At 43.4% G+C, this 120,639-nt stretch overlaps 1 protein-coding gene across 3 annotated transcripts; it reads right to left on the bottom strand.

The window, feature by feature from the left end:
• Positions 1–17,968: 17,968 nt before the first annotated feature.
• On the bottom strand, positions 17,969–119,626 carry fez1 (fasciculation and elongation protein zeta 1 (zygin I)). Of its 3 annotated transcripts, none has more exons than XM_087976478.1 (9): positions 119,186–119,626; positions 93,645–93,744; positions 60,986–61,087; positions 58,910–59,057; positions 44,433–44,704; positions 36,400–36,480; positions 35,089–35,164; positions 26,891–26,956; positions 17,969–18,183 (listed from the first exon to the last, which is right to left on the bottom strand). In XM_087976478.1, the coding sequence occupies exons 1-9, from the start codon at positions 119,518–119,520 to the stop codon at positions 18,170–18,172; spliced, it is 1,194 nt and encodes a 397-aa protein (XP_087832604.1). In that variant the 5' UTR covers positions 119,521–119,626; the 3' UTR covers positions 17,969–18,169. The 3 variants fall into 3 exon arrangements, with proteins under 3 accessions (XP_087832604.1, XP_043532805.2, XP_043532806.2); XM_043676870.2 differs by lacking the exon at positions 17,969–18,183 and adding an exon at positions 19,009–24,054 and having other exon boundaries at positions 119,186–119,622; XM_043676871.2 differs by lacking the exons at positions 17,969–18,183; positions 36,400–36,480 and adding an exon at positions 19,009–24,054.
• Between the last annotated feature and the right edge of the window lie 1,013 nt (positions 119,627–120,639).

Here is a 120,639-nt window from a genome sequence, read left to right as displayed (position 1 = left end):
CAGCAGATTTTATAAATCATTATGTATTAAAGAAAAAAAGAAACCAGTGGCCCCTATGTATTCCCTTAGTGCCTGTCTTCCACATGCTTTTACTTGGCTCAGTGCTCCTAGAGTTAACTCAGTGGTTGTTCTCGAGTCTGGTGGAAGGTGACTGAGGAGCATAGACTGCAGGCGGTCTTGCATGATGACCTCAGGCCACTCTGCCTACAAGCCCAGATACAGAATAGACCATCTTGGCAGGATTGCAGCAGTTTGGAATGGCTGGCTGATCCATAACAGCAAGAAAGGTAAGGGTGGAAACAGGGATCACAATTGTTTTCTTTCTTGAGGCCTCTTTGTGAGAATATTTGGAAGGCTATTTCTTTAGTTTTCATGGACCTTGATTTCATTCTCACTCACTCCTTTAATGGAGAATGCTGACAAGTAGTAACATTACTTCATATATTTATGTTGAAGTTTTTAAATAAATGTGAAGAATGTAGGAGCATGGGAACAGGAGAAGGCCATTCAGCCTTTCGGGCCTACCCTCCCATTCAATACAATTAGATGTATTTCTTTAGATTGATAAGACAGTACAAGTGCCAAAGGTTATATATACTTATTAACATTATTCATTCTGTAGATTGAAGTTTTTGTGCATTTTTAATAAATACATTTCTAAATCTGTTTACAAAATGAAAATTCTACCATCATTCTATGATTCTGTGGTTCTTGGTACAAGATAATCTATCAGGAATGAGAATGCCCAGGACTGTAAGAAACTGCAGAGAGTAGTTTCCCCAGTCCATCAAACTAGCCAACCTTGCACTCCCTCTATACTTCCCAGTGCCTCAGGAAAGCAGCACCATAACTAAAGACCCCTTCCACCCCAGTTATAATCCCTTCCAACCTCTTTTGTCGAACAGTAGAAACAAAAGCTTAAACATGCGTATTAACAGATTCAAGAACAATTTCTTCCCTGCTGTTATTAGACTTCTGCATGGACCTCTCAAATTTTAAATTTAAATGTTGATCTCTCTTTGTGCACCTTCTCTGCAGCCATAACATTGTATTCCTCGCTCTGTTCTATTACCCTTATGCACTTTGATCTGTCTGTACCACAAGCAAAATAAAACTTTTCACCGCACCTAGGTACATATGACAATAATAGATCACAAGCAAAAATAAAAAAATAATTGCAAGCAGTGAGCACTCGCCAGCATGCTTTCAATCTGCTGTGCTCATTTCAAATCTCTTTCTGCTCAACACTTCTGTTGGAAGTGACAGCTGAAGAAAACTGGAGGACGCTGGATGGCATTTGTTGAGGTGGCACGGGGCTGGAGAATTGGCGAGGGGTCCAGAGGCACCGCCTCTGCTTGGGAAGGTCTAATGCCAATCCGATGCCGACAGCTCTCGCAATCAACAGTTCCACAGCAGAGGTGGAGGAGGAAGCCCGTCGCTGTTGTTACTGCATGAGCTCCTGGCATTACGGAGATACAGTGAGTAAGGGAGGGGTGATTTGTGAGTCAGCAGAGAATAGTTTCCTAGGCTTTGGAGTCTGGGGTGTCAGGGCAGGCAAATTAAAAGCAACTGCCTGTCAGTAGCTCTCCTACCCTGTTGCTAGTGCCTCAATGAGATTCTGGTTAGGCTTGGATTGTGTGACACCTGCCCCAGCTGACAAGCTACAAGTCAAGCTGGAGCCCTTACTGGGGCCTAATTTGGGAGCGGGATGGGAAGGTCATCTATGGACTTTCCAATCTGGGAGCTGAGAAGCTAGCAGGCTTTGGCTACTCCATCTTCCCAAATTATTAAGTTCCCCTCCTGCCTCCAAGCTCTCCATCTCTGGCAGCTGCTGGTTTTAAACACTGACTTCTGAAGGTCCAACTGTGCAGAAAGGGGAAAATGTACAAATTAATGCTGCTGGACCAGGATAACGTTCAGAGAATGAATGGTTTAATTCACACATACACATAGCAGCTCTGTGGCTGACTGGAACCTTCCTGCCTGTGGGTCATTCTCATGCCCAGAATATGTGTCTGGTTGATGGTCTCAGAATTGGAGGATGTAACGCAGTCTGTACATCCTAGAGTGGGAAGACGAGGGAAAAAAGGGCTTGGCAGAGAGAAGGAACACAGGAAGTGCCCATTTTAACAAGAGGAGCAGTAGCTGTCACAGCAGCTCACGACCCTCACTCTGTCCCATGCATTGTAATGGCTACACTTTTAAGGTAAGAGATAGCAGTACTTGGAGCAGTCTTTCCCAATATCAAATTAAACAGTATTGGGAAGCTTGGCAAGCTGAATGTAAATCAGTTAAATGTGGCCTGATCACTCCTTCACAGGCTTACAACTCCTGGAGTGGGACTTAAACCATTGGCCCAAAGACAATGGCACTACCCACTGAACCACAACGCCTCAATGAAGTCAGACCAAGCAAGAGGTTTGTGGTCACATCAGAAGTTAGGATCAGTCACAAAAAAACCCTTTTCTTCCTCTTCTCATCTTTCCCAATATGTGTGCTCTAGTTTAATAGAGTCATAGAGACATAGAGATGTACAGGATGGAAACTGACCCTTAGCTCCAACTCGTCGATGCCAACCAGATATCCAAAATTAATCTAGTCCCATTTGCCAATGTTTGGCCCATATTCCTCTAAACCCTCCTATTCATACACCCATCTTTTTATTCATTCAGTGGATGCCATTGGTGAGGCCAGCATTTATTGTCCAGCCCTCACTGACTTTGAGAAAATGATTATGAGCTGTCTGCCTGAACATGGTGGAATCTTCTGGACCATTTCTGAGGGCCTTTAAGAGTCAACTACAGAACCAGAGTGTGGATCCTGGCCCCAGCTTCCCATACAAGACAGAAAGACTGATCTCCAAAGTATGGAAAACCAAGCGGGCATGAGGAGGCAGCCTGACCACTGGCAACCTTATCTGACCACTCGGATGGGCAGAATGGACAAAGGCCAGGAAACAGATGTCAGCAGTGATGGGCTGGTGTGCTCAATCTGTGTCAGCATGAAGCAGCTTAGGGCAGGAATGAGGAAGAGATGCAACAGCAAGAACAGTGCAATAAGACGAAGGTTCACCTGAATAATAAGCTAAAAAATATTATGTAGAACAATTTCCTTCTCTCGCCTACAAATTCTTTTGGACATTAAACCACTTACTCCATAAGTATTCTTAATTCTACCTCCCTGTTGCCTCCACCCTTATCTCCAACATCATGTGCCAGGAGCTCCTTAAGGATTTGTGACTCAGAAGCGGTGCTCCTACTTTTGAGCTAGCTTTCCTCAGCTCAACTTTAAAACCTTCTGCGATGGTTTCTGAAGCTGACCTATGGATAGCTTGGCTGGCCATGACTGCATTTCTGTACCCATACATTCTGGGTATTCTGATATTGTTAATCCCCTGGGAATGATTAGATTCGATTAGATTCCCTACAGTGTGGAAGCAGACCCTTCGGCCCAACAAGTCCACACCGACCCTCCAAAGAGTAACCCACCTAGACCCATTTCCCTCTGACTAATGCACCTAACACTATGGACAATTTAGCATGGCCAATTCACCTGACCAGCACATCTTTGGAGTGTGGGAGGGAACGGAAGCACCCGGAGGAAACCCACGCAGACACGGGGAGAATGTGCAAACTCCACACAGGCAGTTGCCCAAGGCTGGAATCGAACCTGGGACGCTGGTGTTGTGAGGCAGCAGTGCTAACCACTGAGCCACCGTGCCACCCCGAAGGTTCATTTTGCAGCTTTGGGGCAACCTGAATGTCAAGTTATTACCAGAAAGTTTGTTTCTGTTGCTGAATCTTCCTTGCTCTGTTATGGACCAGGCCAGACCCCCTCAAAACATTTCAAGAAGGTAGCCTAGACCCTAACCTTTCTAGTTGTTTTGAGCAGGTGTGAGGTGGATATCCCAGGAGTGATGCAGCTGGTCAAACCACTCAGTTTCAGATAAAGCAGAACTTATTTACAGACTACCGCATGAAAAAGAAAACAGAATATAGAATAACATAACCTATCTGAAAACCCAATCGACTCTATCACAACTTAGTAATGCTGTTCTAATTTCTTGCCACATCTCCATAAACACACCTCTTAGCAAAAAGGTAAATTCAAACACAGGTTCTTAGATGAGAGAGAGAGATTGCAAAGAGGATCAGCCAGGGATCATTGGCTGAAACATGGAACCTCTTTGTTTCCCAGCAGCTTCTTGGGATCCCCAGTGAAACTAACCCAAACTAGAAAAATTCCTGAACTGGGAAAACTGGCTATTCCCCTTTCATTGTACAAGTGTTTTCTTTAAAAAAAAAAACACCCTAAAGGTCTCCTCTGATTGTTGACTTAGGCAGTATTTGTTTGCCATTATTAAAGTCGTCAGTTCAGACATATCGGCACCTCTGCCTTTACGACCCATCTCGAACAAATGCTAAGGGCAAAATAACCTTGTTAAAGGGGCAGCATGATCACAAGTCTTAGACAAGGTCTATGTAGAGTTTGTAATGAGATCAGTCAGGTGGACCTCATAGAATATGTGTTTCCTGAGTGGGGCTGTTAATCTGGTCCGATCAGACTGACAGATAAGAACAAGTGTGTCAGACACCCTGTTCAATCTGAGAGCGAGCTCTGAGAAAGGCCAATTAATGTAAGGTACTACACATGTCGAAATAAAGGCTGACTTGGTGGTGGGATACCAGCCCCTGTAGAGTTATTTCAGTCTGCAAATTGGCTGATGCTACCTTCACTTGATAATGATGACTGATCCCATTATAATTTTCCAGAAAAGTGCTCATAAAGTCAGGGAGAAGGGGTTCTTATGGGGACTGTGAACAATGCCCAGTGAGCCAGGATTCCACTCCAGAACTTGTGGCCAAGGAAGGAGCATTCATAGCACAACTAAACAAATTGAAAATCAATCCACCAACCCTTTCTAACACACATAGGGCAGGCATTAAAAACCGAAGAGATTCCAGGTCAGCTATGCTTGATGGGGAGTGGTCGGCCTCAATTTACAACTCACTCTTGAAATGAAAATGTCTTTTGGGACTAATGGTTAATTATTGAGAGATGTGTGAAGTTACCCAGATCTGCTTGAAAACCTAATCCAAAATAACATGAAAGAATGCACAGAAACTCCCACAGCTCACTCCTACCCTTTTTCAAAGCTGAGCCACTGCCCGATTTACTCTTTCCAATGAATGATGCTCCCCAATCGTACAGTGCTTCTCCTAAAAGAAAAACTAGCCAGGTTGTAACAATCATGATCTTCCTGTCTGGTCTTGGTGAACTGACAGCGAACTCACTTGCAGCTGCCTTAAGCAGGCTTTGAGGTTATTGTGATGTTTGCTGACTCTATGAAGTGTAACAATGGTGGGGTTTTTACTGATCAGTTTAAGACTCTGTGTAATGTCGCCAGATGTAATCTCTGCAGGAAACTTCAAAGTCAATATCTGTAGCCAAGCATATTTGCAACCATTTTGGAATCTCGAACTTTGTTGCTTTATTATAACATTTTTTTCATTACTCTTTCATGTAATGTTGGCATCAATGATAAGGACACTGTTTGCTGCCCATCCCTAATTGCCCTTGAACTAAACATTTTGCTAGGCTATTTCAGCAGGCACTTCAAAGTCGACCACATTGGAGAGGATCTGAAGCCAGGCTGATTAAGGATGACAGATTTACATCCCGAAAGGACATTCGTGAAGCCGATGGGCTTTCATGGCAATTGTTGCCTGGTCCCTATCAGAGTGACCTGTTTCCATTTATTAACTGAATTCAAATTTCATCAGCTGCTGTGGTGGGATATGAACTCAGGTTCAGAGATCTCTGGATTGTTAGCCAACTGGCAAGAGCACAATGCCAATTACTCTGTCAGTGCAATAGATAAGCCAAAATGGCAGCAATGTCAATAATAGCTGTGAGAAATATTGTATTGTATCCATTTATACTCCAATTTAATAATTAAGGCAAAATGATATGGCTCATTGGCCTGCTCAAACTCTGAAAATCAAGACCTCGGAAACAGACCTTTTTCTTTGTATCAAAGCAATCTTTCAGAGCTCAGGTCCCTGGTGTGCTCTGTGGTTTTCTGCACGTTAGGCTGTGCAATATATACATAGAAAATCAGATTATTGTTGAGACAAATGTCTTGAAGTTTATAAATATCACTAACTACTGTTAGAATATCAGAGATCTAACACACAAAATCTGCATTTTGTTCTTACTGATTTTACTGTTCATCACTTTCATTAAGCTGACTGATAACACTGACTCCAATCAGAGAAAGAGTGACTGAAGGTGAGATGGTAATCTTTATGACAGAATATTAAATTGTGATGCCATGTCTTAAAGGTACAGGCTTGTCCAGTCTGAAATCCTGCCCATAATGCAACATTATCTTTTAAAGAATGGAAACATTTTTTCGATATCGCATACAAATATATTGTCTCTAAGCATTCCGATAATACCTTGGTGGATGAATGACATAACGTTTGGTCCTTTTACAATGACTTGGCAGGGTAGCTTCTGTCTGTGGTGGGCTTTCTGTTGCTGCTGATGGAGGTGTACCATTTATCACAGATGTGCGGCCTGGTGTGATATTTTCAGTATCCAAATCATTATTCTATGTGCCAGGTGGTTGATGATATAAAATTTGGATATATCATCTGTTTCTTCACAGGACTTGACCATTGTTCATTGCAACATTATATGACCGAGGCTGGACGCAATGGTGTAGTACAAAGAGAGCAAAATAAAAGAACACTACAGCACAAGAACAGGCCCTTCGGCCCACCAAGCCTGCACCAATACACGACACCTTCCTAAACTAAAAGCCTTTTGCTTTTATAAGTTCCATATCCCTCTATTCCCTGTTTATTCATGTATCTATCAAGATGCCTCTTAAACATTACTATTGTATCTGCTTCTACCACCTTCTCTGGCAGCACATTCCAGGCACTTATCACACGCTTTGTAAAAAAACGTACCTCTCACATCTTCTGTAAACTTTCCCCTTTTACCTTAAACATCTATTCCCTAGGAATTAGACATTTCTACCCTGGGGAAAAGACTCCAACTATTCATTCTCTCATGCCTCTCATAATTTTGTAAACCTCTAACAGATTACCCTGTGGTGTTCATGTGAAAACAAATTGAGTTTTTCCAATCTCTCCTCATAACTAATACCTTTCAAACCAGGCAACATCCTGGTCAACCTTTTCTGTATCCTCTCCAAAGTACTTCTGGTAGTGTGGCGGCCAGAACAGCACACAATATTCCAGACATACCTAACTAAAGTTCTATATAGCTGCAACATGACTCACCAATTTTTATAGGTGATGCCTTGCTTTTCAGGGAAAGCATGCCATATTCCTTCTTGACCACCTTATACACTTGCTCACCATGGATCCCATTTGATTTCACTTTCCGTATCAGTCTGCCATGAGGAACCTTGTCAAATACTTTACTAAAGTCCATATAAACAACACCTCCCACCCTACCCACATCAATCATCTTTGTCACTTCCTCAAAAAACTCAACAAGTTTGTGAGACACAACCTTCCCCACACAAAGCTATGTTTCCTATGACTAATAAGTCCATATTTTTCCAAAATGTGAATTAATCCTGTTCCTAAGAATCTTTCCCTTAATTTTCCTACAACTGACATAAGGCCCATCAGCCTGTAATTTCCAAGATTATCCCTGTTGCCCATTTAAACAAAAGAATAACACTGGCTATTCTTCAGCTCTCTGGGACCTCACCTGTGACAAAAGAGGATATAAGAGTGCACACAAATTCCCAGCAATTTCCTCACCTCAGTATTCTGGTATTGATGCCTCAAGTCCTGGGGACTTGTCTAGCTTAACGCTTTTCAAAACACCCAACATCTTGTCCTTTTTATATCAACATGCCCCAGAATATCAACATATCCCTCTCTAGACTCGTCATCCACCACATCCGTCTCCTTCATGAATACTGATACAAAGTGTTTGTTATGTACCTCACCCCATCCTTTAGTTCCACACATAAACTTCTACATTTGCCCTGAGTGGACCACCCCTTGCCCTATCCATCTTCTTGATCCATACACGCCAAGAGTCAACACTTTCATGCAGAGGGTGGTGCATGTATGGAATGAGCTGATAGAGGAAGTGGTGGAAGTTGGGACAATTACAATATTTAAAAGACATCTGATGGGTATATGAATGAGAAGGGTTTAGAGGGATATGGGCTGAATGCTGGCAAGTGGAACTATATTGATTTAAGATATTTGATCAGCATGGACGAGTTGGACTGAAGGATTTGTTTCTATGCTATACAGCTCTATGACTCTACATAAAAAGCCTTAAGATTTTCCTTAACCCTGTTTGCCAAAGTCATCTCATGGTCGCTTTAGCTCTCTTAACTCCTTATTTAAATTGTTATGAAGTTGAAGGTGTGTACTGTACCTTTAAGAGAGAGTGCAAGCTAGCAACCATCTGTCATGTCACAGAGTGTGCTGAAAAATTGAAAGATGTAACACGTTGGCTGTAACCTGGATACCAAGTGTTTTCACAGCAGTTCGAATTTAACCAATCAGTTTAAATTATTCCCCAAGATACTAAAACTCAAACGAATTTGAATTTTATTGTTTTGACAACATCAAACCAACGAGACTATCTGATGCTTGGGGTATAAAAAGCACACATTTTGGACAGTTAGCCAGCAAAGAGCATCACCTGCCACTATCAGACAAACTGCCCGAAAATACTCACTATCAAAGGTACATTTCTCATATGAAAAATCTGTACAGCAGAAGACTGAAGACAACTCAGGGAGATCTACAAACAGAGGAAGATGGACACCAGAGACAACAACTGCTGTCTGGTTTTGAAACTTGAGTTGCTGTAAATTTAATAGGGGCTATATTGGATCAGGATATTGTTATAGAGAGGGAGATAGATAACAATTCTTTAAAAGAAAGGAGGCTTGGAGTTGTAAATAGTTGTTGTTTAATGTTCACTTTAGAATTAAAGAATGAAATTGATATTTTTTGTTAAATAGTGGAATTTGGGTAGTTCTCTGTCATTAAAACTTTCACAGATTACGAGACGAGGTGAGCTTTTCTGTGTGTTTTGTTTAATTATCAGTGGGAGTTACTGCCATGTCATAATAGTTTGGGGGCTCATCCAGGATCTGAACCTGGACCTCTTGCACCCCAAGTGAGAATCATACCCCTGCTTTCTTTATATTCCTCAAGGGTTCTGCTTGTCTTCAGTTTCCTAAACTTTACAAATGCATCATTTTTCTTTTTGACCAAGCTCACAATTTCTCTTGTCATCCAAGGATCCTGAACTTTGCCATTCTTATCCTTCATTTTCATAGGAACATGCTGGTCCTGAAATCTAATCAACTGGCCCGTAGAAGACTCCCACATGACAGATGTGGATTTATCCTCCAACAGCTTCCCCCAATCTACATTTCCCAGATCCTGCCTAATTATAGCCTTAACCCAGGTTTGTATTTTCACCTGAGGACTACACTTATCTTTATGCATAAGTAATTCAAAAATTACAGAATTATGATTACTGTTCTTGAAGTTGTACTTTTGTCCCACAATGGAACTTCAATCATCTGGCCAGGCTCATTCCCCAATAGCAGGTCTAGTATGGCCCCTTCCCTAGTTGGACTGTTTATATATTGCTTTAAGAAACCCTCAGGGTCACACCTAACCAATACGCCTTTCTAATCCAAGCCCCTGGTGCTCAGGGACTGCCAGTCAATATATGCGAAATTAAAATCTCCCAGCACAAGAAATCTGTTGTTTTCACATCTTTCCATAATCTGTCCACATACCTGTTCCTCTGTTTCCTTCTGGTTGTTTGGAGGATGGTACTACAATCTTATCAAAGTGATTGCAGCCTTCCTATTCCTGAGCATTACACATATGACCTTGCTGGATGAACCCTCTAAGGTATCTGCCCTTAGAGCAGTTGTGATATTCTTCCTAATCAGTCAGACAACCCCCCCCCCCCCCACCCCCCGTTCTTTTACATCCCTTTCTATTTCATAGTATATTTTCACAAGCCCATGTATCAAGCTCATATGCTTTGTGCTGGTTCAGGTTGGGACTAATACCTGTATGATTGTACCATTTTCTCCCTTTCTCTAACAATGGGTTGTGCATATGGTATTGGTTGATGAGAATAGTGGACGGAAGATACGTGTGAACCTGCTTGCTCTCTGTGTGAGCTGCCAGTGAGGGTAAATTGAAGCTGAGACATGTAGAATTGACGTTATTCTAGTGCATTACCCTCGTACCATATGTGTTCTAAGGTGACATGGAGGACCACGAGCTCACACTCCATTCATTAAACCCCTCGTCCACATCAGTGTTTGTGTAGAGGTGCCGGGAGGGGAATGGTCATGAGGTAGTCAAAGTGAAACTGCACTGATACAGATTGGCAATCACAGAGGTAAGGATCAAAGCTCTGTAAATGGTGTTGAGGTACAAATAATTCACGATCTGATTGAATGGTCGAAAGGTTTGAACGGCTAAATGGTCTCCCTCCCATTCTGAAAAAAATATTAAACAAAATAATAAATACAAAGGGGTAGGTTTTCCCTGTATTCGGTATTTACAGTGTAATTTTCCAACTTTATTGTGCCAGGAGAATTTCATTAGTGTATCAGCAATTCAGAATGCAGCTTGAATGCCAGGCTTGTCTTGTTCAAAGATATTGCGAAAGGCTAAGGAAAGTTTTATTTAATAGTAAAAGGGATGCTGTACAACCACAAGGTGTCACTTTTTGATGGGAATACACCAACTTTTCCCTGCCTGTAGGAGTCTGAGCACACAACGAGGGACGCAACGATGTACATCTTGTTGAATCTACACTTGCATTTTTGAATAAACATCTGGACAGCTAGTGGTGCTGAAATGGTGCCGTGTATGCCTCTCGGACAGCAATTTAACCTACAAGTGAGGAATATATAAAATGACAAAGTACAATAGTCCCTTTTGGATTTGGCCAATTTTCCATTTTCCCTTTTCCTTTTTACCCTTATTGACTCCGTGTCCAAACTCTGCAGTGCCGGTTCCACTAAGGAAATAAAAACTTTCACTATGTTGCTCCCTCACCCTCCATCCCAACATTCTCAAGGCATGGCCTCCTCTTTTATAGGTAGAAAAGCAATGCTGAAGTTGCCAGTAAAAGCTCAGTGTCACATGGCTTAAATATTGAGGCCACCATATGAGTGTACAAAATTGAATAGTGTATTTTGTTTTTGTTTGCTGTAATTGATCCCATTGTGAAATAAAACATTGGCAGATTCTTGAGGTTTAGAGGAACAGTCATCACTCAGCTATGCCTGGAGGCTCTGATCCAAATTTACATTGGCATATTACTAAGATACTTTGCCAGAGAATGTTGCTGAGCTATGCAAAATGTAAGTACACTTAAGTGGACCAACATGTAATCCAAGTGTAGGCCTTTTTCATTTGCACACTCAGGGTTGTGCCATAGTTAAAGTCAACATTAGTCCTCTGCAAAGATTCACACAAACTGCTCAGCTCATCCTACAAACTGAGGATGCTGTTTCATTCCAGCAAGTTCCCTCCTTCTCTGTAGCACTATCTGGAGAAAGGATCACTTACAATACAATATCCCAGAATCCTCCTGTTCAGGTGACTGCCATTTCAAACATTTTTGGATGGTGGTATTAGTTGGGTGGGGAAGGTGGGGGGGGGTTGCTCTTTAAGATCCTATTGGGAGCTGTTGGCACCCAACATCTCATCCCTGACAAGTAAATACAACCAATGCATTGTGCAGCAAAATGCATTTAATTAAACTGATGGCTTTAGAAAGAGTTTTGTTCCATTCTGCAGGAAGATGAAGATCATTTGGTGGGATAATATTGATTTCAATGTTAAAAAACAACAGGCTAGATCATGCCTGATTAATATAATTTAATAACATGCTTAATAACATAAAGAATGTATTGTTTATCGGTAACATATATTAAAAAGCACTTAATGGAAGTAATAATTATCCAAGTGGAATGTCACTAAATCCATCTTCTAGTTTGTATTCTTCAGACCGAATACCTTCTTCCTCCCGATTAAATTGCTCAGGGGACTTTATTTTGGGTTTGATTCTCTGCGTCAGCTGGTGAAACTGAGATCTTAACATCTTCTTGACCCCAGTTTGCCAGGTCTCCAATCTGTTGATCAGTTTGAATTGACAGTTTGCCATTTCATTGGACATTCGATGTAAAGATTCTGCATCTAAAACCATTTGTCTCAAAGGCTCTGATGTTAATGGAGGATCCCACAATGTGGACCAGAGAGACAGGTCCTGGTCATTCAAGAAGATAGGACTGCTGCTGCCTGTCGATAGGGAATCAGCGTCACTCTCTGCACTGACAGAGCCACTGAAATCTGTTGCTATTTGACAAATTAGAATGATCGGCTCAGAAAACCCCTCACTGTTTGCATCTGTTCCACAAATTTTTGCCTGCATCTTGGAAGTCTCTTTCATTAGTGTAAAATCTCCACGCTTCCAATTGGCCAATCGCATCTTCACCTCCTCAAAGCCCCCTGAATCTGGGTCTTCTCTCACCTTGTGATCCCCCTTCACATGGTCATGTTTTGCAGTTACCACTTGCCTTGCAGTATGTAGACTGTATATCTGCTCTTCCTTTATGGTCATGAGGTGCTCTTTAGCATCTAATGGTACCTCATTGGCCTTTGCAATACTTTGACAAAGTGCACAGCTGTTAAAGCCCTCTTTATTTTGGAGAATTTCAAACCCTGCCTCAGTTGTATCCATGTGTCTTTGTTTTGGACTCTGTTGTATACATCTCCTCCATAGTTCTACCATCTTGGCTCTTGACGTATTGAAGAAAGGTTTCTAAGGTGCCTACTCATTGCAAGATGCCCTGCATCCTTCTTCCCTGTCACCAGCTATTACTTCAACCTGTATTGCAATCGATACTAGTGTACTTAAGCAACCAAAATATTGAGCCTGAATCTGCCAGTGGCTAAACATACCTTTGCACGTGACAGCTTAATCAACCAGCAGACCTTTGGGCTTTGTGATGTTAGGCAAATGTGATGGATTTGCAAGTTGATGTAACAGAGTAGTATAACATCACTTACCATAACTAGTCTGGTTAGCTTTGAATATTTAACTAATTGGTAGCTACTGATTAGTGATGCTTTCTAGGACTAGAGATCAGCTGCCCCATTTCAAAAGCATCTGCAGTGACTCAATGCTAACACATAAGACAATGGATTCTGATCCCATTGCGGAGCCATGAACACAAAATCCAGACTGATGGTTGTAAACCTTTTGGATGTGATGCTAAATCAAGGTCCAGTCTGCCATCTGTGCAGCAATATTGCTCTCCCTGAAGACCTCACCAATAAACCCCATTAACTGCAATAATTAAAATGAATGATGTGGCCAGCATCACACTGCGCTTCCATTTGGGATCTTGCTGTACACAAATTGCTTGCTGAGCTTCTCACAGGACTGAGCACAACAATGTACTGAAGTGGCAGGAAGGTTGTTTGGGATGTCTTGTGCTCCTATCCATCTGATTTCAAAAATAAAATGGTAGAAAGAAAGACATTCGTTTATACAGTGCCTTTCACATTCTCTGGATGTCTTACTCATGCAGGGCTCAATCTTATATTGAATAGGGAGGATATGAGCATAGTGGAAGATATAATTACATGAGGAAAATATTGTTGTATGCAGAGGATCTGACAATGGAGAGAATATGGTGTGTATGGCAAGGACATGGTTGTATTTTTTTGTGTAGGTGTGAGACGCAGTGAAAGACACAAGGTCTACAACTCTTTATTCAGTTTCCACCACCAGGAAGAAGGAAACCACCCGAGTGGCCAGTGACAAGCAGCGCCCTTCACATCACAAAGGGCAATGCAGAATGATCAAAAAGGTGAAGGGGAGGGCAGGGATTAAATCAAAATAGAGTTGAAGGGGGGAATAATACACTCCACTCCCTGCAGTGCCCACCTTTCCCTGAAAATCTCAAGGGTGTTGGTGGATACCACATGCTCCTTCTCCAAGGATACCCGGGCTCTGACATACCCAAGAATATGGTTATATGAGGAGGGTATGGCTGTACAAGATCTCAGAGTACAGCAGAACCTTGATCAGATTGTCCAATGGGCTGAGGAGTGGCAGATAGAGTTTAACTTAGCTAAATGTGAGGTACTGCACTTTGATAAGGCAAACCTGGGCAAGACTTATACACTTAATTGATGTGGAAGTTGCCAGTGTTGAATGGGGTGGACAAAGTAAAAAAAAATCAAACGACACCAGGTTATAATCCGACAGGTTTATTTGAAAGCTCTAGCTTTCGCAGCACTGCTCCTTCATCAGGTAGCTGTGAAGCAGGATCATAAGACACAGAATTTATAGCAAAAGATCAGTGTCATACAACAATATCTTGAACAAACCTGTGATTTGGAGATGCTGCTGTTGGACTGGGGTGTACAAAGTCAAAAATCACACAACACTAGGTTATAGTCCAACAGGTTTAATTGGAAGCTAGTGTGCTTTCAATTAAACCTGTTGGACTATAATCTAGCGTTGTGTGATTTTTAACTTTGAACAAACCTAGATTGCTGTTAAGCCTTTCATTTTTTAGGATAGGTTGCAGGTTTCAGTTCATTAACATGTAAATCCCAAAACTTCTTTTGAATCACATTCTCGAGATAACTTAAGTTTTTATGAAGAAAGGTGACATCTCAGCTCAGACAATGTCTCAAGATAACTTTTTCTATGAAACCTTAAGTTATCTGAAGAATGTGATTTGAAAGAAGTTCTGAGATTTACATATTAATGAACCAAAACCTGCAATCCATTCTAAAAGATGAAAGACTTAACAGCAATCTCAGTTTGTTCAATATATCGCATCAGTTGCATGCATGACACTACGATCTTTTGCTATAAATTCCTTGTCTTATGGTCCTGCTCCACAGCTACCTGATGAAGGAGCAGCGGTCCAAAAGCTAGTGCTTCCAAATAAACCCAATGGAGTATAACCTGGTATTGTGTGATTTTTAACACTTAATAGAGTTACTGAGTAAGAGCTGTATAGCATGGAAACAGACCCTTCATTCCAACTCATCCATGCTGACCAGATCTCCTAATCAAGTCCCATTTGTTAGCATTTGGCCCACATCTCTCTAAACCCTTCCTATTCATATACCCATTTAGATGCTTTTTAAATGTTGTAACTGTACCAGCCTCCACCATTTCCTCTGGTAGCTCATTCTGTACATGCACCATCTTCTGTGTGAAAAAGTTGCCTCTTAGGTCCCTTTTAAATCTTTCCCCTTTCACCTTAAACCTATGCCTTCTAGTTTTGAACTCCCAGGGGAGAAGAACTTGGCTATTCACCCTTTCCATGCCCCTCATGATTTCACAAACTTTCATCAGCTTCGAACACGTCAGCCCCAGCCTATTCAGCCACTCCCTATAGCTCAAATCCTCCAACCCTCAGAACATGCTTGTTAATCTTTTCTGAACCCTTTGAAGTTTCCCAACACCTTCCGATAGGAGGGAGACCAGAATTGAATGCAGTATTCCAACAGGGGCCTAATCAATGTCCTGTACAGCCACAATATGACCTCACAACTCCTCAATGCTCTGACCAATAAAGACAACCATACCAACACCTTCTTCATTATCCTGTCTATCTGTGACTCCACTTTCAAGGAGCTATGAAACTGCACTCCAAGGTCTCTTTGCTTAGTAACACTCCCAGGACCTTACCATTAAGTGTTAAATCCTGCCCTGATTTGTCTTTCCAAAATGGTGCACCTCACAATTATCCAAATTAAACTCCTCAGCCCATTGGCCCATCCATTCAAGATCCAGTTGTACTCTGAGGTAACCTTCTTCCCTGTCCACTACACCATCAAGTTTGATGTCATCTGCAAATTTACTAACCATAAATGACAAAAAACAGTGGACCCACTGTTTGCGGTATACCGCTGGTCACAGACCTCCAGTCTGAAAGAAACCCTCCACTATTTGAAACAGAAAAAAATTCCAAGACCCCCCACCTCCCGACATCGCCCTCATCAGACACATCCTGGGACAGGGACAGCTCAATTAAAACACAGAGCAAAGCCCACTCTGCTCTTTCAAAACATAAAGCCCTAGGTCTCTCTGTTAAATAAATATAAAGAAGCTATTACTCTGGGGAAAAAAAATGGATAAACAAGCAAAAAAATGAAAATGACACGACCTTGACTTTGCCGCTACCAACCTCTTTTGGGCAGGGACCACAAGGGGCCAAAATAAAAATAAACCCAAGCAAAATCAAAGAAAACAAATAATTAAACAAACAAATAAATATTGAAATCCCCTTTGTTCCATCCCCATCGAACACTCCTGGAGCAGGGACAATATTGGTTTAAAATCCACAGCAAGTTCCCCTGCTCATTTCAACTAAAGATAAAATTCCCCTCACACCATTCCTCATCAAGTACATCTGAGACAGGGATAGTACGGGGCTAAAATAGAAGCATCTTTGACTCTTCCATGGGGTCCAAAATTGGAACAAAGGATAAATAACACAGCCCTCTTGCTGGAGAAAAGCAACCCTTCACCACCACCACCACCCACTATCTCTTACGTTCAAGCCCGTTCTGTATCGAAATGGCTAGTTCTCCCTGTATTTCATGTGATCTAACCTTGCTGAACAGTCACCATGCGGAACCGTGTCAAAATGCCTTGCTGAAGTCCATATAGATCACGTCCACCGCTCTATCCTCACCAATCCTCTTTGTTACTTCCTCAAAAAACGCGATCAAATTAGTGACTAGAGCCCTGGTTAATGGTAGGGCCCTGGGGAACGTTGCCAAACAAAGAGACCTAGGGCTGTAGGTGCACAGTTCCTTAAAAGCGGAATCACAGATAGACCTGGTGGTGAACAAAGCATTTGGCATGCTCACCTTTCATTAGTCAGCACATTGAGCATAGAAGTGAGAATGTCATATTGCAGCTGTATGGGACATTAGTGAGGCCACTTGTGGAATATCGCACAGCATTCTTGTTGGCCTTCTATCGTAAAGATGTATTTGGTGCGCTTGCCTTTATTAGTCAGGAATGTAGGAGTTGGGAGGTCATGTTGCAGTTGTACAGAACATTGGTTAGGCCACGTCTGGAATACTACATTCAACTCTGTTCTCCCTGCTATAAGAAAAATGCTGTTGAACCTGAAAGTGTACAGAAAAGATTTACAAGAATGTTGCAAGGACTGGAGAGTTTGACTTATAGGATGGAGCTGGGGCTATTTTCCCTGGAACATCAGAGGCGAAAGGGTGACTTTATAGAGGTTCATAAATAGCATGGAAAGGATGAATAGTCAAGGTCATTTTCCTAGGGTGGGAGAGGGTATAGGTTTAAGATGAGAGGGGAAAGATGCAAAAATTTAAAGTTATCACACAGAGGGTGGTGTGTGTATAGAATGAGCTGCCAGAGGAAGTGGTGGAGGTGGCATCTGGATGGGTGTATGAATAGGAAGGGTTTTGAGGGATACGGGCCAAGTGCTGGCAAATGGAACTAGATCAGTTTCGGACAACTGGTGGATGTGGACGAGGTGGACCAAAGGGTCTGTTTCCATGGCATATAATCCTCTGACTCTGTGGCTGTATGGGGAGGATGCAGCTGAATGAGGAGGTTGTATTTGTAAGGGGTGGATGTGGCTGTAAGGGGAGGATACAGCTAAATGGGGACGATATGGCTTTATGGGATGTTTAGAGCTTTGTTTTTCCAATTAATACAATTTGCATATAATCTTTGAGAAAGTTCCAAACTGACCCATTTCCAAACAGTTAACAGAAATTACATCTCAATTCTTGGGTGTTTAACAATTGCAGCCTTTTTCTTGAAAAATCACTTTTACAAGAAATGTGGGAAATAGCAGCTGGACTAAATTCCACACGATTCTGACTTCTCTCCAACTTCACTGCCTCCATCTGTTTCTGTCTCTGATGGTTTTGTTGACTGTGTTTATTTCTACATCTCCAGTCTTTCAACATGCCAGGCTGGCAGATTGGTTTTGATGTTGTCCACTGCTCGACAATGACAGCAGAATTACAGAGCTGGCAGGAGAGGCCGAGAGTTCGAGACTGGAAGACAGCCTGCACCTTTACAGGAGGGAACCTGAGGAGAAAGCACCACAGGAATTCAGTGGCCTGACTTGGGTTTAGGGTCTGGAGAATCTCTATCCTATTGAGCCAAGTAATAACCGGTACAGAAGCAGACATCGGACAACCAATTGTTATTAATCAAAACGGGATTGCAGGCCAACATTCCAACTGCTGGTCGTCCAAAGGAAGTATGTCAACTGCAGGAACAACCATACTGACCTCTGTTCCTTTTTAATTGGGAATGCCATTTTGACTATCAGTCAGGGCACTTTTGCATTGGCTACCAACTCCAGCACCAATGTCAATGTAATACTCTTTCAGCAAAACATGGTGCCAATTCTGATTCTTCTGGGGCAATACAGTTGCTCAGTGATTAGCACTGCTGCCTCACGGTGCCAGGGATCTGGGTTTTATTGTGGCCTTAGGCAACTGTCTATGTGGAGTTTGAACATTCTGCCCCCCCCCCCCCACCCCCATCTGTGTGGGTTTCCTCCTGGTGCTCTGGTTTCCTCTCAGTCCAAAGATGTGCAGATTGACCATGGGAAATTGCCCCGTAGCATGCAGGCTAGGTGCATTAGCCATGGGAAACATAGGATTACAGGGATAGGCTGGAATTATTTGGAAAGTCGGTGTGGACACTATGGGCCGAATGGCCTGCTTGCACACTGTTAGGATTTTATGATTACATACTGATACCTTGATTTCAGGCTTGAACCCATAACTATTTTGTAAGAAATTTTAACAATACTATTTAAACACTAGCTGAGCTGTGATGTGGCTATACTTTAACTTCCAACCAAGATGGTCTGTGAATAACTGTAAGAATTCCATGCATATAAAATATTGCAAACCTTTATTGTTAATAATGCTAACATTTTCAATTACAACTTTATCATATCTAACCATTATTTGACACGCATCAGCCAAAGAAGTATATTTTAAAGAGACAATATCGCTTTTGTTTTTAAGTGGAGCGAGAAGGCGGAATTTAAATTTGTCCATAGTGGTTTTAGCACATGCAGATAATGTAGTTTTGTTGGTTTGGATGACTCCCACCAAATGGCCATTCTTAAATCCACCTACTCCGCCTATAGTAAATTGCATCATTTCCTGTTGCTAAGGAAGAGGGAATCATTCCTCGACTGGATCATGGATCATCCCATCTTGCGACAGGCTGAGGCATCCATTTCACCTCATGTATGTTTAGCTTCTGTTTTGGGTTGGGGGATGAGGTGTGTGTGGCTCTGATGTGGAGGACAGTGAGAGAAATTTAAACCAAAAATGTGTCTTTAAAATAAATGACCAGGCAAGCCCCAGTACCAAGGCAGAAGATAGGACCAGATATCTGTCTCATATCTTAATGATGGTCTTTCTGTGTCCTTGAATGGCCTCACACTCTATTCTGCACGCTACTGAAGGTGGTGAGCCCTTTCCATCATTGTCTAGGCCAGACCAGGAGTTCTCATTTGCAGAGTACAGCATTGGATCAATGTGGAGCTCCATGACTTGGTGGAGGTGGGGAATGAGGAAATAGTTACACTGTTTCCACTGCACACTGACCACTTACAAAACACAACTGATGTTGTAGCAGCAGTGGAATTGGGGGAGAGGAGTGACAATGTAAAAAGTTATAATGTTATTGGAAGAAAACACTTTTGTCAAAGCATTTCATCTTGCTCTCATTAGGACAATTTTCAAGAAATACTGATTCAAGAGGGAAAGCCAAAATTTATACAGTGTTGATTGGTTGAAAAGTGGTTCTGATTGCCGTGGTGAATACACCATATATTGACACTTTACAGCAGCAACATGTGTTATTCAAAGACCTTCTGCCTGTCACACAAGTATGTAATATATCAATTGCAGTGCTAGTGTGTTGCTAGATATGTAGGCCATTCATCACTGATGGATTATATCAAAGAACATATCCCTTTACAGCTTTGTTAGAACAAAGGTACAGACTCTATCTAATCAACCCAAGCTTGTAACACTTGCTACGCAATATCCAACATTGATAAGATTCTGCAACTTGGTAACCATTTCCTGGATAATTCTGAGTGCATGAAGAATTTCACTGACAGCCAATTGAGTTGAACCCACAGTGTGGTACCACTTGCATGTACATGTATTAATACACAGGGTTATGCTTTTTGTAGATAGTAAACGAACATGCACACACTGAACTTGTTTCAATTCAACACAATAGTTGACAGGCATTTGCTGGTCCTGACCACAGTCAACATGCTTGGTTTTAAATTTCTGACAAGATGACACAGAAAAGTCATGTTCTGTGCTACCAAAGCTATAATACCTCATTGTATTGACTGTATGTGAACAGGAATTAGGTCAATAATTAATGCACTTTGGTGCCAGGCTCTGAAAGGGGACATCCCCTTTCTTTACTCAGCGAGTCGTGAGTTTATGGAATGCCCTGCCAGTAGCAGTGGTGGACTCTCCCTCTTTATGGGCATTTAAACGGGCATTGGATAGGCATATGGAGGATAGTGGGCTAGTGTAGTTTAGGTGGGCTTGGATCGGCGCAACATCGAGGGCCAAAGGGCCTGTACTGCGCTGTATTTTTCTATGTTCTATCCAAGTGAGTCAGCCAGAGACACAATGCGGGATAAGTAATTAGCCTGTCAAAAAGAAAATAACATCGGAAGGTGGCTGATCTCTGAATACTGTTACCCTGTGAAATGATGCAATAACAGGAATGTGGGAGAGAAGGTGTCCACATCGATTCAGCACACAAAAAAGAGAAAAAGAGAATACACAGGTATTGTCTCTTTAAAGGTGAAACTCTGCAAGTCGCACACATATCCTTATAGGAAGGCAGTCAGAGAAACATTCATTTGGCAGACTCCATAGTTCCATTCTCTCACTACTTTAAAAAAAATTAGCATTATTTAATAATCAATATTAATGTTCATCCTTCAGTGCCAATGAAACACATTCACTTATTGACTAGAGAAATACCGCACGCAATCCAAATACATTAGCTCCTTTATTAACAGCATCCACAAGCCTTTGAAAAACAATACCAGAAAATAGTCAATTACACAGAAAATTCCACCAGAATCTGGGGTAATATTTATATCAGGGCATAAGTACTCAAATGAATGGGCTCAAACCAAATAGTTCAGCCCTTTTCTTTAGACTTAGACTTGCTGTATTTCTGGCTTTTTCCTCTTCTGACTTTAGATTTCTTGCTTTATTTCCAACACTAGAGCCACATTGTTTCCTCCTACAACCTCACCTGGAGTCTGGCTGTACACTCATTCAAATGCGAAGAACTTTGCCAAAGATTGCCTAAAATTGGAGAAATCATGAGTTACCATTGCTGCTTGCATGTTTGACCATTGTCACAATGGCTTTTATGAACCACTTAATTTCTGTGTTTGGACTTTGATTCCAATCACAAACCTCAATCTTGAAGCAACAGCTTCTAATTTCGGTGCTTTGGCTTTATCAGTTCTGCGACAGAATAGGTTACAAGCAGAGTGAAGTTCTTTTTAACTGCACTGCTGAACACTCCCAGATTAGCTACAGCAATGGGAAAGTGCAGAATAATGTACTTGTTACTCTTTGGAAACAATGCAGCTTCTGGACAAAAGAAAAACCTTTCCCTCAGTGTAACAGTTCTGATCCCTGCAACCTCTCTGAGTAAAGAGTATCTGGTTAGAGCAAAATTGTGAGCAATATTGCCATGCAGATTCATAGCACAAGGAGTGGTTTGATTCTACAAAAACACTTTTCATTTGGGGGGGGGGGGTGGGTTTAAACTCCTTTGCATCCTGTGTGCATTTGACCTTGGGCTGTAAAAATGGGCAGGGACCCAAAAAGCTGCAAAGTTCTGTAACCTAATTCACACTAATGGTATAAGACAATATTTTCAATAAAATTGGGAGGGTGTCATCCATTTCCTTCCTGTTTCAGGATGTGAATCTAACAGGGGTTGTCATCAAATACTAAGTTTTGAACTTCACTTTGTAGCAAGTATTCCTGATATACTGATCAGGCATCGTGCACACATTTCAAATTCTGAAACCTCTGTGTGATAACAAAATCAAAACTGAAACTGACTGACACTTTTTAATGTTAGAGTGCTTTCCTAATAATCTGACATAATTTAAATATGTGCTTCAGAGATAAAGCACAAGGTCTTTTGTGAACTTCAATAACCTACAAATCCAGGAGCATAGGATCAGGAGTAGGCCATACAATTACTTGATCCTGTTCCATCAGCCAATTAGTTCACAGCTTATCTGTATCTTAACTCCATTGCCTTGATTCCACAATTGTTCAATACGTTAAACTCAACCAGTTTTGAACATTTAAATTGCTTTTAATAACGGCTTTTTAGTCTACGAAGCTTCAGATTCCCACTATACCAGTAAACAAGTTTAAGTATTGCAGCATTTTTAATTTTAAAAGACTTTCGACAGACTGTACCCATGAAATTATCGCACCCATGAAAATACATCTCCCTCCCATAACTGTGGCATCTACAGCAGAAACCACTTTCCAATACGTGTGCATGGAAGATTCTACTTCTAGTGCCCATTTCTACATATCTTACAAAATGCCTGTCATACCCAAGGGAACTGATCATCGATGAATAATGTAGGCTGCAAGGTTAGATTTTTCAAAGACTCATATTCTGCAAGTCAACTGTCATAGAGGCTACAGTTCCTTCTTAATATAAACCTCATTCATCTTGGAAATACATAAATAATCAGAGCACCACTGAGGTAATACTGAACTATGACTGATCTTTAGATTTACTGGGCACAAGTCAGTTTAGAAACACTACACTGGAACAATATTTACATAATCTATAACATGCCAAGCAATTCTTTACAAATCAGGATGTGGATAGTACAATAAAACAGGGACATGTCTGCTAAAATAATTCTGGCTTAGGCAACATGGCAATTAACAGGCATAGGGAAGAATGTGAAATGCTGAGTGTTAGAAATCAGAAACCAATTTCCTCCCTCTTGGAATCCCATCTCCTGAATTAGAATTAGAGCAAATTTCTTTCAGCTGACTGGTACATCTCCCTCCCTTAACTGTGGTATCTACAGCAGAAACCACTTTCCAATACGTGTGCATGGACGATTCCACTTCAAGTGACCATTTCTGCATATCTTACCAAATGCCTGTCATACCCACAACCAGCAATTGTGGAATACCGGTTGTCACTTGGTACTGTCCCAGGTCAGCCCCTGCCGCTGGCCTCATTAGATCCCACAGTCTCTGAACAGCACCTGATCTGATGCACACACAACTTCTGATCTCACAGGAGAGCCCCCACTATTCCCTACTTCACGCGTGTAGCATATTGCAGTAATATGGCAGCCTTGTGACTTTAGCGAGAATGCTTTATATTTTGACTCTCCAGCCCATAACAGAAGATCCACGTGATTCATCATGGAAGCTGAGTTAACTCAGGATGGATAACATTTCTGCGGTACTAATTGGAAATGCCCAAAATTAGGAGTGGATTACAACACAGGCTTTAATTCCCATGACCCCAGCACCAAACATGCCTAATGATCAACCATGATGGATTAAGTACAGCTACAATTAGATTGTTCCTGTTAGTATCTATACTGTTTGTGGATGATTTCTGCATTGGATTATTTGACACCAACAAGTATCAGCTGATACTTAAAAATATGTTATTTACAAAACCTTTCCCGAAGCATAAGGAACTGCATTGTTTTCATTTGGTCATGCCCAGGTCGGAGACAGTTTCACAAAGTTTAGCAGTCGGGAAATTATGTTGGCCTCAAGATGCAGTCTGCAAGCGGGAATCTGGCAGCCCAGTCAATCCTGGCTTTCCACAGTGTCAGGGCCTGGATTTAAGTTGGGCACAGAACTGGAAAAGACAAGATACACATCAAAACATAATGGAGATATGCAGAGTAGGTATCACATGGCATTAACCAGAAATTGACATGACCTGAAAACATCCTGTCAAACTGCACCTTTCCAAAACTATCCAGGAGGATATTAGATCCCAGATGTTCTTTAAGCATACATATCAACCTGTCACTGTATTTATTAGAATCGTAGAATCCCTACAGTGTGGAACCAGGCCATTCAGCCCAATGAGTCAACACCGACGCCCTGAAGAGTATTGCACCCAGACCCACCCACCTGCCCTATCCCTGCATTTCCCATAGCCAACTCTTCGAGCCTGCACACCTCTGAACACCAAGAGCAATTTATAGAATTCATTGAATCCACAATGTGGAAACAGTCCATTTTGCCCAAAACGTCCACACCAACCCTCCAAAGACTAACCCAACAAGATCCATTCCCCTACTGTATTACTCTACATTTACCCTGACTAATGCACCTAGCCTACACCCTTGAACACTATGGTCAATTCATCTAACCCACACATCTTTGGGCTGTGGGAGGAAACCAGAGCACCTGGAGGAAACTCACGCAGACACTGGGAGAATATGCAAATTCCACACAGAAAGTTGCCTGAGGGTGTAATCGAACCTGGATTCCTGGTGCTGTGAGGCAGCAGTGCTAACTGCTGAGCCATCATGCCACCCCTACATTTACCCCTGATTAATGCACCTAGCCTACACATCCCTGGACACTACAGGCAATTTAGCCTGGCTAATCCACCTAACCTGCACATCTTTGGTCTGTGGAAGGAAATCCAAGCACCGGGAGGAAACCCACATAGACATGAGGAGAATGTGCAAACTGCACACAGGCAGTCACCTGAAGCGAGAATCAAACCTGTGTCCCTGACACTGTGATGGGTTGCTCGGTTGGGGGTTGGTTAACTCAGCTGTAATGAGAGAGAAATCCATGGTCCTCTGGGACATGATCATTTTCACTCATTCATTTCTGGGGCCTACTCACATTCAGCTTCACTGTGGCCTCGAGTCACGGGTGATCCTCTTGCTGGCTCTTGGCTAGGCTGGGTTTCAGCCCTTGTTTCGGTTTAGTGGTTGTACACACCTCTCCGAGTTAGAGGTTATGTATTAAAGCTCCTCGCCAGTAGCTAACCTGATTTCAGTATAGAACGTGGGGGAGGGGCGCATCATCGGCTTTGTCAATGAGAAAATAAGAAGACACCCTAACTGCTCGCTTGTAAAAGATTATATCGTGACAAGTGAAAACAAGCAGAGGAGATGTCCTGACAAACATTTAACCTTCAACTAACACAATTTTTTAAAAATCCCAGACCGTTTGGTCATTTATGCCCTTTTTACTTGGAGGCCTCAGTTTTCACATATTGGCTGATAGGTTTCTCTTTGTTGCAGCTGAACTTCATTCGTAATAAAACATTTTGATAGAAACGGGAGCGGGAGAAGGCCATTTACAGAAAATGCTGGAGGAACTCATCAGGTCTGGCAATGTCTGAGGAGAGAGAATCAAAGTCTGGGATGTGTCGAGTTTTTTGGAGGGCCTCCCTATGCAAGACTTTAACTTCACTTTGCCCCATCCTGTAACCTTTGACTCCATTTACATCATCAACGTATTTGTGAAAGGTGCTATGTCAGTGCAAATCTGTCTTTTTTTTTGCACTCTGGTTCTAAGAGAATGTTATTAAAAGGAAGGTTATTTGCCTTGCTTAACAAGTGAGAGGGCCACATTACAGTAAAGCAGAAGTAGCACTTGCTTCTGATTTCCTGTGGGGAAATCCCTCATTTGCATTCAGCAAGAATTAGGTTACTATCAGATGGTGGTGGAAGATATACGCATTTTATAAGAGCATTCTGCTTGCAATCTTCACCAAAACTACAATTACATATGTGGCCGTAAAAGAAATTGAGTAGCACTGCTCAAACAACTATATTTTGTTAAGATATCATCTTCAAAGCTTAGCTTTGCTTTTTCTCAGCTTTACTGCACTTTTTCTTTTGATTTGCACCATTCTCCAGGTCATGCTCTGAGCAACTGCTCAACAAACAGGAGAAAAATCAATTCTCAATTACCATCCATGGGGTTCAAAAGGGATTGTCATCTCTCCTGACCTTACAAAACCAATACTGGTCAATAGGTGTCATAAGGTAATAGCAGAAGATGAAAGAGACTTGCAGCTCAATCAACTGTTATAGTTTTAACCACATATCTGACAGTAAATTTTTATTAACTTAGCACATTGCACAATAAACTGATGATGCATTGGATGATGCTTGTCGTGATTGTAACGAGGTCAGCTAGGTGGACCTCACAGAATACGAGTTTCCTGATTGGACCAAATTATCAGCCCCAATCAGGGAGCCCCGGCTGATAGATATAAACAGGACTGTCAGACATCCTTACACTCTGAGACCTGGCTCTGAGGGAGCAGAATTGGTGTTAAGGACTGTCCATGTGTAAATAAAAGATGACTTGGTGGTGGGATACTGGCCTCTGTGGAGTGATTTCAATGCTAATATTAATTCTTTCATTGAGTGTTCCATCCCACCAAACCAAGATGCACATGCGACTATCCCCTGGTTTCAACTGTGCAGAGTGTGGAGGCCAGACTTGGAATAACATTGGTAGAGAAGACTATTTGCTTGAGAGATTTGTATCATCGATAGTCACAGGTGAGGTGCCGGAAGACTGGATGTTGGCTAACGTGGTGCCACTTAGAATCATGAAGAATGTGAAGAAGCAACAAGAGAGTGCAAAGGAAGCACATTCATTATACAGCTTATAGATTTCTATACTTGAAGAAAGACAAACAGTATTACCTTTTAAAATGTAGTCTGTCAGTAAAACTGGAACCTTCTCACTGTCCTCTTTCATGGCCAGAAGGACTGAAGGACAAAGATCATTTGATTAGTGACTTCAAACACTGAACTCGCTGATACACATCAACCACATTTTCACTGAAATTAACCAGTAATGAAAGATCTAGGGTTGGATTATTGTGAGGGAGATGGGTATCAGAAGTTGGGAAAATTCCCATCGTAGTGGAACTTCTCTCTTTAAAAAGACTATATGTTTGCTATATTTTCATTCCAGGAATGTGGGATTGGGATGTTGATGGATATGAAGCAGTGAGGATAGCTGTCAGGGGTGAGGATTTCCCACCTCCACATACTATGGCATCAGATCCACTTTAATGATGCACGGCCTTCACATCTCCACATATTCCCCGTCTCTCCCTTACCCCAAGCCTTTTTCTGATTCACATGCACTTTCTTTGACCATGTGCTAGACATACCCACTCTCCCAGTATCCACTAAATACAGAACTAGAGTCATTAAGAACATAAGATGTAGGGGGAGGTGATGACCTCGTGATATTATCACTTCGACTATTGATCCAAAAACTCAGCTAATGTTCTGGGGACCAGGTTCAATTCCTGCCACAGCAGACTGTGAATTCAATGAAATTATCTGGAATTAAGAATCTACTGATTACCATGAAATCATTATCAATTGTCAGGGAAAAAAAACCTGTGGCTCCCTAAGGTTCTTCAGATAAGGAAATCTGTCATCCTCACTTGGTTGGGCCTATATGTGACTCCAGATCTACAGCGATGTGTTTATCTCTCACCTGCCCTCTGAAATGGTCTAGCCAACCACTCAGTTGCATCAAACACTACAAAGTCTCAACAAAAAGATGAAACTATACAGACAACCCAGTGTCGACCCAGGCACCAAAAAAGACAATGGCAGAAATAGTCCTGTTGATCATGCAAAGTCCTCCTGACTAACATCTGGGGGCTAGTGCCAAAACTGGGAGAGTTGTTGCACAGACTAATCAACCAACATCCTGGCATAATCATACTCATGGAATCATACCTTAGAGACAATGTCCCATGCACCACCATCACCATCCCTGGATATGTCCTGTGCCACCAGTATGACACGAGCCGGCAGAGGTGGTGGCACAATGGGATACAGTCAGGAGGGCGTTGCCCTAGGAGGCCTCAACTCCAGGCTCTAAGACCCCATAATTTCAGGCTAAACATGAGGAAGGAAACCACATATCATCCTCCCTTCTGCTGATGAATAAGTACTCCTCTATGTTGATCAACACTTGGAGGGAGCACTGAATGTGGCAAGGGAGCAAAATTTACTCTGGGTCGGGGATTCCAATGTCCACCACCAAGAGTGGCTCAGCAGCAGTACTACTGATTGGGCTGGTCAGGTCCTAAAGGACATAGCTGCTCGACTGGGTCTGCAGCAGATGGTGAGGGAACCAACAAGAGGGAAAAACATACAAGACCTCATCCTTACCAATCTGCTGGCTGCAGATGCATCTGTCCATGACAGTATTTGTAAGAGTGACCACCCCATAGTCCTCGAGGAGTCGAAATCCTGATTTCACATTGAGAATAACCTCCTTTGTGTTGCTTGGCACTATCACAGGGTGGCACGGTGGCGCAGTGGTTAGCACTGCTGCCTCACAGCACCAGGGACTTGGGGGTTCGATTCCAGCCTCAGGTGACTGTCTGTGTGGTGTTTGCACATTCTGCATGGGTTTCCTCCGAGTGCTCTGGTTTCCTCCTACATTCCAAAGATGTGCAGGGTCAGGTGAATTGGCCAAGCTAAATTGCCCGTAGTGTTCAGGGATGTGTAGGTTAGGCGTATTAGTCAGGGGTAAATGCAGAGTAATAGAGTAGGGGAATAGGTCTGCATGGGATACTCTTGGGAGGGTCAGTGTGGGCTTGTTGGTCCAAAGGCCCTGTTTCCACACTGTAGGGATTCTAATTCTAATTCTAATTCTAATTCTATCACTTTGCTAAATGGAACAGACTTTGAACAGCATTAGTAACTCAAGATTGGGCATCCATGAAGCACTGTGGGCCATCAACAACAACAGAACTGTACTCAAAAGAATTTGCCACCTCAGGGCCTGGCATATCCCCCACTCAACCACTACCATCAAGCCAGGGAATGAACTCTACATTCAATAGAGAGTGCATGAGGGAATACCAGGAGCAACATCAGGCAGACTGAAAAAATGAGGTGGAACCCTGGTGAAGCCACCAACCCACTTGAGAATTCCTCGTCACAAAAATGGAAGAGCCCAGCACATCAGTACAAAAAATAAGGCTGAAACATTTGCAATAGTCTTCAGCCAAAAGTGCCAAGTGGATGATCCACCTTGGCCTCCTTCATTGGTTCCTAGCATCACAGATACCAATGTGTAGCCAATTCGAAACACTCCACATGACATCAAGAAAAGTTTGGAGATACTGGATACTGCAAAGGCTATGGGCCCTGACAACATTCCTTCAATAGTACTGAAGACTTGTGCTCCAGCACTTACACCTCCCATGGCCAAGCTGCTCCAGTACTGGATGTAGGTTTGCTCGCTGAGCTGGAAGATTTGTTTTCAGACGTTTCGTCACCATACTAGGTAACATCTTCGGTGAAGCGAATGTCTGAAGCGCTGGTGGTTTTAGCCCACTTTCTATTTATATGTTTGAGTTTCCTCGGGTTGGTGATGTCATTTCCTGTGGTGATATCATTTCCTATGGTGATGTCATTTCCTGTTCTTTTTCTCAGGGGGTGGTAAATGGGATCCAAGTCAATGTGTTTGTTGATAGAGTTCCAGTTGGAATGTCATGCTTCTAGGAATTCTCATGCGTGTCTCTGTTTGGCTTGTCCTAGGATGGATGTGCTGTCCCAGTCGAAGTAGTGTTCTTCCTTATCTGTATGTGAGAGTGGGTCATGTCTTTTTGTGGCTATTTGATGTTCATGTATCTGGGTGACTAGTTTTCTGCCTGTTTGGCCAATGTAGTGTTTGTTAAAATTCTTGCTTGTTGTCTTTATAGAATAACGGACAGTTTACAGATAATATACAACTGTCCCAGTACAGTAATGACACTGACATCTACCCAATAATGTGGAAAATTGTCCAAATATGTCCTCTACATAAAAAATAGGGCAAATCCAAACTGACCAATTTTTGCCCCATCGGTCTAGTCTTGATCATCAGTAAAGAGATGGAAGTGGTCAGTCACAGTGCTATTCAAGCAGCACCTGCTCAGCAATAACCTGCCCAGTTTGGGTTCTGCCAGGTCCACTCAGCTCCTGGCCTCATTACAGCCTTACTTCAAACATGGACAAAAGGTTGAATTCCAGAGGTGAGGTGAATGTGACAGCCTTTGATATCAAGGCCATATTCGACTGAGTGCAGCATCAAGAAGCCCTAACAAAACTGGAATCAATGGGAATCAGAGGGCAAACTCTCTGGGTGGAGTCATACCTGGCACATAGGAGGATGCGCCATAGATAAAAAGCGGAGAGGGTCACATGTGCAGTCGGTGTCAAATTTGAGGATGTTGGGCTTCAAATGCAGGTGAGGTGTTACACTGAGCCAGATCATTGCTCACAGGTAGGTTACAAGGATCCCATGGAATCATTTTGCAGAAGGCAGTTGGATTTTCCCCAGTGTTTTTATGACCCAATATTTGTTCCTCGACCAGTATTCCTTTGAATGACCATATGGACATTATTACTTACTGGTGTATGGGAGGATGCTGTGCACGAATTGGTTGCCATATTTCCTATATTAAAACAGTAACTATATTTCAAAATTACTTAAGTGGATGTCAAGCACTTTAGGATGTTCTGAAGTCACAAAAGGAGCTATATCACAGACTGATCTAATACAGAAGCAGACCATTTGCCTCATCATATCAGTGGTGGCTCTTTGGCACAGCTATCCAATTAATCCCATAAACTTGCACTGGGGAAAATCCAACTGCCTTTTGCAAAATGATTCCATGGAATCCTTTTAATAGATCTGTCAACTCTGCCCTTCAAAGTGTTATAAAATTTTCTTTTGTAAGTTAATCCACTATACCGTCAGATCACAACATCTGGCTATTTATCATGTCACAATTTGCCAATCACATTATATTTGTGTCTTCAGCCACTGAAAATAGGTTCTCCTTACAAAAACACTTACAAGTTTGAACACCTCAATCAAATTTCTTATTATCCTTCCCTAATTTAAAGAGAACAGACCCAGCAGACACAAGATATTGTGGAAGCTGCAAACCTGAAATCAAAGCAGGAACTGCTGTGGGTATTCAGCATGTGTGGGCAATATTTGTGGAAATGTTAACCTTGCTTCTCTCAAGAGACGCTGCCAAGATCTTTTGAGCACATTCCCTTCTTAATTCCAACTCCTCTAGGTCTTTCCCCATAACTCAAATCCCTCTTTCCTGGTTCCATGCTTGGTTAATTTCTTCCGCATTTTCACCAGGGCCTAAGAATAAACACAAGCCATTCTTTTCCTTGTATTCAGACCTAGGTTTTGACCTTTCTTGGCATTCCATGCCAGGCTTGGCAAATCAAGAGAGAACCTGGCGCCTTGTAGTTCATGTCAAAAACTTGTTCCTTTCAAATGAGCATCAATAGTGAGAATCTGGTGAACATTGTAACTGTTCTCATGACCTCCCTGACTCATGTCCATCGCTGACTGACCTCCATAGCCCTTTACCAGCTTTGAAACGTCGACATCAAGACAAACTATGCTAGAATCAAATCCTTCCCCTGGAATCTACCTCATCAACAGCCACTTACAATAAAATGCAACCCTTTGTGATGCCACAACAAACATAAATCAGAATGGAAAACAAAAGTGATGAAGGATAATTGCTAGTTATTTGTACCTTAATTAATAAAGTAGTCAATTAAAAAGGGCATTTCACTGGCAGCATAGTGTGTTGCTCTCAAGCAGCGAACAGCATAGTCTCCGTCTGGCTGACTCAATATAACGGTTGTCATTAGACAAAGCCAACAGGCTGATAGTGGCTTAAACCAATGAACTGGAAAATTGAGGCTGAAGCCTCCATGTGAATACCTCCAGATAGAATTAAGGAATCCAAAAGAATTTTAAAAACAAAACTTGAATTCTTGGTATCACTTAAAGACTTATTACTGTCTATTGACCTGAATGAAATCAGCTTTTAGCCAACAATGTGGGGAGGATTAGTCTGGTCACTGAACATTGACAATGCAAATGTCTTCATAAAGATTGTGGTCAACATTTTGAACAAAATCATAAAAAGTCTCTTTGGATAGCTTCACAATTTTGCTAAGCACCAGTGCAATCAGTATGTACAGACAGAACAAATCAATCAATAAGGAAGCTTTAAAAAAAGGAGAGAATTAGTCTTTTGTGTGTTTTACTGATGTATTCCCAGCATAAATACATTTGGAATATATATTGAGGAATAGCAGATTTTGCAAAATAAGCCAATAATCGACACCTGAATAGAGGAACAGTTGGATTTCCATCATTATTTCAGTGAAAGAAATGTGCATGATTTTATATTGATTAGATTAGATTAGATTACTTACAGTGTGGAAACAGGCCCTTCGGCCCAACAAGTCCACACCGACCCGCCGAAGCGTAACCCACCCATACCCCTACATTTACCCCTTTACCTAACACTACGGGCAATTTAGCATGGCCAATTCACCTGACTTGCACATCTTTGGAGTGTGGGAGGAAACCGGAGCACCTGGAGGAAACCCACGCAGACACGGGGAGAATGTGCAAACTCCACACAGTCAGTCGCCTGAGTCGGGAATTGAACCCGGGTCTCTGGCGCTGCGAGGCAGCAGTGCTAACCACTGTGCCACCGTGCCGCCCACAAATTGCATATCTTAATTTTTTTTTTCAATGTATACATGCTGCTTGTTTCTGAATTACTTCATGTTCCAGAGTTCATAAGTGTCCTACGCAAGGTTGATCTTACTAATTGTTCAGTAAGAGGTAGTGGAACTTACTATGCACATCACAGACCGAGAGGAAACAGTAACATGGTGAATCCCAGCTTTGAAGCGCTGATGTTCGAAGCATAGGAGCCAGGGCAAGATATAGCCTCAAATCACTGAATTCCTTCCTTCCCAATTTCAGAGGGATTATCTCAAAGGAAATCATAATTTCATCTAAGTTTTGGGACACAAGGGAAATAATGAAAAAAGCAAAGGGGACTACTGCATCCATCAGACTTCATAAAGTCTCTTGCAAGCTAGTTCCAGGGGGTATTAACAGAGTGGTCACCAACCATCACAGTGACTTCTTGTTTAGGTTTCAAGGGCATCAAGGGGTATGGGCAGAAAGTGGGAATATGCCACTGAGACAGAGTGTCAGTCATGATCATACTGAATGGTGGAGCAGGGTCATAGGGCTGAATGGCCTGCTGCTGATCTTAGCTTCCATGTTAGGTAGAGACATAAGTCACTAAAAAAGGAGAGCCCAGCTTAAATTATTTATAATTGGCAATAGGGGAAATGGAGCAGTGAGAGGTGTGAACCAAAAAATGTTTGATTCACACCAGAGAGACAAAAGTGACACCAAAAAAGCATGTAAGTGATAGTAGCTCAGACTGGTAATACTGTATTTAAGTGTTAACCTTTGGGCAAAGTGATAGTGACACATAGTGGTATTGTCACTGCACTAATAATCCAAAAGCCTAAACTAATATCCTGGGGATATTAACATTCCACCAAGGTAGATGACAGAATTTGAATTCAATTAATAAAAAAAATCTGGAATTGAAAACTAGTCTCAATAATGCCGAGCAGAAAATAATCATTGATTGTTATAAAAAAACCATTGAGTTCACTAATGCCCCTTCCTCTAGGCTTGGAAATTTGCCCTCCTTGCCTCCTGTGGTCTAAATGTGATTCCAGTTGCACAGCAACGAGCAGCTAAATGAGCCACTCAGGGCAAAGGAAATTAGAGATTAGTAATATCTATCCTAGAGACACCCACATCTTATGACAGAATACAATTTACAAAGAACAAAAGGACAGAACTGAAATACAAGACACAGAGACAGCAGTTTAGGTTCATAACTCCTTATTAATCATAGAATCCCAACAGTATGGAAGCAAGCCCTTCAGCCCATTGAATTCACACTGACCCTCCGAACTACATCCCACCGAGATCCATTGCTCCTACCCAATCCCTGTAACCCTGCAGTACCGATGGCTAATCCGTCTGACCTGCACATCCCTGGATACTATAAGTAATTTAGCAATTCAACTAACCTGCACACAGAGCCATGGTCACAGAATGTACAGCATGGAAACAGACCTTTCGGTCCAACTACTCCACGCTGACCAGACATCCTAAATTAATCCAGTCCCGTCTGTCAGCACTTAGCCCATATCCCTTTAAACCTCCCCCCCATTCATATACCCATCCAGGTGCGGTTTAAATGTTGTAATTGTACCGGCCTCATCAGTCTTTGGACTGTGGGAGGAAACCACTGCACTCGAAAGAAACCCACGCAGACACGGGTAGAATGTGCAAATTCCAAGGGTGGAATCGAACCTAGTTTCCTGGCACTGTGAACCTAGTTTCCTGGCAATACCACTGAACCACTGCACTGGCCCTGATTAATAGGCAATCAGGAGATGGGAATTCTTTTACCAGATTATTCCAAATCCATGGCAATGGGACAATTAAGCTACACAATGAATTGCTATTAACAGTGAAAATCTAATAATTGAATACCGGGTTAATGGTCAATGACTTCTCACTCCTGGGACTGGGGTCCAAGTGCACTCTTGGGTGTCAAAGTGAAATTGTTTGGTCAGTCTGAAGCAAGTTGCCATTGAGCATTAAACCAGTTGTAATGACATTCACTGAAATCTAAAGTGTGGTTGTGTTCAGTGGGAATGGAAACTGGTGACATAGTGGGTTCACTTTTGACTGAATTAACAGCCAAATTTTAATCTAACCCTTGTTTAACAAAAAATATGAACTGCCATAAAAATAAGAATTGCTTGATAAACTGGGCAGGTCAGGCATTTGCAGAGATGAAAAAGAATCATTCTTTCACTCCTAAAAATTGTGAAGAGATCATTTCAATCTTTCTTAGCAAAACTGTCAAGACTGCTTGCAACAAAAATAAACAATCAAACAAAATTGTGAAACTAGGTATTTTCTTTAAATAACTCACTTGTGGTCAGGATTTGAAGGTCATCAACTGTTGGAGGTGTATTCTTCTTCTCGTACGGAATTACTGTGGTTAGGTACTAGATATAAGGAGACAGTTTGTTAGTATAGTAATAAGAATATTTGGTACATTCCATCTAGTCACTACTGATGCTGAAATGCTACAGCACCATCATGTATTCAGAGAAGGAGTGAGCATGGGTTTCAGGTCAGTTTAGCGGGAAGATGGTAGCGTAGTGGTAATGTCACTGGATGGGTATTCTAGGGGTCCAGATCAATGTCCCATGGAGAGGGTTTTAAATCCCAGCAAGACAGCTGTGCAATTGCAATTCAATGAATCACTGGATTCGAAAACTAATCTCAGTGATTGTGACCATGAACGCATTATCGACTGTTGTTAAAAACAATCTGATTCATTAATGTCCTTCCTCCAGCTGAACACAGACTCACAATAATGTAGTTAATTCTTTACCACCCTCTGAAATGGCAAGGGGCAATTAGGGATGGGCAACAAAGCTGGCCTTACTAACAGTGCCAAACCCCTTGAAGGAATTAAATAAATAATTTCTGAAAGGTGTGTAGTTCAATATATATATATATTAATTTCAGATTCTATCAAAACATAATTCAATGTCCTCACTTTCTGTACAAATTTAGATGTGTAATTGACAATAGCACTTTGGATTAAGAACCATGTGGCTTTAACACCTCATGGTGATTGAGTAACACGTTCAGATTCTTTTGAATAATCAACAATAATGTAAGCAGTGTGATTGTACATGTCGCCTCTTGTTATGTATTCTTCAGCATAAAGAACGGCTTTGCGATAAATCAATTTGAGTGTAAGAATTAACAGGTTCTTCTGCTCAGTGTTTCAGTAACGTTGCAATTCATCAACCAGTCAGAACCAATAAATCCAGGCTGTAAGCTAGTGTTTGTTGATGTTAGTGAACTGCTGACAGCTGTTGTTTTAGGATGTAATAAATTGAATGAGTTTCCTTTATTCTCCAATGTGAGCTCATTATGGGGTTGCCAATACTGGCTGGACATACTCCTGTAGGCTTCATGTCATGACTCTTCCCCTGAATCAGTACCTACCCCATATCCGTTAACTTTATAAATAATAGAAGATTTTCCTCAGAGAAGAAAGATGGATACAACAGCACACCATTTTATTCAATGTGCCTACAATTTAGCTTCACAGTTCTTTGTAGCAGTGTCCAGGAAATGAATTCTTTAATAATTGCCTGAATTTCCGAGTGCTGACAACCTGCTATAAATAACAGGACACGGGAACGACACAAAGTGTAGCTACCTGCTTCTCGTTGCCAGAATTTCCAAATGTCTGTCGAATGCCACTCTGGATGACACTGGAGATTCCTTCCATGCTAAAACGCTGGCAGCCATGTTGAACAGAAGGAAAGGAGGTTATCAGGAGTGGAGTTCGAAGTACAGGTGTCAAACAGAAACCACAACTTCGACCTAACCAGCACCATTAACCAGATAAGCAGTCCCAAGTCACTGCACAGCAGGGAAATCAATGACACTGAACCAAACTGGATAATTGGGGCATTTCAGCATCTTACAGGAAGACAGTGAGGTAGAAAGATGAGGATATTTAGGGAGGGATTGCCTGGCCTAGACACCTGAAGGCATTGTGACTAAAGGTGTAGTGTAGAATGCAACATCCCTGAAACAGAGACACCGACTGACTTCCAGAACACATCTGATTATTGCATAGTACATCATGTGATGTCATTCTAAGCCAGTGAGTCATGGGGCTGTCATTAATACGTATGAGTAAATTTGCATTAATTAATCACTATACAATCACAATGTCGTAATTTTGTCATAATGATCTCAAAAATCTGAAATTATGCCTTTTTTTCAGGTCACCATTAAATCTTAGATTTGACAGACTTTATACCACAGAACCAGGTTGTTTAGGCCAAATAAGCTAGGTTAGTGTTTTTTTATGTACCTCATTAACATCCTTCCACTTTATTTCAGAGAATGTTTGCAGCAATTTTGCCCAATATGTCAGTATTGTCTCTCTGCAAAACAGGGGAAAGTGAGGATTGCGGATGCTGGAGATTAGGGTCGACAATGCGGTGCTGGAAAAGTACAGCAGGTCAGTCAGCCTCAGTTACCTTCCCCCCAGCCCCACCCTCTCCCATTTATTTCCCCACTCCCTTGGCTCACAGCCTCATTCCTGATGAAGGGCTTTTACTCGTATTGTTGATTATCCCCCTCCTCAGATGCTGCCTGACCTGCTGTGCTTCTCTGCAAAACAGCTCATCGCATTCCCCTTTCCCTATGGGCCTGTAAGTTTTCTCTCTTGAGACAACTATCCAAGTAACTCTTGAAAAGTCAGATTGAACTTGCATCTAGCACACATTCAGGCATGCATTCCAGATCCTAACCACTCGGTCGAGAGAAACAGTTTCCTCCTGTTACCAACAGTCTTTGTGTCAATTATCTTTAACATTTTTTTATTTACCCATGTGATATGAGTGACATTGGCTAGGCCAACAATTATTGCTCATCCCTAGTTGCCCTTGAGAAGGTGGTGGTGAGATTCCTTCTTGAACCAGTGCACTGCCTTTGCTGTAGGTAGACTCACAATACCCTTACAGATGGATGTCCAGGATTTTGACCCAATGACACTGAAGGAACGGCAATATATTTGCAGGTCTGAATAGTGAGTGGCTTAGAGAGGAATTTGTAGGTGGAAGTACACCTGCCATTCCTATCCTTCCAAGTGATAGTTGTCATGGGTTTTGGAAGGTGCTGTCTTAGGAGCCTTGGTGAATGTCTGCAGTGCATCTTGTAGAGATAGACACCCAGTAGCAGCAGTGTGCACTATGGTGGAGGGAGTAAATGTTTGTCAATGTGGACTGCTTTGTCCTGAATGGTCTCAAGCTTCGAGTGTTGTCAGAGCTCCTGGGTCCTTAACCCTTCTTCCAATACAAACAGAATTTCTCTACCTACTCTGTCCCAGACCTCCTCGATCTTGAATACTCCTATCAAATCTACACTCAATTTTGTTTATAGGAAAATGACCACATGATCCCCAATCTATCAACATAACTGCTAGTCCATCATCTAATACTTGAGTCTAAGTCTAAGACTTTGGCATAAAACTCTAGGCATCATCAATGGAGTGCTACACTGTCAGGGATGCTACCTTTCAGATTAACCATTAACCTTCGAGCTTGTCTAACGTCTCAGATGAGTTATAAAAGATCCCAAGGCACTATGTTGAAGAACAGCAATGGACTATATCACTATCTTGGAAAACACATACTCCTCAAGTAATATCCATATGATTGTTTGCTTTATTGCTGTTTGTGGGATCTTTCTGTGTGCAGGTTTGATTAGATGTTTCCTTTATTAGAAGGGGAATTGCAACACTTTATCATCTGTGAAATAATTTAAGGCATCCTGAGATTATGAAAGGAGTGATTTCAATGCAAGAATTTATTTATTTAAGATAATAATCTCATCTGAGTTTTCTACCTTCACTTCAATCACAACAACACTCTCCAGCTGATGGGGTAAACACTCATTTACTTTACAGGCCTTGGGCCTCCTATTTTTAAGCTAACTATTAAGAGATACAAAAGATTAGCACAAATTGCCTTGCCTTCCCTAATGTTGCATTTTTAAAACTTATGCAGGTGCGAAACATTCAAGAGAGCACTTGATGATTATCTGAATAGAAATTGTGAACAGGAACATGGGATAAAAGCAGGGGATTGACACTTGGTAGTGGAATCAGGGCAGGCATGATGGGCTGAATGGCCATAATAATTCTGTGAGATACAATTTAAAAGGGGCTAGTGCACAGTTCAAAGAAAGATAAAAGAACATGCAATTTAAAATCCATGAGACTATGGTTAGTTAGAGATATCCTGGGATCAACAGGAAAAATGAATCTTGCAGATATCGTAAGAGTTCTCAATGATCGACTGTTTCTACAATTTTCTTTGTCACTGCAGTTTGTCCTTCTTGAGAGGAGAGGGGGAGGGAGAGAGAGAGAGAGAGAGAGAGAGGGGGAGAGAGAGAGAGAGGGAGAGGAGAGAGAGAGGGAGAGGAGAGAGAGAGGGAGAGGAGAGAGAGAGGGGGGGGAGAGAGAGGGGGGGGGAGAGAGAGGGGGGGGGAGAGAGAGGGGGGGGGGGAGAGAGGGGGGGGGGAGAGAGGGGGGGGGAGAGAGGGGGGGGGAGAGAGGGGGGGGGAGAGAGGGGGGGGGGGAGAGAGGGGGGGGGGAGAGAGGGGGGGGAGAGGGGGGGGGGAGAGAGGGGGGGAGGGGGGGGGGGAGAGAGGGGGGGAGAGAGGGGGGGGGAGAGAGGGGGGGGAGAGAGGGGGGGGAGAGAGGGGGGGGAGAGAGGGGGGGGGAGAGAGGGGGGGGGGAGAGAGGGGGGGGGAGGAAGGGGGGGGGAGGAAGGGGGGGGGAGAGAGGGGGGGGGAGAGGGGGGGGGAGAGAGGTGGGGAGGGAGAGAGGGGGGGGGGAGAGAGGGGGGGGGGGAGAGAGGGGGGGGGGAGAGGGGGGGGGGGAGAGAGGGGGGGGGGGAGAGAGGGGGGGGGAGAGAGAGGGGGGGGAGAGAGTGAGGGAGGGAGAGAGAGCCTTCGTCAGTTTAAGTTACAAAACTATCTCCTCTGCCCTACCAAAAATAGCTCTTTGAAATATAGCTGGTTTGTGTACTCCAATGTCTGAGTTTCTTGTTTTCAAACTGGATATTTGTAGGTCAGCTTTTCAGTTCCAGGATATGAAACTTATCACGTAGGTGGATATCAAATCAGAGATACAGGTTTTTCCATGTTTGACTGGTTTCCTGATAGAAATGTTAATTTCAATTCAGACTGGTTCTGGTGTATCGATTATTTTATGAAGCTTGTCTCAACCTGTGGTCAGCTTATCAGTGCGATCATTTATAAGTCTGTGTCTTTTCTTTCCAAATCTCTTTCAGTCCATAAAAATCCCAGACATTATGATCAGCTGATACAAATCAAAACTTGATAATCCACATTTTATCACTATTGTGTAACCTTCCCACTTCAAGAAAGGAACATAATCAATATTTGTTCCACTTGCTTACACTGAGCATTCCCTTACAAAGTTGCTACGAAATAACAAGACAAAACTTGGAACAACTAACATACAGATGCACATTCCACACTCATTCTATTCATCCTAACCAGCGTTCAAAACTTGCTTTGAGAAATGTCGCTGGACTTAGTTTCTGAGCTGTTCTTATCTGAGTTTTAATCTTTCACTGCCCATTTGCACAATCCATGTGCCAGATGCTGGCATTTTTCCAAATTTGATTTCCTGGAGCTAATTGGGTAATAATGAGTTTCCACTCCCAATGGGTAAATGGACTTGCATCCTGTACCTCACTTTCAATCAACTTTACATCAACTCAGTTAAACAAGTCGAGCGTTGCATGTTACGTCTGTTCCTTTGGTCTCCCCAGTAGAGAAATGTGCTTTCCCTTATGCGCCTGCCCTTGGTGCTTCTCACCAAATGTCTGCAGTGGAGTGTGTTCTCATCCTTCTTCCTTGTAGATTGGAATGGGTTTTCCCTCAGCCTATTACACTTGCCTTAGAACACTACTGCCACCAGGTGGACATTCAACAATACTCCACTGTGGCTCTTCAACTAAGTGAGGCTTCACTTCCACTTTCTTTGTGCCTGTCTGAGAACTCCTTTAACTTTTACATGAAGTTACTTTGTTAACCATATCTCTTGCTCTGTCCGATCACCTTTTGACACCTTCCTTCCCTGGGACTTTCTTGCCCTCTGTTATGGCTATTAGCCTAGGTCCAGTTAAAGGCAGATACATCCCCTGGCCTTGCTGGCTTGTATCTGAGCATCCTAAATGAGGTAGCTACAAAGATAGTGGATGCATTGGTTGTAATTTTCCAAAACTTTTGGAGTCTGGAGAATTACCAGAGGATTAGAAAGCTGCTAATGCGACATCCCTTTTCAAAAAGTGAGGGAGGAAAAAAGCATGCCGATTAGTCTAACATCTATTTTTTGGAAAAATGTTGGATAAATTATTAAGGAATTAATGGAAGAACATTTGGAAAATCATAATCTAATCAAGCAGTATTTGCATGTCTTAGAGTCACAGAGGTGTCCAGCACAGAAACAGACCCTTCGGTCCAACTCGTCACAAAAGGGAAATCAAGTCTGACTAATTTATTGAAGTTTTTCAATGTGAATGTATAAAGTGGTACCAGTAAATTTGTTGTGTTTGGACTTCCCCAAAGGTGTCCTACAAGGTACCCCACAAAGACCCATGGTGTTGGAGATAGTTTATTAGCATGGAGAGAGAATTGACTAATGGACAGGAAATAGAGAGTGGGATTACAAGATTTTTTTTCAAGTTGGCAACTTGCAACCAATGGGTTCCACAGGGATCAGTGCTAGGACCAAAACTGCTTACAATGTGTACTAGTGACTTGGAGGAAGGAGGTGAATGTATTGTAGTCAAATTTGTAGGCAAGTTTTGAGAGGGATACAAACAGTTTACAAAGAAATATTGATAGACTAAGTGGGTAGACATTTGGCAAATGGAGTATAATGTGGGAAAATGTAAAGTTGTTCATTTTGGAAGGGAGAACAAAAGAACAGTATTATTTAATCATAGAATCTCTACAAAGCAGAAAGATGCCATTTGGCCCAACAAGTCCACACCATCCCATGAAAGAACATCCTACCCACACCCATCTCCGTAACCCATTTTCCATGGTCAATCCACCTAACCTGCACATCTTTGGACTGCGTGAGAAAACCCACACAGACACAGGGACAATATGCAAACTCCACACAGACTGCTCGTGGCTGGAATTGAACCCACGTCCCTGACACAGTGAGGTAGCAGTGCTGACCACAGAGCCACCATGCTGCTGAAATGGAGAATGGAGAAAATAGCAGAAAGCTGCAACACAAAGGGATTTGGGGGTATTTGTGCACAACACAATACAGAAAGCTAGCACACAGGTGCAGTGGATAATCAGGAAGGTTAATAGAATGCAGGCCCTTATTTCAAGCAGGTTGGGGTAAGGAAGTCTTTGTGTGATGGACTTCTGTTTCATTGTTAAAACCAAATCTTGTATTTCAGTGAAATGCTGCTGCATTTATTAATTAAGAAAAAAACAAAATGTGATCTATCAAGTTAGATTTTAGTCTGGGATATGATTTGCTCAGCAGTAAACTTTTGTATTACTGGGGAGAAAAGGCACATTTTCTCAAGGCTCTTCACCTTGCTCAATTTGCAAGCATGAATGAATTAATTGGAAAGCAAAATTTATATTGTATGAGAGAAAAGTATTGACTGGTTTGCAAGTGGACTCTGATAGTGGCATGGTCTAGAAAATGTGCCAATTAGATGATGGCTGACAGTTAACGCCAAGATTTGTTTAGAGTTTAAACGAGGCAGGTTGACTCTGATTAATAAATGCATTGCCCTGAAAAATTAACAAGTGAAATGAACGCCACCTGTTTGCAGAGTTGAAAACAGATGCACAGTGTGTACATGTTCTTCTTGCAAAGAATAGGGCCCTGGATATTAACATACAGGACGTGCGGGATGACAATCCTAAAATGATCATCAGCATAATTCTTTACAAATCTCAGAATAATTTAACACATTTAGGCCAATTATGGAATTACATCTAATACTGTATTCTGCTTTGGAGTTTTCCAAAGACATGTTGGCTGGGCTTGCAGTACCTAGCTATCTTTTCAATTCTTCCAAAGACAATGCCTTTCATTTGTTACCTTGTCCTGTTCTAGATTGCTTAGCATTTCAATGGTACAGGCCTAAGAATACCTCTTTGCAGCTTTTTTTGAAACAGCTTTTGAAAGGAACTGTTTTTAGTACCCAACTCAAATTTCATATAATCCCTACAGTGTGGAAACAGGCCATTCAGCCCAACAAGTCCACACCCACCCTCCAAAACGCATCTCACCCAGACCCATCCCCCTACCCTTTCCCTGTATCCCTACATATCGCTGACCATTATGGGTAACTTAGCATGGCCAATCCACCTAACATGCACATCTTTAGACTGTGGGAGGAAACCCACGCAGACATGGGGAGAACATGCAAACTCCACACAGACAGTTGCCCAAGAGTGGAATCAAACCTGGGATCCTGGCGTTGTGAGGCAGCAGTGCTATACAGTGGACTGGATCATTAGAACAATAAGGAGACAGTTATAAAGTTTTCTTGAATTAAAGGAAGAGCAAATTTATTATTTGCCAATGCTGAGAAAATTAATAATGAGGCATTATCAAGCACACACACAAATCGTGCATTGGACTGATCAGCTATCCTGGAACCCACTGAGCAGGACAGGAAGCAAGTTCACCCTTGATCCCTTGGGACTGCCTATGAGAGAAGAGAGCAACCCAAAGGCCTGAACTCATGATCTGGTGACAACTCCACAGCAGCTGAGGAATTTAAATTCAATTAGTTAAAGTTTATCTGAATTCAACAGCGAGTGTCTAGAATGACATATTTAAAACTGCTTAATTATTGGTAAAAAAAATCTGGTTCACGGTGGTCTTGTTTGGAAAGGAATCAGCTGCCCTTACCCGCTCTGGCCTACACACAGTCATTAGGCCCAGACACTCAGCTGTGCAGTACACAGCTCACAGGGGCCCTGTTAAAAGCAATTGGGGATGGACAACAAATGTTGACCTTGCCAATGGCATCCACACCTCATGACTGGATGAGGAAACAATGTAGTAAAGATATAGAGATAGTTAGGGCTTCCATGTCATGCCTTCCCTGAAGGAGAACTCTACCACAGAGTTGAGATATTGGCAACATCCCTCTTTTCCTAGTATGTCACTCAAGAACAAACCAACGTATTTATTCATGGCATGTGGGCGTCACTGACAGGATCCATATTGATTGACCATCCCTTGTTTTCCAAGAGAATAAAATGGAGCAGCATGTTCGGACATTTCAAGCTGCTGTGGGTTTGGAGTCACATGTGGGCCGGACCAGGTAAGGACAGCAGATGTCTGTAGTACAAGATAGGAATTTACAACAATTCAGGAATTTTATGCCTGAGACTATTTTTCAATTCCAGATTTTATCTTCATTAACCAAACTTAAATAACTGAAATTAAATTCACTCCTGCCATAGAGTGATTTGGACTCATATCTACGCTACATTACATCAGAATTTTGAATCACTCATCCAATCATTTATTACTCTACCGTTGTCCACACAAAGATGAAAGAACTTCGATGGAGAGCCTCACAAGGCTGGGTTGGTAATGAAGAGCAGCAACCTGTTTTCAGCATGCAATGGTCAGGGCCTCACCTTCACAGGCATGTGACTTGCTCTCTCCTGCCGGAAACTTGCTGAAATGCCACCTTTCTCCTTCTTTCTCTTCTTCATTGTTTCCCGGTGCTCTTTCTGCTTGTTCTGCACCTCGAGGAGGATGGAGATGAAGCTGTTTTTCACCTCCTTCTCAAACTCTAGCTCATCACGCAGTGCCAGCTGTTGGATCAGCTCCTCTGAGTAATCTTTAACGGCCAATTCAATCTGCGCCAACAGCTCACCAAGCTCAACCTCAGTCAGCTGCTTCACGTCTGCATAGCCAGAACACACAAAGCAGGGGTGAAATCTTTCATAGTGAATCCATTTAAATCCTTCCTGTCTGCTACTTCATTCTTGCTGTATTTATGTGTATAACTCTCTGCCCCCTTCAATATCCATCAGAATATTCCTTATTATTCTGTAGGTAAATTTTCCTCTCCCAGACCTCTCTGTACTTTACTCAGGTTGCCTGCTTCACCACGCCATCAGTCACTCGACCCACAGGTTGTAACCCCACCCTCAATCCCTTTGTTTCTCCAGAATCCTCTGTCCTTTAGAAGCTTCCTTTAACCTGGTCCCATTGGCTAAACCTTCAATTAAAGTTTCATTCATCAGTAAGCCCCTTTCGGTCATCCTTATTCATGCGCACTTAATCATCAATTAAAACAGTAATTAACTAGGTCAAAAATGAATCACAGAATCCCTACAGCGTGGAAGCAGGCCATTCTACCCACTGAGTCCACACGGACCTTCCAAAGAACATCACACCCAGACCCACCCCCGTCCTTGTAACTCCTATGGCTAATCCATCTAGCTTGCACATCCATGGATACCATGGGCAAATTACCATTACCAATCCATCTAACCTACACATCTTTGGACTTGGGAAGAAACCGGACCACCTGGAGGAAACCCACATGGAGAATACAGAAATTCCACACAATCACCTGAGGGAGGAACTGAAGTTGGGTCCCTAGCACTGCCAGGCAGCAGTACTAACCACTGAGCCATCATGCCACCCTAAGGAGTTAATTACTCACCTTTTCTTGAGTAAAAGAAAAAGAAATTTAATGCCTACTCAGCCAGAGAAAAAATAATAAACACAATGTCAAACACAGACACAAACAGAAGTAATATGTTCTAAATGGAGACAGTGAGTGGGACAGAGAGGAAGAATAATGGTAGTGCCGCTTAAAAGTTCTTAAAGTTCTTGGGGTGTTAGATTTTTAACTTGGGTAATTGTTATTTAATTGTTTACTGGCAAAGATTGTAGATACCTTTGTGCTCTCAGTGAATGCTTGGTTTCCCAATTTGCTTTTCACTGAGTACTGTCTGCTGTGGTGATCAGGGAAATAGGGGGAGAGACAGAGAGAGAGAGTTAATAAAAGAGATAGAAAATCTTCCAGATTCTGCTGCTATGGCTCATCATTCTTTCTGCTCTGCAGCTTAGACCTACGGGGCAGCTTTTTCACACAGAGGGTGGTACGTGTCTGGAATGAGATGCCAAAGGAAGAGGTGGCGGCTGGTACAATTGCAACATTTAAGAGGCATTTGGATGAATATATAAATAGGTTTGAAGAGATATGCGCTGGGTGCTGGCAGGTGGGACTAGATTGGGTTGGGATATCTGGTCAGCATGGACATGTTGAACTGAAGGGTCTGTTTCCATGCTGTACATCTCTATGAATACTGAAATATGGTTTGTTTTATATTCCCAAGTCTAGTTCTACTGTCTTTCCAAGCCAGCTAACAATTGGGCATGCCTCTCATCTCCCAATATGTGAAACTCAGAAATGTATGAATTAAAACAGAATTTTCCTGATGTTGACTCAGTTGCCTGGTTTCAATGTCTTTCAATAAAAAGCAAATTTGAATACAGATTTGTTAATTTATTCCATATGGGTCTTTTGGATTGTCTCAATGTGCAATTAGGTGACCTTGGCAGCCACTTTAGTTCAATATTTCTCCTTATTTTAAAGCCATGGAAGGTTTCAGGAATAATAATCAGATGTTGGAACTTAAAATTTGATAGTTCACTTTTACTACTTTCACACTCTTTGGCTTATCGAGTTATTGTTGTAAACAAATCAATTTTGCAAGTGCAGCAAGCTGTTAAGGCAGCTAATGGAGTATTAGCCTTTATTGCAAGAGGATGTGAGTAAGGAGTAGTGATGTTGCTCCAATTTTATAGGAAAAGTTTCAGATGGCACCTGGTGTATTGTGTGCAATTTTTAACTCCTTATCTCAGGAAAAATATTATTGTCATACAGAGAGTGCAATGATGGTTCACCAGACTTGTTCCTTGGACCACATAACTGTCCTATGAAGAGAGACTCGGCAAACTGGGCCTTTATTCTCTAGATGTTTGAAGAGTAGAGGTGATTTCATTGAAACCTACAAAATACGTAAAGGATAGGCAGGGGAGATACACATAAAATCTTCCCCCTGGTTGGGGAGTCAAAAAACCAGGAGGCACAATTTAAAAATAAGGGGGAATGCCATTTTGGACTGAGATGAGAAGAGATCTTTTTACTGGAGAGTTGTGATCATTTTGGAGTTCAGAAATCTGTGTGATCTTAGTCTTTTTGTATATTTAAAGTAAAGGTTAAGAAATTTTTAATTATCAATAATGTAAAGAGTTGAGGGGATAACATGGGTAAATGCCATTCCAATGTTCGATCAGACATAATTTATTTAAATTACAGAGCTGGCTCACTGGGCTGAATGGCCTACTTCTGCTTCTATGTTTTTAATTCAATTAGACCATAGTCTCTAACTCAGCCAGATATCAGTGATCCTCGACATAGACCTCTCAATTAGATTTTAACCAATAGCAAGCACTTTCCATTGATGCACACAGAGAGTTTGTGAAACAGAATAACAAAAACTGATTGATTCCAATTCTGGAGTAACCAAAAATACCATTCAAGCACACTATCACTACTGAGCTTTACTTCTTTAATCATTTTTGCTCTTGAGATTGAAATTCTCAAATTTTTTCAATCTATTCGCTTGCCTCACAAGACAAGAAGGAACCTCCAATGGACAATGGACAGAGTTTAATTTAGATAAATGTGAGGTGCTGCACTTTGGAAAGGCAAATCAGGGCAGGACTTATACACTTAATGGTAGGGTCCTGGGGAGTGTTGCTGAACAAAGAGACCTTGGAGTGCAGGATCATAGTTCCTTAAAAGTGGAGTCACAGGAAGACAGGGTAGTGAAGAAGGCATTTGGTACGCTTACCTTTATTGGTCAGTGCATCGAGTATACGAGTTACAGCTGTACAGGACATTATGTGAGCCACTTTTGGATTACTGCATTCAACTCTGCTCTCCCTGCTATAGGAAAAGTGCAGAAAAGACTTACAAAGATATTGCTGTGGTTGGAGGGTATGAACTATAGGGAGAGGCTGGATAGGCTGGGACTATTTTCCCCCGTACCGTCAGAGATTGAGGTTTATTGAGATTTGTAAAATCATGACGGGCTGGATAGGGTTAATAGCCAAGGTCTTTTCCCCAAGGTAGGAGAGTCCAAAACTCAAGGGCATAGGTTTAAGGTGAGACGGGAAAGATTGAAAAGGAACCTAATGGGGAACACAGACTTTCCTTCGCAACAAACAAATATGTCATGATTTAGTTGATACTGCAGGTTCATATGCGCAATTGTGAGAAAAAGTGCTACAAATTTGGTGGGAGATGTACTTAAGGTTGAATGTTCAGTAATCTTCAAGACGTTCAAGCGAGTGAGTCCAAGGGAACAAGACTGAGCCTCTCACAACTGGCATTTCTTATTAATAAAGTACCTAGAAAATGACTAAAATCAGAAATATCATTCCTCTTGATAGGTGTTAATAATCCAGACTTTGGTGTGAGAGACACAAATTCAAAATTTACTGTTGACATGAAACTTGGAAGCATTAAGAAATTCAAATCAACACAGTTGGGTTGGTGGAATGAGTGGACAACGGGCAGGTGATATAAGGAATAGGAGTGGGATTGTGTCATTTGGCTTTTCTCGTCTACTCCACCATTTAATAAGATCATAGTTGATCTGATTAAGGCCTGAACTTCACCTTCTCTGGGAGTACAGCATTCCAAAGATTAACAATGTTCTTAAAAGGGATCATCTTATTCTCAAACTGTGTCCCCAGGTTATTGACTACCCTGTTAAAACCCCGCAGAATCTTCTATGTTTCCATTAGATCACTTCTCAATCTTCTAAACTTCAATGAATATAGATCCAATGTGATGAACCTTTCCTTATATGGCAACAGCTGAAAATGTGTTGCTGGAAAAGCGCAGCAGGTCAGGCAGCCTCCTTGGAGGCTGCGCTTTTCCAGCAACACATTTTCAGCTCTGATCTCCAGCATCTGCAGTCCTCACTTTCTCCTTATATGGCAACACCTTGACACCAAGAGTCAGTATACTAATCCTTTTCAGAATCCAAATCCTTTTCAGAATGGCATCTAATACAAATCTATGTCTCTTTAAATAAGGAGACAAAAATTCTACACAATACTACAGGTGTGATCTCACCAAAATTGTGCAATTACAGCAAGACTTTCCTACTTTTATACTCAAACCCACACCCCCTGTATTAAAAGTCAACATTCTACTTACCATTCTAATTATTTGCTGTACAAACATACTAATTTATTATGATTCATGTTCAAGGTCACCCACACCCCTTTGTCCTGCAGCATTGTAATGTACAATCTCTCTCTAATTAAATAATAAGACCAAAGATCATAAGACATAGGAACAGAAATTAACCCATTCGGCCCATTGAGTCTGCTCTGCCATTCAATCATGGCTGGTAAGTTTTTCTAGCCCATTCTCTTGCTTTCTCCCCGTAACCCTTGATCCCCTTGATACTCAAGATCAAGAACCTATCTACCTTAGCCTTAAATATACTCAATGACCTGGCTTCCACAGCCTTCTGTGGCAGTAAATTCCATTGATTCACCACTCTCTGGTTGAAGACATTTATCCTTGCTGCCATTCTAAAAGGTCTTCGCTTTATTCTAGGGCTATGCCCTCGGGCCCTAATCTCTCCGACCAATGGAAACATCTTCCCAACATCCACTCTTTCCAATCAATTCAGTATTCGGTGAGTTTCTATTAGAGCCACCCTCATTCTTCTAAATTCCATTGAGTATCGACCCAGAGTCCTAAAACTTTCCTTATTGTTAAGCTTTTCATTCCTGGGACCATTCGAGGGAACGTCCTCTGAACACACTCCAGGGCCAGTACTTCCTTCCTGAGATATGGGGCCTAAAACTGGGCACAATACTCCAAATGTGGTCTGACCAGAGCCTTACAGAGCCCCAGAGGTACATCCCTGCTTTTATATTCGAGTTCTCTCAAAATAAATGCCATCATTGTATTTGCCCTAACTCCTGGCTCAACCCGCAAGTTTACCTTGAGAGGACCCCAAGTCTTTTTGCACTTCATACATCTTAATTTTCTCCCACTTAGAAAACAGTCCATGCCTCTATTCTTCCTAAGTGCATGACCTCACACTTTCTCACATTGTCCTCCATCTGCCTCTTCTTTGACCTCTCTCCTAACCTGTCTGAATCCTTCTGCAACCTCCCCGCCTCCTCAATGCTCCCTGTACCACTACTTATCTTTGTATTGTCTACAAACTTAGCAGAATGCCCTCAGTTCCTTCATCTACGTCATGTGAAAAGTTGTGATTCCAACACTGAGACTTGCGGGAACACCACTTGTCACCAGCTGCCATCCTAAGAAGGACCCTTTTATTCCCACTCTCTGTTTCCTGCCAGAGAGCCAGGCTTCTATCTATGCTGGCATTTTATCTCTGACACCATGGACCCTTATCTTACTCAGCAGAATCCTGTGCTGCACCTAGACCAAGGCCTTGTTGAAGTCCAGGTAGATAACATCCATTGGCCCTCCTTGGTCTAACCTGCTCATCGCTTCCTGAAAGAATTCTATCAGATCTGTCAGGCATGACTCCCCTTGATGAAACCATGCTGACTTTGCCCTATTTTACCATACACTTCCAAATATTCCAAAATCTCATCTTTCACTATGGACTCCAGGATCTTACTCACAACTGAGGTTCGGCTAATTGGTTTGCAATTTTCCATCTTTTGCCTTACTCCCTTTTTCAACAGAGGCATCACGTTAGCGATTTTCCAGTCCTCTGGAACCCTCCATGATTTCAGTGATTTCTGAAAGATCACCACTAATGCTTCCACAATTTCTTCAGCTATCTCCCTTAGAGCTCACGGGTGTAGTCCATCTGGTCCAAGCGATTTATCCACCTTCAGGCCATTCAGTTTTTCTTGAACCTTCTCCTTGGCAATGGCCACCATACTCAACTCTGCTCCCTCACTCTCTTGAATTTTTGGAATATTACTTGTGTCTTCCACGGTGAAGACTGACACAAAGTAATTATTCAGTTCCTCAGCTACTTCCTTGCTCCTCACTACTATCTCTCCAGCGCCGTAATCTGTGCCACAAGATCATTTACCTTATTCCGCATTCAGATATAATACCTTCAGTCCTGTATTAACCATCCCTCTTCTCATTGTCATTCATTTGTCCAGTGTGCTTGGAATTTGATTGCTAACCCTTTCCATAAACCTTGTCCTATGTGTGTCTGTGCGGGAGATTTTAATAACCTCTCCTGAGCTCTGCACTCTTACCTCCTTCTTTAATTTGGGTTCTCTAATTTACCCTGTAATTGAATCCTCCCCTCCTTACTTAATTTATGGCCCAAGTTATGCAATTCACTAGAATTCTGGTCACAGCACGGTTCAGATGAAGAGCGTCCCATCGGAACAGGTCATGCCTTCCACAGTACGGGTGCCAATGTCCCATGAATATAAACTTTTTTCTCCCTCACCAACCTTTGAGCCACACATTTACCTTCTTAATCTTGTTGACCCTGTGTCAATTAACTCATGGCTCAGATAGTAATCCAGAGAATATTACCTTTTTGGTTCTACTTTTTAATTTAGCTCTTAGCTGTTCATACCCTCTTAGCAGAATCTCTGCTAAGGGAGTTTTATCTATGTTGCTGGGACTTACATGGACCATGACCACTGGATCTTTCCCCTCCCACTCCAAGTTCCTCTGTAGCCCGGATGAGATATCCTGAATCCGAGCACCTGGCAGGCAACTCGGGACTCTCAATCCTAGTCACAGAAAGCAGTGTCTCTGTCTCTAACTGTATTATCTCCAATTACAGCAACATCTTTCCTCTCTCCCCACACTTGAATGGTTCCCTGCACCACAGTGCTTCAGTCGTTTGGCTCATCCTCGCTGCAGTCAACCATTCCCATCCAGACAGGGAGCAAAACTCTTGAACCTGTTGGACAAGCTCGGGGGGCGGGGGGTGGGGGGTGAGGCTCATGCAACTCTACTTTCTGGATCCTTCTGCCTCCCTCACACAGCCACACCCTCCTGTCCCTGACCACTGGCCAAATTCGAGTTCGTTAGTCTAAGGGGTGTGACCGTCTCCTGAAACACAGCATCCAAGTAACTCTCCCCCTCCCTGGTGTGTTGCATTGCTTGAAGTACAGATTTCAGCTCACTGACTCTGAGCCGGTGATCTTGCAGCAACCAACATTTACAACTGACATGGTCACTGGGAATCAGAATGGGGTCCACCAGCTCCCACATCACACAGAATCAACACATTACCTGACCATCCAACTTGATGTAATAATATTCTGCTTTTCTACTCTTGCCACCAAAGTACACAACCTCACCTTTCACACACTCACGTAATCTATCCATTTACATATTATTTCACAACCTTGAAGTTGTGACCAGTAGTTACTGACCAACCAGTGGAAACAGAATGCCCTTATTTATCTTGTTAAAATTCTTCACAATTTTCAACAACTCAATAAGGTCACCTCTTACTCTTCTCTACTCCAAGGAGAATAAGCCTAATCTCTCTAATATTTTCTTGTATCTAAGATCTCTCATTCCTGGGACCATTCTTGTAAATCTCCTTTGATCTCCCTCCAAGGCTTTAACATCCTTCCTTAAATAAACTGCCCAGAACTGAACACATTACTCTAAATATGGTCTGACTAATGATTTGTGGAGGTGTAGAGTCACTTCCTTGCTTTTATACTCTATGTCTCTATTTATAAATGCAAGTATCGGGGGGATCCAAGATGGCGGCGACCCAGCAAGTCTGAGTCTACAGTGCTTCTCCCAAGACTTGGGCAAAGTGGGCCACCCACCCCCACCACACTCACCAAATCATTTAAAATTGCTGTTTAATTTAATTAGTTGCTTAGTATTAAATTTAAACAATCTAATCTTCAGTAAAAATGACCAAAGCTCTCAGCTCTCAGCAAGCAGAAACCCCTCCCCCACCCTCTCCAGCTGCAGCAGAGGCGTCCACAGCCGCCCCGGGGGACATACCTACGGTGGCGAGCCTCGCGGAAATAATCTCCAAACTGGATGCGAAGATCGACGCTTTTATTGAAGAATCCCGTAGCCGATGGGACTCACTCTCGGCCGCGCTGCAAAAGCACGACCGAGACATTAAAGAGATCGAGTGCCGAGTCGGGGGACGGAGCTAAAGGCCGCGACCTCCAAAACTACAGCTCAATCGGCCGTGGATCGGGTCCGGACTCTCAAACATCAAGTCCGGACCTTAGAGAATCACATTGACGACCTCGATAATCGGGGGAAAAAATATTCGTTTGCTGGGCCTTCCCGAACGGGAAGAGGAAGGCCAGCTTACAGCGTTTCTCGAACAGTGGCTGCCACAGCTTTTAAATCTGGAAGCTGGATCAGGCCAGGTAAGGGTAGAATGGGCCTACCGGGTTGCAATACGCGGGCCCGGCTCGAACCAGCGCCCCCACCCGGTCCTGTTCCGGCTGCAGAGCTATAAGGAGAGGCAGATACTCCTAGAAGCCTCTAGAATCTTGGAAAAGACCCCCAAGCTATGATCTATAAAGGATCCAAGATCATGTTATTCCAGGACTTTTCCCCAGCTCTGGTCTGAAAGAGGAAGGCATTCGATGAGGCGAAGAAGTGTTTAAGAGACTTAAATATTCAGTACTCTTTACACTACCCAGCGACGCTACGCTTTAACCATGAAGGATCCGTGTATAACTTCGGATTGCCGGAGAAGGCTAAGGAATTTTTGGACTCTCTTAGATAAATTGTAAGAGATAATGGATGTTGGTTTGCCTTCCCCCCAACTCCGGTTTATATACCCCCCTTTTTCTTTTTTCTTACCTTACTGTTTAATATTATTTTGGGGGGTGGGGAGAGGGATTTATTTATTTGTTCTGTATTTAACGATTTTCTCCTCCCCTTGGGATTTTTTTTTTATTATTCTATGTATGTGTATATATATATGTATGTATGTATGTGTATGTATATATATATATATATATATATAGATATATATAAAAGCCAGGGGGTTTAGTTAATGTTGGTGGGGGGAGGTGGTTACCTTATTCTATTTTACCTCTGTCTCTAGGAGCGGGGTTGTTTTCCCTTGTTATTTTGTATTATTATATTTAATTATTTGTTGTTGAGATTGTAATTTTATAGTTATATATGTTTATACATGGTACTAACATTACCAAATATATCCAGGTGTTGGTGTGGGTGGAGGGGAGGGGTGGTAGGGTGCTCACTGTTAACACTAGCTTTGTATTATATCTGAATTCTCCTCATCCTATTGAGGAGTGCCTGGGTCAAGGGTGGGGCATTGGTTGGGAGAGGATACGATGGACCTTTGGAAAGGAAGTGACACCCCCTGGGAACAAGGGGGAAAATCTCCATTTAAATACTTTTTTTTTATTATTTAGAGATAGTTTTTTATTATACTGTTGTGAGTGTATTAGACAGCCTTTATTTTTGTGAATTTTATATGCTCTATGCTCGGGATGTTCTGGATAGGGTTTCCCCTCCCGAGGGGTCTCGGATTTGCCCGGAAGATTATGGTTGATCAGAGTTGACTGTAAAAAGTAGTGTCTCTACCTCTGAGCCAGGAGCCCTGGGTTCAAGTCCCACTTGCTCTAGAGGTGTGTAACAATATCTCTGAACAGGTTGATTAGAAAAAGCTGCACAGCAAGACAGTAAATGGATTGTCTATACACAATATCAATTTCCATTATGATTTGGCTCTCTACCTCTCCCTCACCTTTGGTGCTCTGTATTGCCCTTAATGGGTTTTGAATGTCAATCAATCAATTGGAAAACAAGGGTGATTTACTGGTGGCGGTTAATAGATGAAAAAACACGTGATTTGGTGAGGGAATAGAAATGTTCAGTTGTGTGCAAGTTGTCTGGATACGAAGAGAAAAAAGTAGGTATCTTTCCTGACTCCCATCCCCTCTTCTGTCGCTATTTTCAGGCCTGGGTGTCCTTAGAGAGGGAGCATGCAGTGCCTATCAATATTTTTGATGCTTTTAGGAAGAGGTGGGCCCCGCAAGGGGTGGAATGTCCTTTCGTCCCTTCCAACTCCACTTTGATTTAACCTCATCCCTCTCTTCTTACCTCTCTCTCACCTTTGGTATTGCTGCATTGATGGGCTCTGCAGGTTAGTTGGAAACATGGATGATTTCAGTGATGGCGCACCACAGGTGAAAAATGACAAGGTTGGTTTGGTGATGGGCAAAAAAAAAATTGTTCAGATGTGTGTGAAAGTACTTCTGAATATAAAACAAAAGTGACAAAGAAATGGGTTCTTGTGATGTTGTGGTGGTATCCTTACCTTGGAGCCAGCAATCCGTGGTTCAAGTCCTTCCTGCCTCAGAGATATATGTCTGAGCAGGTTGACTGAAAGAAAATGTGAGCTCTCCCAGTTCCATTCTAATTTACTCCCCTCCCTATTTTTGATATTAGATTAGATTACATTACAGTGTGGAAACAGGCCCTTCGGCCCAACAAGTCCACACCGACCCGCCGAAGCGCAACCCACCCATACCCCTACATTTACCCCTTACCTAACACTACGGGCAATTTAGCATGGCCAATTCACCTGACCTGCACATCTTTGGGAGGAAACCGGAGCACCCGGAGGAAACCCACGCAGACACGGGGAGAACGTGCAAACTCCACCTGCCTGAGGCGGGAATTGAACCCGGGTCTCAGGCGCTGTGAGGCAGCAGTGCTAACCACTGTGCCACCGTGCCGCCCACGAGTGGTGCTTGAAAATTATTAATTGTTTACTCAATGACATGGGTGATTTGGTGAGTTGGTCTGTTAACTGGCTGATTTGATGACAGAAACCAAAAACAAGAGCTGGCTTCTTCCCCAGCGGTGAGTTGGCTTCTGGACAGGGAAGGGTTTTTGTTGCTAAACTCAACATCTGGATTTCAATCTGTGAAACAGATGATGGGTGATGACTAAAATAAGAAGAGCATGTCCAGCCATCTGATTCCACTAAAAGGCTTGTTACAAATTCACACACACTTCCCCCATTGCAGAGCAGCCTGGAACATGAATTAATCTAATTACAGGCATAATTGTGGTGTAGAATGGTCGTGATCAAAGTTGGGCCTTACTGCTTCCATTTTACATTAATAAACAAGAGCCACTTCTTCCCCCACTTACATATAAGATTAGATTCCCTACAGTATGGAAACAGATCCTTCGGCCCAACAAATCCACACCTACCCTCCGAAGAGTAACCCATCCAGACCCATTCCCCTACCCTATATTTACCCCTGACTAATGTACCTAACTAGGTGAAAGTGAGGACTGTAGATCAGAGTCAAAATTAGAGTGGTGCTGGAAAAGCACAGCAGGTCAGGCAGCATCTGAGGAGCAGGAAAATCGATGTTTCAGGCAAAAGCCCTTCATCAGGAATAAGGCAGGGAGCCTCCGGGGTGGAGAGATATATGGGAGGGAGGTGGGGCTGGGGAGAAGATAGTAAGAGTGCAATAGGTGGATGGAGGGGGGGGATTAAGGTGATGGGTCAGAGCGGATAGGTGGGAAGGAAGATTGGCAGGTAGGACAAGCCATGAGGATGATGCTGAATTGGCAGGTTGTAAATGGGGTAAGGTGGAATACAGCTGAAAATGTGTTGCTGGAAAAGCGCAGCAGGTCAGGCAGCATCCAAGGAGCAGGAGAATCGATGTTTCGAGCATGAGCCCTTCTTCAGGAATGAGGTGGAATACACCTAACTCTATGGGCAATTTAGTATGGCCAATTAACCTAACCTGCACATCTTTGGATCATGGGAGGAAACTGGAGCACCCGGGGGAAACCCACGCAGACACAGGGAGAAAGTGCAAATTCCACACAGACAGTCACCTGAGACGGGAATCGAACCCAGGTCCCTGGCACTGTGGGGCAGCAGTGCTAACCACTGAGCCACCATGCCACCCTAAACCTGTTCCTTGCTGCACACATGGGTCTGAACTAAACTGACTTTACTGTGTGCTAATTTTCCACATTAGGTATAAAAGGAGGTATGAAAGAGCAAATAAATAGAGCTCCACTAATGATAGCTATAGTCATCCACTCACTCTGACTTACACATTAGTTCTGAGGAAGGGTCACTGGACCCAAAACATTAATTCTGATTTCTCTTCACAGATGATGTCAGACCTGCCGAGCCCTTCCAACAATTTCTGTTTTTGTTTCTGATTTACTGTATCCACAATTCTTTTAGTTTTTATTAGATATTAATTCTACCTGCTAATCTGCTGAATATCTTGCAGATTATTAATGCTTAGCATTAACATGCTATTATAAGTGCTTCCACCTGAACATGTTAATCTTATGATCATTTGTGATTTGTGGTTAGAATTCTTTGTCTGATGACTGGAGAAAAGTAGGTTAACAGATTCACTTGACATTTTATACCTAGCTGTCTGTTGGTGGTGTTAGCATTAATAGAATGTAGTCCAGTTAAAATGAAGTGGTATGTTGGGACATATTTGGGGCTCCAGTTCTTTCCTAGATGTAAGTCCTGTCAACTTCCCCAAACGATTCAATGAGGAGTTAAGATGAAGGCAATTCATCAAACACCTTTGATTAATATTTCATACAACGTTAATTGTGTTACTAGATCCCAGTGTTCTGAATGTGATAGAAAGAAAGTTTCAATCATTTGATGATTTAAATGAGGTAAAACATCACATTGAACTTGGTGGGATTTAGCACCTAAAATGTGAATTGATTTCAGCAATTTTGAATTATGAACTTTGTGGTGAAAGCTATACTTGCACAAAGAAACCTCTTAATTTCAGGATATGATTGAGTGGTTTGAAGCTTTGCAAAAAAAAATTGGCAGCACTTTATCAAGTAGCACTTTAGTTCTGTCAGAGGAATGTTTCAGGGTGGGGTCGGGCTGTGGTGTTTGGGGGAGGGGAGAAGGACACTTTTTGTTTCAAAAGTATAAAAGAAAGAGTGTCAGGGAGCCTTTTGATGACAAGAAATAGATAAAGGAGGTCACCGAGCTCCTGAAGCCTGTTTCACTATTCACTAATCTATCATTACGTTCTTTCACCTCAGCCACACTTTCTCACATGCTCCCCATATCCCCTGATTGTTTCCCTTTTGCGAAGAATCTCTCAATCGCCATTTTAACTCTTCACAGTGACATCTCATCAAGGGGAGGAATTTCAAAGATTCATAATTGTCTGAGTAAAGAAAGCTCTCTTCATCTCAGTCCCATGTAGCTGGATCTTATCAGGAAACAATGCCCCTGGACTCTCCAGTCAGGGAAACAACCTCTCAGCATTTACCTCTCAGTCTTCTACACGGGCCCATTCTATTCAACCTCTGCTGACAAGGTACTGCTTACATCCCAGAGATGAAGTTATTAAACCATGCACTGAGGCACCTTCTGTTTATATCAGCATTTATCCTTTTTATTGATTTTCATCTGCCGTGCTTAAATGCTCACTCATTTCTGTTAGATTATGAGAGTCTGGTAACTGATCTACACTTAGTGTGGTTAAGGCTGGGCCTTGCCTCAGAACTAAAGTAAGCAGACACCACAGAAAGAGCTAGAAGCTGAGCTGCAACCAAAGTCTGGACATTTTGTGACTGCAGAAATATTTAAAAACTCTTGCAAATTAACTTGTTGCACACATTCATCTTAAATCAAATATACCACACTTTCAGATGCACAAAATATATTCTGAATGATGGGGGCATAGCCTTTTATAAAGTAATATTGTGTGTGTGACAAGTGTAATGTTCCTGGCATAACAGTGCATTTTTGTTACTTAGGGCAATAAAAGTGAATGAGTAGAACTGCAGATCTGTCATAACCAATCATAACTGTGACACAAGCTTGACTGGCTTCCTCCGGTTACCACATTCTGACCATCACCTCATCGTGGGCAAAACCACAGGAAATCAGCTTTGAGCTATAACTTTAAAGAAGACTGGAACTGTAAAATATTAACCCATCAAACTTCCCCAAACCACTCATGTAAACATCCCCCCAATGATAGAGTGGGGTGATACAGTGATCCATGTATTGGTAAATGACTAACACCTCACCTCCCATCCGGACGTTGTTGTTACTGCTGGATGGTTTGAACACCTGGACATCCTGCGAGAGGACTGAGAGTTTGTCAGACTGTGACGGAGTCTCCTCAACCTCAGGGTCAGGGGAATTCTGCATCATCTCTTCAATCTCCTCAATGACCTGTAGGTGGATGAGCGGACACTTACATCTCAGACGTTCCGCTAACTCGACTCTTTTGAACATTGTTTTTTCCCTCAGAGTTCTGTTTGAAGATGTTGGATGGTCAGTGGGTGAGGGTAATAATGATGCACCCAGACTGTGTACACTTCAGGTTCCTACACTGTGCTGAGCTGGGGGGTGGAGGGGAGCTGCTATCGTTGGGAAAAGTGCCTCACCGATCATTTACAATTTCCTTTCAAGCTGCCTCACCTTTCAATCTCCATTCACCAATATGTCTGCAGCTGAATAACACTAACTTTTCCTTTGATGGTCTTGCCCTCAGTAAAGTTTTTCCCACTCTAGTCACTACTCCACATATCATAGGCTTAAGCTGAACTGGTTGGCTAGATCTATCAATTCTTACTCTCACATAATGATCATTCTGGATAATCTGTAGCTTCCTGACTTCAACACTGACAGACTCCTGAAACCCCTCTCTGCTGTTCTTTTCACCCCCACAAGCCAATAATATGTGCCAGGAGTTTATGGACATCTTGGTCATGAGAAGAAGTATTTTTTAACAGTTACCACTCTCCCTTCCTTCTGGGAGTTGGTTAGCTCGGTTGGCTGGCTCATTTGCCATATAGAGTGACACAACAGATGGTAACTTCTGTCATGGTAACCTTCTCAATATTTCCCCTCACATGAGGCATGATGACCCTCAGGTAAAACCACCACGAGTCATCACTCTCTAATGAGAGTGTAGCCCTCTGGTCTGGTAAGGCTATAGTGATTCATTGCTTCCCTGCAACTCTCAAACAGAATACTTGCGGCCCAAGCTAAACTGTTGGTTATCTCTATTTATTCTCTATCTCTCACACATTTTGCTCTTGTGACCCATTTTCTGCCCTCTTGCCCATTTCCACTAAACATCCAGCCACCCAACTTCCACTCCTGGCTCCCATACCAGCTTCTCAGGACCTGGAGTTTAATTATTATGACCAGGATGTAAGGCACTTTCTTGCAATAGCTCCTAACCCTCCACTGGGGAGGGTCAATGGTAGATCAATAATCATCCATCGTACTTCTGTCATCTTTCCAAACATGGGCTGAATTCAAGACTTTTCAGCCAATATTTCAAATAATAAAGGTTGGGGCTTTTTTAGCTGGGTTGTCAATATTACTTAAATAAAAATAAGATAGTATGGATACTGGAAATCTGAAATAAATAAAAATGGAGAAACTCAGCAGGTCTGGCACAGTCTGTGGTGAGAGAAATAAAGTTAATGTTTTGAGTCAAACATGATTCTGCCTCATAGATTAGAATGCCTATAGTGTGAAATCAGCCCATTTGGTTCATCAAGTGTACATCAACCCTCTGAGAAGCATCCTACCCAGACCCACCCCCATCTCTATAATCTTTCATTTCCCTTGGCTAATCCATGTGGCCTGCACATCCCTGGACACTACGGGCAATTTAGCATGGCCAATCCACCTGACCTGCACACCTTTGGACTGTGGGAGGAAATGGAGCACCCGGAGGAAACCCACGTGGAAACTGGGAGAATGTGCAAACTCCACACAGACAGTCACCCGAGGGTAAAATCAAACCCAAGTCCCCAGCACTAGGGGTAGAAGTGCTAACCACTGAGCCACCAAATTGTTCACTCTGTTTCTCTCTCCACAGATGCTAAGCTTCTCCAGCTCTTGGGTCTTTTATCTTAATGTTGTTCACCCTCATTTTCAGTATCCTCCAGCCTAGGATTGAATGATGGGCAGCAGTTAGTTCAGTCTGTTCTTCCCGAGATGTTCTCTGCACTGAAGACTTAGACTTGCTTTTGCAGCCAGTCTGAGAGTCTCTCTTGAAGATGATGGCACCAATGCCACATTCCAGTTGTTTTTCATTTTGCTTCTTTCTGCTGTGGACTTTGTTGGCTTTGGGAATTTACCTGTTCAGCGGTGAAGAGAGGCTCCTCACTATTGCAGGATACGATGATGTCCAACTTTTCAATTAATTCTCCATCCTCACTGATACTCTCCTTGTCACTAACCTGAACAACATATGGGAAAAAGAGAGGCAAAACAGCATTGTTTTATCACATCTTTTCAACTTCAATATATAAATCACAAGTTCTTCAATCTAGTCTCTCTCCTATAATGAAAAGTCACAACAATCAGCAAAGAGGCACTTTCTTAATCATTTTTGGGATGAGGGTATCACTGGTTAGGCCAGTATTTATTGCCCATCCCTAATTACTCAGATTGCAGGTAAGAGTTAACCACATTGCTGTGCGTCTGGAGTCACATGTAGGCCAGACAAGGTAAGGATGGCAGTTTCCTTTCCTAAAGAGCATTAGTGAACCAGACAGGTTTTTCCAAAGAGCAGCAATGGATTCATGGTCATCATTCACTATTAATTCCAGATTTTTATTGAATTCAAATTCCACCCTCTGCCATAGTGGGATCGAACCTGTGTCCTCAGAGCATTCCCTGGGTCTTCTGGATTAATAGGAGAAAGTGAGGACTGCAGATGCCAGAGATCAGAGTCATAAAGTGTGGTGCTGGAAAAGCACAGCAAGTCAGGCAGCACCCGAGGAGCAGAAGAGTCGACATTTAGGGCATAAACCCTTCATCCTGATGAAGCACTTATGCTCGAACCATCGACTCTCCTGCTCATCGAATGCTGCCTGTCCAGCTGTGCATTTGCAACGGCACACTTTTCATCTCTGGATTAACAATCGAGTGATAATACCATTAGGCCATCATCTCCCTCACTGAATAAATTGTTGGAGCTATGCACTGACAAGTGCCCAGGTCCTGACAGACTTCATTCTAATATCATTTAAAAAAGCAGCCAGTGAGTTAGTTGATGCCTTGGTTTTAATTTTCTGTAATTCCTTTGATTTTGAGCTATTCCTTTTAGATTATTATTAAAAAAGGAAGAAGACAGAAAACAGGAAACTGATGAACATTGGTCATGGAAGCTTTTCTTAAAGAGGTTAGAGCACGGCACTTGGATGAATGTGGTAATCAGGCAGAGTCAACAAGATTTTGTGAAAAGGACGTCATGTTTGAACAATCTGCTAGAGTTCTTTGGCAGGGGATAATATGAGCTGGGAAAAAAGGAGAACTAGGGGATGTACTGTACTTAGATTTCCAGAAGGTAACAAACCATGTAAGGAGGAAATAAAGGTTCGTGGTAGGGAATAGTGTATTGGCATGGATAGATATTGCTTGCTGCCAGGAATCAGACATAAACATAATTGGATCTTTTCAGGTCAGCAAGATGTACCAAGTGCCACATGTATCCCTGATGGGACATCAACTGTTAACCATTTATATAATTGATGAAGGGGCGGGGAAGGTATGGGTGCGATATTTGCTGACAACTGGTAAGCAGGCAACAGTGGATCCTTCCCAGGAACAAAAGATTCGGAGGTGGAAGTCAGACAAGTGCTGCTGGCCAATCAGAAGCTACAAGCTCCATTGACCAGCTACACCAATGGGGTGGTAACATCCAACAAGGTTAGACTCCAAGCTACAGAAGCAGAGGGGTGAGGGTGGTTGGCAGGCTGTAGATATCATTGAAAGTCATCAGTTCCTTACACCCCACCTTTAAAAACTTTCTCACACATCTCCCCCCAGAATTCTTCCCCTGCCAGATGAATTGATCCACTCTTTCAGTAAACCTGGTCTCTTGTGGGGAATCTATATACCAATGTGCAGATTGTATATTAATCAAGGCTGCCTTGCCCACATTACTGATCAGCTGAAAGTTGCCTGTCATGTATTGTGTGAACATGCTCCTGACATGCCCCTTGCCAAAGCGTTGGCATCTGCTTTCCTTTCGTTGGTTGCCATACTCAATGGATTCTGTCCGTTTGCCCAAGTAGGGACTTAAAGCTTCAAGCACCCACTGATGGTTGAATCATGGTGAGTAGCTCACTGGTTAGGGTCATCCTGACCTGAGATACCTGTTGGCTGACCAGTGGGCCATGATAGTCCTTTTTGTTATACTCCTAAAGGTAACTGCATTAAACAGAATACAAGTGCACATTCTTATGTGAAAGCCTTATTTCAGTTAGCCACATTCCATAAAATTCATTTCCCACTGATTACCAGCTCCCCATATTTATACAACCAACTCAAACTCAATTACCTCTTAATTAATGTATCCATTCATCCATTCCCCAATTCCATTAGGTCTCAGGTATTCCTTCAGACCACATTAGATCATATCACTTCTCACCATTAGCTACAGCCTGTAACTTCCATTCCCTACACCAAGTTACATATGATTATTATTCATAATCATTGATTTCCCTGTTGTGTTAATGTTTTAAAAAACACTTTAGTGGTTGCAAAACACTTCAGAAAATACTGATCACTTAAGAGGACTTATTTCTTTTCACAGAATTAAAAATGACCAAAATCTTGCTTTCAGCACTCATCCCAAAGATAGTCTGACATGAGCAGACATAATTCCTTCATGAGTGTTGACTGAAAGTGATAATGGAAGCTGCATCAGAATTCCCCTGAATTTAGTAGATCCAGCTTTCAGTGTGGCATGCCAAAGTAATCGATAGCTGCACAACCTGTGTAGCTGTGACTATAGAGCTTGGTAAAGAGAGCCTGGTAAAGAGAGCAGAGGCTTGTTTTCAGGTACATGTTGGCGCCGTCTGCAGCTATCCCCATTGGTGCATTGGTCTACCTAGTGTCTGCAAGTCAATTGCAACTTGGGTGTTCTTGTTGGCATGTGACAATATGAGTCTGTGAGGGCACTGCCACATAGCTGCCCTCTGACATCTCCTTCAGTGACACACCCAAAAGGGAGGGTATTCAAGATACAGGTCATGCCTGTATCTTGAATATTTTTTTTCTTTGACCCTCTCCGCTGTAGCCTTGACAGTGTTACTAAGGAGTTGAGCTGCTTCAAGACATTTCCAAGGACCTTCGGGATTGAAAGAAAGGAAGATCTGCCTTTATGTAGTGCTTTAATATAACCACTGGCTGTCACAAAGTGAGTTAGAGTTAGGGTTCGGGTTCAAGTGAACCCTAACTCTATCACTGTACAACAAAACAGTGGGCGGCACGGTGGCACAGTGGTTAGCACTGCTGCCTCACAGCGCTGGAGACCCGGGTTCAATTCCCGCCTCAAGCGACTGACTGTGTGGAGTTTGCACGTTCTCCCCGTGTCTGCGTGGGTTTCCTCCGGGTGCTCCGGTTTCCTCCCACAGTCCAAAGATGTGCAGGTCAGGTGAATTGGCCATGATAAATTGCCCGTAGTGTTAGGTAAGGGGTAAATGTAGGGGTATGGGTGGGTTGCGCTTCGGCGGGTCGGTGTGGACTTGTTGGGCCGAAGGGCCTGTTTCCACACTGTAATGTAATGTAATGTAATCTAATCTAATCTAAAAAAACACTCCTCAAGTGTGGTCACTGTTGTAATGTAGGAAAACTTTGTGCAAATCAATATCCCAAAACAATGCTGTGATAATGACAGTGCAATCTGTTGATTGAGGGATAAATATTAGGCATGACACCACAGATAACTCCTCTTCATGATAACATTTTGGAATTTCTTAATGAGCACGCAAGCAAGGAGCAGCAACTTTGGTTTCAGATCATATCTATGAGGTGGCACTTCTGACAGTACAGCACTTCCTCAGCGGTGCTCTAGAGAGTCAGTCTTTGGTTTTATGCTCAAATTCTAAAGTGGGATTTGGACCCAAAACCCTGTGACTCAGAGTGCTTCCTATTGAATCACAGCAGATACATTGTAATGATTTCTAATCTGATACTTTCCTTCAATTGTCTTTTGCCTTAAGTTTCAATCTCATTAAACTTAACTTCGTCTTCAATATTCTACTCACAGCATGGATAGGATCCTGTTCCCACCCGTCTTTGCACACACAGTCCTTAGGTTGCAAGTAGGTTCCATTTCTGAGTCCTTTTGCAAGTTGGAACACAATGAAGGACAATTCAGAAACTGTTCGTATGTTGGATATTTTAAATGACACCAGTGTATGGGATTGCATTTGTAAGTACGAGTGTTTATAAGTTGGTCATTGAAAAACCCGTATTGAAAGCCATACAAACGAGCAGATAGTTGGATGTTCACATTGAAAAGGAACCTATCAATAGCAATTTGATCTAAACTAATTAGTTACAGTCCACAAAGATGTCTTACTTTGTTAGAGATGATTGACAGTTTGAGGGGCAGCACTCCACAGAGGGCAAAGTGAGGAAGCAGGTCTCCATGAACTGTCAGAGTCAGCGTGGGGATTGAACCTGCACTGTAGATAGCACTCCCTAGCCATTGAACAACCTATACTGTTGGAAAATTCAGGATACCTAATAAGGTCTCACTCTATCATTCGTTCCCCATTGCTTTGATATTGTCAAAGGAGTTATCAAATTTAGTTATGAATTCATTTGTGGTCCTCATATGTGACAGAATTCCATATTCTAACTGTAAACTGTGTTAAGAAATTCTTTGCAGTTGTTCCAAGGAAATCACCTCAGCAAAATCAATTAAGTTGGAAAAGTGGCTTTGTAGAGAATGTGCGAGTCCACACAAGGGCTTGTGAGCAGGGGTTCCACTGTCAGTGACTCACTGTCAATGATGAAGCTCCAAATATGCCCTGCCCTGCATCTTGGGCAAATTAAGACATCCCTGACATCACTGCAAAGTTCCTACAGGGGCTTTGGAGACAAGGGTTAGAGCTAATGCAATTCAACACGTTCAGTTCACAAAATGCTGGGCACTTGCAGATCTTTGATTTTTCAGACTGAATCTTACAATGACATGTATTCACAAGAAAAATTAAACGTCATGCAAATTTGCCTTGGGAAATTGGAGGGAGAAACTGTTCCCTCTTGTGAAAGGATTGAGAGAGGGCATAGATTCAAAGTTAAAAATCACACAACACCAGGTTATAGTCCAACACGTTTATTTAGAAGCACTTGCTTTCGGAGCACTGACCTCACCACGACCTTCCCCACGCCTCCACTTCTCACCTTTAAACAACCACCAAACCTCAAACAGATCATTGTTTGCAGCAAACTGCCCAGCTTTCAGGACAAAACCATACAACCCTGTCATGGCAGATGCTGCAAGACGTGTCAGAGTGTCGACACAGACACCACCATTACACGTGGGGACACCACCCACCGTGTATGCGGCAGGTACTCACGTGACCCGGCCAACACTGTCTATCTCATACGCTGCAGGCAAGGATACCCTGAGATATGGCACATTGGCGAGACCAAGCAGAGGCTACGGCAATGGATAAATGGACACTGCACAACAGACTGGAGTGTTCTCCTTCCGGTTGGAGAACACTTCAGTGGTCCGGGACATTCGACCTCGGACCTTCGGGTGACCGTCCTCCAAGGCGGACTTCAGGACAGGCAGCAGTGAAAAGTGGCCGAGCAGAGGCTGAAAGCTAAGTTCTGTACCCATGGGGATGGCCTCAACCAGGACTTTGGGTTCATGTCACACTACAGGTGACCCCACCACACACACGCACAGACACACACACACACTCCTGCAAATCCTCTCTCATACGCTCACACATACACTCCCACACTCACACCCACACACGCACCCTCTCACAGACTTATGCTCCTTTACACTCTCACTCACACACATACACAAACTCTCTCACAGACACTCATACCCTCCCCTTATGCACACACCCACATGCGCACGCGCGCGCACACACACACACATAATTTGTGGGGTGAATTTGTACTTGCAGAATTACATTTTATTTTGCTCAAAAACTGCATGAATCCATGCAAGATTCTGTAAATCTCTTTTTCAGAAATACAATCAGTCTGAATATTGGGATACAGACAGCCTCACACAGGGCACATCATATCTTCAATGCATTATCTGGGCCGACGTGGCATCTATTGTTAAAGTTCACTTGAGAATGGTACTTTAAAATAAGTTCTCAGATTTACATGTGAAAGAACTAAATCCAACATGGTCATTTCAAAAGATGAGAGACTTAACAAACAATCCAGGTCTTTTTCAGTATATAATTCCAGTTACATCACACTGTAAACGTTTGCTATAAATTCTGTGTCTTACGATCTTATACTCCGCAACCACCTGGTGAAGGAGCATCGCTCCGAAAACTGGTGCTTCCAAACAAACCTGTTGGACTATAACCTGGTACTGTGTGATTTTTAACTTTGCACACCCTAGTCCAACACTGGCACCTCCAGATCATAGAGGCAAAACCAAAAATGAGGAAAATTAACTTTTCCATGCACTGAATGGGTTAAAGTCAGGAATGCGCTGCCTGAGTGTGTAGTGGAGGCAGATTTAATTGCAGCATTCATATGAATGAGACTGTTATCTGAAAAGGCAAAATATGCAGGATTATAGGGTGGAGGCAGAAGAATGGAACAAAACAAAATGTTTTTTTGGAGAGCTGGTGCAGACTTGATGGGCTGAATGGTCTCTTTCTGCACCATAACAATACTGTGATTTTATTGTGGAGAAAGTGAGGTCTGCAGATGCTGGAGATCAGAGCTGAAAATGTGTTGCTGGAAAAGCGCAGCAGGTCAGGCAGCATCCAGGGAACAGGAGAATCGACGTTTCAGGCATAAGCCCTTCTTCAGGAATGAGGAAAGTTTGTCCAGCAGGCTAAGATAAAAGGCAGGGAGGAGGGACTTGGGGGAGGGGCGTCGGAAATGCGATAGGTGGAAAGAGGTCAAGGTGAGGGTGATGGGTCAGACTGGGGTGGGGGCGGAGAGGTTTATTGTCACTAGCAACAGCTTATTTCCCACACCCTATGTCCTTTGCCACTGCAGTATGGCCCAAGATAAATTAATGATACTTTAATGATATGCGTGATCTTTGCAAATTATAATTAGAATGCATTCACCCCATGGTGCTTTGTTTTGACAGCACTGACCTCCGAACTAAAGTAAAAGTGCTGAAGAAAATGTGTGTTAGCATCACTGACACTCCAGCAACTTAGTTAGCCATGGGTCAATGGTAAAACTCTCACTTTTTGTTTATTTCAAAAATATACATTAATCATAAAAAAAACTTTCTATACATATATAGCCACTAGACCAGTTCAATTCTGTACACATTGGTAGAACTAACAAACTCAAAGCATTTCTTACTTATATAAGACTATATTTACATATATTTGAGGCACTGGGAGGGTCCAATAACTGACAAACCCCATTGTACTTTGGCAGAAAGACCTTAGACAGTGGGCTTTCCCCATTGTGCCTTGGCTAAAGCTTTAGTCCATCTCTCAGCACGTCGTCCTGGAACTTGGAAGCTCACACCTTCCCCCATCCACTTTGAGGGTATCATGCAATGGCACAGAGATTCTGGATGTACATAAGGGATCTGACGAGCTGCGATACCTCCTCACCACCAGACAAGTGATGTCTTGGCAGTGGTTAGAAAGCTCTGGTGATGAGGCATTCTGTCAAATTATTTTGACGGTCTGCTCAGAGAATAACCTGACAGGATCTACCCTCTCCTTTTCACGCAGGGTCACGAGGATGCTGTGTGCTGACCACGTCCTGATGGATTTCTGGCCAAAGTTGTTTCCTTTGCAAATTTCTTCATGATAGACACGTAATACGAAACAGAACAACAACTTGGAGAATCCTACAGCAGCGAGACCCATCCTATGCAACAGCAGGGACAGGTAGAACCTCAGTATGTAGTGACACTTGGTGTTCACATACTGAGGGTCTATGCCCAGTTTGATGCAGCCACACAGAAAGGTGGCCATCAGGATGAGGGCAGCATTGGGCACATTTCCTGCTCCCTACTCCCCCCCACTATCTCTCACCTTTGAGAAGGTTCAAATCCCATTCCAGAGGCAGGCGTATGAAATCTAGGCTGATACTTCAGTGCAGTACTGAGGGAGCGCTGTACTGTCAGAGGTATCACAAGTTGCTGAGATGTTAGCATGTGCTCTCAGGGTAGCATCTCTCTTATGGCACAATTTTACAGAGACCTTGCCGGTGTCTGATTTAAAACATTGCTAGGCAAAAACCAGATCGTCTGATCATTATTATGGAGCTCCGATTGAGACAAATGAGTTATTTTGCTTCCTAACTCTTCGTCGTGTCAATTGTTCAGAAGCGCTAAACTGCCTGCAAAGCACTTTGAAATGTCATAAGATCATGAAAGGGAATATAAATAAATCCAAGTTTTAACTAATGGGGGCGGTTTGGTATTTATGGCACTTTTGTCATTCTGGTCAGGATTGAATACACATGGCTGCATCCATTTAGGTAACCCAACATCATGAAACCAAATTGTACCTGTAGTATAGAGGTAGACCAATAAAGCAAAGTTTAAGTCTAAACCACCCCAGAGATATGTCGTAAAATGTCTGCACAGGTGATTAAATGACCATGAAATGGAAGCTCAAAAGAAGGCATTTCGGCCCATCAAGTCTGCTCTGCCATTCAATCAGATCATGGGTAATCTGATCATTCTCAACTCCAATTTCCTGCCTTTTCCTCATAATCCTTGGATCCTTCCAGCTTAGAAATCTGTCCATCTCAGCCTTGAATATACTCAATGAACAAGCCTCCACTGTTCTCTGCAGTAAAGAATTCCACAGATTACCTAACCTTTGAAGGAAATTCCTCCTCAGCTTTGTCTTAAATGGGTGATTCCTTATTTTGACTCTCCCACAAGAGGAAACAACCTTTCCACATCTAACCTATCAAGACACCTAAGAAACTTGGACATTTCAATAAAGTTGCCTCTCATTCTTCTAAATTTTAGTGAGTGCAGACTCCACCTCTCCTCAGAAGTCAGTCCTTCCAGCCTGAACCTTCTCTGGACTGCCTCCAATCCCAATATATCTTTCATTAGGCAAGGGGAGCACAATTGTTCTCAGTATTCCAGCTGTGATCTGACTAGTGCCTTGTACATTTTTAGCAAGACCTCCCTAGTTTTATATTTTGCCTTTGAAATGAAGGCCACTCACATCCCCTATTACCTGTTAAACTTGGATGCTAACTTTCATGATTTGTGGCACAAGAACTTCCAAATCCCTCTGTGCTGGTTATCTGCAGTCTTTCTCCATTTAAATGATCTCAGCTCTCTTCCATCCTTCTTGCCAAAATGAAAAAACCTCATATTTTGCCATATTATATTTTGTCTGCCTAGATTTTACTCTCTTGCTTAAATCTGTCTATACTTAGCTACAGCAAATTGACATCGCTCATCTGAAGCATTAATATATATATTGTCAATAAGTGTGGCCCCAGCACTGATCCCTGTGGCACATCACTAGCTACGGGTTGTCAACTTATCAATGACCCCCTCAGGCCAACTCTCTATCTTTGATTAGTTAGCCAATCCGCTATGCATGCTAAAAATAATTATTAAAAGAATAAGCATAGAATCTCGACAGTGTAGAAGCTGGCCATTCAGTCCATCAAATCCACACCGACCATTCAAAGAACACCAACAGCCTCACCCCCACCCTATCCCTGTAACCCTGCAGTTCCCATGACTATCCCACATGGACAATTTAGCATGGACAATCCACCTAACCCGCATATCTTTGGACAAGGTCAGAAGTCACACGACACCAGGTTATAGTCCAACGGGTTTATTTGACATCGCAAGCTTTCGAGGTTCTGCTCCTGACGAAGGAACAGTGCTCCAAAAGCTTGTGATTTCAAATAAACCCTCTAAACTATAACTTCTGACCTTGTCCACCCAAGTCTAACACTGCACCTCCACATCTTTGGACAGTGGGAGGAAATCGGAGCACCCGGAGGAAACCCATGCAGATACGGGGAGAATGTGCAAACTCCACACAGACAGTTGCCTGAGGCTGGAATCGAACCCGGGTCCCTGGCGCTGTGAGGCAGCAATGCTAACCACTGTGCCACCCTAAATAAGAATACTAAGAAAATAAAAATAATTATAATGACACAACTAAAGTGAAACAATCACAGAGCATCAGGGCATCATCACGAAACAGAGACCGATAACCAGGTTATGTAATCAATGAAGATAGACAGACTTTCTACTTTTGATTCACAGAATAAAGTCAGTGCACATCATGTTCTGTAACACTCCCAACATGAAGTAGTGTGAGCTGTGCAATGACAAGATGAGGTAAGTGATGAAAAGGCTAAAGATAATCACTGAGTGGTTGCATTGGTAAATGTGAAGCGCAGTAAAGTACATAACCTTAGTGAATACAAATAGTCACATTACAGAGCACTCAGGCACAATCCCTACATCAACATGTTGTTGGCTTCAGAGATTTTAGCTAAGATGCAACCATATAAAAGAACAGCACTTGCATGAGGGAGCAAGACTCTGGTAAACTCTGTGACTGAGCCAATTGGGTGTTACACAGATATAAAAACTGACCCTTGCCTAAGTTTATTCCCAGTACATCGATGAAAAGATTATATGAAAGCACAAATTTTCAGACTTGCCTTAAACCTGGGATGCGAAAGTGCAGCTCCTCAGTTGCTTCCCTGTTGCTCAGATTCCAGTCAGTTATACTCCAGCAACTGGCGTTGGACAGATATTCACTGGATACCCACTTTCTGCCAGGCTTTGTGCTAATTTTATGTTAATCAAATTCAATGCTAATTGACATGGCTGTCGTACCATGTGCAGGGGCGGCACAGATGGGCTCAGTGAGGTTGGGAGCATGGATTCTCATTCCCGTGCTTGGCATTTCCTCACAGGACAATGTAGCCTTTCAAATACAATCCAGCTGTCATCATTTGGGAAATGATCTCATTTGCTATGCATAATAAAAGCTTATGAATAAATTGTTCTGTAACTCAGCTGTTTACCAGTTTAGTGGACCTACACAGAATTTCGCAACTCAGAAACAGATTTAGCTCGTGCTAAATGTTGGCAGAGTGTGGATATTAGTCTGTGAAGCAAATCAACAAAAGCATGACCAATTCATTCAGAATTTTGAAATAGTTACAGTGCAGGAAGAGGCCATTTGACCCATCAAATCTGCACCAAATGTGGAGAGCACTTAATGCCAACCTCCCATCTATAGAATCCATCTACCAGGCCCACTGTGAAGGAAAGGCCGCCAGCATTCTCAAAGATCCATCCCACCCTGGCAATGTTTTTCTACAACCTCTACCATCAGGGGAGAAAGTACAGAAGCCTGGACACAAGCACCAGCCGATTTTGTAACAGTTTCTACCCGATTGTTGTTAGAACACTGAATGGATTCACAAACTCTTAGCATTCGTCTGTATCTGTGTTTTTGTTTTTGCTGCTGTTTTCCTATTATTTACTACCTTTGCTACGTAACTCTGATCTGCCTCTATTTCTCGCACTACAAGGCTTTTCACTGTGCCTCAGTACCCGTGAGAATAAATTCAATTCCATTCAAAATCTTTTAGCTCTTTTCTGCATCCTGCAAAGTGACAATGGCAGTGTTTATTGGAGGCTTCTCAGCATTACTCAAGGTTTCTTGGTAAACTTGAGGATTAAGTATCAGTGACAATATGTAACCCACTCATCCTCCTTTAGGTCTTTATCAGTCATGGGGAGTCACAGCCTCATTTCTCAAGTAGAAAGGTAACAGGTTAAACTCCCACACCAGGACTTAAGCTAACGCTCAGTGAGCATAGAGAGAATACTATGTTGTCAGTGTTCCATCTACGACAGTAGATCATAAGTAGTACAGAAGGAGACCATTCATATTCAACACCCTCTTTGGAAGATCTGAGTGATTTCCTCAAATTTCTTCCAAACTTTCTTGTCCAGTTTTGATCTAATTTCTATTCCACAGTTACTACTGATACTGCTTTCACCACCTTTCAGGCAGTAGTAATAAACTGCTGTCTTTTCCTCCCCTTACCTTAATTCTGTATCCTCCTATACTGGAACCGGTTTCTCCCATTTACTGTCAAAACGCTGCATAACCTTAAAAATCTCCATTAAATCTCCTCCTAACTTGCTCTCCTCGAAGTCAGACAGCCTCAGTTTCTCTACTGTCTCCATATTAGGAAGGTAATTAATCTTTAATAAGAGTAATGATCTTCCTAATATAGAGACAGTAGAGTAATAAGATTAATGACCTTCAATAAACCCCTTCTGATCTTCTTGACCTTCTTTCTAGAGTGGCCCAAGGACTAGATTTTAAAAGCTCCCTGGAGAAAGGTTGGGAGACAGGAAGAGCATGTGTAAAAGGGTGAGGGGAAGACAGAGGGTGGGATAGCTGTCAGTGCCCAGTATCCTATCACTGTATTAAAGGAGGGTAATATAGCAAATGGCTTTCCTGTTCAAAGCCAAACAGAAACACTTAAGTGGCCAGTTAAAGGTCTGTTTGTATTAAACAAGCAACAGTTATTTCTCTGCAACGGAGTAATCCCTGGCAACCTCACAGTAATCTACTTTTTCAGATAACCTTTGGACCTCAAGAGCATTCCCTTGCCCATCCCCAGTGGCAATAGCCACCCCATGGCTCAGCCCTTACTGGTGCCTACCTGACCAGCCCCAATGGTACAGTTTGCATGGTATGAGACTGTGTGTCAATCCTTGTACCCTACTCGCCTTGCTGCAGAACCAGCAGTGGCGCTGCTGAGCAGCAGGCCCTCTGATTGGGTGGTTCCCCTTTGAAGGCAGGAAGCTACCCTCAGTTGTTTGTCACTGTCAAACTGTAACCCTGGGTTCTGCTGACAGCTGAAGTGGTGCTGACCCATCTACTTTTGGCGGTACCACCCTAGAGAGCAATAAATTTGAAGTGGTGGATGCGGTACGATGAGAATGCTTAAAAGACATTTGGATGGATTTGTAGGGAAATGGGCCACCAGTAGTTTGGTGGGACTGGTTTAGTTTGGGATAATGTTCGGCATGATAAGGAGTAGGAACAGGAGTAGGCTGTTTTGCCCCTTGAGCCTGTTCCATCATTCAGCAGGTTCATGGAGTGGCTGATCATCCCATGTGGGTTGGATTGCTAACCCTTGAGGCTGAAAAATCTATATCCAGGCAACTTCTTTGTGCAACACAGGCGAAAAATCATTTGATTAAAAAAGTTTTTTTTTTCATTTTGTTTGGACACTTTTGTAACAGTGCAAAAGGAAAATATTGTTTTGTTGACAGTGTAAACCCCCTCTTTTTGGGTAAGAGTATTGGCCCAGGTACCAATGCATACAACAACTTAGATACTGTTCTACTCAACATGTTACAGGGTTATTACACTTTGAAACCGAAGGTTCTCTTTCTGTGGTATATGACTCACTCTATGGATAAACTTAGAGTAACTTTGTTACTTTTGTATACCAAATCTAAATTCGCTGTAATGACCCTCAAAGTCATTTACACTTCTCCTCTTTACTGGCCGGCAATTTCATGACTTGATGATCCTTTGGTGAAATTATTTCAGCCAAGTTGACTTCTTAGTTTAAAGTGTGACCTTTGACTGGTGGGCCTTGCATGAGATTCAGAGAATGCTGCAGCTAATAAATATTTTGTTTTAATATTTTTATATATAAACTCCAGAGGTTTAAATGGATATTGGGTTAGGGTTCTAGTGCCTTTTCAGTGAAACAGCACGTCGACATTTCATTTTTTCAAATGTATTCGCTCATGAGATGAAAGCGTGGCTGGCTGGACCAGCATTTATTGCTTATCAGTGAGAAAGTGATGGTGAGGTGACTTCCTAAGCCACTGCAGTCCAAGTTCTATAGTTTGAACACAAATTCCAGGCAATGACCATTACCTTGAAGGAAGGCCAGGGAAAATACATCACTGGTAAGGGCTTCACACAGGAACGTGATGTATGGCAAAATCATAGCAAGGAAAGGTGCACAAAGAAAATTTTTCATAAACAACTTGCGACTAAGTTTGATCAGCTCCCTAAAGTCACACCAGGAGATCTAGTGATGAATTCACCACCTGAAACAAACCTTGGACAATGGGATGTCTAAGCAACTGGGGTAAGTGTGAGAATGCACCATTGTTTCAAAGTGTAATAACCCTGTAACATGTTGAGTAGAACAGTATCTAAGTTGTTGTATGCATTGGTACCTGGGCCAATACTCTTACCCAAAAACAGGGGGTTTACACTGTCAACAAAACAATATTTTCCTCTTGCACTGTTACAAAAGTGTCCAAACAAAATGAAAAAAAAAACCTTTTTTAATCAAATGATTTTTCGCCTGTGTTGCACAAAGAAGTTGCCTGGATATAGATTTTTCAGCCTCGAGGGTTAGCAATCCAACCCACATGGGATGATCAGCCACTCCATGAACCTGCTGAATGATGGAACAGGCTCAAGGGGCAAAACAGCCTACTCCTGTTCCTACTCCTTATCATCGTAACACATTTGCTCCCCACTGAGAACCAGCAATGCTGCAATACCTTACTGCCATCGCTGCTTCCCCAAAACTTTATCAATACTGAGTGCATCTTCAACAGAGCTGTCTGTAACTCTGTGTGCAGCTGATTGAACGGACTTGTCTGTACCAGTTTCTGACAGTCCCACGTGAATTACACAACATTCCATCAATAAGTTGCTCAATTCAATTCTTGTTAATCAACATCTTTGACTGCGTCTTGACAGGTGATAGCAGAATAACAGGCAATGGAATTGCTACTCTCTGTGATATCAATGCATTTGGTCAAGACATTTGGCAGTACCTACTCTTGGAACCTACAATGCATATTTACGTGGGAGGTCCAGGAAACTGTGTACTCTGTGCCTTGCACCCCTTCATCAATCAGATGTTCCATAGGTTGAGGCCTGTTCAGGTTCATGTACCCAACCTCCATGTAAGTGATTGGGTGACAGCAGGGAGGGTGAATCACTAGGCCTCAGTGTATGAATACTTAAGGGCTGGGAAAGAACATTGCTGGGGATGTGGGTGCAGCTTGTGAACAAGAGAAAATTGGATGAAGGATTTAAGGATGGGATGTTGACATTGAGCAGAGGAGTGGGGTGTCCTGAGGGGCAGATTTGAGAGCAAGGTTGGAGACGTCGCGATTAAGAGTGACAGTGGTTAAGATTTGGAGATCCCAGTGTTGGATTAAGGTGTACAAAGTTAAAAATCACACAACAGCAGGTTATAGTCCAACAGGTTTAATTGGAAGCACTAGCTTTCGGAGAGCTGCTCCTTCATCAGATGGTTGTAAACCTGATGAAGGAGCAGCGCTCCGAAAGCTAGTGCTTCCAATTAAACCTGTTGGACTATAACCTGGTGTGGTGCGATTTTTAAGAGTGGTTAAGGTGAGAGTATTAACCTTTAACTGCATCTGTGCAGCTTAGTGTTGGTTTTAGCTGGAGGGGTTGGTTTCTAAAGACACACGTCAAAAGTACAAGGGGGAGCAGAAGTGAGTGTTAGGCCCATTTGTTCTCATGTGGACTGACTAATCCCTGCTCCACGTGAAAATCTCAGTCTGGAATTTCACTGCAATGGAAGGTTAAAGTCCTTCCCTCAAATACACGCAACTTCTCATTTAAACCCTTCATCCAATTTTCTCTTGTTCACAAACTGCACCCACATCCCCAGCAATGTTCTTTCCCAGCCCTTAAGTATTCATACACTGAGGCCTAGTGATTCACCCTCCCTGCTGTCACCCAATCACTTACATGGAGGTTGGGTACATGAACCTGAACAGGCCTCAACCTATGGAACATCTGATTGATGAAGGGGTGCAAGGATGAAGAGGGTGTGTGTGTGTAGGAGATCAAGTCGAGATACATTGTTCATGGAGGTAGCTGGCCATTTAAACCACAAGCTGCCTCTGCTCCAGATTTCAGTAGCACAAAGGTGTGATGCATGGATGTCATCCTGGGACATCTTTGCTGGACGTCAGATAATTTAAGGGTGGTTAAGTGTCCTTTGGGATTGTTAAGTAGGCATCATTCTCAGATAAGATTCCCCAATTTATTTCAGTGACTATGAGTAAGTGAGGACTGCAGATGCTAGAGAGTCAGAGTTTGAAAGTGTAGCACTGGAAAAACATAGCAAGTCAGGCAGCATCCGAGGAGCAGAAGAATTGACGTTTCGGGTGTAAGCCCTTCATCAGGAATGTGGAGGGGGAAGGTGGCTGAGAGATAAATAGGGCATTGGGGGTGGAGCTAGGGGGAATATAGCTGGGAAGGCGATTGGTAGATGCAGGTGGGAGGGTGATATTGATAGGTCGGTGGGGAGGGTGGAACGGATAGGTGGGAAGGAAGATGGACAGGTAAGACAGGTCAAGACAGCGGTGCAGAGTTGTAGGGTTGGATCTGGGATGAGGTGGGGGGACGGGAGATTAGGAAACTGGTGAAGTAAATGTTGATGCCATGTGGTTGGAGGGTCCCAAGGTGGAAGATGAGGCTTTCTTCCTCCAGTTGTTGGGTGGCTTGGATTTGGTGATGGAGGATGCCCAGGGCTTGCATGTCCTTGAGGGAGTGGGAGGGGGAGTTGAAGTAGTCGGCCACAAGTTATTTCAGTCCCAAATAGATACACCAAGTTGTCAAACTCCCGGGTGAGAAGAGACTAACAGGCTCACCTTCCTTATTCAGCACCTCCCTTCGTTGCTTACAAGGTTAATTTCAAAAGGATCCTTCCCTTACATCTGTTTTTCCACCAGATCAAATGAGTTTTATGTTTTGTCAAGTTCCAATTTTGCCAGGTTTATTGAATTAACAAAAATGTGAGTTCATAGAGTCATAGAGTCGTAGAGATGTACAGCATGGAAACAGACCCTTCGGTCCAACCTGTCCATGCTGACCAGATATGCCAACCCAATCTCGTCCCACCTGCCAGCACCCGGCCCATATTCCTCCAAACCCTTCCAATTCATATACCCATCCAAATGCCTCTTATATGTTGCAATTGTACCAGCCTCCACCACATCCTCTGGCAGCTCATTCCATACACGTACCGCTTTCTGTGTGACAAAGTTGCCCCTTAGGTCTGTTTTATATCTTTCCCCTCTCACCCTAAACCTATGCCCTCTAGTTCTGGACTCCCTGACCCCAGGGAAAAGACTTTGCCTATTTATCTATCCGTGCCCCTCATAATTTTGTAAACCTCTATAAGGTCACCCCTCAGCCTCCGACACTCCAGGGAAAACAGCCCCAGCCTGTTCAGCTTCTCCCTGTAGCTCAAATCCTCCAACTCTGGCAACATCCTTGTAAATCTTTTCTGAACCCTTTCAAGTTTCACAACATCTTTCCGATAGGAAGGAGACCAGAATTGCACGCAATATTCCAACAGTGGCCTAACTAATTTCCTGTACAGCCGCAACATGACCTCCCAACTCCTGTACTCAATACTTTGACCAATAAAGGCAAGCAGTTCATTAATTATTAAGCAGGAAAAAACATAGTAAAGCAGCCCACATGCATTCAAATTAGGAATAAGAGGTCAATCCATCAAAAAGATAAAAACTAAAAAAGATACGGACAGATCAGTCTCTGAGTTCCATGTCGTGTCGCTGTGACATGTTACAGATGTGTGATTCTGGTTAAAGTGGGATTGGTAGATAAATGATGGATTTCAAGATCCTGGATCTGCAGGTCAGCTGACAGACCCTTGTTTTGTTTTAACTGCAGTTTGACTTCTTTTCAGCAAAGAGAAAGATAGTTTTTGTTTCAGTTCACCTGCAGAGGAAAGGTGACTAGGGATTTTCTCAGTTATGATTCTCACAGCACACACCTTCACCCACTAGCACGTACAGGCCAGGATTGGACTGCCTTTTAACTCCGTTGGTTAACTATTCACACAAACAGAATACACACAAACTACTCTCATCCAAACCACACTCTGTTCTCCTAACCTGTTCACAGTTGGAGATACTCACAAAGCATTATAGTTCAGTTTGCAGTGCATTTCTCCTTTTGAAGTCCTTCTCTTTGAAGTTTTCTTCAGGCTTGACTTTCCTTCATCAGGAAGGGCTTTTGCCTGAAATGTCGATTTTCCTACTCCTCGGATGCTGCCTGACCTGCTGTGCTTTTCCAGCACCACTCTCACCAATATCCTGCACAACCTCAGCATAATATCCCAGCTCCTATACTCAAAGGTCTGAGCAATGTAGGCTTCTATTTAAGTTATTGTGTTCTATTCACCTCAAATATTTATGTAGTGATGAGTTCCAAATACGAACTACTCTCTTTACTTTTTAAGACACGGCCTTTGATTTTGCCACATTAAACATGAATCCTGAGAGATAACTAATGACTGGTTTGGTACATTGCATTGTCCTGTGAAATGGAGCTTTTGTGTTGAGTGTTGTTGAGAAAGACAGTTTGACATTTCAACTCCTGGAAAACAAAATGCCTTTTGGGTCCTTAGACGGCAGCCTCTGTTAAACAGAATTTAATATTGAATTTCTGTTTACAGAGAAGTATCGACTTGTGGACTGTGGCTTATTTATTTTCATATCAGCCAACTTCCAATGCAAAATTTAGTTTCAGAATTTAGCTTTATTTCTCACTGCTGTAATGACTCTACACCTGGGACCTAGATAGAATTGTATAATAAGTCACACACTGTAGTAGTCATACCATAGAATGCAAGATATTCTATTCTTATTACATTCTATTCTTATTACTCACTCACAGATTGAACAGAAGTTTTGGATCCATTATTAATGTGCTTCTTCATTTGTTATTTTTTTTGTCAAAAGCTGACTTTTCCCTGTTTTCTGGTTAGTTCTTGTCTAGATTTGTTCGGTCATACAATTGATCGCAGAATTGCTGTGGTGCAGGTGGAAACCGTTCAGCCCATGGTGCCTGCACCAGCTCTCTGAATGAGCGTTAGGACTTGGTGTCATTACCCTGTCTATTTCCCCATAACTCTGAATATTGTCTCTGCAGAAATAATCATTTAACGCCCTCTTGAAGCGTCAATCGAGCTGATTTTGTCCACACTTCCAGGCAGCATGTTCCAGTTCTGTCCTCTGTGATTTTTCTTTCCATGTCATAATTGTCTTTTGCAAATTACTTGACATTTGGGCCCTCTCATTCCTGATCCTTTTATACAGTTTCATTATTGACAGAACCAAATGATCTCCAATGCTGCTGCCTCAAGGAGAAAATAGTAGTTTGCAGCAATAGGCATATTTTTAAAAATATTTGCATAAAACATTGGTTGCAAGTCACATTAATGTACAAATGTGTGCAGTTTGCACAGAAACATTTAGCAGTCCCTTTTCTCTGAAGGACCTCATCACCTGCATCAATTTTACCTGACAGCAGAACAAAAATGGTTTGAGTTATTGAAAAGATGTGAGCAGTAATATACACCTCCTCTATCTTTTAGTGATCAGTAATAGTTTTGAATTTTCTTGCTGTCCTGATAAACAAATTGGTGGTTGTCAAAAAAAAACAAGAATCATTTTGAAAGTCAGCCTCCTATCGCTTTGAGCAAATGAGGTTTTACCACATAAGACCAGCAGGTACGAACGCTAGCCTTAATTAGATACTTTACTGCAAATGTACATAAAGTATTCATGTTTGTTCCACATTTTATATCTTTGTCTTTCAAGGTGATAGAGACTGCAGGTTTGGAAGGGTTTTCTGATAAATATATCTAGTGCTGATCAGTTAATGTGAGGGAGAGAATGACATTCTGGGGTTTTATTTGATATGATAAAGTATCCATGGAAACCCATCAGCTTTTTCAGAATGTGAAGACGTCTGCTGCTTTGGGGATCAGTTACTGAGTGCAGGCAATTCCGATACAATAACTTCACTGCGGAGTTACCTGCCTGGTGCTCTGCGGATTATTTTGATTCAATTGGTGGTGCATCCTTTTTCCTGCTGACCAGTGTACTAACTAACATGAGGCCAGACAGCCTTGGGGCTCCTGGAAGCTAACAGAGTGTCTCTACAGCAAGGACAAGCTGTGCTCGATTGCAATGACATCCCTGGATTGCAGCTTCCCTGAGTCCCCAGACACCGCACTTGGAAAAGTGGTTCAGGGACAAACGAATTGTCCTTTCTCAGCTTCAAAAGCAAAACTGCTTATGGGTCTGAATCTATTTATTACAGCGTGGAGGCATGTAGTGACCATGCCAACTCTGTCTGGGCTGGATTTCATAGGCCATCATGGCTGCTCTGTGTCCCTCAGCTAAAGAGTTGACAGGGAGCAGGCTCAGGGAAATAATGGCTGTCTCAGTCATTTTGAGTCACAGAGGAGTGCAACACAAAAAAAAAAGGCACAAAAAAAGGTCCATGTGTGCTGGACAAAAACAACGACCAAACTATTCTGATTCTAATTTCCAGCACTTGGCCTGTAGCCTTGGCATTGCAAATGTGCAGCTAAATACTTCAGAAATGTTAGGAGGGTTTCTGCCTCCACTACCCTTATAGACACTGAGGTTCGGATTCCCCTCACCCTCTGGGTGAAAAGGCTTTTCCTTACATCCCCTCCATACCTCAGCCCATTAAATCTGTGCCCCCTGTTCATTGAACTTTCCACTCCCTCAGCCTCCTCTACTCCAAGGAAAACAACCTCGGTCTTCAAAGTTTGGGAGAAGATTTGTAGCGCGGGTGCTCGTTGTTGTGGTTCTGTTCGCCGAGCTGGGAATTTGTGTTGCAGACATTTCATCCCCTGTCTAGGTGACATCCTCAGTGCTTGGGAGCCTCCTGTGAAGCGCTTCTGTGATCTTTCCTCTGGCATTTATAGTGGTTTGAATCTGTCGCTTCCGGTTGTCAGTTCCAGCTGTCCATTGCAGTGGCCGGTAGGGGTCCAGATCGATGTGCTTATTGATTGAATCTGTGGATGAGTGCCATTCCTCTAGGAATTCCCTGGCTGTTCTCTGTTTGGCTTGTCCTATAATAGTAGTGATGTCCCAGTCGAATTCATGTTGCTTGTCATCTGCGTGTGTGGCTATTAAGGATAGCTGGTCGTGTCGTTTCGTGGCTAGTTGGTGTTCATGGATGCGGATCGTTAGCTGTCTTCCTGTTTGTCCTATGTAGTGTTTTGTGCAGTCCTTGCATGGGATTTTGTACACTACATTGGTTTTGTTCATGCTGGGTATCGGGTCCTTCGTCCTGGTGAGTTATTGTCTGAGAGTGGTTGTTGGTTTGTGTGCTGTTATGAGTCCTAGTGGTCGCAGTAGTCTGGCTGTCAGTTCGGAAATGCTCTTGATGTATGGTAACGTGGCTAGTCCTTTGGGTTGTGGCAAGTCCTCGTTCCGTTGTCTTTCCCTTAGGCATCTCTTGATGAAATTGCGGGGGCATCCGTTTTTGGCGAATACATTGTATAGGTGTTCTTCTTCCTCTTTTTGCAGTTCTGGTGTACTGCAGTGTGTTGTGGCCCTTTTGAACAGTGTCTTGATGTAACTTCTTTTGTGTGTGTTGGGGTGGTTGCTTTCTTAGTTCAGGACTTGGTCTGTGTGTGTGGCTTTCCTGTGTACCTTAGTGGTGAATTCTCCATTCGGTGTTCTCTGTACCATCATGTCTAGGAATGGGAGTTGGTTGTCCTTTTCTTCCTCTCTAGTGAACCGGATTCCTGTGAGTGTGGCGTTGATGATCCGGTGTGTGTTCTCTATTTCTGTGTTTTTAATGATTACAAAGGTATCATCCACATATCTGACCCAGAGTTTGGGTTGAATTTGCAGTAAGATTGTTTGTTCTAATCTTTGCATTACCGCTTCTGCTATGAGTCCAGAGATGGGTGAGCCCATGGGTGTGCCGTTGATTTGTTCATACATTTGGTTGTTGAATGTGAAGTGTGTTGTGAGGCACAGGTCCAGTAATTTGAGTATGCAGTCTTTGTTGATAGGTTCAACGTCCTGTTGTCTGTTCTGTACGTCCAGCAGGTTGGCTATTGTTTCTCTGGCTAGGGTTTTGTCGATAGAGGTGAACAGTGCCGTTACATCGAATGAGACCATAGTTTCTTCCTTGTCCATGTGTATATTTCTGATGATGTCCAAGAATTCCTGTGTTGACTGTATAGAGTGTCTGGATCCACTGATCAGGTGTTTCAGTTTCTGCTGTAGTTCTTTAGCCAGTTTGTGTGATGGTATCCCTGGTAGCGACACGATGGGTCTGAGTGGGATGTCTGGTTTGTGCACTTTAGGTAATCCATAGAATCTGGAGGTGGTGTTGTTTTCAGGTTTCATTCTCTGTAGGTCAGACCTGGTTATCTGTCCGTTTTTTTGTAGGTTCCTCAGTGTGTTGCTTATCCTATTGGTGAGCTGTGGGGTGGGGTCAAACTCCCTCTTTTGGTAGGTGTTGGTATCTGCAAGTAGTTATCGCGCTTTTTGGATGTACTCTGCTTTGTCCAGGATGACCGTCATTCAGCCTTTGTCTGCTGGTAGTATGATTATGTTCTTATCGTTTCTTAGTGATTTTACTGCTTCCCTCTCCTTGGTGTTGAGGTTATGTGTTTGTCTTTTCCTTGTTATCAGAGGTACGATACTTTGTCTCACTGTTTGTTGTGTCTCTTCTGTCAGTCCATTGTTCCTGAGTGTGCATTTTAGTGCTGCTAGGAAGTCTGCTGTCTTGGCGTCCCTGTGGTTGTAGTTGAGTCCCTTGGCCAGTATTGTTCTTTCCGTGTCTGTGAGCTGTCTGTGGGAGAGGTTTCTAACCCAGGTGTGTGTTGTGGTGTCCTCTCTGTTGTGTGTTAGTTTGGCCATTTTTTCACAGAAGCGCTTCACAGGAGGCTCCCAAGCACTGAGGATGTCACCTAGACAGGGAACGAAACGTCTGCAACACAAATTCCCAGCTCGGCAAACAGAACCACAATAACCTCAGTCTGTCCAATCTCTCTTCATAACCAAAACTCTCCAGCCCAGGCAATACCCTGGTAAATCATCTCTACACTCTCTCTAGTGCTCTACATCCCTCCTGCATTGTGAATTCCAGACAATACTCTAGCTGTGGCCTAACTAATGTTTTGTACAGCTCCAGGCTAACTTCTCTGGCCTCAGCAAAGGCCAGTTCAGCAGGGTCTGGTGAAGAGGATGAGGGAGCTGGGGAGCATAACGTTTGAGAGGTCTGCTGTGGGGGTGTGAGGAGACAAGGGAAAGTGTGGTCTTGAGGGGTGTGGATGCTTCAAATGGGCAGAGGGGACCTACAGGAAACTTGCTCCATCCATTCCTGCCATGGGTAAAATAGCTGGGCTTGGAAGACACTGAGCTGGATGAGCCACTTAAGTACTGTGGCAACAAGAGCAGATCAGAGCAGTGACTAATTCACCTCATGACTCCACAAAGCCTGTCCCCAATAAACAAGCCCACAAGTCAACAGTGCTATAGAATACTCTCCATTTGTGTGGATGAGTGCAACTGTATTAACACTTAAGAATTTCAACCCTATCCAGGACAATGCAGACAACTTTATTAGCTACCACCTTCAACATTCATACCCTCCACCACTAAGGCACAGTAGCAGCAGTGTGCATCATCTACAAGATGCATTGAAACAACTCTCCAAGGATCTTCCAAACCTGCAACCTCTATCACCTTGGAGGACAGCAGATACATGGGAATACCACCACCAGCAACTTTCCCTCCGAACCATGCACCATCCTGTTATTTCCTAGAACTCCCTCCCGAACTGTGTTGTGGGTACACACACACACTAAATGGACCACAGCATTTCAAGAAAGCAGCAAATCACCACCTCCTCAAGGACACTTAGGGATGGGCAATAATTATTGGCCAAGCCATGACATTCACATCCCATGAGCAAATTTGCTTTTAGAAAAGGATGGTTACTAATTGGCTTCATGAGGCCTTCAATAGGCCCATGGGTGGAGAAGTGAGCTACCCAATTCTCTGCTGTACCTGATGCTCTGCGGTTTATTTTGATTAAACTGGTGGTGCTTCCTTTGTCCTGCTGACTAGGGAAGTTCCATAAAGTTCCATCCAGGTCAGGCCAGGCCATTCACTGATGGCAAGATCTTGTGCTGGATTTAACAAGCAGCCTCCTCGCGTAAAACATCACCAACACCCAGTCTGCCCTATCTTTAATCCGGCTGGTTGGGGAGCACTCCTGAGTTGCCTTTACTGACTGTATTCATTGTAAAGATTTGCTATACTTTTACTCTAAACACAGCTACTGAGCATGTGCAAAAGCAGCTATGAGACATCAAACCCAGCACAACTGGAAGGTGGTCCCTTACATCCCACCAGGGGGAGGCGGTAAGTTTAACTGAATACAGAAATGTTTTCCCTGGTCTATCAAAATCCCACAGAAGGATTGTTTCCATGGGCTGTAACCATAATACAGTCAGTAAAAACTTTTTGTGGTCTTGTACAGGGTGTTTACGTGTAATAAGATCAGGTCGACAGAATTTTTAAAAAGTGCTCCTCATGGAATGAGGGTGTCACTGAATAGACCAATGTTTGTTGTCCCTCCCGCATGAAGAGTCACTCACATTGCAGTGAATCTGGAGTCACGTATAGGCTAGATCAGGTAAGGATGGCAGATTCCCAAAGGACATTAGTTAACCAGGTGGGTTTTTTTAAATGACAATAAACAGTGGCTACATGGTCACCATTAGGCTATCTTTTCATTCAGTCTTATTGTTGAATTCAAATCTCACCACCTGCCTTGGTGAGATTCAAACTCATATCCCCAGAACATGAGCCTGGGGTTTGGGATTGCTATCTGAACATTGTGCAATTATTGTCAAATGACCCCACTTTTGACTTCGATGGAGGGAAGGTTGTTAATGAAGCAGTTGAAGATGTTTGGGCCCAGGACTCAGAGAAACTCCTGCAGAGATGAGCTGGAACTGACATGACTAACCTCCAACTATCACAACCATCTTCCTACATGCCAGATATGATCCAACCAGTGGAGAGTTTTTCCCTGATTCCAGTTTTGCCAGGGCTCCTTGATGCCACTCTGTAGTTTAGTAACAGACCAAAGAACTGGATAAAATACTCAGGCCAATTGTTGCAGGATTACGAATGAATATTCTCTGAAACAATTTGCTGCTTCGTACCAAGGCTCAGTTTCAATGAGAATTCTCATTTCAACTTGCGGCTGATCTATATTCAAAGGGTTAAATAAATTAAGAAGGTGCCAGTGAGGGACAGAGTGAGACAGTGTTGGTGCCAGTGAGGGGTTGAGTGAGAGAGTGTTGGGGCCAGTGAGGTGCTGAGGGAGACAGTGTTGGTGGTCACATTTGACTGAGAGTGGCATCAAGGAGCCCTGGCAAAACTGGAATCAGGGAAAAACTCTCCACTTTCTTAATTTACAAACATTGGTCTATTCAGTGACACCCTCATTCCATGAGGAGCACTTTTTAAAAATTCTGTCGACCTGATCTTATTACACGTAAACACCCTGTACAAGACCACAAAAAGTTTTTACTGACTGTATTATGGTTACAGCCCATGGAAACAATCCTCCTGTGGGATTTTGATAGACCAGGGAAAACATTTCTGTATTCAGTTAAACTTACATAATTTATTTTGTTCCCAAAGCACAATTTTAAGTTTTTCTGCTCCAGCTAGAATCTCTGCCTTCTTAATTTATTTAACCCTTTGAATATAGATCAGCCGCAAGTTGAAATGAGAATTCTCATTGAAACTGAGCCTTGGTACGAAGCAGCAAATTGTTTCAGAGAATATTCATTCGTAATCCTGCAACAATTGGCCTGAGTATTTTATCCAGTTCTTTGGTCTGTTACTAAACTACAGCAATCAGATCACCTCACACTTGGGCGGCACAGTGGTTAGCACTGCTGCCTCACAGCACCAGAGACCTGGGTTCAATTCCCACCTCAGGCAACTGTCTGTGTGGGTTTCCTCCAGGTGCTCTGGTTTCCTCCCACAGTCCAAAAATGTGCAGGTGAGGTGAATTGGCCATGCTAAATTGCCCATAGTGTTAGGTGAAGGGGTAAAATGTAGGGGAATGGGTTTGGGTGGGGTGCTCTTTGGAGGGTCGGTGTGGATTTGTTGGGCCGAAGGGCCTGTTTCCACACTGTAAGTAATCTAATCTAAACTATAACTTTCATTGTTCAGAGCCATGGGAGTAAAACACAGTATTGGGATGGGCAATGGGAAGGCTTGTCACAGTGACTGTCCTAACGTCACATTGGTTTACATGTGTAAATGGGTGTGAAGTGCACACCATTCACTGATTATTAAATAAGCCCAGCAAGGGCTTTCTTTGAGAAAGTGACCAAACTGGTGGATGGTAAAGCGGTTGATGTGGTGTATATGGATTTCAGTGAGGTGTTTGATAAGGTTCCCCATGGTAGGCGATTGCACAAAATATGGAGGCATGGGATTGAGGGTGATTTAGTGGTTTGAATCAGAAATTGGCTGAAAGAAGATAGAGGGTCATGGTTGATGGAAAATGTTATTTCTGAAGTTCAGTTAGTGGTGGTGTACTGCAAGGATCTGTTTTGAGTCCACTACTGTTTGTCATTTTTATAAATGATCTGGATGAGGGCATAGAAGGATGGGTTATTAAATTTGCGGATGACACTAAGGGCGGTGGAGTTGTGGACAATTCGGAAGGATGTTGTAGGTTAAAAAGGGACATAGATAATCTGTAGGGATGGGCTGAGAGGTGGCAAATGGAGTTTAATGCAGAAAAGTGTGAGGTGATTCACTTTGGAAGGAGTAACAAGAATAAAGAGTACTGGGCTAATGGTAATATTCTTGGTAGCGTTGATGAGCAGAGAGATCTTGGTCTCCATGTATAGATCCTTGAAAATTGCCACCCAGGTTGATAGGGTTGTTAAGAAGGCATATGGTGGGTTAGCTCTTATTGGTAGAGGGCTTGGGTTTCGGAACCATGAGGTCATGCTGCAGCTGTACACAACTCTGGTGCGGCCGCACTTGGTGTACTGCGTACAGTTCTGGTCACTGCATTATAGAAAGGATGTGGAAGCTTTGGAAAGGATTCAGAGGAGATTTACTAGGATGCTGCCTAGTATGGAGGGAAGGTCTTACAAGGAAAGTCTGAGGGACTTGAGGCTGTTTTCATTAGAGAGAAGAAGGTTGAGAGGTAACTTAGTTGAGACATAGAAGATAATCAGAGAGTTAGATAGGGTGGACAATGAGAGCCTTTTTCCTTAGATGGTGATGGCTAGCATGAGGTGACATAGCTTTAAACTGAGGGGTGATAGATATAGGGCAGAGGTCAAAGGTAGTTTCTTTACTCATAGAGTAGTAGGAGTGTGGAATGCACTGCCTGCAACAACAGGAGACTTGTCAACTTTAAGGACATTTAAATGGTCATTGGACAGGCATGTGGATGAGAATGGAAAAGTGTAGATAAGCTGAACTTCAGATTGGTTTCACAGATTGGTGCAACATCAGGGATTGAAGGGTCTGTACTGTGCTGTAATGTTCTAAGTTCAAAGTTTACTTGGCTGGTCTGTACCCTGATCTGAGCTCTGAGTCATAGAGATGTACAGCATGGAAACAGACCCTTCAGTCCAACCCATTCATGCCAACCAGATATCCCAACCCAATCTAGTCCCACCTGACAGCACCCGGCCCATATCCCTCCAAACCCTTCCAATTCATATACCCATCCAAATGCCTTTTAAATGTTGCAATTGTACCAGCCTCCACCACTTCCTCTGGCAGCTCATTCCATACACGTACCACTTTCTGTGTGACAAAGTTGCCCCTTAGGTCTCTTTTATATCTTTCCCCTTTCACCCTAAACCTATGCCATCTAGTTCTGGACTCCCTGACCCCAGGGAAAAGACTTTGCTGATTTACCCTATCCATGCCCCTCATAATTTTGTAAACCTCTATAAGATCACCCCTCAGCCTCTGACCCTACAGGGAAAACAGCCCCAGCCTGTTCAGCCTCTCCCTATAGCTCAAATCCTCCAACTCTGGCAATACCCTTGTAAATCTTTTCTGAACCCTTTCAAGTTTCACAACATCTTTCCAATAAGAAGGAGACCAGAATTGCATGCAATATTCCAACAGTGGCCTAACCAATATCCTGTATAGCCGCAACATGACCTCCCAACTCCTGTACTCAATATTCTGACCAATAAAGGAAAGCATACCAAACGCCTTCTTCACTATCCTAGCTACCTGCGAGTCCATTTTCAAGGAGCTATGAACCTGCACTCTAAGGTCTCTTTGTTCAGCAATACTCCCTAGGACCTTACCATTAAGTGTATAAGTCCTGCTAAGATTTGCTTTCCCAAAATGCAGCACCTCGCATTTATCTGAATTAAACTCCATCTGACACTTCTCAGCCCATTAGCCCATCTGGTCAAGATCCTGTTGTAATCCGAGGTAACCCTCTTCGCTGTCCACTACACCTCCAATTTTGGTGTCATCTGCAAACTTACTAAATGTATCTCTTATGCTCAAATCCAAATCATTTATGTAAATGACTGGAATACCCATATAGAAATTGATTTTCTGACCATTGTCACTGAAATAACCCCACAGAGGCCGGTATGCCATCACCAAGTCACCCTATGCACCGTTTCTGCACAGTACATGACACAGACCCAGCTAGGTCAGAGCCGGCTCCTAGTGTGAGCAGAACTCCTGACACTCCTGCTTATATCTGTCAGCCAGGGCTCCCTGATTGGACCAGATTAACCACCCCAAACAGGGAACTCATACTAAGATGTCCATCTGGCTGACCTCGTTACAATCACTGCAGACACGCTGACGTTTTTGGGGTCATCCTGTGATCAATTTGACAACTACAATTCCTCCAATACAACAGTGGCCACACTTCAAAAATAGTTGGTAACCATCTCACTACATCCTGAACGCATGAAAGGCACTTTGTGATTGCAAGTTCTTTTATGTGTTTGCAGTCTCTGTTGGAGAAGGTCCTGAAGGAATTAATGTTCATGTTATTTTGACTCCAGCCATGCTCCTACTGTCACCCACAGGCTGTGGTTGGAGACAAGAATGGTCTACCCTATGTTTTGAAGGATGCAGATGTATCCATACTAACTCAGAGTCAAAGAATCTCTACAGTGTGGAGAGAGGCCATTCAACCCATTAAGTCTGCACTGATACTCTGGACAGCGTCCCACTCAGACCCCACCATATCCCCATAATTACCGTGACTAATCCACCTAACCCTATATATTAGGAAGCAATTTAGCATGGGCAACCCACCTCACCAGCACATCTTTGGACTGTGGGAGGAAACTCATACTGACACAGGGAGAATGTACAAATTCCACACAGATAATTACCAGAGACTGGAATCAAACCTGATGTCCCGGGCACTGGGAGGCAGCAGTGCTAACCACTGTGCCACCATGCCACCCCAACTCCCTAAGATCCTGGTAATTATATCTGACCAAATTTAGTTAGATTTACTGCTATCACACAATAAATCTTCTTGCTCTTCAAGAAAAGTGTCTCTCCTACTTATCTACTGCTAATCAGGGGCAGCACAGTGGTGGTGGAGGGGGGCCTGGGGCACGGTGGCTCAGTGATTAGCACTGTCGCCTCACAGCGCCAGGGGCCTGGGTTCGATTCCAGTCTCGAGTGACTGTCTGTGTGGAGTTTGCACATTCTCCCCATGTCTGCCTGGGTTTCCTCCGGATGCTCCGGTTTCCTCCGGGTGCTCCGGTTTCCTCCCACAGTCCAAAGATGTGCAGGTCAGGTGAATTGGCTGTACGAAATTGCCTGTAGTGTTCAGGGATGTGTAGGTTAGGTGCATCGGTCAGATGTAAATAGAAGACAATAGGGTAGGGGAATGGATCTGGGTGGGTTACTCTTTGGAAGGTCGGTGTGGGCTTGATGAGTTGAAGGGCCTGTTTCCACACTGTAGGGATTCTACGATTCTACCTCTTAAGCCAATCACAGCAACGTGAATTACCTTAAACAGCCCTTCTCCAGTAACACATACTGGGAGAGATGATAAATACCATTCTGATTACTTATTTCAGGATTGGTGGACCATTCCAGTATTCAATCCCACATGGGTCTGCAGTGCACAATCTAGCTTGATTTTCCAGGAAATACGTGTGGGTGGGCTTGATTAATCTTGGTGGGTTAGCCTCTGACATTGCAGGGGGACAGTGAGGTTTGCAGATGCTGGAGATCAGAGTTGAGAGTGTGTTGCTGGAAAAGCACAGCAGGTCAGGCAACACCCGAGGAGCAGGAAAATCGACGGGCTCCTGATGAGGGGCTCCAGCCTGAAACATTGATTCTCGTTTCCTCGGATGCTGCCTGACCCTGCTGTGCTTTTCCAGCAAAACACTCTGAACCCTGACATTGCAGGCTCAGGCAGAGGGCCCGCAGCCTGAGAGGACAGAGCCCCACCACAAATGGCTGCTTCTCAGGGAGTCAAGGAGCAACTTAAAATGGAGTGGACCTCGGCATGGTTCCACAACATGGATTAAATGGAGTGAGCAATGCTAGTAGGTCCCTTGAAGCAGTAGGAAAACCCCCTGGAGGGATGCATATGGGATGCATTGGTGACCTTCCTTAACCTCAGTCACATTATGGGGCATGATACCTGATAGCCATGCAGTCTGCCAGCAGGAGGCAGACTCCTGAGAGCTGCCTAACTCCACAATGAACACAAAGAGATACTAGCAGAAGCTTCTCATTAGGTTCTCAATTGATGCCGATTGGCTCCGTGCTGCTTTTAGCTGAATGGCCACTGCCATTGCTCACTCATCTCCAACCAGATTTCCTGGATACAGAGCATGGCCCACCCTCCAAATGTGCCCTTGCTTCAAACCATCTTTATCTATCAGGAGGATTCCATATATGGTTTTGGTGCCAAATCTCATACCCTCCGGTGGTTGACTCCTGTTGGTGCACATTGTACGATCATGCCAACTCATTACCCAGTAACAGCAATTGCTAATGATAAAGGTGTATATGAAACTATTTTGTTTGCATGATCTAGTACGGCAGAGGAAAACCACTTTGTGCTCTGGTAGTTAACATGATTCATTTATTGAATGTTAGTTACAGGTTACAATGATATGATAGACATTATTACAGACAAGGCTCATCTGAGCAGCACAGTTGAGTCTGATCCTGCACTTAGCTGGTGTTGATGACCCTGAGTGTGTATTTTCCATGGGGAATTGCTGGAGGAAGACCAGGAAGGAATTTCCCTCTTCCCTTCCAGCCAATTACAGCCTTTACATCACTCAGGGCTAAAAACAACTAAATTGGTTAGGGCACGATTGCAATACTGTGTTCAATTCTGATCTCCCTGCTACAGGAAATATATTGTGAAATTTCAAAGTGTTCAGAAAAGATTTACAAGGATGTTGCTGGGTTTGGAAGGTCTGAGCAACAGGGAGAGGCTGAACAGGCTGGGGCTGTTTTCCCTGGAGTGTTGGAGGCTGAGGGGTGACCTTACAAGCATTTATAATATCATGAGGGGCATGATAGGGTGAATAGATAAGGTATTGTCCCCAGGGTGGGGAGTCCAAAACTAGAGGGCATAGGTTTAAGGAGAGGGAGGAAGGATTTAAAAGAGACCTAAGGGGCGACTTTTTCACACAGAGGGTGGCACATGTATGGAATGAGCTGCCAGAGGAAGTGGTGGAGGCTGGTACAATTACAACATTTAAAAGGAATCTGGATGGGTATATGAATAAGAAGGTGTTAGAGGGATACGGACCAAATTCTGGCAAGTGAAACTAGATGAATTTAGGATATCTGGTCGGCATGAACGAGTTGGACTGAAGGGTCTGTTTCTGTGCTGTACATCTTTATGACTCTATAAATGACCCTAGACCTGAAACCTCAGCTGGGAATTACTGATCTGTACCTTCCCATTAAAATATCAGGGCTGCTTGAGCAGGAACAGTCCTAAACATAAACGACTGAGAGGAATCAATAAGTAGCAATATCTCTGCAAGTATAACTTTGAGGCTCTGCTGTTGATTCAAATGAATTTTAAGAAAAGATCTGTCATCATATAGAGATTGTCATATGCACTTTATGTCAAACATCTCCTTATAGCCAATGAAGTACTTTTCAAACGTGATCAATGTTGGCAGTCAACTCAAGCACAGCAAGCTCCCATCAACAGTGATGAATAAAATGACCAGGTCACTGCTGGTGTTTGGTGAGGGGTAACCATTGACCAGGAGACAGGGAGAGACCATCACTGCTTTTCTCTGAAGTGTGAGATCTATTTGGGGAGCTGGACTTCAACTTATCATTTCATCTGAAGGTCGATACCTCAAACAGAGTGATACACTCTGACACACTCATGATAGGGCTAAGGCATTGCAGGTCTCTGGAGTGAGACTTGAACCCAAGAGAAGGAGAAGTCAACAACTGAGGCAACACTACATCAAATCTAGGAACAAACCCATTCAAATCTTATCTTTCATCAGAATATGAAAAATAGCTAAGAAGAAATAATCCCAGTCCTGGGCAAGGCTTGATTCAAATACAGGTTGTTCTGCTATAACACTCATTATGTTAATGTGAATTCACTGTACGCAATAGATGAATTGAGGAAATGTTTCTATAGCATAAACTTTTAAAGTGTGTATTGGTTATAATGCTATTCGAGCCCCATTAGTTTAAATGGTGCTGCTATTATGCGATTTTCTGATAACATAGGATTGCCTGGGAATGGATCTACCGCATTAAAGCAGAACTGACTGTAATGTAAATTGAGGTCTATTTCCTGAACACGCCTCCCACCCCCAGTGTTACTGATAGTCTAAGCATAGCCTCAGACAAGGCCTCAATGTTACCTCCAGGTTGGAGAGATTCATATTGAGTTCCTGTAGTCGTGCTGTCCGCCAGTCATCAGCTGTGCTCATGATGTAGTTGTCAGTCAGAGCATCCCAGATCCTGGAAAAACAAGAGTTATTGTTAGCTGTCAGCTGCACACAGACCCTCACTACGACCCAACACACGCTTGGAGGACAAGTACCTTTTGTGATTGAGCACAGGAGCAGCATTGGGGGAGCAAGCTTCTTGGCCACAACTTATGCCTTTAGTCGGATTAACTCCTTAACCAACAGAAGAGTTTCTCCACTCGCTGCCTGTCCAGATGCTACCCAGGTCTCAGAGGTGAAACAGACATAGAGAGAAATAGGGCGCTAACAGCCTAGAGACAACCCTAACAGTTGGGCGAAGTCCAATCTTCTGGCTCTGAGTCAGAGGCATGTGGTAAAGTTATTGGACGGGGAAATCCAGAGAGCCAAGCTAATGTCCTGAAGTCATGGGTTCAAGAGGGCAGCTGATGGAACTTCAAATTTAAATGAATGTAAGGCTAGTCTCAGTCCCAACTCTCACAGATTTTTGTAAATACCCATCAGGATCACTCCTGCCATTTAGAGAAGGAAATGTGCTGGTCCGGCCTATATGTAACTCCAGTCCACAATAATGTGTTTGACTGTTAATGATCCTCTGAAATACCACAGCAAGCCACTCAGTTCAAGGGCTGTGAAGGATCAACTGGGCCAGTGGTGCCCACATACTGTGTCTTCTGGACCTCAAAGGCCTCTGCATCTCACCTACTCAATATCATTTCATCATGATTCTGGATTGACCAAGTGATTATAATTAATGCAGTTATCCATCAGGTTATGCAGATTTGTAGGGGTCATATGACAAGTTATGCAGATTTGTAGGGGTCTAATATGAAGGGTTATGCAGATTTGTAGGGGTTATATGACAAGTTATGCAGATTTGTAGGGGTCTAACATGAAGGGTTATGCAGATTTGTAGGGGTCTAATATGACAGGTTATGCAGATTTGTAGGGGTCTAATATGATGACTAGCATGAGTACAGAAGTGCTTCTCTTCATTAAATTTCAGCTCGTCAAATTCCACCAACTCTGTGTCATGTAGGTCAATGCTCACTTCCCAGCCAGCAATGCTGAAGTGGTCACTTTAGGATAATCATCTGTCAGCCCTGTTTATTGGAAAACGTGGAGAATGGTCCTTCAGAAAGCGAGGCAATCTTCTTCAGCCCTGCCATCTGAGCTCTTCTTGCTGCTGCAGGGTGCAGCTCTAACAACAACCACCAAAGATCACAAACAGTGTTTATTAGTCCTGACAGCTTGGTTGTACCTTTTTCCAACTGAATCTAAGAGTGCTAAAAATCTGCTCCCTGCTCCACCATGATGTTATACAGTGACAGGAAGCCAGAGAAATGGAGGATAATTTGGCAGAAACTGGACATTGACAATGACCACTAGGACGATGCTGCAGGAATCCTCGAACACACTGGTCTAGTTTTCACCCATTCCACAGCAGACCTGCAAATGTCTTGATAACTGTATATGTATGGCTGGGGACTTTCTGTCAATTCTCAGTCAGATCTTGCAGGGTATTCCATACAGACTCAGTGGTCGCGATACACATGCCTGTTCAGACATCCTCTAAAAACATTCTATCTAGTCCAAATCTAACAGATTGTAAAACTGTAGAAGGGACTTTGTAATCTTTCCCTCCAGCATCAGCTGCCTTCTTTTCCTCAGCCAACACTTTTGGTCCATATTTTATGCTACGTATCACCAAATTGTACCTCTTCAGAGTCGTAGACTTATAGAGATGTACAACAGAGAAATGGTCCCTTCGGTCCAACACATCCATGTCGACCAAATATGCTACATCAAACTAGTCTATGACTCTATGACTCTAGTCCCATTTGCCAGCACATGGCCCATATCTCTCTAAATCCTTCCTATTCATATACCCAAGCAGATGTCTTTTAAATGTTGTAATTGTACCACTCTCTACCACTTCCTCTGGCAACTCATTCCATTCACGCACCACCCTCTGCATGAAAATGTTGTCCCTTAGGTCCCTTATAAATCTTTCTCCTCTTACCTTAAACCTATGCCCTCTGGGTTTAGACATGCCAACCCTGGGAAAAAGATCTTGGCCATTCACGCTATCTATTACCCTCATGATTTTATAAACCTCTATATGGTCACCCCTCAACCTCTGACGCTCCAGGGAAAATAGCCCCAGCCTATTCAGCCTCAAAGCCTTCGACCATGGCAACATCCTAGTAAATCTTTTCTGCACCCTTTCAAGTTTAACTACATCTTTCCTATAGCATGGAGAGCAGAATTGAATGCAGTAATCGAAAAGTGACCTAACTAATGTCCCTGCACAGCTGCAACATGACAACTCAAACTCAGTGCACTGACCAATAAAGGCAACCATACCAAATATCTTCTTCCCCATCCTGCCTATCTATGACTCCGCTTTCAAGAAACTTGACACTCACAATGTCTCTGCTGAGTACAGCTGGCATTTTGCGACTTTTTAAAATGACAAATACGTCCCGGTTACCGCTGTCACAAGGATATAAAATATGGGCTTTTGTCCTTACCATCCCATCAGTTAATTTAGTATATGAGACTTGTATAGACAAACAGTTTTTAAAAAGTGATAAACCTCTGTCTTAAACTGATCTCACCTGACCTACATAAGTTGGCCAATTCTCATGAAACCAATGTGAATTAAACAAAAGACAGCATTGATAGCTGAGGGGTGACCTTATAGAGGTTTATAAAATTATGAGGGACATGGAGAGAGTGAACAGCCAAGCTGTTTTCCCCAGGGTAGGGGACTCCAAAACTAGAGGGCATTGGTTTAAAGTGAGAGAAGAAAGCTTTACAAGGGACCTAAGGGGCAACATTTCCATGCAGAGGGTGATGCATGTATAGAATGAGCTGCCAGAGGAAGTGATGGAGGCTGGTACAATTGCAACATTTAAAAGGCATCTGTATTTGTACATGAATAGGGAGGGATATGGGCTAAATGCTGGCAAATGAAACCAGATTAATTTAGGATAGGATACCTGGTCGATATGGATGAGTTGGACCGAAGGGTCTGTTTGCATGCTTTACATCCTTATGACTCTATGACTCTACATTTTAAATGGAGAGATGCATAGTCTCATGCTAAAAAGAATGTAAATCTTTGTGACTGACCAAAAACATAGAAGAGGGCAACCAATTTATCCCTCTCAGTCAAAACATCTTGATTATCAATATAACAAATATCCTATCCATAATTAATACTTAGAAAATGCTGAGCAAATCGAACACAAGCTACAGGAACAATGAACCATCTGTTTCTATTTCTGCCTTCAGCAATGATTGAAGTGGAGAAAAAATATTTCTCTTGCCATTGAGAATTTTTTTTTCCTCCAATTGCTTGCCAAAGTCCCTGTTCATTATAATCTCAGAGTCTGACCTTGGTGCTAGGACACCAGCTGCAGATACAGCAACACCTTGAAACAGACCGGAGGCATCTTCAACTCAGCAGCATTAAAAGTCATTATATTTCACTGCATGCCCCCCTCATCAAGATAGATTCCTGTTCTTGTCCGCAAAGATGATAAGTCTGTCCCTTTGAAAACAAGTCATTAGTCTGCTTAGCGAGGCACAATGATTGACTCATTTCAGGTCTAGTTGGTACAACTCTGAATTCATTGCTGAGAGCAAACCTCCATCAGAAAATCCTGTCAATCTGTCACATTAATCTTAACAGTGGCTTCTCCCCCTTGATTCGTCAAATATCTAAAGTCTAATTTCAGTTTATTTTAAATCATCGAGTCACAACCTTTATTTGTCAATTATGAAATAAATCATCTGTGAGTGTTGGTGTCACCTTCCAGCTCACTGACCTGATTTCTGAATTAATTATCATGCTGGAAAGCACTATAGTACATCTCTGATTGCTGCGCAGAGGTTCATACAGTAAGTATCCTGATTTAGTCCCTAGAGTGTCTAGTTTGAGCTCTTAGATCCCTTGGGAGAACTGTGATATCTTATTTAAGTTCAGCAGGACATGGTAAGTAGTATGTGTGCGTCAGCCTCTTACTCATTCCTCTGTGCCAGTCGTGGAGATTCACGTTGCATTTTCCATTATAATTGAATCCACGACTACCAACTTGTTATTTCTTGGAAATGAAGGTAGAAAATACTGGAAATGCTCAGAAGGTCAGACAGCAACTGCAGAGAGACATAAACCAAGGCAACATTCCCATTCATTATTCTGGCAGGAATTCAGGGCAAGGAATGGAATCATAGAATCCCTACTGTGTGGAAGCAGGCCATTCGACTCATCAAGTGTGTATCGACCCTCTAAAGAGCACTCAGACCCAATCCCTTACCCTATTCCTGTAATCCTGCATTTCCTATGGCTAATCCACCTAGCCTGCACATCCCTGGATACTATGGGCAATTCAGCATGGCCAATCCACCTAACTTGTACATGTTTGGACTGTGGGAGGAACCGGAACACCAAGAAGAAACTCAGGCAGTCACAGGGAGAATGTGCAATCTTCACACAGACAGTTACTATAGGTAAATATGATTTCCCAGATCTTTTCCAACATCCCCACTCTGGAGCTGGCCTGGAGGATATGCATGGCTGATCCAATGGAAATCCACTGGCACAGGTTGCAACACAGGAAGGATGGTATTTAGGGAATTATGAGGGAGGTTGGAAGTAGTGTCGGTGGGTTTGCACAGGGTTAGAAAATGGCTGTGACGGCTAAGGGTGAACTGGAGTGCTGGAAGGTTCAAAGGACCAAAGGACAGCACAGAAATGTGTGACCACCCATAATACCTTGTGGTATTTGTCATCTCCATGTCATTTGAATAAATCTTTTCCAACAACCCTCCTCTGTCTTTGCTTTGTTTTGAGTCTATCTAGTAATTACTGGTAGAGGATACACCACTTGAGTATCTACAGAAGAGGCACTGTTCTTAGAAGCCATAAAAAAAAAGCATTGAAAGAGGCCATTCAGCCCATCACACCTGTCCTTGCTCAATAAATTATTGTTATTGCTTCAGAACAATAAGCACAATTACATTTGGTCAGGTCTAATTACTAGGATCTGACGGAGACGGTACAGATACATCAACTCAATCTGAAAACTAGAGAGCACATTAATACAGTGCAGGGGGGCGTGTCAGTGATTACCGTGGGGGGTGGGGGAGGAGTGTCAGTGATTACAGTGGGGGGGTTTCAGTGATTACAGTGGGGGGGTTTCAGTGATTACAGTGGAGGAGGTGTCAGTGATTACAATGGGGTGTGTCAGTGATTACAGCAAGGGGGGGCTGTGTCAGAGATTACAGTGGGGGGAGTGTCAGTGATTGCTGTGGGGGGGGGAGAGGGAGTGTCAGTGATTACATTGGGGGGGGAGGCAGTGTCAGTGATTACAATGCAGGGGTGTCAGTGTCAGTGATTACAGTGGGGTGGAGTGTCAGTGATTACAGTGGGGGGGCCAGTGTCAGTGATTACAGTGGGGAGGAGTGTCAGTGATTACAGTGGGGTGGAGTGTCAGTGATTACAGTGGGGTGGAGTGTCAGTGATTACAGTGGGGGGGCGGTGTCAGTGATTGCGGTGGGGGGGTGTCAGTGTCAGTGATTACAGTGGGGTGGAGTGTCAGTGATTACAGTGGGGAGGAGTGTCAGTGATTACAGTGGGGTGGAGTGTCAGTGATTACAGTGGGGGGGCGGTGTCAGTGATTGCGGTGGGGGGGTGTCAGTGTCAGTGATTACAGTGGGGTGGAGTGTCAGTGATTACAGTGGGGGGGCCAGTGTCAGTGATTACAGTGGGGAGGAGTGTCAGTGATTACAGTGGGGTGGAGTGTCAGTGATTACAGTGGGGGGGGTGTCAGTGTCAGTGATTACAGTGGGGGTTGTCAGTGATTACAGTGGGGTGGAGTGTCAGTGATTACAGTGGGGTGGAGTGTCAGTGATTACAGTGGGGTGGAGTGTCAGTGATTACAGTGGGGGGTGTCAGTGATTACAGTGGGGTGGAGTGTCAGTGATTACAGTGGGGGGGCGGTGTCAGTGATTGCGGTGGGGGGGTGTCAGTGTCAGTGATTACAGTGGGGTGGAGTGTCAGTGATTACAGTGGGGTGGAGTGTCAGTGATTACAGTGGGGGGTGTCAGTGATTACAGTGGGGTGGAGTGTCAGTGATTACAGTGGGGGGTGTCAGTGATTACAGTGGGGTGGAGTGTCAGTGATTACAGTGGGGTGGAGTGTCAGTGATTACAGTGGGGTGGAGTGTCAGTGATTACAGTGGGGTGGAGTGTCAGTGATTACAGTGGGGGGTGTCAGTGATTACAGTGGGGTGGAGTGTCAGTGATTACAGTGGGGTGGAGTGTCAGTGATTACAGTGGGGTGGAGTGTCAGTGATTACAGTGGGGGGGTATCAGTGTCAGTGATTACAGTGGGGGTTGTCAGTGATTACAGTGGGGTGGAGTGTCAGTGATTACAGTGGGGGGGTATCAGTGTCAGTGATTACAGTGGGGGTTGTCAGTGATTACAGTGGGGTGGAGTGTCAGTGATTACAGTGGGGGGTGTCAGTGATTACAGTGGGGTGGAGTGTCAGTGATTACAGTGGGGGGGTATCAGTGTCAGTGATTACAGTGGGGGTTGTCAGTGATTACAGTGGGGTGGAGTGTCAGTGATTACAGTGGGGGGTGTCAGTGATTACAGTGGAGTGGAGTGTCAGTGATTACAGTGGGGGATTCTGGATTAGAGTGGTGCTGGAAGAGCACAGCAGTTCAGGAAGCATCTGAGGAGCAGTAAAACTGACGTTTCGGGCAAAAGCCCTTCATCAGGAATAAAGGCAGAGAGCCTGAAGGGTGGAGAGATAAGCTAGAGGAGGGTGGGGGTGGGGAGAAAGTAACATAGAGTACAATAGGTGAGTGGAGGAGGGGATGAAGGTGATAGGTCGGGGGCGGGGAGACGGTGGAGTGGATAGGTGGAAAAGAAGATAGACAGGTAGGACAATTCATGGGGACAGTGCTGATCTGGAGTAATTACAGTGGGGAGGCCAGTGTCAGTGATTACAGTGGGGGGCGGGGGGGGGCAGTGTCAGTGATTACAGTGGGGGGGCAGTGTCAGTGATTACAGTGGGGGGAGTGGCAGTGATTACTGTGGGTGGTGTCAATGATTACAGTGGGGGGTGTCAATGATTACAGTGGGGGAAGTGTCATTGATGACTGTGGGGGCAGTGTCAGTGATTACAGTGGGCGGGGCAGTGTTCGTGATTACAGTGGGGGGGGGAAGAGTGTCAGTGATTACAGTGGGGGGGGGGGGGGGGGAGTGCCAGTGATTACAGTGGGGTGTGGGAGTGCCAGTGATTACAGTGGGGCGGGAGGGGCAGTGTCAGTGATTACAGTGGGGGGGGGAGTGTCAGTGATTACAGTGGGGGGCAGTGTCAGTGATTACAGTGGGGGGAGTATCAGTGATTACAGTGGGGGTGCCAGTGTCAGTGATTACAGTGGGGGGGGGGGGCAGTGTCAGTGATTACAATGGGGGGGCAGTGTCAGTGATTACAGTGGGGGGAGTGTCTGTGATTACAGTGGGGGGGCAGTGTCAGTGATTACAGTGGGGGAAGTGTCATTGATGACTGTGGGGGCAGTGTCAGTGATTACAGTGGGCGGGGCAGTGTTCGTGATTACAGTGGGGGGGGGGAAGAGTGTCAGTGATTACAGTGGGGGGGGGGGGGGGAGTGCCAGTGATTACAGTGGGGTGTGGGAGTGCCAGTGATTACAGTGGGGCGGGAGGGGCAGTGTCAGTGATTACAGTGGGGGGGGGGAGTGTCAGTGATTACAGTGGGGGGCAGTGTCAGTGATTACAGTGGGGGGAGTATCAGTGATTACAGTGGGGGTGCCAGTGTCAGTGATTACAGTGGGGGGGGGGGGGGGGCAGTGTCAGTGATTACAGTGGGGGGAGTGTCTGTGATTACAGTGGGGGGGGCAGTGTCAGTGATTACAGTGGGGGGAGTGGCAGTGATTACTGTGGGTGGTGTCAATGATTACAGTGGGGGGTGTCAATGATTACAGTGGGGGAAGTGTCATTGATGACTGTGGGGGCAGTGTCAGTGATTACAGTGGGCGGGGCAGTGTTCGTGATTACAGTGGGGGGGGGGGGAAGAGTGTCAGTGATTACAGTGGGGGGGGGGGGGGAGTGCCAGTGATTACAGTGGGGTGTGGGAGTGCCAGTGATTACAGTGGGGCGGGAGGGGCAGTGTCAGTGATTACAGTGGGGGGGGAGTGTCAGTGATTACAGTGGGGGGCAGTGTCAGTGATTACAGTGGGGGGGAGTATCAGTGATTACAGTGGGGGTGCCAGTGTCAGTGATTACAGTGGGGGGGGGGGGCAGTGTCAGTGATTACAGTGGGGGGAGTGTCTGTGATTACAGTGGGGGAAGTGTCAGTGGTTACAGTGGGGGGAGTATCAATGAAAACAGTGGGGAGGTGTCTGTGATTACAGTGGGGAGGACTGTCATTGATTACAGTGGGGGGGATATCTGTGTCAGTGATTACACTGTGGGGGAGTGTCAGTGATTACAGTGGGGCAGGGGGGCAGTGTCAGTGATTACAGTGGGGCGGGGGCAGTGTCAGTGATTACTGTGGGGGAGGAGTGTCAGTGATTACAGTGGGGGGGTATCAGTGTTAGTGATTACAGTGGGGGGGGGGGGAAGTGTCAGTGAATACAATGGGGGTGCCAGTGTCAGTGATTACCGTGGGGAGGTGTCTATGATTACAGTGGGGATAGGGGGAGTGTCATTGATTACAGTGGGGGGTATCAGTGTCAGTGATTACAGTGGAGGGGGCCGTATCTGTGATTACAGTGGGGTGGGCGCCAGTGTCAGTGATTACAGTGGGGCAGGGGGGCAGTATCAGTGATTACAGTGGGGGGAGTGTCAGTGATTACAGTGGGGGGGTGTCAGTGATTACAGTGGGGGGGGGTGTCCGTGATTACAGTGGAGAGGGCAGTGTCCGTGATTACAGTGGGATGGGGGGCAGTGTCAGTGATTACAGTGGGGTGGGTGTCAGTGATTACAGTGGAGAGGGCAGTGTCCGTGATTACAGTGGGACGGGGGGCAGTGTCAGTGATTACAGTGGGGTGGGTGTCAGTGATTACAGTGGGGGGCAGTATCAGTGATTACAGTGGGGCGGGGGACAGTGTCAGTGATTACAGTGTGACAGGGCAGTGTCAGTGAATACAGTGGGGGCAGTGTCAGTGATTACAGTGGGGGGCAGTATCAGTGATTACAGTGGGGCAGGGGACAGTGTCAGTGATTACAGTGTGACAGGGCAGTGTCAGTGATTACAGTGGGGGGCAGTATCAGTGATTACAGTGGGGCGGGGGACAGTGTCAGTGATTACAGTGTGACAGGGCAGTGTCAGTGATTACAGTGGGGGCAGTGTCAGTGATTACAGTGGGGGGCAGTATCAGTGATTACAGTGGGGCGGGGGACAGTGTCAGTGATTACAGTGTGACAGGGCAGTGTCAGTGATTACAGTGGGGGCAGTGTCAGTGATTACAGTGGGGCGGGGGACAGTGTCAGTGATTACAGTGTGACAGGGCAGTGTCAGTGATTACAGTGGGGGCAGTGTCAGTGATTACAGTGGGGGAGCAGTGTCAGTGATTACAGTGTGACAGGGCAGTGTCAGTGAATACAGTGGTGGGGTGTCAGTGATTACAGTGGGGGAGCAGTGTCAGTGATAACAGTGGGGGGTGTCAGTGATTACAGTGAGGGGCAGTGTCAGTGATTACAGTGGGGGGTGTCAGTGATCACAGTGGGGGGCAGTATCAGTGATTACAGTGGGGCGGGGGACAGTGTCAGTGATTACAGTGTGACGGGGCAGTGTCAGTGATTACAGTGGGGGGTGTCAGTGATTACAGTGGGAGGCAGTGTCAGTGATTACAGTGGGGGGTGTCAGGGTCAGTGAGTACAGTGGGGGGAGTGTCAGTGATTACAGTGGGTGGGCAGTCAGTGATTACAGTGGGGGGAGGCAGTCATGATTACAGTGTGGGTGGCTTTTCAGTGATTACAGTGGGGGGAGTGTCAGTGATTATAGTGGGGGGGGCAGTCTCTGTGAGCTCAGGGTAGGGACAATCAGTGATCATGGAGCATGTCGAGGATTATTTGAGTCAGGTTTCAGGGTAGCCTGTGATTACAAGTGTGTTGTTGAGCTGGGCTACAGTGCATGATATTATGGGACGGGGGCTAAATTGATGTTAGCCTGTTGGATTAGGGCAAACACTCCTGCACCTCCTGGTACAAATGCAATGTTGTAAATAAATTTGCACGCTGGGGCAGAGGATTCTCTCCTCTTTCTCATTGCCATATTTCCTCATGTCCAAAAACCCAATCACTTGGGGTTAGAAATAAAATCCTTAATCAAATGTGGATTCCTTCAAATAAATCAGAGATTCCCCAGAGTGGATTGGTTTCTAGTTCCCTGGCCTCCACTAGAAACTGTCTGTATGTTACAGTGTGGGTTCATGTTTCTGAATTTTAACAACTTAACCTCCCACTCAAACAATTTCCATCTGTTTGGAGTTGAAATGATCCAATCAGTCCAGGTAAATGAATTATCATCAGAATTGGAAAATGGTCAACAAATGGGGAGGTGACAGCCTAATGATATTATCATTGGACTGTTAATCCAGGGACCCAGCTAATGTCTGGGAACCTGGGATTGCATCCTCCCAAGGCACAGCGGAATGTGAAAATCTGGAATTAAGGGCCTAATGGTGATCATGAATCTTTTATTGATTGTTGGAAAAACCCATCACTTTAGAGAGGAAATCTGCTGTCCTTACCTGGTCTGGCTGACATGAGATTCCAGACTCACAGCAATGTGGCTGATGCTTAACTGCACCCTGGGCAGGACAGGACAGGCAATGGCAGTAGATTTTCTCCCGGTTTTTTGTGTTACAAAAGTAAGGTCTCTGTGATATCGGAATCGATCCGGTCTAATTTTACTGCACTAGAAGCTGCAGCCAAGGTTAAGCCATCTACAAGCTGAATTACGCATCTGAGTCAGAAGTGCATCAAGGTATTTGGCTGACATGCTAGCTCCCTTAATTGTCTGCATGGGCAAAACGGTGGGTGGCACGGTGGCACAGTGGTTAGCACTGCTGCCTCACAGCGCCAGAGACCCGGTTTCAATTCCCGCCTCCTGCGACTGACTGTGTGGAGTTTGCACGTTCTCCCCGTGTCTGCGTGGGTTTCCTCAGGGTGCTCCGGTTTCCTCCCACAGTCCAAAGATGTGCAGGGTCAGGTGAATTGGCCATACTAAATTGCCCGTAGTGTTAGGTAAGGGGTAAATGTAGGGGTATGGGTGGGTTTCGCTTTGGCGGGTCGGTGTGGACTTGTTGGGCCGAAGGGCCTGTTTCCACACTGTAATCTAGTCTAAAAAAAATCTAAAAACAGGAACTGAGCTAACCTGATACTTTGACCTTTTTGTATTGGGAATTAGCTGACCTTAGTTGGGGCAAAATCAACCAGGATTACTCGGAGACAGCCTTTGCTAGAAACGGCACCAAAGAGGTTTTAGTGTAAAAGAGTCAAGTCTTGGACAAAAACAGGAGTATAGGGAGACTGGACCATGAACTGAGGAGATTCTAATCTCCTGGTTATGTCTATTTTTTAATCTTTTTCTACACAGTGAAAACACCAGGTGTAAATAACTTTATTAACATTCCACCACCTGGAAAAACAGCCAAGCGGCCAAGGAAACAATGGAATGGCACAATGGCTCAGTGGTTAGCACTGCTGCCTCACAGCACCAGGGACCTGGGTTCGATTCCAGCCTTGGGCGACTGTCTGTGTGGACTTTACACATTCTCCCCGTATCTGTGTGGGTTTCCTCCTGGTGCTCTGGTTTCCTCCCACAATCCAAAGATGCTCAGGTTAGGTGAATTGGACGTGCTAAACCTCCAGTAGTGTTCAGAGATGTGCAGGTTAGGTGCATTGGTCCGGGCTAAATACAGGGTAGGGGAATGGGTCAGGGTGGGTTACTCTTCGGAGGGTCGGTGTGGACTTGTTGGGATGAAGGGCCTGTTTCCACACTGTGGGGATTCTATGTTCTAAGCAGAGCCCCATGGGGGCAATGCCGATGTGAAAGAAGAAAGGGAGGGATTAAATCAAAACAGAATTGGAGGGAGAAATAAAGCACTCCACACCCCGCGGTGTCTACCTCTCCTTAACGACATTGAGAGTATTGGTGGACACCGTGTACTCCTGTTCCAGGGACAGCCAGGCCCGACTTCCTGGTTATATATTTTCCATTTCACTGTTGTTAATGTTCAGTTCATCAACTAAACAACTGACAAATTATGTATTTACCATTCTCATTAATTAGCTGTCTGGAAGCGCTCAACTTGAGTGTTGCTGCAAAGAGAGACAGATTTTGTCAAATCCTTTCAAGTTGGGCTCATCAGGACAATTCACGTGAATACCAGTTTAAGGGAAAAACCAGCATTCATGCTGAATAAGACTAGAGGGATGATTTGTTGGCAAGGGACCTCCTTGTTTTATATATACATATATATATGTTTTGGCAGGTGACTGGAAACTTGGAAAAATTGTAAACTTTAAAGAGGACAATGTGAAATTCCAAAGGGACATCAAAACATTGGTGGAGTGGGCAGAAAGGTCACAGATGGAGTTAAATGCAGAGAAGTGTGAGGTGGTGCACTTTGATACCAAGAATACTGAGAGGCTGTATAAAACAATGGGTACTGTTCTAAAGGATGGGCAGGAGCAGAGAGACCCAGGGGTATCTGTACACAAGTCAACTTCCTGGTTATAAATGTTTTTAAAATGTTATTAAACAGTACAAATTACAAACAAACAGTTAACAGGAACAGCCATATACAAGAAACAGCAATTTACAGGGGAAAGGGGTGGCAAAGCCAGACTCTACATCCCATTGTACAACCTGTTTCCAGGGAAATAAGGACAAACCTCAAATCCCAACCATCTGGTTATTTTTATTTCTTTTTTTTCTTCTAAACTGAGGAGACTAAATTTCCTGATTATATTGGTCAGCCAAGGCTTTCCTAATTGGCCCAGGTTAACAACTCCAATCAAGGACCTCATAGCCAACAAGATCTGGTTCCAATCGCCGTAGACCAGAAGTAGATCATTCAGACCCTCTTTACCTACCTCCACAATTTTATCAGACTATGAAGGATCTTTCAACTCTGTCTATCTTCGCTCCCGATCCCTCATTTCATTCCTAAAAGCAACCCCATAAGTCTGTTTTAAAACTCCAATTAACCCAACATCCACAGCCTTTTGTGGTGACAAGAATTTCCAATATCCACTATCCTTTGAACCAAAACGTGAAATATTGTGGCTCTAATTTAAAACTGACCTTGAATTTCCCATCGGGGAAATAGTTTCTCTGTTTTTAACATGGGGAGGCAATGACACAGTGATAACGTCACTGGATGAGTAACCTAGAGACAGCTTAATGGTCTGGGGACATTGGTTTGAATCCCACCACATGGTAAAATTTTAATTTAATTAAAGTCAGGCTAGTCCAATATTAACCATCTCACCAAATTTGTAAAAGCCCATTTGGTTCACTGATGTTCTTTATGGGAAGAAATTAGTTGGTCTTACCTGTCCTGGCCTTCATGGGAGTCTAGACCCACAGCAATGTGGTCAACTCTTAACCACCCCCTTAAATGGCCTAATCACCCATATAGGAGCAATTAGGAATGGACAATAAATAATGGTCCAGCCAGCATTGTCTCCAGCCCATGAAGTGCCACAGCACCAACTCCTTCTTTCACAAAGTTTATAAGTAGCCTAGAATAGATTAATAATTGAAATAATTCAATCTCACAACATGGAATCTGTGGATGTTATTGCTAAGTGCAGAGTGCCTTTTGTTTTTATTCTGTAAATTGATTAGAATAGATTCCCTACAGTGTGGAAAAACAGGCCCTTTGGCCCAACAAGCCCACACCGACCCTCTGAAGAGCAACCCACCCAGACCCATTCCCCTACCTTATATTTGCCCCTGACTAATGCACCTAATGCTGTGGGCAATTTAACATGGCCACTTCACCTGACCTGCATATCCTTGGATTGTCGGAGGAAACCCACGCAGATATAAGGAGAATGTGCCCGAGGCGGGAATCAAACTCAGGTCCCTGGCACTGTGAGGCAGCAGTGCTAACCACTGAGCCACCGTATGCTCAAGGAGAGAGATCTATATTTTGCCATGTGTGGTCATTGTCTGTAAATGTAAACTATTGGGCAATTTTAATATTAAAGATTTTATATTTAATTAAATTATTTCATAAATTATGATTACTTGTTTTATTTGCATCATCATCTCAAATAAATGATGACTTTTCATGAAATCTATCTACCCAGCTACTCAATCAAATCCTTTTAACATTTTAAACACTTTGATCAGATCATGTAGAGAATACAAGGCACATTTACATTGAATGGGTTTCCAATACTTGAATGACAATTTGGAACAATTGTCAGGAGACTGTGGAAACAGCGCATCATTAGATACTTAAAGTTTTTAGATAAGGTTTTAGGGAGGTTAGCAATTATTGCACTGATATGCAGTTCCTCTGTCTACTACTTTAATGGCTATGCTTACTCATTTAACCGGTCCATTAAAACAAACAAAGGAATTTCATGCATTAAGTGTTTGTCACTAATGTTTGCACAATGCAATATTAAAACCTTACATCCATTAGATTCATTAAAAAACAATTGTCACAGCACTTCCCTATCAACAGAGATTTCGACATTAACATGGAGAGGTACAATAACAAATAAAATCAATGGATAACTTATGATGATTTGACATAGAGAAGGGAGAATGAGATTTTGTTCTAATTGAACACAGTAGATGGAGGAGTGGCTATCCAGCTAGATTTACCTCAATCTGCTCATGAGATAGCAGGGCTACTTGTTTCAGTGTGCTTGTCAAGCTCATTAATATCCTTGTAACTGCAGCTATTGTAAGCTAGGGCATTGCAAATATAACCTTAACCCATTTAAAATCCATGGCTCGAGGACTGTGTTGAAGCAAGAGAGAAAACACTCAGTATGCACTCAGAGGTATCTGAGTTATCAAATGAAATTGATGAGACATGTCTCTGCTCTAAAACTGGGCTTTACTGAACCAGCCGTTTATAATTTACAATGTGGAAGTGATTGATGAGCTACATCAGTCTCAATCAAGTGGGACTATTGTAATTCTTTAGTCATTCACTTGGACTTGGTTACAGATTCGGATCAGAGTAGGAAAGTGGGGGGGGGGGGGGAATTAGATTTTGAGTATTGGTGTGATACAGCTGCTCGTTGTATATCTCCCATATTTTTGGAAAAGAGGAGAGGTGGCAGATCCAATTTTCCACATTATACAATTGCAGAAAGTCATTATTACCTTCACTGTTATCATAGAATCACTACAGTGTGGAAGCAGGCCATTCAGCCCAGCGAGTCCACATTGACGCTCCAAAGAGCATCCCACCCAGAGCCACCCTGAAACATTGCATTTCCCATGGCTAATCCACCTAGCCTGCAAATCCCTGGACACCATGGGCAATTTAGCACGGCCAGTCCACTAAACCTGCATATCTTTGGACTGTTGGAGGAAACCGGAGCACCAGGAGGAACCCCACATAGACACAGGGAGAATGTGCAAACTCCACACAGACAGCTGTCCGAGGCTGGAATTGAACCTGGCTCCCTGGTGCTATGAGGTAGCAGTGTGAACCCTGAGCAGCCATTCCCACCTCATTCTTCCCAAAGACCATTGTTGAAAGCAGAGAATGAAGATACTTTATTCCAACTGAAGTATCTTTCAACGAGCCTCTCTGCTTACTCATTGATAACATGGATTTTCACTGCCTACTTCCTTCTCAAACTTACCACAAAGTGGTAGGAGTGGACAATGGTGAAAGAGTGAAGGTTAAAGGGATCAAACCAATTAACGAAGACAGTCACTGTGGGATGGCAAAAGTGCTGAGAGCCCTATGAGGTCACCTTAAGCCTTGGCAAGGAGGAGACAGAGCTTTGGAACAAGATGGGTGAAAGGGAAGGGAAAGGAAACACAAGCTGTGAATATGGCTCTGCAGGTGAATATGATGTGGAAGTGATTTCTAACTCTGCAGGTGAAGGATGAGGCAGTTCTCTAGCATTGGAAACATGGCCTGATGTCATCGGGATACTTCTAGTCAGGCATTAACATGCTCCTGCCATGTGAATGGGTATAAATTGGTCTCCATGTGATTCTTTACCAAAGTAAAGTATGCTCACATGCTATATCCAGGGAGAGCTAGCCATTTGGATACAAAATTGGCATGAATGTAGGAGACAGAGGGTGATGGTGGAGGGTTGTTTTACAAACTAGAGGTCTGTGACCAGAGGAGTGCCACATCAATTGGTGCTGGGTCCACTGTGTTTATGTAAATGATTTGAATGTGAATATAGGGCAAATGGTTATTAAGTTTGAAGATGACACCAAAATAGTAGACAGTGAAGAAGGTTATTTCAATAGACAATAGACAATAGGTGCAGGAGTAGGCCATTCTGCCCTTCGAGCCTGCACCACCATTCAATATGATCATGGCTGATCATCCTTAATCAGTATCCTGTTCCTGCCTTATCTCCATAACCCTTGATTCCACAATCCTTGAGAGCTCTATCCAACTCTTTCATAAATGAGTTTCAGAGTACGATGGGCCGATGGACCGAGATCTGATAGGTGGAGTTTAATTTAAATAATTATGAGGTACTGCACTTTGGTAAGGCAAACCAAGGCAGGACGTATACACTTAATGGTGAGGCCCTGGGGAGTGCTGCTGAACAAAGACACCATGGGGTGTTGGTTCTTAGTTCCTTGAAGGTGGAGTCAAAGGTAGACACGGTAGTAAGAAAATGTTTAGCATGCTTGCCTTTATTGGTCAGTGCATTGAGTATATGTTTGGAATGTTATGTTGCAGCCGTACAGGACATTAGTTAGGCAACTTTTGAAATACTGCATTCAATTCCCTGCTATAGGGAAGATATTGTGAAACTTGAAAGGGTTCTGAAAAGATTTACAAAGGTGTTGCCAGGGTTAGAGAATTTGAGCTACAGGGAGAGGCTGAATAGGCTGGGGTTATTTTCTTTGGAGCATCAGAAGATGAGGGCTGACCTTATAAAGGTTTATAAAATTATGAGGGGAATGGATAGGGTAAATAGCCCAGGTCTTTTCTCCACTGTACAGGAATCCAAAACTAGAGGGCACAGGTTTAAGGTGAGAGGGGAAAGATTTAAAAGGGACCTAAGGGGGCAACATTTTTTATGCAGAGGGTGTGTGTGCGTGGAATGAGCTGCCAGAGAAAGTGGTGGAGGCTGGTACAATTACAACATTTAAAAGGCATCTGGATGAGTACATGAATAGGATGGGTTTAGTGGAATATAGGCTAAATGCTGGCGTGGGACTAGACTTGTTTAGGATATCTGGTCGGCATGGACGAGTGGGACCGAAGGGTCTGTTTCCGTGCTGTATGTCCTTATCTTGCCACTAGTCTGCAAGAGTAAGCAACATCATGTGACATTGCATTATTTTCTGTGATAATACGTACTGGGTCACTTGACCATATCGTACGGTCAGATCAAACCCTTTATACAACATCTAAGGGGCTGTGAAGGAAGTTTCTATTTCCACAGTACCCAGTGTTTAAGCACATTTGCAAGCTTGACCAATACTGACTTATTCTGACACACTTGAATTATACTGACCAGGAGAAGTTTCACATTGGACCCCTGATCTGTATTAAGCCAACAGAAGTAAAGTGCTATCACATCTCAGTTAGGAAAATTGTGTTGTTTTAATTGACTTTAGTTAAAGACAACCAGAATGTATCAAGAGTGTCTGCCAAAGTTATAGTGTTTGATTGGAAATTAAATAATTCCTAGCAATAAATGGGTAATGATCAATCTCATTGTGCCCTGTTTTAGACCTTGCTGAGCACAAATCATGTATTCGTAGACCAGTGATGACACTTCCAAAAGACTTCATTGGCTGGTTCACTTTGGGATGTCCTGACATCATTACTGGCTTTTAAAAATTGGCTTCAGTGAAGTTGTGTCTTTAATATTCTCCTTGGGACTTAGACGCTGGATAGAAACTGTGCAAAGAACATCTTCACTTTCTATGAGAGATATGCTGTCCAGTTGACCTGGCTCCTTTCCAAATCAGAGCTGAAATTGTGTTGCTGGAAAAGCGCAGCAGGTCAGGCAGCATCCAAGGAGCAGGAGAATTGACGTTTCGGGCATGATTCCTGAAGAAGGGCTCATGCCCGAAATGTCGATTCTCCTGCTCCTTGGATGCTGCCTGACCTGCTGCACTTTTCCAGCAACACATTTTCAGCTCTGATCTCCAGCATCTGCAGTCCTCACTTTCTCCTTTCCAAATCAGTCAGGCTTCCTCCTACAGGATGATTGGTGATCCCTAGGAGGACAATGGAAGAATTATGCCTTTGGGCGACAACGGAAAATAGTGGAAATATGTCCACTGATATATCAGTCTCAGCAACTTCAATGAAAGTGGGGGAGTGATGTTGAGCATGTGTTTGAGTGGACACTGCCAAAATGCCATTAGGTGCGTCAAGATGGTAGTGTAGTGGTATTGTCCCTTAATTAGCAATCCTAAGACACAGATAAATATTTTGGTCTCCAAGCTATAGGAAAGGTGTTGTGAAACTTGAAAGAGTTCAGAAAAGATTTACAAGGATGTTGCCAGGGTTGAAGAGTTTAAGCAATGGGGTGGAGGCTGAATAGGCTGGGGCTGTTTTCCCTGGAGTGTCAGAGGCTGAGGTTTATAGAGGATTATAAAATCATGAGGGGCATGGATAGGGTGAATAGCCAAGCTCTTTTCCCCACCATAGGGGAGTCCAAAACTAGAGGGTATAGGTTCAAAGTGAGAGGGGAAAGATTTAAAAAGGCCTGAGGGAATTCTTTTCACACAGAGGGTTGTGAGAGCATGGAATGAGTTGCCAGAGGAGGTGGTGGAGACTGATACAATTACAATATTTAAAAGGCATTGGGATGGGTACACGTATAGGAATAGTTTAGAGGGATATGGGCCAAATGTTGGCAAATGGGACTAGATTAATTTAGGATATCTGGTCAGCCTGGACGAGTTGCACCGAAGGGTCTGTTTCTGTGCTACACATCTCTGTGACTCTATTACTATGAATCAATGAAATTAAATCCCAGCACAGCAAACTATGCAGTTTAACATTCAATTAATAAAAAAAATCTGCAATTGAAAGTTTATCCCAATAATGGTGACAATGAAACTACCATTGATAATCGTAAAAACTCATCTGGTTCACTAAAATTAAACCATGACCTTGCCAGTGATATCCATATTCTATGAGAGATAACCTTTTTAAAAATGATGTAATGCAACAGAAATCACCCACAGTTCAGGCTTGGTGCACTGATTAAGGCTTCCATTGGTTTTGGTCCATTAAGCAGATATGAGGGAAGACAAGACCGTCACCTCGGTCTACAGTTTCAAGGGGCATCTCAGGGTAATTATCAACACTGCCTGAACCCCCTGTTCATAAACTTGGTTTGTGGCAGCTGAAAGAAGCTGTGGTAAGTGGAACAAAAGACAAGAACCATAGGCTCCCATCACATTTACACATCACAGGCAATGAAGAGTAGGGATGATCCCAGGGAAAAGATGGAGGCAACTTCACTGTCCAGTTTTCCCAATTTCAAGTGAGAGGGACAGTCAAAATCCCCCTCCTCCAGAATCCATTGGAAGTAAAAAGCAAACAGACCATCAGTTGGAGATCAAAAATCATTGACCAGAAACATAACTCTGTTTCTGTCCCCAAAACTGCTGTCTTTCTGTTTTTATTTCAGAGTTCTAGCATCCACAGTATTTTGCTAGTTTTCTATTTGCAAAGGTAGCTTATCGCAGAGACAGCATTACAAACTACTTCAGTCTCCTCAGGATAGAGGAGGGAACAATGGCTAAGATGCCAACTGCTGTTTGCCAATTTCCCCTGTGTTGATGTTAGGTGATGGGGGATAAAGAATCGCGAACACAAAAACACAATTCATTCACGTTTTGCTTTGATGAGAAGCAGAAATTCTCAAAGAAAACCTTACATTTGTATAGCTCCTTTCACATTCTGTTGACAGCAGAATGAGGACTACATTTTCTCATTAGAGGTGTTATTACATAGCTCTGGAACAGATGGGATTTGAACCCAGTTCTTGGACTTTACTCTGATGCCCATCACAGTCACATAATTGGTTGAAATGAGCTGACTTGAATAGCGGTCACTGGTACAAGATTGCAGTCCATGCAGAAGGAAGAGTTAACACCAACAGAACCTCACAGCACACCACAATGCACTTCAGAACTGATAAAGTGCTTCTGAAATGCAGTCATCATTGACATGCAAAGTGAAAATCCAACTAATTTGCATTCAGTGAGGTTTCACAATGTGTAAAAAATAAGCCATTTTGTTTTGATACAGGTTGAGGGATAAATATTGACCAGGACTAAACTGCTAATTGTGTAAAACCTCTGAGTTAGCTGTGCCAAGTTTGTTGTCCCCCACAATGGCACCAGTGTAAAGGATGTAGTTGACATCTTACCACTTTTTTCATACACCAATTTACCCAGTAATTGATAATTCCCAATAATAACGTGGAGCATATCCTTTAAATGTATATTATAATAATCAATGGATTTGGGGCCTTCCATTATTCCTTCCCATGGTCTTAGTATTTAAATCATTATCTGCAAATTGTATAGATTAAAACATCACTGATTTTCTTCAACTCACTGCTGCCGTCTGTCCCTTCAGCTGCTTGGCTGAAATTTCCTCGCGAAGTACCTCAACCCTTCTCTCCTTTTCAAGAGATTCTTTAAAAACCATCTCTTTGACCAAGCTTCTGTTACCTCTTCTCATATTCCCTTGTGTAACTAGCTGTGAAATTTTCTCTGATAAAGCCAACACTTTACTATGTCACAGATGCTTCATAAATACATGTTGTTTTTGTGGCTGTAGAATGTGTAAAATATGCTGGAACTACTTGACACAGGTGACTGGGCAAACACTCCTCTCAAGGAAGAATAATCTTGAGTCAACCTTTTGCTGTTTGCTCTAATGGGGTTCAAGGTGAAAGTGGTGTGGACTATGCTACATAGTCCATCAAAATTTCTGCCCCCAATCATTCTATTGTTTGATAAGTAAATTGAATGATTCTGTACACCCAGTGTGGAGCCAGCAACACAAAGGGAGATGGGAAGGCAATGCCATTGTCATGGTAATGCCATTCACTAACCTTCACTCCCACTGAATGTCATTAAATAAATCATGATATTCAAGTAGTGACAATCAAAATCATGCAGTAATATGTTACACAGGAGGTAAGGCGCAGATGAGACATGGACATGGAGCATTGAAATAGCATCACGGTTCTTAAGGGATAAAGCTCAGTTCTTTAGTCAATGGCATGCATATACTAAGATATGAAATCACTTTGAAACGAACTCCAATCTGTTTTATTGCAAATAACAGACAGAGGCAACATCTATGGAGAGATTCTTCTGTTTCTCAGAGCAAGAATAAGGAGGAAAGTCTTGACATTGGTTGTGGTTAATGCTTTATAATCAGTGGAGCACATTGCAAGTATTTTTCAAAGGTGGGTGTGTGATATGGTGGTAATATTGATTCTGTAGAAAATCAGAGGCCCAAGCTAATACCCCGATAAATGAGACCAAACCTCATTATGGTAGTTGGTGGAATTTAAGTTTGATCAATAAATCCGGCATTGTAAGCTAACTGTCAGTAATGGTGACCAAGAAACTATGATTGATTGTTGTAAAATCCATCAAATTCATTAATGCCCTTAATGAGAGAAGAAAAGTTGCCACCCCTACCCGGACTGTCCCACATGTGACTCCAGATCCGTAGTTAAGTCTTAACTGCCCGAGGAAGCCACTCAGTTTAAGGGCAATTAGGGAACGGGGAACAAATGCTGAACTTACCAGTGACATCCACATCCCTTGAAAGAATGAAGTGTTAGTTTCCTGATTTTTTTAAATTGTTGGATCAGGGCTAATTATTTGCCAGAACTCTAGAGAGACCTCATCTGATGTGTTTTTTTTTAAAAAAACATATTTTCATGGGATCTTTAATGAGCAGACAGATGTGGCCGCTGTTTCACTTCAGTTGATTCTACCACCTTGCTGAGGGATCACTAAATGATCCCAGCCTCACTGGTCAAGATCTGCTCACAGAACCAATTACTGACCATATCTTTCTTAAATCAGGGTAACTCCACCTCACTCCAGTGACCATCAGAGTTATCACCTTGTCTTGTCAGATACCACCCCACTGGATGGGGTGCAGCGTTGCTTTTACACATAAATTCATAGAATCACACAGCATGGAAACAGATCCTTCAATCCAACCAGCCCATGCCAACCATAATTACAAACTAAACTAGTCCCAGCTGCCTGCACTTGGCCCACACTCCTCAAAACATTTCTTGTACATGTACTTATCTAAATGCCTGTTAAGTGTTGTAACTGTGGCCATGTCCACCACTTCCTCTGGAAGTTCATTCCACACATGAACACTGTTATGTTACTATGTTAAAAAATTGTCCCTCGTGTCTTTTTAAAATCTTTCTCTTCTCACTTTAAAAATACACCCCCCATACTTGAAATCCCTTACCCTAGGGAAAAGACACCTGCCATTCACCTTATCTATACCTCTCATGATTTTGTAAACCTTCTGTGATTGAAACTAATCAAACAATGACTTGAATACAGAGCAGAATTGAGTGTGGTGTAAAACCAGCATTGAACCCAAGCTATCAGAGTCTTGACAAGTGGGTTAAGTCAAAATTGTCCCCAATGAAATAAGCATGATGTGTCGGTATACAGCTGAACAATAATAAATATTGGTCAAGGTTTTGCATGTTGGCCATCAGCAGCTCACAATTTAAAGAAAATAGACAGAAAAACATGGACTAGCAGCAGAAGAAAACCCCAGGCAATATTATTTATCCCCATTGACACAATTATCTGTCAAACTGAGATAGCTTAAAGCACTTTGTACATCACCTTTTCAGTTGTTGGATAGTCAAATGCAACAGAATTTTAGCATTCAGAGAGAATTATTAGCAAAGATATTGAATAAATTATGGCTCTTTAAACAATGACAGAATCCTTACAGAATTCCTGGCAGATGGGTGGCATGGTTAGCACTGCTGCCTCACAGCGTCAGAGACCCAGGTTCGATTCCACTCTTGGGCGACTGTCTGTCCAGAGTTTGAATGTTCTTCCCATGGGTTTCTGATGGATGGTCTGGTTTCCTCCCATGGTTGGGACATCTGGTCGGCATGGACGGGTTGGACCGAAGGGTCTGTTTCCATGCTGTACATCTCTATGACTCTATACGCAGGTTAGGTGGATTGGCCAGGGTAAATGTGGGGTTATAGGATACAGTAGAGGGGGGGGGTCTGATCGAGATGCTCAACAGTGGGTTGGTGTGATTTTGGTCGGACTGAAAGGCCTCCTTCCGTGCTGCAGGGCTTCTATGATAAGATGCAACCTGTTACAAGCATCTTCTGAAGGACAGCATCTCTGACCTAATGGCACTTCTTCAATAGGGAGAAGGGGAAGCAGATAGACTCAAAACTATGTGGAATTCAAGATGAATTACCTTCAGATTTAAAGGTAAGAGTGCTGCCCGGCTGGTTCACAGCTCAATAAGGGGCTTTAACATTTGCTTCAGGTGATATGAATACTCAGTTAGTTCAGGAAGCGTCAAATCACTTATTGCGCTGGCAGGAATTTCTAAATAACAATGGTCTTGATCCTGTGTAAAGGTGTTTCACTGTTTTGCTATTATTAACTTGATTGGAGCTGATGAAGGTTCCAGACCACATTCCACAATATCCTAAAATAATCGTTCCTTAACATCACTGAATAATTTGAAACCTGACCTCATCGCCAATGAATAACTAATTAGCTCCTCCAACCATTTATTTGTCCTTCCATCATTTCTCTCCTTAAGGTATATACTCTGTTACAATTCTGTAGCCCAGTGGCAGTCCTTGTTAATGACCATAATAAGCATGTTAACCTAAGCAACAACGGACAGCATGTACTTTGGTTGTAAGTGGCATAGCAGGGCATAACTGTTTCGTTATTTAATGGATACCAGGACACTGCATACACAAATGTTCCAGGTTGCTGGATGATAACCAGGGATGTTAACATTATGGGTAACAAAGACTCAGATACTGAGGTTAATTGCTGGCCCCCTCATTAAAGCAGCCAATGTGACACAAACTGGCAATGGGAATGCTGCACTGATTCAAGCCCTTACCCACAGAGACATTGCTACAGTTCACCCATTTTCTCACTAACTGGGGACTTGGAAAAGGACAGGCTGCAGTCTGCTTCCAAAATGTTGCAGCAGATTTCCCAGTGTAAGTGAATGTGGGGCAGTGCCAGGCAGAGCAGTTTGCTACCACTGTGTGCCAAGGTTGCACCTTTGAGCTGGCAATGCTAGCCCACTGTCCAGTCCAGATATATTCTCAAAGCAGCTGTCATAGAATCCCTACAGTGTTGGAGCAGGCCATTCAGCCCATTGAGTCCACACCAAGCCCCTGAAGGGCATCCCACCCAGACGCACTCACCCTCCCTTCCCTTGTAACCCTGCATTTCCCATGGCCAACCCACACAGCTTCTTATTGTCCTCTGTCTTTACGGGAAGAACACAGAAATGATAAAGTCTTCTGACAACATTGGGGAAAAATGTACCACAGGGTAACCACTGCCTCAAAATGGGAATACTGGTATCAGCTTATGGCCATTGCGGGATGCATCCCATCACATGTGGATAACCCTTGGGGGTCTGGGGTTTGCCTTTAGAAGTCTGGTGCAGTGATTATCTGTAAAACATCTCTCTCCCACACACTAACAGCAGCTCTCTCTCTCTCTCTCTCTCTCTATACACCGCATATATGGCTCAACATGTTCATCACAAACCATCTCCCATCTCATTCTGTTCAAAACAAAATCAGTGAGGGTGCTGTACAAGGGATTGGGACAATCAGGACATTACAGTGTATTTCTTATGTGTGTCTGTGAATGTCACTATTCTGCAGGTGAAAGCGGTGGGAGTACAGGGTTACAAATAACACAAGGGAAATCTCACAATGGTTGGGGGGGGGGGGGGGGGGGATTGCCAAATCAACCTTCCACATGCATCAAAACAGCATTGAGTTAATTTAACTCCATGGAATAAATACATTTGGGGGGGGGGGGGGGGGATGTATGCAAAGAAGTGGCATCAATGTTAATTTCATCAGAGATCAAGCAATTACAATGAATGCAGTTGTGATGACATTTTGAAGCCCCAATCTTTGGAATGATAAATCTCGGTGAGATTATTTATAAACTGAATCTACTCACTCGTCGTCTTGAATCAATTCTTCCTCCTCCGCCGCCTGTTTTCTCACCGGGGCCAAATTCTCCGTCTTCTCGTTGTAATTTCGGAAGCAAACGTTGAGTTTCTCGTCGAAATCGTTCACCAGGTCCTCCATGGACTTGAAACTGATGATGTCGGTGCTGAAATTGTCCAGTTCGCCCATTTCTTCCAGGGGCTGAGGCAGTGCCAGGGAGCTGAGGGAGCCCAGCTCATTCAGACTGTCCTCTGCCTCGTACCGAGCCTGCTCGCCGGCTCGGTCCGGCTTCAGTTCATAAAAATCCTGCCATTCCTCGTCCAGGGTGACGAGAGGAGCTGCCATCGCGCCTGAAAACAAGAGATCTATAGCTGGCGAGAGAGAGAGAGAGAGGCTCTCCCAGCTCCAGAGACTGCGCACTCAACAAGGTGAGATCATCTCTGCTCAGACTGGAGAGAGAGAGAGAGATACAGCAGGTTCTGTCTATCTCTCTGTGTCTCCCAACCTCTCTCTCTGGAATCACTCCCTCCACGATTACTCTGGCCTTTCCTCCCAAGGGGGGGGGGGTACGTTGAGTGGCACAGCCCTTCACTACCTCAGCCAATCGACCTCATGACCATCTGTGACCCTGACCAAGCTAAAGTAACAAGAAAGGGCTTCAGGATAGTTCCACCAACACCACACCTCCCCCCCCCCCATCACAGCTCCCCGCTTCCTCAACCTCCCTCTCAATCTCAGACACAGGGAGGGGATGGTCACCATTGAGGGTAGCATTTGCTCCCCATCCTTAATTACCCCTGAATTGGAGTGGCTTGCCCTTGAAGGGTATACGCCGACATTTCAGAGGAAGGTTAAGCGTCAACCACATTTGAGTGCATCTGGAGTCACATTTCGGCCAGACCAGCTGAGGATGGTGTATTTTCTTCCCTCAGGTGAACCAGATAGGTTTTTATATCGATCAATGATAGCCTGGTGGTTATGAGACCAGCTTTCATTTCAAGATTTTGTCATTGATCCGATTTCACTAGCTGCCATTGGTGGGGATTGAATCCATGTCCCCAAAAGCTCTTTGCATTGGTCCAAGGACATTATGATTGCAGCACCTTCTCCCTGCAAGAGTGTAATCCACAAGAATGTTCTTTTCCCTAGAAATTCCAAGGATAATGGTTGAAATCAGCTCATCCCAAACTCTCTTGCGTATTTGCTAACTCACTCCCAAAGTCATGTTGAGCCATCACCTCTGTATTGACCTTTTTTGGGTTTCAGATCCAGCTACACCCTAATTTTAAAAGTTCTCATAAATACTCTAAATGGTTTTACCTCTTCCCTATCCCTGTAACCTTCTCCAGCCCAGTCTGTGGGTCTGGAGTCACTTGTAGGCCAGATCAAATAAGACAGCAAATTTCCTTCCATGAAGAAAATTAGTGATCCAAACATTTTGATGTACCACACTCAATGATAGTT

Source organism: Chiloscyllium plagiosum, unplaced genomic scaffold (genome assembly GCF_037043375.1).
Source record: "Chiloscyllium plagiosum isolate Xiang-an unplaced genomic scaffold, Cpla_swu_hap1 HiC_scaffold_29, whole genome shotgun sequence".
In the NCBI taxonomy this organism is placed as follows: Eukaryota; Metazoa; Chordata; class Chondrichthyes; order Orectolobiformes; family Hemiscylliidae; genus Chiloscyllium; species Chiloscyllium plagiosum.
This window is presented reverse-complemented; position numbering and strand designations above follow the sequence as displayed.

Excerpts from the sequence above, each read along its gene's own strand:
- fez1 (XM_043676870.2), bottom strand. The coding sequence starts at position 119,520 with ATGGCAGCTCCTCTCGTCACCCTGGACGAGGAATGGCAGGATTTTTAT. Across the intron at positions 59,058-60,985 it reads CTCTCTTCACCGCTGAACAG|GTCATTGAGGAGATTGAAGA; the intron begins GTAAATTCCCAA and ends ATCCACCTACAG. Across the intron at positions 35,165-36,399 it reads ATTCTGGCAACGAGAAGCAG|TACCTAACCACAGTAATTCC; the intron begins GTAGCTACACTT and ends CCTTATATCTAG.